The sequence below is a fragment of the Pinus tabuliformis genome, chromosome 7 (genome assembly GCF_031772625.1).
Source record: "Pinus tabuliformis cultivar Carrire ecotype Pingquan chromosome 7, CPIR1, whole genome shotgun sequence".
In the NCBI taxonomy this organism is placed as follows: domain Eukaryota; kingdom Viridiplantae; phylum Streptophyta; class Pinopsida; order Pinales; family Pinaceae; genus Pinus; species Pinus tabuliformis.
In genome coordinates, this window is record NC_142293.1 from 774046399 (window position 1) to 774190577 (window position 144179).

Here is a 144179-nt window from a genome sequence, read left to right on the forward strand (position 1 = left end):
AGAAAACACTAATATTACCTCTCTCATTTGTTGGCTCATTCTGTGTGAAGAGGATGTTGGACATTGTCACCAATCCATCCCCGCAGAAGGACACGATACAATGACGAAGATGTGGTTGGCCTCACTAGCTAGTAGACCTAGTGTGTCAATGGAAATCCAGACTGGATACTTCGTCTAGCCCCTGTTGGGCATCATCTTGCCCCACATGTGCATCTGTACCTCAATGATCGACCTAAGAGGGTGATAGTTAAAAGTAGAACTTGTCTCTAGAAACCTCTAAAAAATAAACAAAACATCTCTAAATCAAAAGGGATGTTTGACATCCCATGTATCATAGCATGAAATATATCTAAAGCTATACAAAATTGCTGCAAAAAAATGGCAAACCGTATGATACATTGTGGCCTCTGCACCAAAGAATCAATATAAAACAAAAGAGGGAAACTAATGCACTTTCCATCACTAGTAGGGTGTGGAATGGTACTCACTAATAGTGAGAGGTGCCTAACCTCCTCTGCACCAAAAGAAGCGATCCATAGCTATCCACCAAACTTCTGAAAATTTGTTGGGAAAACTAAGTGATCCCCAATGTATCTCTTAGAGTATATAAGTTGAATCTTTGTTGCAACACCATGGGGGACATATGGAAACTAGGGAAAATCCTCCCCTCTCCTAGATAGTCCAGTGATAAAATAAATTTCCTTCTCAATGGGCTTATATCACATGTTGTGACTGACATAAAAATCCAATCAGTGGACATCCCACTAACGAATCAATTGTGCCAACAACCTGGAGTTCACCTTTAGGGATGTAGCCTCCTCATAGAACTTAAGGAGGCTTACATTCCTGAAGAGGCCTTGGGTCATTACACTAATAGGGTGAGGGTAAAAATTCCTCTCCCTCTCCCACACCTCCCAGTCTCGTACCATATTGTATTGGTCAATCTTCTACTCTTGTTGTTTTTGCTCTTGTATCTGTTGACATCTCGGCATAATTGACATATAAAATACATCAGCCTCATAAATAAAACACACACACACACACACACACACACACACACATATATATATATATATAGAGAGAGAGAGAGAGAGAGATTAAATGACAAATGTGTTTATAAATATGGACATATAAGTTTCAATTAAAAAAATAAATAAAAAATCAACCTTGGTGCGCCAAAAAAAAGGAACACACCAAAAATGGTGTGTACATCAACTTGATGCACCGCTTTCGGTTCACATAAATATATAACATTAGTTATTTTTATGTTTTTAATGCAGTGCATTGACATAACATTTTGCACAGGTGCATTAATTTTACTTTGACTCACCACACCGGAACGTTCAGGTTACCAAACACACTAAGCTATAATTTTTTAATATTATGCAATGTGTTTGGTAAAACTAAACACACCGAGAAGTTACTTTTACTAGAGGCACCGTCGTAAAAAATTATAATTTTTAAAGTGGTGTGTCGTGTAACTTCACGACCCTTTGTGTTTCTATTTACCAAATACACCGAATAATATTAAAAAAATTTGGTACATTAACAATACGCATCGATTTGTGGTGCACCCTTTAAATTTACAGGATGCATTGTGAATGGTACGAGCTAAAGCTCTTGAATGCACCACGTAAAAAAATAAAATGCATTTTTTAACTAATTTTCAATTTTATTCCGCTAAAAATTTAAGTTAGCGAGAAACATAGACATCTGCTCATAAACGAAAAAAAAAATTTGACCACTGTTTAACAAAATTCAAAAGGAAAGCAGTGAGAAATGGATGAACTGATGGAATGCAAGGGAAGCACCGATGGGAAGGTGCTTCACAGAGGTAAAATTAGCACCGATGCTTGGGAGCTCTACAACACTACAAATGGTAAAAATGAATTTTACGGTTGGTAAGTTTTTTTTATTTAACCCTATTAAGGTGCACTCAAACCCGATATACTAGTGTGGATTAGTTATGAAGCGCACCACGATATTTTAAATTAAAAACCCTATAGTGGTGTAGCATGTTATGTACACACCAGGGCATTTCAAAAAAGTAATAGCATTGGTGCTTCGTGGGAGCAAAGCACAAAAATGGTGAAAGTGAGTTTTACGGCCAATATTTTTTTAAATTTAACCTTTGTCGACGCTATTGAGTAGTATACTCACCATTGCTTTGGTTTCACCTAACGCACCACAATTTTTAAATTAAAAACCCTGCAATGATGCACCATGTTGTATACGCACCGGGGCATTCAGAAAAATTCATAGCACAGGGGCTTTGTGGGAGTATAGCATCGAAATATTGAAAATGAATTTTACAACTGACATTTTTTAAAATTTAACACTAGTCCAGTGCTATCGAGTGCACCGTTATTTCTATTTTAAAAAAAATGACCCTCGAACAGTGCACCATTGTCTATTAAGAATTGGGACATATAGTTGTATTAACAGAACCTGTGCTTATTATATGAGTAGTACACTCATGCTTTTTAAATTAAAAACCTTACCATGATGCACCATGTGTTTACGCACCAGGGATTTCATAAAAAGGGAAAGCATCGGTGCTTTATGTGAGTACAACACCAAAATGGTGAAAATGAATTTTACGATCGACATCTTTTTTAAATTTAACTCTTGTATGGTGTTATCGAATATTATACTCATGGTGCATCTTATATACGTAACGCACCATTGTTTTTATTTTTATAAAAAATAACCCTACAACGATGCACCATTTTCTATTAAGCACCAGATCCTTCAGTTCAATTAACGGCACTAGTGCCTATAATATAAGAAGCACATCGCCATTTTTAAATTAAAAGCCCTACAATAGTGCACCATATTATTTATGCACCAGGCATTAATATACCGTTTTAACACCGAAGCATCATGAGAGTATAGCACCAGACTGGGAAAATTTAATTTTACGATCGACATATTTTTAAACTTAACCCTTTGCTAGTGTTATTGAGTAGTATACACACCAGTGCACATTTTGTAATTAGCACATCATTATTTTTTTTGCCTTTTATAGAAATAACTCTGCCACGGTGCACCATATGCTATTAACCATCGATGCGTATAATTAGGTAATGCACTAGTGCATTCATATATTATAGACGCACTGTAAAAAACATTTTCTATAACATTTTCCCACCCAACTCCGCTAGTGACCTCCACTACAATGGATTTTTGGACTAATTTTATAGGAGCTTCTGCAAAAACCTCTGATAAAGGGTCTTTTCCTTGTAGTGCCTTATCTACCAAATCAACCTAACCCGCTCTATCCTAGAGAAATTTCAATTGCATTGTATTTGAACAAGCTAGGAAGGGATCTCCCTCACTAGCTCAGATCTGACACCTTATTGTACGTCCTGCCCCCATGCCAAGCTATGCATGTCTATTTGTCTGGCCCCTTTTTATTCACCATGTTATCTCGCTCCACAACATTCCAGGTTGTTCTATTTCATGATATTGATTTTCCTTCTGGGCTTTAGCCCTCGGGCTAACGTGAAATACCATGATAGCCTCTAACTCACACTTTCTTCCAATCAAATCACGCTTCACCATCGTTTCTTATATAGTTGTCTTGTACACTCAAATAATTTTAGTACTTACCACATTTAGTGTAAATATCTCGCATGCATTGAGCCTAGATTTTACCATTTCAAGAAGTCTTTTCCTATTTTTTCTTGGATTGCAATTACATGGTTGATTTGTGTGATAATGTTTGCTCCTTGCTTGCATTTATAGAAAGATCCTATGAACCTTGCATATACTAAAATGGTAAATCTAAAGAAAAAGAGTCCTTCATAGAAACCTATGGGGCCTTTTGTAGAAACAAATGATTAAAAGCTTGCAGATGCAATCTTATTTTCAGATACTGCTTGCACCATGGACTTGGGAATTTCCTCCTAGGACACAATGTACAAGTTATTCAAAGAAGAGATTCACTCAAAGGATGTCAAGCAACCAACAATAGCAACAACGGAGCAAGGAGGCAACAAAACTTCTAAAACGAATGTTGGAGATGCCTCCAAGTCTTATTTGCATATAATTACCACGACCAAGGCTCCTTTCTACACATGTATGATCCACTGGGTGGTTGAAAAATTGGATATAACATAAATTCAATTCATTACTTCTCGGGGAACATTTAATGGCTCATTTAAAGTAGAACATCTTCATGGTATGTACCATTTTCCTGAGCCCCAACTTACATACAATACACAACTTGTTCAAGGATTTGTGAAGGAATAATGTGATGATAAGGAAAAGGACCTCCCAAATGTAATTAAAGAATGGAAAAGAGACCCTAGTAAACATAAGGCAGAGTCTACTGGTTTGTATCCTATTGTGTCTTTAATCCCCCTTTTTGTTGCATTGCCACAATGTTCTACAAGCTCTTTGCTTATCAAAATGTTTCCCAATTCCCTAAGAACTAGGTCCCACTTATCCAATGGACAATTGATGGTTATAGTTTTGATTAGGCCCAAATCCTATCAGATAATATTGTAAAACACATTCTCCATTTTTGTTCCATGCAAAGCACAACTCATAACCCTTCATTTTACATGTCAGCTTATGTTATGGATGTCATCTATTTCTCTCTGTACTTTCCATCTATGGACTGGAAATGGACACCTTCTAACCCTCTTCCTATCCACATCTACCACAATATTCTTTAGGAAGAGCATTATTTAAACCATTTCGATAGGATTTTCCATTTGGTAATGATACGTATTTATAAAGCTATTTTTAATTACAAACCTCCCAAAATGTCCCCCTTCACAATGGACTGTCTATTTGGGATTGGGAATTGGTTTACAAGAAGAGTTTTTTACTTATATTAGAGTATGGGGAAGCTATGGAAATCCACATGTGCTACCCTTATATGTTCCTAATAACATTTTATGTAGGGAAGTCACATACCAAAGAGTGGCCATTGAGATCACTAAAACCCTCAATGAATTAGCTAAAAATCTTTTGTCTCAATTTCCCTTACAAATTGGTATATATTCACTTCATAAGTTTTCTCATGCCAAAAAGGAGCTCTAGGCCTTGTATGCACTAAAGATGGCTACAATTCCTGCTAAGGCACATTTTCCATTTAAAGTAGCCCTTATTGTAACTATTAATTATGGTATCAAAAGGTATTATCATGCAGAAAATCGACATGGTGAAATGTTTTCTGGGGTATTCTCTTATCTAGTTGTGTGTAATAGAGCCCAAGAGTTATCTCAGGAGTAGTAAAAACAGTTTCTAATTTTCATAGTATCCAGAAGGAACACTCTTCCTCTTCATCTACTTCAACTTCCTACGGAAGAAGGTATATCAAGAAAAGCTACAAATTCTTCCTCTCAACAAGTCAACACACAGGTAACACCTTTTCTTCAGATTTCTTCAATAGAATCTAAAGGAAAACTACTCTAGAGAATCCTATAGTCGAGGATATAATTAAGTACTGACAGACTGAAGAAATTAAAATGTCTGGGGTTACTTTTACAATTATTTCATAGCAACATCATGTGGTTCTTTCTCCTGAATCATTTAAAACTACCATGTTGGAGTAAGGTATTATTGCTAAAACACCTATTAGCTCATGGCCTAGTGTGGAGATAGTTCATGTGTCTCCAACCACTCTATTCTTGGTAAATGTTGAGGAGATACCTCAAAATGATGTATTTTATAATTCTCAACATAAATCCATTCTTAAAAGGGGTGGGAAAAAGAGAAATGTGGTAGATACACAAGCATTGACCACAAGCGCTGCCTCACGGACATCTTCATTGAGATAGTTTGGAATGGAATTTCAACAACTCCACATGAAGAACTGGAAGAATTAATGCAAAATGCAAGAGCACATACTTCACCAAGCATTGAAAAAGAATCTAAGGTCAAGTATTTAATCAAAGAGAAGGACGAAATGTTCAATTACTACAACAAGAAGCTTCACAGTTCAAATAACAACTCAAGTAAAAGGATAGCAATTAGTAGAATTGTAAAATAAATTTAAACAATATGGTGTTAACTCTATGGATATTACAAACTTTAAACATGAGATTAATGAACTTAATCAACAACTTCATCCCAAACAACAGGTTCTATGTAACAAATTGGACTTGGTTAAGGCCCTGGAAAAACTTGTGGATACATTTATTTATGAAATGATTGAAATTTAAAGTCAATATGATGATAATAAGTGAAAGCTCACTGATTTTTTATAGTGGTGGGAAGATCCGAAGAGGTTTTGTCCAAATCATCCCAAGATTACTACAATTCAAAAATCAATAGTCATACACACTTGGGAAACTCAATTATGCTTCATCAAAAAATTGTTGATGATGTTGAGAAACTTTCAAGTTCAATTATTTATTCTATTAAGAAGTCAAAATGTTATCAAGTGATACAGAAGAAACAATCCCACAGGGTGATGTACTGAAAGTAAATTGGAAAAATGACAAAGATGAATGTAGTAATAAGGTTGAACAGTTGTCAAAAGTAGATTTTGAATCAACTTGGGCATTCTTGATTAAACCTCATAGTTACATATAGGTTATTAAGGTTATTATTGAATAGTTTACTTATTTGCTCCATTAGCTACAGGCACAAGTATTCAACTTCCAAATGCATATAGTATTGTATTCTCCTCCTAAGATGGCACTACTTCTAGAAGTCTACGAGCAATGGAAAATGCCCATTGGTTCCTCATTTGCAGTTCCTCCATCAAATTGACAAATTTGTATTCATTTGTAACAAATAGCTATTTTGCTACAATTTGTTTTGTTTTAGTTGAGGGAATGTAGGAATTGTAGTTATTCCCTCTAATTTTTGAAAAACTATTTAAGCCCATCTCAAACCCAAAGCAAAGGATTCTGAAATTTTGAAAGGAAATCCTTGTTGCACTATTGTACACTGTTTTTTCTTAATTTGAAGATCTAAACCATTTGATTCCATGTCTGAAAGAAGCAAAGTGAAGTTGGTACTTTTATCAGTTTTGTTTTCAAATTTATAAGTGGAATCTTGTTTTATGAATTGTTGCTTATGCTTTTAATTATTGAATGAAATATTATCACTATTGATGTGTTCCTTTCTTTGATGATAAGTTAAACGAGATCTTGAAATTGTATGTGAATGTGTTAACATTAATTCAATTAACTATTTAATTGAATTAATCATCTTATATTGATTTAATTAACGTTATAGGTAAAAATCTATATTTTATGTCACACATTATCGTTCTAGTTTACATCAGTGTATGACTACTTAGGTTATTTAGTATATAGCTTAGTTTAATTTATGTTTTATTTATTCTACATATCGTAATCAACCAACCTAATTCCACTTATTCCATATATCTTACGACCGCTTAAGTCTCCATTTTTTGAAGCAATTCCTTTTTTACGGGTAGCTAGACCCAATTGAACCAGACGAAACCACCATTCCAAAAAAAGGAGTCTGATTTGGGGCAATAAATGGGTAGTCTCCTTAATGTTGATGAAGGTCATTTTTTACCATCAACATAACCAAGGGAGACAATATTGACATCCTAAGATAACTTATTGGGAGAATACATTAAAATCCATGGGCACACTCTTTTCACCATTGAGCACTCAACAAATAATTACTAGCCATTCCTAATGCACGAAATAATAAGTAATGATCATATTCAACCCACACATGAATTGATGGAAGCTTACATAAGTGATAATGTCTATACTATTGAGAATCGCTACATTGGACTTCTATGTAACAAGCCTAGACATGAATTTTCTTTGAGAGCATATGTTAAAATGATCATAGTGCGATCATCAAGTTGAAATTATGAAAGATGGTTGGGTAGGATAAAGGGTAATGTCTACAACTATTTAGACATTGCCACTAAGACATATCAAATAATGGCTCATTTTTGGAAGCCCAAAAGAACAACTAAGAAAAACAAAGTTTCGTTAAAAAAAAGTTCAAAAAGAACACAATAATGAATTGTTCGAACAAAAATAATGGTCTCCATATATTAATAACATCATATGATAATGGTAATCAAAGGTAGGATGAAAGGGAGAGATAATACAAGTAAATTTTAATGGAATGGATAAAAATGAGGCACAACAAGAAAAGGTTGAATAAAATTGAGGCACTGATAGTGATGTTGATAAATGAAACTTTGTTTGAATGAAGAAATAAAAACCTCTACACTTGTCATTTTTTAAGGCCTTATATCCTATAAGAACTCATAAATTAGTATTTAGTTTTAATTAATACTTGTTGCTTCATGTAAATATTGAATGTTGATTTCTCTCTTCACATTTGGGATACCGGTTTTGTCAATAAATTTTCCACAATTAAAACAAGTTATAGTGTTTTTAGCTAAGGTGAGGAAGCTTGTAAAAAGAACTAACTCATGGTCATCATTTTGTTTACATGGAACCTTATTGTACATTACCTCAAATATTTTTGAAAAAGGTACAACTTTGCAATGCAATTATTTTTATACTTGCTTTTACTTTATAAACCCAAAACCCCTCTTAGACCTATAGTTAACGCTATAGGAGCCCTCACCCATGCACTTAGTCAGTATTTAGCTACTAAGATTCAACCATTTGTAAGCTCCATCCCCTCTTATGTCAAATATTTTGCTGACTTCATTCATAAATCCAAAAACTTCAGCCTTGAAGAAAATGACATTATGGTCATCTTTGATGTGGTCTCCCTATTCACCAAAATTCTTGTCCCTAAAGCTTTAAGCACAATCTCTAATCTAGTATATGAAGAAACCCTCAATCTTATCAATATTTGCCTCTCTTCCACCTTATTTTCATACAATGGCATCATCTATGAGAAAATCGAAGGAATAGCCATGGGTTCTTCCCTATCCATAGTCGTGGCTAACATCTTCATGAAACACTTGGAAGCCAAAGCCCTAAACTCTTGGCATCTCAAGCCTAAATGTTGGTTTAGGTTTGTTGATGATACTTTCGTCATTTGGCAACATGGTCGTCAAGCCCTCAATGCCTTTCTTGACCATCACAATAGCATTACTCCTCTTATTCAAATCACTATGGAAATGGAATCCAATAATTATCTTCATTTCCTTTGATGTTCTTGTTTCCTGCCTACCCAATGGGACACTTTCTCACTAGGTTTACCGAAAGAAAACCCATACGTATCGCTATCTCCATGTCCATTCTCACCACCACCCTTCCCAAAGGTCTAGTGTGTTGAAGACCCTTTCTAGCATGCCCTTAAAATATCGGCTCCCCAGTTCTTTCCCTCAGAAAAATCCCACCTAATCCAAGCTTTCAAAGCTAATGACTACTTATCCTCTCAAATTCATAAGGCATTCCTTGCCGCCTCTCATCCTAAATCCTACCCCTCTGACCCATTACACAAAAGGAACCACTGATGTCATTGCCAAGATTCTATCCAAAAAGAACATCAAGACCATCTTCAAACCCCATAGAACCCTTAGGCAGTTATTTTGATTAGCCAAAGATAAATCCAACCCCATGCAAACAACATGTGTCTACCAAATCCCTTGTTCATGTGGGCAGTCATACATTGGCCAAACTGATTGTTCAATCTTTTCCTACCTCAAGGAGAACATTGCAGACAACACTCACCAAAGAGTGGCTAAATCTTCCATAGCGGAGCACTCTCATAATACCAAGCACCTCATTTTCTTTTATGAGGTTTGTCCCCTAGCTTGTATCCCTTATCGTAACTTTTATATCATCAAGGAAGCTTTAGAAATTGAAAAGCATCGCAATAATTTCAATAGGGAAGATGGCTATATGCTTAGCCACTCCTGGAAACCTATCATCCATCAACTCTCTTCTTCTTAACCCCCTCTCCCTCCTTCCCCCCTCGCCCTTCCACCTTTCTTTCCCCCTCTTTCTCTAAACCCCCTTAAAATTTAATTTCATTTATAAGGAAAAAAATTAACCTTATTTCCATCTCCAATTAAAATATATTCCTAAACAATTTTAGTTATTAATCCAATAAATAATATTAATTAAAAATTGTTCTTATATTAAAATCATTTTATCCCTTGACTCAATACTTATACTTTTATATATATATATATATATATATATATATATATATATATATATATAGGGCTATTAAGCTCAATATATTTTAGGTTATTATAAATAAATAAATTTGTAAAACTTGCTCCTTTGGTCCCCTACCATTCATTCTATTTATTATAATTTAGCTAAATTATTAACCATTTAATTATATATATATATATATATATATATATATATATATATATAGTTTATTTCCAAACTTTGACTTATTTATCAAGTATTAAATTAAAATTTATTAAATTAAATAACTTTAGCTATTAATCCTATAAATAATATTAAGTAGAAGTCCTTCTTATATTAAAATATTAAAACTCAAAACTTAGTATATATATATATTTGTAAATTACTGATTTATAAATCTTTTTCTTTTGTACCCTACCATTTTGTCTATTTACAATAATTTAGCTAAACTATTAACATTTTAATAATATTTAAAAAAAATTGGAAATTTATTAATTTATTAAAAAAGAAATTAATGAAATAATTATATATATTAATCCATCTTCAAACTTTGACCTATTTTCAAAATCTTTTACCGGTCAATAATAATTGTCAATGGAATATACCTACTTATTTATCGTCTAGTTTCTCATTTATTTATTCATTTATTCTAGCATGCATTTATTTGACATTTAAATTTGTTGACCCTCCATCTCTTGACCGTTCATAATTTTTTATTTTTAATAATTATTAATATTTTTAATATTTTCTCTCCAGTGACCGTTATGTCAGCCTTTCATTATTTAAAGGTTGATTAGTTATCATGCTTAATGTGTATTTGCTTTCTAGTACCCGATGATGGGTGGAGTGCCCACTCAAAACGTCAGACAGGGAAAACCTCTACACAGTTCATATCTGGAAGTCTCACGCAATGTATTATGTCTCTACAATCTTGATATATTTAGCAATGTATGTCATTATGATGTTATTCATACACAAAAAAGAAAATATTGACAATTATACATGAATCTTGCATTTAGATATTTTATACACATTAGAAAATAAATTCAAAGTATTGAAATCAAAATATGAATGGTAGCAATTTAGTATCAACACTTTTGGAATCAAAATTTATAATTTCATAATTGGAACTCACAATTTTGGGATCAAAATTGAAATTCATAATGTTGGTATCAGAGATACACACACCAATAGCCTTATTTCATGTGACCATGTTGGCCATCTTCGAGAAGTATTGTTCTACAACAAAAAAAGCTAAATCATTATGATGTTTTTTTCATGGGGATTCTAAGAGAAAATCCTTGTTAATAGACTCCTAAGGCCCTATTAGAATTAATATATGTGTACACAAACTTGAATGATTGAAATGTTGAAGTATAATTTCTTGATGAATATTGAATAAAGGCTAAAAGAATAAGAATCCTCACAAGTAATTATCTTGTATTAGAAATTCATGCTTGCAATTGAATTTCCAACATGGTATCAGAGCTAGGCTATAGGGTAGTGAAATATCTTTCCCTAGTTCAAGTCACAAGAAGCCTTATGATGGACCTAAAAAGCTTTGTAAAGGTTAAATCTCCATAGATCTCAAACCCAAGTTCTTTTTCTATGGTCAAGGTCATTTAGAAGCAGATCTGAGTTTTGATGTAGACACAATAGCACATCCCTATGATAGTAATATGGGAGCAAAGTTTTCTGACATTAATCCTATGGAAAGGTAGTGAATCCTTGTGACAAGAAATACCATCAAGCTTGGAATCCATATGACATAATTCACTCAAACGTGTTTTCAAACACTTTAGTGACAAACTCAAACAAAACCCAAATTCAAAGTTAAGGGGTTGATCTGAAGTTACAAGGTTTGTGTTACATCCACCCAATAAATGGTATCAAATGTAATATTTATGTTGTGCAACCTTGGGAAAGACTCCTTCATACAAATATGTGGCTTAGGGAATCTGCAATTGTAAATCTAACCAACAAACCTTCATGGAAACTCAAAGACAAAACAAACCAACACTCAGTAGTATGTTGGCTCTAATGGCTAGATGTTGTCTTAGGCAACTGTAGACCCTTTGAATATATTTATATATTTCAAGGGACAAAATCACACTAAACTCAACCTCGTTTCCTACCAACTTTAGAGTGAAGAGAAAGCATACAAGTGCCTTGTTTTGTGTCTAGGGTGCATGGAGTCCAAGGTGTGAAAATAAGGGAATTGTTCCACTAAAATGATGGTGCTATGAATGTGCCTCTCAAGTTAAAAACAACCTATTTCTAGATATCTAAAGAACTTATAAAATCTCACCAACAATCATTATAAAAGAGACATGAAATGCAAGACATAAAAGCTAATAAAAATAACTAAATAAGAACATGAATTGATTACGCAAGAAGGAGGACCTGCACAGGAGTTTTGAAGCCAAACTAAACAATTTTGAAGCATGAAGAAACCACATTACCATTTTGCTACTTTGTTGGTCAGCCTTTCATTGTGGCCTTAGCAGATCAATGTCTCATTTTATGTGGCCTTATTAGATCAAAATCTCCTCTAATGCGACCCTAGCATATCAATGTCTCAGCGCTCAAACGGATGGGGTTTATGTTGAGGAAGAACTGTAGGGGAAGTTTGGGCATGGATCTATGGTGATTCAAATCTTGGATCGATGGTATGGTTGTTGGGGTAGGATAATATAGGGGGAAGACGATTATGGCACAAAACAAGCCTCAGTGGAAGATAAAATATAAATATATATTATATATAATTAGTCTTATATATTATATATAATATAGCTTAAGTGAAGAGGTAGCCTAGCCAAAGGAATCTAAATAAACGATCAAAAATTTTGGTTCACAAAGGATTCAAAATGCTTCGTAAAGGTCAAGAAAAATGTCATTTTTTTAGTTTTGGCAGGGATAAAGTCCTTGTGTTCGTTGCAATTCTGATGGCATATTTATAAAAAGTCAAAATTGTGATAGACTACTTCTAGGTTGTCACAATTGAGACGACAGATGTTGTTCATCGCAATTCAAACTCCTAAAAATGTCGTCGAAATTGCGACCAACAGTAACTATCATTGTAATTGATACAACCTATAAATAGTATGTCACAATACCAACTTCCTAGAAATAGATCATTGGAATTGTGATGAACATGAGATCTTTATCACTACCAAAACTAGAAAACAATGATTTTTTTCTTGACCTTTGCAATAGTATGGGCCATACCATCAGACTATGTCATTGGAATTTAGTCTTATATGTAGTAATGAGTGGATTTATTAAAGGATCAATTACTTCGCTTTATGATGGGGATTGGGATTAGTTGTAGTTATTGTCTTGGAATTTTTCTAAACCATCAGATTAGACATTCCAAGTTCGGTAGGGAAATGGTTTTATGGAGTAGAGTCTGGCTTAAGGCCTAAAATAGGGATGAAGCTATTTTTGGTTTTAGGTGTTTTTCCATAGTGGAGCAGCGGAGGGGGAGGGTGGTTGTTCCTTCACCTAGAGGTAGCCTTGGAAAATCCTTCAATATTTATCTGCCAACTGATCAAGGGTTGGTTTAGGAGAAAGAAGATGGAAATATGATAGAGATGTTTATATTCATGGAAATGGTGACATTGTGAGGGGATGTGGTCATAATCAAGGGATTGTTTCTAGATATCATCTTAGTATTAAATGTCTATTGATTTAGGAAAAGGTTCAAAGATGTTCATATAAACACAAATAAGTGTATAGGAGATATACCTCATTAGTTTTTTGGCTTCATATATATTTAAAAAATGTCTTGAGGAGTTTCCAATGCTTGTTAAGGTTTCTTCATCCCAAAACTCTCGGGTAGCAAGCACATTCATATCCAGATGAGCGTAGCTGTTAAATCCTCCTTATCAAGGACAAATCATCCATCGAGAAATGAAGGTAAATCTCAATCAAGTTGAAGAAATATGGGTTATTTAAAAAAAATCTCATTATTTCCTTCAAGCTAGAAAAACCTAATGGTGAAGAAGACTTGGTTGCTAACTCCAATATTATTTTGGCCCTTGGGTTTCCATTTTGTTGAATCCATTGAGTGGGGATTTTCTAAGTGCCAAATCCCCATAAATTGGTCTATGGGAGCACCATCTCTCATAAATTCAATGTAATCGCCAATATAGATTTAATAAACCTGAAATTTAGGACCCATAACCACATTAGGAAGGAAACTACTTGGTGGTCTTAACTTGGCGTTGGAGGTATTTCCAGTATTTTGAACTGCATCATCCTGACTTGTTAAATATTGGGGTTGGATCGACTCTAGACCCAATGTGGGAGTTGATTTCCTATAATAGAATTCTCTAATGACTATATTTCTATAGGAGTGGGCACTACTCCCTCCCACATCACCTTCCATGAAGAGGTATGCAAGTTCTACGTAGGTGATGACTAGGTTTTATGGTTACTTTAGCACACCAAGTCCAACTGAACAATAGAAAATCTCTTTAGTCAAGGGGATACTTATAAAGTTACCTTTCTTGAAAATTTTTGTAATTATTTATTAGAAAGAAAGATAATATCTTGCATCTTAGAGAAATCAATATTATAAGTGTAACACAACCAACCTCCTAGGTTAACTTAAGGATATGTTGATCATGCAATTTTACTCACTTCTTTTATTCAAATTGGACCCAAAGTTTAGTCTATAATCATCTTCTATTCATTGAGAGATTTTCAATGATACAAACGAAATTTTTTTTTTTCCATTGGGCATAAAGATATGATCCTTTAAAACAATCCTAAATTTTTCCATGTCATCACTCTGTAAAACTGACATGTGGTATATGATATGTTGTCATGCAATGAGAACACCTTGTATGGAAATTTTTATGAAACCTCCCCCCAAAAATTATCCCTTATTTCTTTATATCAAAAGTTACTAGCAGAGGTGGGAAACCAGATATTTTTTGAAAGTTTTACTACATGTGTGCCTTAATTTGATACCCATCCATGTTCTCTTTAGACAAGAATACCTATATTCTTACGGAAAACAATGCACCAATGACAATTATTATTATTAAATACTAAAATATCCCTTTTTATTTTTACTAATATAAAAGGGCATAATGAGTGCTCCACCATAAAAAAGAACATGGATGCAATCTAAATGAACGCATTAGATCAGGATGAAGTCTTTTTAACTATTCAAAAGAAGTTTAATTTTTAAAAACCATAAAAAATTAGTGGTGTTCTTAACAAAATGAACGCCTTTGTGTGGTTATAAAATTAGCACATCATTATCATTTATATTCACTTGCAAAACAATTTTTTTATATTCATATATAAAATAGCTTATTAGTGCATTTAATAAACATCAACGCACATGAAAATATCTTTGTATTTCATCCTTAGCCTTCCCAATCCCTAGAACACTCACTCATGGTAAATTTTACAAATGTAGTATGGATTTCCATTATAGTTAATGCCCAAATGTGTCTATGTATATAGTGCACCATCCTAAGGTAAAATAAAATAAAATAAAATTTACCAAGTCAAATTTCATTATCACAATTCCTTCCTTCTGTGCTTCCAATATCTCTCAAAATCACCAGTGATCACTCCCTAAAATGCCTTGTTTACAATGCTATATAAAGCTCCTTTCACTATTTAGTAGCGTTCCTAGTCAGTTTATTCATTTTTTACTTTTTAAAAATGGTATTTGTTTTCATTTTTACTCTGCAAGGAACCCATCCATACTTTCACGAAAAGATGCCAAGTAAATTGTTTATTACCTCTTTTTTATTTTTTTTTTATTTTACCAAAGTGAAATTAAAAATTGGCTTTGAATTTTCCCTTTTTCCGAATTTTAAACAAAAATCCATGCATGTGATTTAGTGGCTTGGTTTGCCCCATATTTAGCTTGGTGTGTCTTATGATTACACATAAAACACTAAGATGGGTGTATTGGATGAGATTCCCCATACATGGTATGCTTTGAAAAACAAGGCACCGAGTAGTTTCAGTTTGGAAATTACCAAACACACTTAGCACACTACATGGAGCACTATAAATTCCCAATGTGTTTTATAGAATCTATCAAACACTAAACACAGAATAAAGAGCCATTCGTTATAATTATGGAAGTGCTAGACAGCACAATGACAGCTTGAGTTATGAGATGGACACGTAAAGCTGGCATCAAGGTAAATCACGAGAACATTCCTGAAATCCACGACTGTGTGTACAAGCTAATCTATCCAGCTCCTTCACTATCACTATTTTATAATAACTTCATGATTATTTAGTTTCCCCATAAATTGTACATATTATCAAATTGGAGAGAATCTCCAACCAAATTACCAGATAACTTGGCCATAAGGAAAGGATGTTCGTTATGAGTATCCTCATTCTGAGCTGCCTGTGCAACCTTTAGTATTTCGTCTAAAACATCTTCCTCTTCAAAGCAGGTATCAGTTGTATGACTCAACATAGGTTCAATCTGAGATGTGAACTGGTTGAAGCTTAAATCAGCTACGCCTTGTGAAAAATTATCTATTTTAAACATTGGCCAAAGATATTCCTGCTCCAATCTTGCACCCCCAATCATAGAACTGACCTGGAAAACAATTATATATTGACATTACTAGATAGTAAACCTTACTTTACAGATCAAATTTGTAGATTACCATAAGTAGGAAAGCTTTACTAATGCCAGGTAATCATCACAAGAGTCTACAGTAGTACACACCTTTAAATCATTTCTGGCATTGGCAGGGGATGCCAAAATGTAACTTGGGCTGGAGTCATCCAGTAGAAACTCTAGCCACTGATTAAGAGTAGCACTGTTATCAGTTATATCATGCAGTCTCTCAAATGAAGTTTCTGATTGCAATGTAGTATCTGCCTCCCTGGATGTCGGCCTTTTCCTGGTTCACTTGTGGATAGCTTTTGTCTGACAGATCTTCAACAGCATCAGGTTTGGTCATCTTATCAGAAAAGGAAGTATTCATTACCGAAGGAAAAGCATTCCTCTGTATTGGTGGTTCATTCGAGCTTCCAAGCCTTGGCTCTATTCCATTTTTCTTGAAAACACGGCATAAAACAAAAGCATCCTGTAAAAGTAAAGAAAATCATCATCAAGGATTGCATCAAGGAATTACTCTAACAATAATTGAAGCAGACAACAGAATGAAATTTTCGCAGTTGAGTGCCTTGATAAATGGCATAAGGATATCGTTAATTATTAGATAGAACTAATTCAGAAGAATACTGGGGATATGATAGCAGAAATTAATTGCAAGATATAGCTTAGGCAGAAGGATGAAAACTTGAGAACAAAGCCTATAAACACTGTTGGTCACTGAAAACCACATAATGCACAGATACATCTCCCAGCTTGGCACATTGACAAGAGAAAATAATATTAAACAGATCAGTGACAAATCAAGGCTATGATAATTGTTGAAGAATAAAAGACCCCAAAAAAAAATAAAAAAAATGTTGCTAATGACAGTTGCTTGGAATCTCAGTCAAAATCATTGTGCCTAAGTGTCAGCAAGGAGTGATTCCAACCTCCAGCTTAAACTAAGAAAAATATTCTATACTCTTCTCAAACACTCTGTTTCTACAAGTAAATAGAATTATTCTTAATATTTTTAAAATCCAGCAGGAAAGGCTACTGAAATTCTGATTCAAAGAGTATACAAATAATAGAGAGACTATGATTTATGCTTTAAAGTTGATTTAACCCCATTCTATAGTTTTATAAATGGGCAAAGAAAACTTAATCCAGCTGCCCCTTCACATTGTGTCTCATCTAGACGATATTCATGCATCACCCAATCTGTTCTTCTTCCCTGCGGTGCACGCCCACCATAGAAGACTAGGGTCTTCTTCGTTCCAATCATAGATGACTTCGAGCTGATTTTCTTGTCCTTTCCAGTAGCTTTCCAGTAACCAGCTTCAGTGGCCCTATTTGTGCGTGTTCCATCGTGATACTTCTTATCACGTGGACTGAAAAAGTACCATTCTAAATCTCTGTTGGCCAGAAAGACTTATCTACAACAGGCATGAAAAACGAGTGAGATTTTGAAGTATAACTCTTGTTACATCTAAAACTATTGTCCACGCCTTAAACTAGACTAAATTGCCATACAGGATATTTGTAAAAGTTGTCATAAACATCATGCATATTCTAATTCCAGGTTCACATGTAATTGGCAAGGGAAATGGGACATCCGACATTATATCAGCTTTTCTATTAATATCATGCGTTTTTCAAATAAACAATTTGCAGGCATCCCAACCTCAACCTACATTTCGTATCTGATCTTTTCAGTTGCTTCTGTCCCACACTAATCCACTGATGGTTGATTTGCACGCTAAACTCAGATACCAAACATCAATAATAAGATGGTGAATGGATATCAGGGTTTTATACCCAAATTGGACTCTGTAATTTTCAACAGATGACTATTTCTGATAGTGGGCCAAATGACTCTGCTTTAATGAGGCATCCACAGTCTAAATTAGTTCATACTTAGACATGCATGGCTAGAGTTTCTACAATAGCATCTTCAAATCATGGCATAATTCCCGAGTCTACAGCCACCGCGGCATCAAAATCAGCGCTTCGACACCTCAGAGAGCCTGCACCCAGACTAATTTCACAAATGAACTTAAAACGTTTGTGGGCTTCCAGATATGGCTCTGTTGAAGCTAATTTCAAGAAAGTCTATCATATACATGCAAACTGACACCTGAGCAAAAATTCCATAAACACAGAAGAATAAGTTTAAGACACTGGCTGAGCCAAAGCATAGTGCACGCAGTGCACACAATTTCCATGAGGAAGAAACAAGGTTGCATTAATCTCAGGGCAATATTCAGGAGCTAACTATGCAAAATATTAAGGGACCCAAATATGAAATTCAAATAGCTATGTCTTGGAATTCTAATTTACTAGGTTAAAACTTATACAAATCAACTTCTGGGATAATGCCCAATTCTATCTTACGTTCATGAAATTTTCTCTTCAAATAATAACTCACAAGCTCCTCATCACTGGGATGGAACCTGAAACCCCGGGGCAATGAAACAAGCGCCATTCTGTAATCAAAATCTCTGAAAAGATTCTACAATAGAATGTACAATACATGAATGAAGGAATTGATGGAAGAAACCCAGCCATCAATAATGGAATTTATATCAGTAAAACCCAGCGGCCACAACCGAAAGTTGGACAGGGTGATTTGAGATGGCAAACAGAGTGAAAGCGAAGAGTAGAGTTTCTACTGTCCTTCACTTAATTAAACACCTCCATAAAAGCTTACGGATTTTTGGCAAAGAAATATGAAAGGTATGGGATTGACTCCCTTTGGTTACTGCCTCAACACCAATAACCGGCCCCAAGAAAATGATACTGAAAATGCAGTTATCACAACATCGGACATGAATCGTTGTGGTTGTTGTTAAAGTCCGGGGAGAAGTCAAAATCGTGTTCACTGCACAAGCATGGTGAAATGGTTAATTATATTTTTTATTAAATTAAAAATAAAAAATTTGATTAAAAATAAAAGATAAAAGTAGTAAAGTAATAAATAAAGTTAAATTAAACCCCAGAAAACCATGTGGAACCAAGTGGCTCTTGCATGCAGCAGGGCCTTCTAGATCATTGGCCTTCAGCTCCAACATCAGCCAAGTGGTTGCCCCTTCTAAGTTGGTACTCTCTTTGTTTAGTATGCTCCTCTGGCTTATCCTTTTTCCGCCAAGATTCTTCGTTGGTTGGACCTTTTTGAGGTTGAATTCTTGTGGGTGGCTTCCTGGTTTCTGCATCTCTAGCCCTCTTTACATCCTCCTCATTTTTTGCCATTGTTTTCTTATCCTCGCCTGTCTCTCTGTCTTCTGATCTGCTTCTTTCATCTTTTTCTCCTGCTCCTTCCTCTTATCTTCCTCGGCCTGTCTCTCTGCTTTCTGATATGCTTCTTTCGTCTTTTTCTCCTGCTCCTTCCTCTTATCTTCCTCGGCCTTCTTCAATGGCTGCTCTTCCCTTTTCTCATTCGCTCCTTTCTCAGCAAATGGCTTGTGTTGTTCCTTGGTTTGTACACCTCCGAGAGTTTGTGCTCTCGTAGGTTGCCCGCCCTGGTCAATTTTTCCCAGGTCATTTCTTTGTGCAGATGATCCTTTATTACTCTACAGGGCACATTGAGCCTGCTCTTACTGCCATCTCTTCTCGACATCGCGTCTGGCCCAGCCTGGTGCCATGACTGGGAAGCCATTAATTGAGCAGAATAATTTTAATGACAGATTTCAACAAAGACTAAAATACATTAATGTAACAATATACGGCAAATCACCTGGATTGGAGGGGTCAAGATGCTTGAGAGCCAGAGCTTGGGTGGTGAAGAACAGTCTGCATGCAGAAGTGTGGAGGGAAGAAGAACAGAGATGCGGAGAGACGCCGAGCTCAGTGCACTTCGATTGTGGAAGACAAGTGCAGTTCTTGTTTTCCCCAAAGATTCATACGCGGTGAAATCAGGGTGCTTCAGCCCATCTGCTTTCCCAAAAGGGGCAAGACCTTAATACGTGTAGCCACTTTCTAATTTCAGTAAAGTAGGTTACAGGAAAGCCAAGAAAGCCAACCAGGCTTATGCAGAATAATAAAGGGGAGGTCGATGTGCCTAATTTGCAGGAAAATTTTGATCAAGAAACAGGATTGACGATAATACTCTTTTAAAGAACATTATTGTTATCAAAGAGGGCAGGATTCTGAAGAAAATAAAAAAATTGCTCTGAAGGAGGGAAAAACCTCGAAATTTCGTGAGGAGACATGGTCTGCGCAAAGGTGAAATCTCATCCCTGGTGGCCATTTTCCTCGCGCCTTCGACTAAAAAGGTGAGCCTCCAAGGCCCATTTCAAGACCGTCACTGCAATTCTTTCTATATGAAATGTGGAAACATTCCGCCCTGAATCCAATTGCTGATTCAATTGCCACTTGAGTATGCGAAGTTGGTGAAATTCTTTCCCCCGTCCGTCCCTCCTTACTGGCCAAAGAGAATAGACAAGACCTCCTTCACTCACGCTCTGGATCTTCACCACCTGGATCATCAACGATAGAATCTAAAGAAGAATCATGTGTTCTGTCATGCTGCCTTTCCATCATTATAGCCCTGGCTTGCTTTATTCAAGCGAACTCCCCCAAAACCTTACCTGACCTTACTTGACGTCTGCCATTTCTCGACTCTTCATCATTCTCAATAAATCCTTCTTGTTCTAACCTGCAGGTAAGGTATCAAAGCAGGTAAGGTATCAAAGCGGTGCCTGAAATACACTGCACTATACCTGGGTGGGAACTCCATTGTCGAAAGCCTGTAGCGTGAGCAATACTGTCGCATTGTTCAATTTTCTACAATAGATGAGACTGCATGTAGTGGCCATTCAATGACATGTGCTGCGAGGGAGTTGCCAGGTAGTTATCAGTGAGAGGAGATAGGAGTGTAGAAGAAGTGACAGGTGCCCAGAAGAAATGGCAGATAACAGCTCGCTTGCACAAAACATTTGTTTTGAAAAACTTACGATAAAATTACTTGTCCCGGCTGAAATAACATTGGGGCACGTGAGGCTTGTAATAAGACCTTGAATTCACAAGTTCGGTTATAAGTTTCATACACCGATATTGCCAGGGATAAACTTTGCTTAAAATTGCTTAAACACTGAAATTTTACGGTCAACTGAAGAAGTAATACATGGTCAATGCTCGATCGAACACTATAGTCTCTGCTATGCCGGAGGCAGGGACTAATAAAGAAATAGTTCATGGGGTGCATTAGGATACACACTAAACATGGGAAAACCTAAGTCCCAAAGCATCCATGTAGCAAAAAAAATTATTTGATACAGATTTTTAATTTTATAAAATAAATAAATTATGGTGGTGGTGCATTACACTAGTAGTGTTGCAAATGGCACCTCATGTGTTGGAGCATTGAGACTACATTGGTTCACCGCAAAAGATAGAGCATTCTAACCATAACGATGAGTGAATTAACATAGACAATCATTGATGAAAATGCATCTTCACTAATATTTTGTACAACTATCGTGTGTATTAGCTATTATAGGTGCATTGGTTACTTTATCACGATATTTTTGCAAACATAAATGATTTCTAGTTTTTTATAAATACAACATACCTATATATGTGAGTGTTTCATAATTTCAATTTATGTTATCCATATATATATGCATTTAAAAATAATTGTATGTGAATCAAAGATGATGACAACCAGCGTATAGAAATTTTTTGTAGATTCAAACTGCAGATTGTAATATGTTAAAACAATTGATTTGAATCTACTATACTTATCAGTGGAAACATAAATGATCAATGAAATCACGAAGTATATAAGAGAAATAATTCAATCACAGATAACACAATGATTTTCTGGGGAAAGCCAAAACTAAAAACCCATGTTATCTGTATATTGCATTAATCAGAAAATATGAGAATATTACAATGCTTTGCTTAAACTCGAGCAACCTCTGCACTATCTCTATTTATCTCACTGCTTCCAAGACAAGCTCAACCCAATACTTATCCAATTACGTTTCCTGCCAATCTCTTATTTCCTTGCGATGTTCCCTTGGGATTTAGCCCATATTTAATTGGGAAATCCCAAAATTATGAATTGTGCAATCCTCATAGGCCTTCGTTTGATTTCATGCACCACCTGTACGATTCAGATGATTATAAAATTGATAGTACATTTTCCCTAAACTCCAATCTCAATTATGTCTTTCTCTAATCAAACATGCATGAGTTAATTATGAGTGAACCTTCAATTCACTAATAAGTGTTGGTTACACCCCACTACTACAGGTTACACCCCACTACAGTAAGTCACAACCCACAACAGCTGGTTACACCCCATTGTTTATGATCTCCTGCTAATTTCTCCATTAGTTGGAACTAGTTTAACTGAATTTAACTCAGTTAGATTGAATTAAATAATTAAAACTCAAAATAAACTCAACTAGTGCTCCTAATTGTAGGAGACACTCTACATGACTCTAGTTAGACTTTGAACTTGAATTAACTGAGCTAACTAAGTCAAATTAACTTAGTTAACTATTACAAGTTGTCATGAGATGTGGAATTACAATTTAATTCCTAATTTAATTCAAGGACAAATTAAATTAGGATTTTCTTGTTTCATTTTCAACACTCCCTCTCCACAAGAAAGGTATTATCTGCTACCCCGATCCTGCCTCTATGAAACTCGAATTTGCATCTTGACAATTCCTTTTTCAAAATATATGCATCCTACTCCTGTGTAGGAATGTAATCCAGCAACATGATTCTCCTCTTAACACAATCTTATATATGGTGATACCAGATGTCGATATGCTTGGAACAATCATGAAAAAATGGATTCTCAGAGAGTTTGATACAACTCTAATTGTCACAGTAAATCACTGTAGGATCCATCTGCCCACCAAATAACCCAACAAGGATCTTCCTTATTCAGATAGCCTCACAATATGCTTGACTAGCGTCCATGTACTCTGCTTCTGTTTAATTGAGTGAAACTAATCTTTGCTTCATGTTGTACCAAGAAACTATTGTTGACCCAATATTGAAGATTCCCCCTGATGTGCTCTTCCTATCAGATGGATTCCCTACCCAATTTTCCTTTTTTAAGCCTTGAATCTTCACTCCCTCTGTTTGTATGTACAAAAGACCAAATAGATTGGTGCCTCTGATGTATCTCAACACATGTTTAGATTCCTTCCAATAGAGTATGGTTTTCTTAACCATGGCATGACTAAGTTGGTTAACTGAAATACATAATTGAACCCACAAGTTGTCTATAAATAGTAGCCTCCACTACTTCACCTGAAGTAGCATCTTCCTTCCTCCAATTACCTATTTGAGGAGTCTCCATGGGTTTGTTTCTTCCCATGTGAAACTTCTTCAGTATATTGTTGGCATACTTGCCCTGAGAGACAAACAATTCCCCATCTCCTTGCCATACTTCCATACCAATAAAGTAATTCATGAGCCCTAGGTCCTTCATCTCGAATTCTCTTGCAAGATCCTCTTTGCAATATTTTGTTAGCTTCTCATCACCCGTTAGAATCAAATCATCGACATATGATACTATAATCAAAAATTTACCTTCAACCATAATATGGTAAAGGCTCGCATCTTCTTCACTTTTTGTGAAGCCCAACCCGGTGAAATAGTTGTCAATCTTGTTGTACCAAGCACGAGGTGCTTTTATTAGTCCATACAGTGCTTTCTTGAATCTGCACACATGCGACTTTGTTGAAGGTCTCAAACCTTTTGGTTGCTCAATGTACACCTCTTCCTCAACCATACCATTGAGGAATGTTGTCTTGACATCCATGTCATGTATCTTCCATCCCATCTGCACTGATAGTGCTAGAATAGTTATGATTGAAGAGTACATTGCTACTGGAGAAAAGGTCTCACGTAATCAATTCCCTCCACCTGATGGAATCCTCTGGCCACAAATATGGCCTTTTGTTTCTCCACACTCCCATCTACTGCTTGCTTTACCTTGTAAAGCCATGTGGAATTCACCACTGACTTGTCTATTGGTCTTGGGACCACTTCCCGAACACTATTTCTGATAATGGAGTCATACTCCTTAACCATGGCATCAACCTATACAGGTTTCTACATTGCTTCCTCGAATGAGGATGGCTCAACCTCTACTCTCTCGCTCATCAGAGCCATGTAGCTAGAGTACCGATCTGGTGACCTCCTCTGCCTATGTTGTGATGTGGATGCTCCCACATTCTCTCTAGCATCATGCATCAATCTGTTAGCCTATCTGGTGTTCTTCCTTCCATCTCTGGAAATATTTGCATGAGTGGGTGCTTCCACTCTCTTCTCCTATGTATGTGGTTGCTCCACATCATCCCGATGTTCCTCCTTTGGAGCTAAAATATCCTCATCTACATGTAACTGAATCTCCCTCTCAAGGGAACATTTCATGGACTTCTCTTCATCGTACTTCACATCTCTACGAACCATTGGCATCTTGTTGGATAGCAAGGACACCTGATGGTTTTGAGGTGTATTAGTGTACCCCACAAATATGCCCAATTCAGTTGTTTTCTCTAGCTTTTTCCATGCATCCTTGGTAACATGATAGTAGACTGATGAACCAAATATCATAAAGTGTGCCACATCTGTTTCTTACCTAAAAAATATTATTTTGGTGTACTCATCCTAAGAATTCGATGAGGGATTTTTTTTCTGCAAATAAACAACTATATTGCATGCTAAGTGTGCCACATCTAGTTTCTTACCTGAAAAATCTTATTCTGGTGTACTCATCCTGAGAATTTGATGAGGGATTTTTTTCTGCAAATAAACAACTATATTTCATGCGTCATCCCATAAGTGATACAGTAAGCCCTGATCATGTAACATCGCTTTTGAAACTCCCACAATAAATTTTTTCTTCCTTTCAGCCACCCCATTTTGTTGTGAGTTATGAGGTTCTATTAACTAACATCGAGTGCCTTCTGATGCACAAAAATTCTTGAATTCATTCGACACATATTCTCCATCATTATCCCTTCTAAGAGCTTTAAATTTCCTGCTAGTATCTTTCTCGATAAGTTCTTTAAATTCAAAAAATTTACGAACATCTGATCTTTCTTCTACATGAAGAAATTCCAACACTTATGAGAAAAATCATCAACAAATATTACATAATACATGTGCTTGGTCGTGGAGGTTGTCGAGAACGGTCCACACACATTTGAGTGAACTCAATCAAGGATCGCTTATGTCGATTTTCTTTATCATGAAAGGAAGCTTTGATGTACTTCCCTAATGTACACCCTTTTCATGTGTCTCTCTACTCTAGTGTACCCTTGGGAAGTCTTGTAGAAATTTGTTGCATGATCTTCAAATCTCCGTGGTGCAAGTGACCTAGTCTTCTATGCCACAACTCACTGATATCTCGGCTCTGCACCTTCTCTTATTTTGTGCTCAAATAAGCGCAGTCTTCTACATCCAATTTGTAGAGATTATTCACCCAAACCCCGATCCGCTTCACTTGCTATAAGGCTATGTGATGAAGGAAAGGCTTTCCCTCTCTAAATATCACATCCTAGCCTCAATCCTCCAACATGGCAACTAAAACCAAATCCTTCTTCAAACTTGGAACATACATGACATCTTTTAATGTGAGAGGAATACCAGACTCCCTCTGAAATGTAACAGTATCAATTTCAGTCGCGCTATACCTTCCATCATCTTCCATCTTGATGTGCATTTGGAGGTCCTTCTCCTCCAAGTCACTGAAGAACACTTTGTTTCCATCCATATGGAATGAGGCTCCACTATCTAGGTACCACATATTACCCATCATCGATGTCACCATGCAAGCAACAAGGGTGAAATCTAGCTCAAATTTTGAAGCAAGAGCTTCACCTGCCACTCCTCCTAATGGATTCTTACCGGCCTTCTTGTGTGGACACTTTGTGGCATAGTGTCCCAGCTCATGATGGTAAAAACGCTTAATCTTCGACAAGTCCTTCTTCTTACCGCCCTTACTAGAATCTGATTTGGAATGTGATGACTTCCCCTTCCCTTTCTTAGCCTTTCCATCTAAGGAATAGTTCTCCCCATCATCTTGCTTGGATGAGTATCCATCTCTGGTGTTCCTTTGAATCTCTTTTTGTACCAAATCAGTCCAAAATCGTTCCCACTCTGATATCTCCTCCCTCCCATTAATTGAGTCTTGGTAACTCTACCAGCTCTTGGGAAGGCCTAGAAGTGATAGGCTCACCATATTGTCTTCAGCAACTGTAACACTGACACTTCCAAGCTCATATTGACATAGGGTGAACCTGGTCAAGTACTATGGTATTGAGTCACCCTTCTCCAACTTGATCTTTTTGAGCTTGTCCTTCAATGCCAACTTCTTATGGTCACTATTGTTTTGAAACAGATATGTCAAGGCCTTCCACATTTCAAATGGATTTTCCTTATCATGGAGGTTCGAGACAATGTAATCTTGAAATCATTCTAACATAATCCTTCTCACCTTTGCCACACACTTTCTCCACTCTTCCAGATCATGAGCATCAATTGGCTTAGGAATATCTTTGTCTATGAATTCCTTAAGCATGTTGTCGTCCAACACCACCTCCATATTTCCCTTCTAAGCAATATAGTTTGAACTACCCTCAAGGGCATATTCGAGTCTCAATACGTAGAATGACATCCTGCTAGCTCTGAAGTATGACACTCCAAATTTGATTTCTCCTACAAAAGACAAACTCATATTCTCCTCTTCAATAGTGATTTCATGATCCAGGTGGATGTTGGTGGCCACCCACCTATCCCATTTGGACCCCCACAACTGTCTCTTTCAGTTTTTCAGTTTCCTTAATTATAGCGCAGTTTACTATTTTTAGCAGTTTTTCGGGTCCTAAACTTCCGGAGCTGTTTTGAGGCCCTAAACGACGTTTTTTGGGAAATCTACCTTTGCGATTTTTTAGATAAAAAATTTCTTTTCTGTCGTAGTCCCCGGAGAGATCTTTCTAACGGGCTATCAGGCACGTCAAAAGAAGATCGTATGCCAAAGTTACGACCCCAGGAAGTTGATGTACCAATTTACCCAAACGGGGCCCATAGTTTGGCGTTTCATCTTCTAGGGTTAGGTTTTGGAATGTTAAGGGTTTTCCATTGTTTCTCAATAATAAATAGGCCTTCGAGCCTCATTGTAAACATGGATCGAAACAGTTCAGAGGCATGTAGCCGACACATCTCTTCTCAGAGATAAGCTACCATCGCCCTAGCTGGGTTATTTCTATTTGTAAGCATATTTCAGTATTCTCCATTAATGAAATGAAGTATTATTTCCGCTGCATCTCTGTTTTTATGGTTATCGCATCTCTGTATTTATGGTTATCTCTGTAATCTATTGCATTCCTGCTTAAATCCGGATCAGTGGTATCAGAGCGGTCTGCTTTTTCTCTGTTTTTCTTTGCATGTCCCCAACGAGGTCGGGATATAAGGAGTTAGGGCTTGAATTGGTCGAACCTTTGCAAGACCAGCCTCACAAATCTCGACGACCTCCCATGGCAGATGAGAAGAAAGACGAGGGGGCAGGAGATCCTATCAGAATCTTGCTCGAAGAAGCCCTCGAGCGGCAAAGGAACGCGATGATGGATAGATTTGCGCAGATCCTTCAGAGGCTACCCAGAGGCGACGCATCGGCTTCTAACAACTACTCTGGAAACACCACACCGTTTAAGGTACAAGTTAATTTTGAAATCCCCATCTTCGAGGGTCAAATAGACGCAGATGTCGTAGATAAATGGTTAAATCTGCTAGATGGGTATTTTTCTGTTCATGAATTTTCAAGTCGGGAAAAGATTGTTTTCGCTCTTCTCAAAGCAGCCCCCCACGTCAAGGACTAGTGGGAAACATACTGCGAGCAAAAGGATGAAAGTACAGGCTCACTGTTTTCAACCGCCCCCACTTGGAATGACTTCCAGGATGCCATCAAGGAGCAGTACTACCCTGTCAAAAGCTATGAGGACAAATACATCAAATGGACCACACTGCGGCAGGGACAAGACCAAGATGTACCAGAGTTCACAAATATTTTTCATACCCTTCGCACACAGTTGGGTATCAAAGATTCTGAGCTGCATCTGGTACTCAAATACCGCGGCTGCCTACACAAATACATCCAGGAAGAGATGGAGTTCTTGAACATCTCCTCACTCGGCACAGCATACCGATACACTGTCAAAATCGAGCAAAAGTTCAAACAGAAGAAGCGAGACTTTGGATCTGCAAATCCGAAGCCCAAAGGACAAAGCCAAGGCGGGGTGACCTAAGACAACCCCTCTAAGCTGCAAGAAAAGAACAACACCACGAAGCCGAAGAAGGACACAGGAAAGTGGTGTGAGTTCCACAAGAGTCCCACTCATAACACAAGTGAGTGTTGGACCAAGCAGTCGCTGGTGGCTGAGTTGAAGGCTTCCGAATCAGATGCATGTTCTGACTCTGAGCCGGAACCCGACAAGGGGGATGGAAAAGGGAAGCAAATCATTGATGCGGATCCTAGTGCCACTGTTGCCACTGCCAAGATCCAGAAGAATGAGCCCGAAGAGCCAGAGGAGGGGGAACGTCTTTTCCACTCACAGATGTGGGTGAAGGGTTCGCCGCTGCAATTCATTGTTGATAGTGGCAGCCAAAAGAACCTCGTTTCAGCAGTGGTCGTGTAGCGGTTGGGCCTACCAACTACGCCACACCCACAACCGTACAGTATCGGGTGGCTTCACAAAGGACGAGATCTCAAAGTTCACCAGCAGTGTCGCCTTCCCTACAACATCAAGCCCTTCACAGATGAGGTATTGTGTGATGTTACACCTCTGGATGTTTGTGATGTACTATTAGGCCAGCCATACTTGTGGAGGCAACATGCTGTGTATGAGTCAAGGCCTCGCGCTGTCATTATTTCTTTGGATAATTCATTATACAGGATACCAGAGGTAGCTCCACCTACCACCACCTCTTTGATCACTGCTAAGAAAGGCAGCAAGCTCATATCACAGACTAGGAAATTTATTTTCTGTCTGGTTCGCTCCCAAAGTAAGGGGAAGATCGTTGCTACATCCATGACCCCCGCAAAGGGTTCCTCCACGCAGCAGCAGCAACATAGGGATACAGTCATGACAGAACACAGGAAGAACTTCTCCTTACCCAGAGGGGTACCACACAAGTTTTAGGTGGGCGCAAAAGTTTGGTTACATTTGCAGAGAGAACGCCTTACCAGAACCCATCAGAAACTCAGACCGCTTCAACATGGTCCTTACACCAGTAACAAGGCTGTGGGCAACAATGATTTGAAGCACAGCATTCCTCCATTCCTTCGCTTGCACCGAATGTTCAATGTGGACCATCGCCGACCATGCTTCCCACCATTTCTGGACACATCAGAGATTGCAGAACAGCTCACTGGAGACCCAGCTCAGCAGAAGCTTCCTCATCTCAAGGAGGAACTCAACGCAATGGGGATCATTGCTTCCTAAGGGGGGAGGAATGATCCAGGTGGATGTTGGTGGCCACCCACCTATCCCATTTGGACCCCCACAACTGTCTCTTTCAGTTTCCTTAATTATAGCGCAGTTTACTATTTTTAGCAGTTTTTCGGGTCCTAAACTTCCAAAGCCGTTTTGAGGCCCTAAACGACGTTTTTTGGCAAATCCACCTCCGTGATTTTTTAAATAAAAAATCTTCTTTTCCGTCATAGTCCTCGGAGAGATATTTCCAACGGGCTATCAGGCGCGTCAAACGAAGATCATATGCCAAAGTTACGACCCCGGGAAGTTGATGTACCAATTTACCCAAACGGGGCCCATAGTTTGGCGTTTCATCTTCTAGGGTTAGGTTTTGGAATGTTAAGGGTTTTCCATTGTTTCTCAATAATAAATAGGCCTTCGAGCCTCTTTGTAAACACGGTTCGAAACAGTTCAGAGGCATGTAGCCGACACATCTCTTCTCAGAGATAAGCTACCATCGCCCTAGTTGGGTTATTTCTATTTGTAAGCATATTTCAGTATTCTCCATTAATGAAATGAAGTATTATTTCCGCTGCATATCTGTTTTTATGGTTATCGCATCTCTGTATTTATGGTTATCTCTGTAATCTATTGCGTTCCTGCTTAAATCCGGATCATTTCAGCTCTGATACCATGTAGAAATTCTTTGTAGGTTAAAACTGCAAATTGTAATATGCTAAAAAAATTGACTTGAATCTACTCTACTCATCAGTGGAAATAATAAACGATTGATGAAATCATGAAGCATATAAGAGAAAGAATTCAATCACACATAACATAATCATTTTCTAGGGAAAACCACAACTAAAAACCCCTGCTATCAGTATATTGCATTAATAAGAAAATATGAGAAGATTGCAATGCTTTTCTCAAACCTGAGCAACCTCTACACTATCTATATCTATCTCATTGCTTCCCAGACAAGCTCAACGCAATACTTAACCAATTCTGCTTCCTTCCAAGCTCTTATTTCCTTTCGTTGTTCCCTTGGGAATTATCCCATATTTAATTGGGAAATATCACAATTATGAATTGCATAATACTCATACGCCTTCCTCTTATCTCATGCACCACTTGTACAATTAAGATGATTATACAACTAATAGTACATTGTCCCTGAAATCTAATCTCATATGGGTCTTTCTCTAATCTAGCATGCATGATTTAATTATGAGTGAATATTCATTTTATTGATCAGTGTTGGTTACACCCCATTATTGCAGGTTACACCCCACTACTGCAGGGTACATTGTCCCTGAAATCTAATCTCAAATGGGTCTTTCTCTGATCTGGCATGCATGATTTAATTATGAGTGAATATTAATTTTATTTATCAGTGTTGGTTACACCTCATTACCGCAGGTTACATCCCACTACAGTAAGTCACACCCTACTGCAGTAAATCACACCCCAATACAATAAGTTACACCCCACTATATCTTGCTACACCCCACTATTTTTATCTCCCACAAGTTCCTCCATCAATTGGAACTAATTTAACTCAATTAGACTGAATTAAATAATTACAAATTAAAATAAACTCAACTAGTGCTCCTAATTGTAGGTGACACTCTACATGACTCTAGTTAGACTCTTAACTTGAATTAATTGAGCTAACTAAGTCAAATTAACTTAGTTAACTATTACAAGTTGTCATGAGATATGGAAGTACAATTTAATTCAAGGACAAATTAAATGAGGATTTTCCTGTTGCATTTTCAACACAGCATAACAACAGCTCGACATATACAACTTTGTATGTGAGTGGGAGGATAGAGAGAGGGATATCACTACAACAAAACCAGCGATTAGCGTCCCTTTTTACTTCTTTTTTTGCATCTAGAGCCCATTTTTGGTGCTATTTGCATCCATTTATCAAATATGGTGCAAAACTTGACACAAAATTTGCATCAAGTTTTGCACCAAATCTTACACCAAGTTTAGCACCAGGTATTGCAATAGGTTTTGCACCACGTTTTGCACCAAATTTTATGCCAAGTTTTATGTCATCCTTTGCACCAGGTTTTGTTCCAGGTTTTGCATCAATTTTGGCATCTATTTTTGTTTGACATACTTTTGCATCCTCATTTGCATCCACTTTTTGCACCTACACTTGCATCAACTTTTGCATCCTTTTTTAAATCATTTTTTGCATCCATTTTTTCATCCATTTGTGCATCACTTTTGCGCCACGTTTTACATCGAGTTTTGTGTCTAGTTTTGCATATAATTTTGCATCTACTTTTGTTGCATCCACTTTTCCATCTTGTTTGGCATCCATATTTACATCCTCTTTTGCATCTATTATTGTACCCACTATTGCATCTAATATTTTTGTGCCACAATTGGCGCCTAGTTTGGCACCTCCTTTTGCACCCACTTTTGATTATAATTTTGCATCCACGTTTGCATCCTCATTTGCATCTAGGTTTTCATCAACTACTACATCTATTTTTGCATCCCTTTTTGTATCCAATTTTGGACCAGGATTTGCATTGGGTTTTGTGTCTCGTTTTGCATCTACTTTTGCATCGACTTCTATTGCATCCACTTTTGCATACAATTTTGCATCCACTGTTACACCCATTTTAAATTTCACTTTTTGCATCCCTTTTTACATCTTCATTTGCATCATACTTTGATTCTTTTTTTTCATCTATCATTACATCCACTTTTGTTATGCCATAATTTGCACCATGTTTTGCACTCACTATTGTATCCACGTTTGCTTCCAATTTTGCATCCATGTTCACATCCTCTTTTGCATCAAATATTGCATCTATTTTTGCATCCACTTTTGTGTCAGGTTTATGCATTGGGTTTTGCATCTCGTTTTGTATCTACTTTTGCATCTACTTCCATTGTATCCATTTTTTCATCCAATTTTGTTTTGCCTGTTGCATCAATGTTTGCTTCCACTTTTACATCCATTTTTGCATCTTATTTTGCATATTTTTTGTCTATTGTTACATCCACTTTTGTTGCACCATATCTTGCGCCTACCATTGCAACCACATTTGCTTCCACGTTTGCATCCACATTTGCGTCCTCTTTTGTGTTCAAGTTTGCATCAGATATTGTGTATGTTTTTGCATCCCCTATTGTATCCACTTTTGTTTCATCCATTTTTGCATCTACTTTTGTGTCCGTTGTTGCATCCACATTTGTTTCACCACAGTTTGTGCCAAGTTTTACACCTACCATTGGACCCATGTTTGCTTCCACTTTTTCCTTCATGTTTGCATCCAAGTTTGCATTGACAACTGCATCTACTTTTGCATCCACTTTTGTGTTAGGTTTTTCATGTTGTTGTGCATCTACTTATGTTGTATCCACTTTTCATCCAATTTTACTTCTATTGTTGCCCCCATTTCTATGTTCACTTTTGCATCCCTTTTCCAACACTCATCATATTTTCTGCATTGATGATATTCCTTATGGCATTGACAATTATGAACAATTGATGACAATGTCAATAATATTGACAATGATGAAAATGAAGATGATGGCGATGACATGAATTGTGATTAAGATGATAAAGACGATAGTGGTTACAATGACATTAATGATGATGATGGCAATGATTATGATGATGACGACGCTAATGACCTTGGCGAATCTTCCCAATTTTAGATGTTGTCATTGTCATAATCATAAGCATTATCTTTGGTGTCATCATCATCATTTTCATCTAGGTCATCATCAAAAACAATAATGGCATGAATGATGATGATGATTACAACAATGTTGATAGAAATTACATTAATGATGATGATGGGGATGATAAAAATGACAATGACGATGATAATGGTGGTGATGATGATGATCATCGATCATCTCTCAAAAATAGAGTTGTTATTTCTCTTACGTATATCAATGTGTCATAAACAACCCTTTTCTAGCACTGATCACATTTTTTGGGTTGATGATATTTCTTACAACGTCTATAATTATAAACAATTGCAAACAATGTCCATAATGATGATGATGATGGAGCTGATGATGATGGCATGAATGGTGATTATGATGATAATGTAATGATGGCAATAACGATGACAAGGATGATGGTGATGATGATGACAATGATTATGATAATGAGAATGAACAATTACTAGTTTCACTACCATCTTCTGGATACATATTACTATCATACTTTTTAAATTTTCTGTCTCTCTTGAGGTATCTTACTATAATGGTGTTGTCAACACTAGAAAGATATCTTGTTGTAATGGTGGTTCTAATGTTAGCACTAGCAAAGTTTTTGTTAAATTTTGGTTAAAAAAAATCGATTTATGCAATTATGTTGACAATCTATGTAAAAAAGTAAATAACATCCAATTATTTTGACTGTAGTCCCATTGATTATCATGAATTCACCAGTCTGAAGACCATCTTCTACATACATATTATTATTAAACTTTTTGCATTATATCCCTCTTATATCTTGTTATAATGGCAGTATTAGCACTAAAAAAATATCTTGTTGTAATGGTGATGTTAGTATTAGCACTAAAAAAATCACTAAATTTTGGTAAAAAAAAGTTTATCATTTATTTATTTTTAATTTGGGAAATTTTTGTTTTTATTTTTTTTTGTTTTTAATTCTATTTTTATGCAGTAATATTTTTTTTGGTTGAATTTTGGTAGTAACTAGTTTTTGGTCGAATCATATGTATTAACCATGTTCTTTATGCTACAAGTCTAATTGTTGGGACAAAATTGCTCTTTCAAATAAGTTGCAAAAGCTATTTTACATCCATTGTTGCACCCATGTTTACACCCACTTTTACATCCCTTTTTGCATCCTATTCTTCATCTTCATTTGCTTCTTTTTTTGCATCTATCATTACATCTACTTTTGTTGTGACAAAATTTGTTCCATGTTTTGCACATACTGTTGTACCCACGTTTGCTTCCAATTTTGCATCCATCTTCACATCCTCTTTTGCATAAAATATTTCATCTATTTTTGCATCCACTTTTGTGTTGGGTTTTGCATCTCATTTTGTATCTTCTTTTGCATGTACTTCCATTTCATCCATATTTTGCATCCAATTTTGTTTCTCATGTTGCACCCGTGTTTGCATCCACTTTTACATCCCTTATAGCATCTTGTCTTGCATCTAAGTTTGCATATTTTTTTGTGTCTATTATTACATCCACCTTTTTTGCGCTATTATTTGTGCCATATCTTATGCCTATCATTGCAACCACATTTTCTTCCACTATTGCATCCATATTTGCATCCTCTTTTGTGTCCAAGTTTGCATCAAATATTGTTTATGTTTTTTGCATCCCATTTCGAATTTACTTTTACATCCACTTTTGATTTGTCTAGTTTTGCAACTAATTTTGTGTTCACTATTGCACCCATGTTTGGCCCATGTTTACATCCCTTTTTTCATCCAAGTTTTCCTCCTTTTTGCATTCAAGTTTGTGTCCCTTTTTTTTTACATTCATTGGAGTATCCACATTTGTTTCACCACAATTCATGCTAAGTTTTATGCCTACTATTGTGCCCATGTTTTCCTCCACTTTTTCATCCATGTTTGAGTCCTATTTTGTGTTCAAGTTTGTATGAACTATTGCATCTACTTTTTCATCCACTTTTGTTCAATTTTTCTGTCTTGTTCTGCATCTACTTATGTTGTGTCCACTCTTCATCCAAATTTACGTCTATTTTTACCCCCATTTTTTTGTTTACTTTTGCATCCATTTTCCAACACACATCATATCTTTTGCATTGATTATATTTCTTATGACATTGAAAATTATGAACAACTGATGACAATGTCAATAATTATAACGATGATGATAATGAAGATGATGACGATGACATGAATTGCGATTGTTATGATAATGACAATGATGATAAAGACGATGGGAGTTACAATGACAATGATGATGATGCTAATGACCTTGGCCATTCCTCCCAATTTTTAAATGTTATCATGGTAAAAATCATAATAATTATCTTTGGCGTCATCTTCCAAGTCATCATCATCTGATCATCATTATCATTATTTTCATCTTGGTCATAATCAAGAACAATAATGGCATGAATGATGATTATGATGAAGATGACAAAAATTATGATAAAACTTATATTAGTTATGATGATGGGGATGATGAAAATTATAATGACGATGATAATGGTAGTGATGTTGATGATCATCAATCATTTCTAAAAAATAAAGTGGTTATTTTTATTTCATATATCGTGTGTCCTAAGGTTGGTGATATTTCTTATGATACCTATAATTATGAACAATTGACGACAATATACAAAATCATGATGATGATGATGATCATGAAGAAGACATGAATGGTGATTATGATGATAATGAAATGATGACAATAATGATCACATTGATGGTGGTGATGATGGCAATAATGAAGATGATGACCCTCCCTCTAAACTAGCGAGGTACTCATAATGAGACAAAAAAGTACTCTCAAGTTGAAATATTCATATAAGAAGGGATCTAGATTGATAAGCATCAATGATGATTTACATCATCATAGCCAAAATTTTCAAAATAGTAAGGCCTTGACTAACAAGTTTATCTCTCCATTAGATCATAGCACAATGTTGGGAGGCATAAATTTGGACACCACTGCCTTTCAAGGCACTTACCCCACCAAGATGTTTACCAGGTATGTCCTCACATGATCATTTCCTAATCCACTATCATAATATTTGACACCAGAAAATGTCAATCCTCATGACTATTCTTATCTTGGATTAATGTACTTGACTTATGGCGATTAGTCCTAGTCAATGTCCAAATTCTCAAAGAATATTGGTCCCAGATGTTTATCCAATCCACCATTATCCCTACTAGTGCCTTTACTAGGCTTACGATTGTTAATCCTAGCCATAGTACATGACACATGGATAACATGGTGTCTACCCTCACTCCCTCTCAACCAGGGAGGAAACATCCACAAGCATAAGATTTTCTCAAGAATACCCATCATTTTCGTAGAGAATAACATCATTAATTTGTTTTCATCACATGACGACTTTATGATTAAGCATTCATATATTTGTGGCAAAATATTTCCCCTTTTGTATTTGTGATGAAATACAATAAAAAAGTGAAAGCCAAAATCATTAAACATACACTATATTGATTTATCTAAGTCTAAACTCTAAGGTTGAAGTGAAAATTCATGTAAATCTTATATCTATGAGTTGTGCCAAACTTATGAAAACCTTATTCCCTAAGTCCTATATATAAGAAAATGAAAAAGAAAGAAAAATAAGGGCCAATAAATGGTAACTCATGTATTCACTCCCTCTTTGGAAAATATATGAATATATACACTCCTAGTCACACTTGATCACATGTATGTGATGGTTAAATCATGAATTCTTCTTTTCTCCTTGCATTTTCACTTCATCATTTAAGCACCTAATTGAGGATCTAAGGAATGTTTGTTTCCTAAGGCTTTCATGTCTACTCTTGGTTTACTTATGTCACACTACTGTCAATTTATGTGACAGAGTGAAATACATAAGTTTGTGGAGTTATTATAGAGGTGTATTGAGTTCGTAACCACACACACATGTATTACATCTCATTGATCCACATGTGTGGGTTGGAGACTCATTTCTTGACAACTTTAATGGAGACTACTTTGTGGCTTTAATGGTATAGCTTACAAAATATCTTGTTAAACATTTCGATTCATTCTTTCTTTTCCTCGAGACACTTATAATATTGAAGTCACTCCCAACAATCCATGGAGATGGGGAGTATAAATTACTTGTGCTAGAAATAGAATTGAGAAATAGAGGTTTTCCATTTGCGATATTGGAGTCATAGACATTGGATACATGGTAGTAGTCCTCAATGTCAATTAACTAAAATTGTATTGTCATAATGCGAAAAGAGGTAAACATATTGGTAACCTTGATGTCTTAATCATTTCAAATAATAACCATTCCACCCAAGTATCTCTAAGCATCAATCACTACTACTTGGAAATTCCTCCCCCATTTTCTAATTATATGAGGTTGAACCTCACTTAATATTTTTGCTTCTTATATCAACATTATTTATGGGTGCTTTGCATACCATTTTTCTTTTAGGAGTTTGTTTTCGCTTACTATTGACGCCCCTCATGTTCCAAGACTATTTTCATAAAAAATTTACATAGAAAGAAATTATAAAGTGACTAAAAAGAAACATGTCTCAAGATTTAAGTGCTTGGACAATTCCACTTCATGACTCCTATATTTCCTTAACCTGGGACCAAATGGTGAACTTGATGGCCTTAAGGGAAATTGATCAATGAAAATCTAAAAAAGAGGTGATTTTTGACTTTATCACATACAATTTAATATACTAAAAAAAATATCCATAACAATTTCATCAATCAATGAATCATTAAAAAAAATATCCAAAACAATTTCATCAAGCAAAGAATCATTGCATTATAAAATACAATCTATAAACATTTTGGGAAAGTTTTGCTAAAACATGCTTAAAAATCAGCATATTTAATATTAATATTTAACAATAATATGGACAATAACACATTTTGATAAATTAAATAACATATTATCAAGCCTAAAAAATGTCACTAACTGAAAACTACAAAGCATGCAACTAATGGAAGTGACCACTCAAGGCCACCACAAGACAATTAGTCTATTAAGACCAAGATTAATGGGGACAAAGATCTATAAAGGACAAAGGAAAACCTATTTTAACTTTATTGTTTTATTAGCCTGGTTCAAGATGAACATTTCAAGATATCATGAAGAACATAATTAGTTTTATTGCATTAAGAAAACCCAAGCACATTCTATAACTTAGCAAGAAAGAGATGTATAACACCCATCTCAGCAACACGACACATGACATTAAGTTACTTTACTATATATAATTTAAACTCCTATCATAAAATCACAAATTTAGCATGAATGGAATGTTTAAAATCCATTTTTATAAAAACAAAATATAATTTTTCTTATAGAAAAATATACCAAAAACTAAATATATTTTTCTAGAAAAAAAAAATACTAAAACTAAATATATATTTAAAAAAAAACTAAAACATAAGCAAACTAGAATTTGAATTTGACATTCTTGGTCACTTTCGGAAACATATGGTGGAATGTAATCTCTTTATCCTCATCTTTAGCTTTTTCCTAAAAAATAAAAGCATACAAAAGTGGGAAAGAGCCATAAAGCATGGGGAAGCTTTTTCCTAAGCACAAAAGCATCTAAAAAGTGGAAAATTCCTTTTTTATATGAGGAAACATTATTCACCCAAAAGATTTTTCCCAAATTGAACTAATGAGGAATTTTGGAAATCTTCATAGCCTCCACTTTCCTATATATTAGAGGCTTGGCCATTGAAAAAATGATGGGAATTTTGTATTGTCACGCTCTTGAGATCTGTCTTGAGAGGGAGAGTTTTGGAGCTATGAGTTGGGGGAGGTGATGTTGCAACTATATCTGATTGTTGTAACTTTCCTCCAACTCCTTTATTCATATAGATCAGTTGTTCTTCCTTCCATATGTTTCTATTCATTCTTTGCTTCTTCTATTTAACTAATGTATGCATGGGTTTTTGGTTTATATTTATTTATTCAATAATATTTATATGTTTTTTATAGTTTTGATTATTAAGATATTATGTTGTGAATGTTGCTTTATTCTCTCTCTTATGTGTAGGACCAAGCTTTGGAGCTAGCTAGGAGCGCTTCTTGGCTATACGAAAAACTCCAAGAAGACCTGCATGCGAGGACTCACAAGAATTCATTCTCTTTTTCTTAATCTATACTCTACATCTTGATCTACTAAGAATCCTAAGCCTTAGAACAACCTTTCTCTTAATTGGTTTGTCCTAGGTTTCTGAGATAAACTGAGAGGGTTTTATTTTCATCTAACCATGCATTAAATCCTACAGCAAAATGATATTTAGAAAATTTAATATATTTCACTATGTAAATGAACTTAGTAAAATGAACCCATAGAGGTGGTCATAAATGGAAATAAAAGTAAAACTCTAAACAAGAAGCCAAAAGTGGATTTAACCATGGATGAAAAATTGGGAGTAGAATTGGATGTTAAACTAGCCATCAAAACAATATGCAAACAATGACACAAAAAGGTTTTTAAAGTAAAATTAAAAAAGGGTGCAACGCTAGACACAAAGAAGGGAACAAAATAGGGCATATGAAAGGATACCGAATTGGGTGCAAACAAGGATGCAAAAATGGACACCAAAATGAGGATGCAAAGAATGGTGTAAAATTAGGATGCAAAAAGGATGTAAGAAAAGACACAAAACAAGATGCAAAATGGGACTAAAAAATGGTGAAACCAAGGATGTCAAAGACGATGCATAACTAGATGAAAATTCCAACTAAAATCTAGGTGCAAAATGAGATGCAAATGTGGACACAAAATGTGGCAGAAAAAAGGATGCAAATTTGGAAGCCAAAAAGGATGAAAAATTAGATACCAAAAAGGATGCAAATTTGGACATAAAAAATGGTGCAAAATTGGACACAAAAGAAGAAAAAATGGTGCAAAAATGGGCATAAAAATGGCTCAATTTTGGATGCAAATTGAGATGCAACATTGGATGTAAAATGATGCAACAAATCATTCAAAACTTGGTGCAAAAACAAATGCAAAAGTAGACGAAAAAAATGGCTCAAAAGTGAACGTAACAATAGACACAAAATGGGATGCAAAGGTGGATGCAATATATGGTTCAACATAGGATGCAAATTTAGATGCTCAAAAGGATGAAAAATTGGATGCAAGAAATGGTGTTAAAAATGATGCTAAATTGGATGCAACAAATGATGCAAAATTAAATGCAAAATAGGATGCAAAAAAGGGAGATAAATAAAATGCAAAAATGGATGCAAAAAATGGTGCAAAAATGCATGCGAAATTTGGCACTAAATAAGATTCAACATATGGTGCAAAATTGGATGGAAAAGGTGGTGTAAAAAAAGGCACAAAAATTGGCACAAAAATAGATGTAAAAATAAGTACAAAATTAGAAGCAAAAGATGGCATAAGACCAGATGCAAAAATTGGCACAAATTGGATGTAAAAAAAGGCGCTAAATAAGATGTCAAAGATGGTGTAAAAATCGATGCAAATTATGACACAAAAATAGAAGCAAAGAATTCCACAAAAGAGGAAGCAAAAAATGATGCAAAAATAGATGCAAAAAAAGGCACAAAACTAGAAGCAAAACCTGTTGTAAAACCAAATGAAAATCTTGGTGCAAAATATGATGCAGAAAATGATGGAAAATTTGGCGTAAAAAAGATGCAAAATTTGGTGCAAAAAAGGACGCTTTAAAAATTGTACAATAGAGCCAGATTTAGCGCCAGGTTGCTCATCCCAATTGAGAAAAAAATGCACTAGAATCTGGTGCTAAATCTGGCGCAAATTGCCTGTTTTGTTGTAGTGTATGGAGAGGATCTCTCGCCCTAGTAGACCTCAAACATGTTTCCTTTCGAGAATTTTTGGCCTCCTCGAGTTTTATGAGGAGGTTACATCCCTTAGGGGGAACTCGCCATTTTTACAACGGTTGATCCATGATTGGGATCATGGAAAGTAAGCATTTAGAGTTAGTCTCGATCTATGGTATCAACCCACAGAGTTAGTGTTATGAATATAATTTATATAAAAAATAAAATAAATACAAATAAATATAAATAATAAATATTCATAGTCATGATTAATTAAATAGTCATTACTTAAATGGAAAGGCGTGTCTAAAGGACATGTACATTCATGAAGGGTCACCTGCCTAGGTATATAAGAAGACCCTCATTGTAACATTCATTCAATCATTGTACTATCATCTTATTAATAAAAATAGTATTTAAAATACATTTGTGTATTTACAATTTTAAGTATATATAGTTAGAGTTTTTGTTGCTACAATGGTATCAGAGCATTCCTATGAGTATACAAACCTTGTTCATTACATTTGTATTAGAGCATATTGTTGAAGTATACGAACTTTGTTCGTTACATTTCTATCAAAGCTATTCTACCCTTTGGATGTTAACTGTTTCAAAGCTTGTCCAGTAAGCCGTAATTCCAGAAATCATGGGAACATATTCGCAAGATTATGACCATATGTCTAAATGAGAATTATTATTGGAAATGAAAGAAATAATTGCAAAATCAATAAATCTTTTTGAAACATATTCAACACCTACAATGTAAGAGGACATTGACATGAAATAGACTAACAATAAAGAATTCTCTAACCAAGAAAAGAATGTTGAACATGTTAAATTAAAAACTCCTCAATGTGACATAAATGAGACTTGTAATCAAAGTGGCTACATGATAGCTGAAGATGAAAACAAGGAAGAATAAAATGAACCTACATAATTTATTGAAGAAGAACCAATGCATTTTGCAAAAGATCACGAAAAGGTTATGTCAATGACATATTATAATAAAGATGATCTTAAAGATGGAGATGGCATGAATTATGATAATGATAAATATAGTTGCGGTGACGCTTTTCAATAGAAACCAACAAGGATGCATTCAATAAGAAGGTCAATGTTTCCAATTTCATGAAGAAGACCTCTACAAACCATGAATTTTAGAAGTGAAATTAAAAAGTTTCTCCCTCCAAGAAGTTCATGTCAACCATTAAATTGGATGAAGAGTTGTAATTCTAATTTTTCATTACCTCAATACCTTGATGATAACAAACATAACAGGGGTCACACTTTTCATGGAAAATATAACAAATGGTTCAACTAAATTAAGTGTTTTGCAACCATAGATTCCATATATTAAGGGATTCCTGGTAGGTTTAAATCCAACATTCCTAAGTACCCATGATGCAAAGTATGAGAAAAATATGTTTGAAGGTTTAGTGGCAGCTCCTAAGAAGATCATAAAATGTCTAGATTGCACTTTAATTTTAAGTGAGTTCTAATTGTTTGCCACGTGAAGGTATACTTGGAGATAATATGCCAAATTTAATAAAAAAAATTAGACATTGATGTATTGTGTGTTACTCCAACTTACATTTGACGTGAGAATTTCTTCACCACACTCAAAAGCATTTTAGCACAATTTCCTCAAGTCACAAAACTCTCATCAATTCTTAGATCAAGGGTGCTTCTAATGAAATTTAAATTCGGTGGAGTATCAATCAATTTGGTCTGTGTTATAATGGGCTTGATACAAATATGAAATAATTTCAACCCTTTGACTACGAAGTACAAGGACTTGGAAAAAAAAATTATAATGGTTTGAATAGATATAAAAATATAGGAATAATTAAAACTTTTGTTAATGAAAACATTGAGCGATATCGCACAACACTATAGTGATTGAAATTGTGGGCTAAAAGGCGAGGCATATATTTAAATATTGGCCGATATTTAGTTGGAATAAACTTGGGTTTCTCCTCTTTCTAGTTAACCAAGAATTTCTGAAACCCCTCCTGAGCAAACATCCAAACCCAAAATGTTTAAGGCTCCATGCATCCAGTGTTAGGAGCTGGGTCACATATCATTACTTTGTGAAGTTGGAGAAGAATTATTAATCTATTGTCAGACTGGATTGATATGGTTACACATTGTTGTTAAATTCTGGGAGGAATCTACTCCTGAGATATGCACTATGATCGAGCAAGGTAGAATCAAAACAACATTACCTACCAAGAACATTTCAGAGTTGAGATTTTTAACTTTCGAGTCTCCAAACCAACTGAAAACCTGGAAGCCAGACATAGGGAAAGGTTTTGTGTACTCGAAGGAATTGTGATGCATTGACTCCTTGTCTGATGCCAAAATTCAAACGACCTTGTCTAAGACTGATCAAGATATTGTTGCTTCTTCATGTACTCGTGGAATGATTATATTTCTACCAAGGTTCCATACATTTATCAACTCCAATCTTGCAAATTCCCCACAACGATAAGACACTTGCATATCGAATAGTCAACTTGCATCGGACACGACTATACGAAGTTGAAGCGATGTACAGACGATAAGTATGTTTTTTATGGGTATAACAAATAAGTAAAACAAATCTAATAGAAAGTAAAGTGATTATAAAGTAACTTTATAAAATTATAAAGTTACCTTTTAATATGTTTTTATAAAGTTAGTTTAAAAAAAATAATATATATATATATATATATATATATATATATATATATATATATATATATATATATATATATTCAAAAAAATAAAAAGAAAATGGATAACCTCAATAGTGCCATTTATACATGCCAAAATGATGTGGAGAAGGTGAAAAAAAAATGTCAGCAGTTAAGCTTTGAGGACAAAGTTGTTTGAAGAGAAGGGCAATGTTATGAATATAATTTATATAAAAAATACAATAAATTCAAATAAATATAAATAATATATTTTCATAGTCATGATTAATTAAATAGTCATTAGTTAAATGGAAATGAATGTCTAAAGGACATGTCCATTTATGAAGGGGCACCTACCTAAATATATCAGTAGGCCCTCATTGTAACATTCATTCAATCATTGTACTATCATCTTATTAATAAAAATATTATTTACAATACATTTGCGTATTTATAATTTTAAGGATATACATATACAGTTTTTGTTGTTGCAGTGGTATTAGAGGCTTTGTCTAAGTATACAAACCTTGTTCATTACATTGGTATCATAGCATACCACTGAAGTATACGAACTTTGTTCGTTATAGTTAGAATATTTATTTTATCACTAGGTCGTCTAGGAGGGGGGAGGTTTGGATCTGGATCTTTGGGGCTAAGATCCAAAAGTATTGAATGTCGAGAGGGAAGGAGAGAAAAAATAAATATATGCCATGAAACTTATCAAAAAAAAATTGATAGAAAAATGCAAGAATTGAATATATCACAAAAATATGGAGAGAGAGAAATAATTGGAGGAGGATTCTATTAAGAAGAACCATCACCTGCAATGAGGCAAATTTTGTGACCTCTCCTTCTCGACATTCACTCTCTTCATATTGCCTTCTTATTAGTTTCCTTGTTGACAGAGTCCACTTTAATTAAGTTTTACTCCATTAGTTACATATCTATCAAGTTCCCTTTTACATAAATATATGACTTTATGCTTATACATTTGAACTTAGACTACAAGCTCCCCTAAGATTCAAATCAATCCTTCTCCCTTAGAAAATGATGGCCCCATCATTCACCCATGTTAAAAAGAAAAAAGACACCATTCTATTTAATGTACAATTATGATTACAATATGATATGAGCCAATGAAGAGAAGGGTTATGCACAATTAACCCATAACTATGAGTTTGTGGATGACCCATAAACATCATGATTACAATGTGCGAATTTCCGATTAGGAGAAGGATTTATGTGGATAGACCATAACCGTGGGTTTGTGGGTGACCTATAACCAAGTTGGTAATGGCAAGCTTGGAGAAGGGTTTCATGTGGTTTTTCCTTATCCGTGGGTTTGTGGATGACCCATAACCTTGTTTTTTTCTTAATTTTTCTGGCAGTGAACCTCTCGCCACAACTTTGTTGATAAAAAAATTTACATGTGATGAAATCAAATTTTGTCGAAGACATGTTTGAGGTATTGAAGATACAATTACATTGATATCATACACTTGCTTTGTATTGATCTACAGAGTGAGAAAATCATTCTTGAAACTCAAGGTACACGCAATCAACAACGTAAACTTTGAAACGAGAACTGATATGATTACCTGTTTTTTTTGAGGTGCAAAAAAACCAACCGATTTTGACAACTGTTGATTCAGAATATATATATATATATATATATATATATATATATATATATATATTAGCATAGTTTTTGACACTTTCAATTTTTTTATGTACATTATTTTTAAAATGTTAGTGATTTGCAAGCTGATTTTAAAAAGTGTTGATGCAGCCTCAAGCCCTTTTTTTAGAAGACTTGTTTTTTTACTTTAAATTTTCTAATGTGTTAAATGTGAATAATTATTTTCTAAATTTAACAATTTTTTAAGTAGTCTTCTTCTTCAAATTTTTTTGTTTTCCTTTCAATTGTTTTTTTTGGTAGTGAGATCTTTGTTTTTTGCATAGTTAAAGAAAAAGGTCGATATTTTAAATTTTCGATATTCTACATGTTTATATATCGTTAATTAATTTTTCAGTGCACATCAAATAATTGTCTCCAAAGAAACAATAATGTTTAACAATTCACATAAAAATACACATTTTGAACATATATATAACAAAAAACTTTCACATTTTGAGACTTTTTTTTTTCTTTTTTTTTTTCTAAAAATGACATGTCAAAATCACAATTTTTATAGGAAAATTTTAACAAAAAATAGTTAAATAATAATTCTTTTTATGATTTTCATGTCAAAAAATAATAATAATCACATTTTTTTTTCAAAAAATAATGATTCACATAAAAATTAAAGTAAAAATCACATAATACAAATATTGAACATATAACAACATTAATTGAATACTTATTCTTCTCATAAAATGTCACAGTCAAAACATTACAAGTATAATTAATCAATAGTTATAAAAAATGAGCTTGATTTCCAAACATAACTTAAATTTAATCAATAATATCACGTAATCCATAATCTTCATATTGTGTAGTTTCATCATTGTCTTCTTCCACAATATTTTCTGCTTCAGTTTGCTCATTTTCCTCTTATGATGGATCTTTGATGTCTGTGAATCTCACAATGTATGCCTTTCCAATCATTTCATCTAATGGTGGTTGAGGTTCGTTTTCCTTTTTTCCACGCATGATTCATTAAAATCCCCTTTCCTCAACCCAGTTTCTTGCATTGCATCTAGAAGAAATTGAAGAGCATTAATTCTTTGCTAAATAGATTTGCACTGTATTTGGTATTTTTCAATGGCAATGCAATTTCTTCCTTTTTGTAGGAAACATGCTAGTGTTGTACCTAATTATCAAACACAAAATAAATAATGAAGTAAATTGGTATAATCACATACAAATTAAGAAAGAAGACATTGAAATTCAATTTTATATAATAAAATTTACTTGAGCCTGAGAATAAATCCAAAACCCAATCTCCTTCATTTGAACATAACTCTATAAGATAGTTAATCAATGACTATGGTTTTTGATAAATGTTAACTATCTGGCCTTTTGCTTCTTTATTTTCATATGTTAGTTTTTTTACAACAACATCATAAACTAGTACTTGGCTATGACTCTTTCCATCTACCTGATTAAGAAGCATATGCTTCTAGCTATCATCTTTTGTCCAAGTTTCAACATGGATGAACTCACAATCACTTATAATTGGTTGATATCCACAATTAATAAAATTTGACCTTTTCATATAACATAAAATAGTAAAATTTCAATTAACTTGTATATAAATGAATTTTTTAACATTAATCAAACATACAATTTCAACGTCTTACCATGTAAGTTGCATCCTTGAGTTTGCTTTCCTCTTGAAGCTTGTCAATAACATTTCCAATTGTGTGTCTGAATCAAATGTCACAAATATGCATAATGGTGATGTTGTGACTTCTACAAATCTCGCAACCACTTTACTCAGAGCTTGATAAGTATAAGGGTCACTATCATAGTTAATGTTTGGGATATTGAAACCATGGAAAATATCTGCAATAACTAGGGAATAATCCATATTAGATATGAGTTTAGCAATGTCTTCACAATCACCTTGTATTATTTGATATTGAATAGTCTCAAGCCCATTCCAAATGAAATGAATAAGACTAGGATCAAGTTCAACATTACTAAGACGATGCTTTCTCAGTCTTTCCATCTTAATTTTTTCAATAAATCTTTTGAAACTCTATGGTGCTCCATTTGCATCCTTCTTCATCTTTAATAAATTAAACAATTATATTTATAAGTTATAAAATAAAAATAGTATACAGATGAATAAAAATGAATATATAAATCAACATACCTTTTTAAATGTAAGATAAAAATATTTTAGTGTTGATGTAGAACTTGAATCTGGGTAATTGCGTACAACATCATCCCAACTATCTTCATTCAAAAATTTAACGATTTGGTCTTGTATCTTCATGTAAACCTTTTCACTGAGTAGATAAAGTAAAAAAAATCAATATAATGATATGTATAACAAATACTACTAACAACAATATGTTGTATTTAAAAGAAAATTATAATCTAGAAATAAGTAAAAATAATTCAACAAATTTACTTTTGAAACTCTTCACACATTTCGTCCAAAGATAATTCCCCTGACTTCACATGAGATAATATTGTTTTGACAAGATTTTCATCTTTTCACTCCTTGAAATTCTCTCCAAGGTGTGATAGTCATATCTTTTGGAAGCAGCTTCATTTCCAGACCTTATTTACTGCTGCTACATATCAATGGTTTAGACTTTTTGACCTTCTGGTTTTTAATGTCAATGTTCTTGCACATGCTAAAAATATCATTAATCAATTCCCATTTCTCTCTAGTTCTAAATGCAAACTGGAAAATGTTATCCATACCTCTGAATATATTAGAATTTATTTTGCCTCCTTTTGAAATGAATTTTTCCTCAATTTGATAGCTTATTTCCATACAACGCTCCTTCTGAAATGTGAGACTAAGCTTTGTTTTATACCCACCACATTTTTCTTCAAATTAATTATGAATAAATCTAACCCTTTGGATTAAAGTCATAGACATCCTATACTCATTATCTGTATTATGATCCCATTCCAATAACTTTGCTTCTGTATTTGATAAACCAGCATAAATGATACATTTCATTGTTTCAAAACGTGGGTTATTGGGATACTCCTCCATCAATTGCCTTTGAGCTTCTACAGAATGGTTCCCCCCAAGCACATAATAATTTTATTCAAAACATTTTGACTTATCAAATGCTTCTTTGTTGGAAACTTAAACTGGATCAACAAGAAGAACATAATCAACCACATGATCATATGGATTGTACCTCATCAATGGCTTTAAGTTGTGAAAATGCAAGTGGTGTGGCTTTCTAATTTGATATTTAAATTGTCCTTCACTTGGCTTATAGATTTGGTTGACATTAAGTTGAAATGTGCAACCACCCTCAATTAAGTTTGTTTTTGTCAAGTGATTTCAAATGGAATTTTGTTTTGTTTTAATAATGCCATCCTCTAAATCAGCTCCCGGTGTAATGATTTCCCTGCTTTCTTTTGAATTTTCACTAGGATCTTCACTGCTAGCCATGACTTTTTGAGAATGATCAACTTTTAATTTCTTCCTCCTCTATTCTTGTAGATAAGTAACATCCTCATCATCAACTCGAATAGAGACATTCTTGGGCATTTTTTTGTTTGGTCTTTTATGGCTCTTCTCCTTTCTAACATCAGTTCTAATCTCATCCTCAATAATGGCAACATATTCTTCAGCTTTAGTTTCAACTTCCTCCTCTTCAAAAGTAACATGTCTAGCTTTTCTAGATTTATCCACTATAGGCATTCTTTGTTGATCCCTTGGATGTAGTCTTGTAGCATCATGAATTACCTTTTTTAGCTTGTTTATCATAACTTCTTCTGGTCCTGAGTAGAAACTGCTGGCAACATTCATAATATCTTGCTCTATAAAATAAATTCCTCTCAACATAGTTGAAATTTTTTCAATAAAATTATGTCAAACAAAATACCATATGTCAATAAAAACTAAGTTATAAAAGATATAATAATACAGTTACAATAACGCAAAACACATAAATATAAAGAACAATACTTACGATATCTTGTGAAATCTCATTTATGATTTGTTTACACATCTTTGCAGAATCATTTGTTGTGTCATACATTGACAATGCAAACTGATATATAATTTTATCATGTGACTTGGGCAGTTTTGTAAGTATGTCAACAACTTCAATATCCGGTATCAAACACATGTCTAGTATTTTTCCCAGCACCTCATAACTTCCACTATTGTTAGGGATATCAACATATAGATATATCTGCAGATGTTGTTTGCCTTATCTATCTTTCACAAACCGTATAAGTTCTATATGATTCACTTCTTGTGATTTCTTCCAGTAAGAAATCAACTTCTTATCCTTTGAGGCACTTGCTAAATTTGTAGTTATTAGCTCAAGTCGGGTTCGTTCAGCAATATTTTTTGAGGATCCACCTCCAGTTTTAGCAATCTTTGGTCCAGAAAGATTCACAAAAATCTTCCCTGATGACATTTTCCTGCAAAAGATATACACATATATATAAATCAACAAATTACAAAAAAAAGAACAATAGCTTAAATAAACAAACAAAACGAAACAAAATCTAAAAACAAAAAAGACCAAAAACATGCACATCGACCCCTATGACAAGTTGGATGTTAGGTTCATACAGGGAACAAAAATAAAAATCCATTCCTTATATATATATATATATATATATATATATATCCCCTGTCCCTTGGAAGGCTAGGGGTCGATTCTGAGAATCGACTCCTTGCATGTCAAGGGTTCGATTCTCATAATCGACCCCCTGCCTACTAAGGGGTCGTTGTGCCTTAGTGTCATGCTGTGCATAGGGGTTCAATACAGGATATTAAGGAGGGTTGGATGATCGCAGTGCTAGCAGATGGAGATGCCAATGGCTATCCATTATGGGTTACTAAGGTTATAAAGGTCATTACAAAAAATGAAGATGTTGCAGGTGTTGAAGTACATTGGTATGCCATAAATACACACCCATTCAATGGTGTGTAAAAGACAGAGATGGTAGGTGATACAAAAAATTGGCGAAAAGAGAAAAAGAAAGGGTACACATATAAATCTTTGTCGCACAGACCTCTTAAAACTGGAGGATGTTGACATACTTGTTTATGACTTCAATTTAACAAAGAGAGGAACTCTTCGCTTCAGGATGATAGAGATTCTGAAGAGGTTGTTCCCAATAGAAACAATGTTGAGATGGGAGTTTGTCGAACCCAATCGTAAATCTAAATTTTTTTTGAAACATGAAATGGTGGGCATGCATGTGGACTCAAATGGGGCACTAGCTGATGAAAGAGAATAATATGGAACATCTTCATCTCCATCCAGTCATTTATCTAAAGATGTGAATTCTGATGATGTGCAAGAAGATATGAGTGATTTTGAATAATTGCCTGAGAGAGTTTATATAACTCATGTTTTCATTGTATCTTGAAATAAAAAAAATTGATTTCCATGTGATGTTAAATGAAGTTATGAGTCATTTTTATGTTTGTTGGATTATATGTTTTAATTATGATGAATTATATTGTTTAGAATATCCACAATGCAACAATAACTTAGAGATATAATTTATGTTTTATTCAATCTACAAGTATTGATATTTTGATTAATTTAGTCATGTAATTTGTTCATAATGTCATGGTTTAAATGTCTTGAAAACTTAGAGTTTTTTAATTCTATGTTTGACAATTTTTCAATTCTTTTTTTATATTTAATGTTATGGTTGAAAACAATTAGAAGTTTAGCGATCTTTAGTGTCATGGTATTATATGTTTAACTACATGGATGAAAACTGATGGAATTTTAATGTGTTTCGGATCCCATTATTTTATCTTTATCGTCATTACTAAAAAATGTTGAAATTATACCTCGGAAAGAAAAATGTTATTCTACCAAAAACATTAGTGTTGTTTTTCATTTATTTTGGACAAAAAAAATTGGTTTTACTGCCATTTTTTAAATATGTTGAAAATTAACCCTAAAAAAAATAACACATCATTCCAAAATACTCACTTTTCGTTTTTTGGACTGTTTTTCATGTTTTTTTGGGGTTTTTTGGCTAGAGTTCCCGTTTTGAGTTTACAATTATCGTTTCAAAGTTTATGTTGTTAATCATGCAACTTTAAAAACATGTGCGACTTCAACTGATGACATCTCTCAAACAAAGAAATGAAATAAAATGTAAAAAAACCTAACTGAAAGAATGGAAAATAGTTTAAATTGAGTTATTTTGAACCTTATAAAATTATTTATACAGAATATTCCTATCAAGTGTTCCATCCATTATTGTGCTTCTATGGAAACCATACCACCATGTGAAAGTTGAGAAACACCTAAAAATAGGTTTCCCAAGCGTCTAAATGCTATATACATTTTTTTAAGCTATGGTGTAGTTGTATAAATATAAAATAGTAATGAATGTGAGAGCACTAAGTGCAAAAGGCCACAAACGATGCAAAGGGTTTTAGAGCAACATGGGTTATTGTAGAGGTCTTGGAACCTATGTGATTTCGACTAATGGATGTAGTGAATCGCTATAAAGATGCTCCTGTACTGGTGAATGAAGGTCTAAGGGTAGAAAACTCTATAATTCTTTTGGACCGATTTTGATGCTTATAGTGTATGGCCCAACAAATTAACTCCAAAGGTGCCAAAATTAGGTTGTATATTACTATAAAACTTCAAAAAACAAAATATTCTTAAAACCATGGTTCTCATGAAGTGGTAACCCTCTCTTATGCCAATTATTCGCATCTTGGGGATTACGATCTAGAAAGCTTGAGTTTCAAGAGAGGAGGATAGAAAACATATAGATATACCATGAAACGAATTATAAGAACATTAATAAAAATATTCAAGAACTAAATACATTGTAAAAACATGGAGAGAGAGAGAGAGGTGGGATTTCATTAAGAAGAACCATTACACGCAGTGAGGCCAATTTTGGGACCCTCCTTCTTGACCTTCACTCTCTTCCTATTGTATTCTTATAAGGTGTAACTTTGATGGAGTAAAATTTAATTAGGATTTATTTCATCAACCACATATTTATCAAGTTCCCTTTTACATAAAAATATGGCTTTATGCTTATTAATCCAAATTTATACTATAAGCCCCCAATTTGGATTAGGTTTGGCCTCACCTCCCTGATCTACAACCTAATATTGTAGGAGAGAGAAAAATGACATATGTGCAGAGATATGTTAGCCTACACGTTTTTGATGTTATGGGATTCTAGGTTGTTAGCTGCTAGTTGTGGATAGATGCATTTTCTTTAGAGGATGTTAGGTGCTTATCCCTTATTTTTATAGTGTTAGCACACTTCACCTTTGATGGGAAACACATTACCCTTTGATGTACCATGTAGAGAGATTAATCCATAGTTGATATGGGTTGGATCATTATATTATATGGCATCCATGTTGATGCTTTCAAAGTGTAAAAAGTGGAGGAATTAGATCAGAAGTCCATTTTTACTGGTGGGTCCTAGTTTGGCCAATTAGGGCCTAAAACCTTTTGGAAGCATTTTTAGGAATCAAATAGAATTTTGGGGGGTGTAAAAATTTTATGATTAAGTGTCACACCCCTTAGTTATATTCTACACATAGATACCTTTTAATTAGTGCAAGAATCACATAAATCAGAGTTTGCATGCAAATGTTATGCCACCGTTAAGTTGACCTTCTTGGTTTGACCATATGATTCGAGATGATGCCATGTCAGGCCCCTTACTCATGGAAAATGGTCCAGTCATGTGATCATGATGAAGAAGACTCTAGAAGATTCAAAATTGTAGCTCTAGTTAAAAGTCAAAGGAGTCAGACTTAACCACTAGTAGGCTAATGAGTTGTGTTATAATGGGGTCACTAGGAGGAAAAGTGGTTCCATTATATTCGAGTGCATTTTGTTCCATATATGAGTAGAGTAGACGAGTGTGGATAGGGAGAGAGAAAACATAGAGGGTTTGTGCATTGTAGTAGCCCATGGGCCATAGGTCTTAGTTCTTTGTACTTGTATCCATTTTCCATTCAGGGAAAGAGAGCAAAGTAGCCTAATATTCTGTTTGGGTTTTCTCTTGAAATGGTTTCTTAGATTATATATTTTTTCAATTATGGTTTGTGATTTTTATTTCATCGTTCTCTATTTTCTGCATAATTATAATTTATGTGCATATGCAATAAAAAGTAATTAACATATCCAAAAATGCGCATAGTGTGGATTTCATATTTTCTCATAAATTTTAGTAGATTTGATATGATGAACTGTCCATTGGAATATTCACAACAATTTATCGATCATATTGGTATCAGAGCAAGTTTCTTTGGGTATATTGTAGGGATTTCCAGGGTATCCAGATTGGCTAAGCCAAAAGTCATAAAACCCTAGCAATGGTCAATGAATTCCTCAGTAACCCTCAAGGTCCCACAAAGGAGAGGAATTGTCTAGTGTAGCTAGATATGAACCTCCTCATGGAAGCATTGAGAAATAGGCTTTTGAAATTTAGAGAAGATGGAGGTTTTTGCATAGAGGTCGATTTGGAGGGGAGATTAGCATATTGGAAAGAACTAGAGAGGGAGACTAAGAAGGAAACTGAAAAAAGATTCAACCTAGTTGAAGTGTCATGAACCATTCACAACCCTTATTCAAAATGGAAGCAAATTTCAACATAAAGTCATATCAAAATTAGATTGACACTCTGAAGCTAAACTAGTTGTAGCAATTAGAAGTTTATTTTAGTGCTCATCATATAGAGGAAGAACAAAAGATATTCTTTTCTCAATTGAAATTAGAGGGTTACACCCTGACCTAGTGGGAAAGCGATGTGAAGATATTACAGCTGGATTAATATCCTTGATGGCCCTAAACTACAATGATACAATGCTACAACTCCCAAGGTTCTTATTTTTAATTATCAACCTGGGGTTCTTACAAACTTAAGAAGGATTGACATTTTATGTGAAATTGAGGCACTATATCCTTCTTTTGTTGATTTTTATGTAGGTGAAAGCATTGAAATGAAATCTCTATGTACATAGACCAAGCTAACTAATCTATGCTACAAGAAAAATACAATTACAAAAAATGACTTGCTAAAAGGAAAATGGCACGCAAACCTTAGATACTTGCAAGAGAAGCAATCACACTTACAGACGTCTATTATATATGCAATAAATAGAAAGCACACTTGCACACTTTCATGCTATCTAGAAGGAAAGGAAAATTATGTTGCTAAAATGAAAGACTATGAATTGAAAACCCTCATTTGCAGGAAAATGTAGTTTTCTGAAGCAAATCAACAAAAGCATATGCAAGTTATCTATGCCTCCAAGTTCCATTATCATTGTTCCAAGAGTGTTGTAATATACTAAAGGATTCAAATCATTAATTTATTCTGCAACTAAGTGGAAATGGAGGGCTAGTTACAGGTTGCTACAGGAGTCCCTATTTTGCTACTAGAGATAACCAATGAGTATGTAACTAAGCAAAATGTGAGTCTAAGAAGAAAGGAAGTTGTGTAAATATTAGACAATGATAAAATAAACCTAATCAAATCTTCGAGACAACGTGTTGCAAATTTACCATAGAAAAACTAAACTCTGTGTGTTTCCTGTAGTTGCAAAATTGGTTACACATCCAAAGAAAATAGTGGACAATAGATGAGGAAAACAATGAACAATAAATGTGTAATAGAAAAACAAATGAAGTACATGAATATTGGAAATGGAATTAACTAATGCTAATACTACAACCAAATCATCATATAACCTATAATAAAGAGATGTTCATGAAATACCTTATAATTAACCATGCATAAGTGCTATGGAAACATAACTTTCAGAAATGTTGCAAAGATAAATAAAATCACAAGACTAACACAAATTACAAGAGGGATCTAGAGCTCCTAGGGTGGGCCCAGCCCAAGGATTCTCAAAGTCCCTTAGAGGAAAACCAAACTAGAAGCTAAAAGAGAATGCCACTTCCATTAAATGAGAAAAAAATTTCACATTACAGAGTTACAAAACTTGCTTGGAACTTAAAAATCTAGTCTTTCCTCTTATTCTTCACACTCTTCTCTACATCTCTATTGGGCTACTCAAGCCTCTTATTTATATAATGATTGGGTTGCAGCCTCCTTGAGAGGAAGACTACATTTCCCTCCAAGAATCCCTAGAAAAAGGGATATAGATCCTAGTCCACCTGACAGCATCAGAAAGGGGCATTAGATACCCTCAACTAGTCTAGTTGAGACTCTCCTATAATAGGGAACAAGTACCAATAATAACTCTAGTGCTTGATCTTATTGAAATTTGTGCATTATCTCTTCAAACCCTACACAATAAAAATGTTAAGGCATTTAAAATACGAAAAACTTCATTGGCTCCTAAGAACACATTAAGGTAGGAAACTATGTCATTAAGTGGAAAAGGTGGGTTTAATATAGTTTTTATGTGCCTAGGAGTGGATTGATGGGCCTTATGATTTAACTATTTTGGAGGCTCATCATAAGCCCCTTTTAGAACTATTTCCTGCCCTTGAGAAAATTACTTGTATTCTCTCCTTTTCTCTTTTTCATTCATCTCCTTGATAACTTGCTTGACATCCCAAGGTGATCCAGTGGTGGTTGTACTTGCTAGGTGGAATCCTACATATTTTTTTCTATTGATTTCCATTCCTTTAATTAATCTTCCTGACCTTGGTTTTCTTGGAGCCCCAAAAACAAGGGTGCATTCAACCTAAGTCAAATCCACTAGACTCCAAGTCTTTGGATGATCCTTCTGAATAAGGGATTATTGGCTAGTATTTCCTGCAACTAATCAGTAGAGTGGTATTAGGCTTATTTTCATGCTATGAGGAAACACTTACCATATTCTTTGATAGGCCTATGAGATTTCCTCTCCTAATAGTCTGAAAGTGTCTTCGAAATGGAGGATGGCCTCCACTTTTCTCTTTTTCCAAGTGTCCACTATCTTGGGGTCTTTTGTAAGGATGGCATGAGTTATGGTGAGTATGGAGGGGTTTGGATGATTAATCGTGATCCATAGTGGTTCTCTTAGTTCCCTATCCAACATTTTATTCACTTCGTCTACCCTAATTTTCTCATGCCTAAACCAAGATTTTAGGGCTAACAATTTTGCGTCCCCCACACATGGGCTTCGATCCCATATGGGCATGTTTGTAAGCACAAGGTTGTGGATGTAGAATTCAACAACCTTAGTTTTGTCCTCCATGCTACAATTTAGGAAAAAATCAATGAACTCTTTAGTCTCTTGCAGATGGATGGTCCCCCTTTATGATATCTAATCTATTTAAAACTAGCATCGCAATTTCTTCAAAAATAGTGAATAATCCCTTAAAGGTTGCCTACAACTAATTGCTTCAAAGGAGAGGCACACATAGTCCCCAAGGATATTTCCAATGATTAAATCTAAGATTATTTTTCATTTAGAAATCCCTTTGCTTGTTTTAATTAGCCTCTTAGCCATTGGTTTTCCTTCTAAATATTGTCTCTTATATTTGCCTCATCCATCCCTAATAAGGCCATCTCTTCCCTCATTTTTTTTATTTCGTCCTCCATCTTAGCAATGTTAGGCACTCCCTTGTCTTGTGTTATTTTTCTCTATTGGTGTGATTCTACTTTTGCCTTATCCACTTCAATATTAAGTGAGGCACTAGGTATTTAGGGAGTATTCTTCTTTATGATCCTATAGTAAGGAGATCAAGCTTCAGTGGCTAGGAGAAAAAGGAAGGGGGCTTCCTTGGGGCTAATTACTTTGCTTCCATTTCTATCTTTTGTAGCTCTGCAAACTGCTCTTGTAGTTGTGCAGTATCCCCCTATAGTTGTATTGGTTACTTTGTGACCTTAGGTAATGCTAGCATTTTACTTTATTGTGTCCATTTTTCTAGTAATTCTTTCACTTCTCCCTCCTATAGCCTCTCCCATTTTGGACTAGATGTTTATTCAATGGTAATGGGGGTAGAAGAATGAGGTTTTGGTTTACCATTGGAACTTATTTTGGTACTTTCCCTCCTTGAATACATGATTTTCTAGATAGGCATACTTGCCTTAGGCTCGGTTGGATTGCTAAGGCCTTCCAATCTTATTGCAATCTCCTTTTCCTCTTCTTCTAGGGTGATTTCCATTTTCTGTTTAGTAGGGTTGGCCACTACCTTCTCTTTCCTTTTCTTAGTTGAACCCTTCTATGGTTTACCAAGTTTTTCCTGGGCCACAAAATCAACCCAAGGAATGGGATGTTGTAGGTTCTCCAATGCATTAGTGACTATTAATCTTGATTGGGTCATGATGGGCCAGGTATTTATGCTTGCCTTTTGTGACTATGGTGCTCATTTCCTTGAGGTATTGAAGAAGGAAGAAGGGAATACATAACTTCTCATTGACTAGAAGGTGAGGATGAAACCTCAGCTAATATAGCAATCTAAATTGGTAGGAATATACTATGATCAGCCTGCCTTCACATGAAATATACTTTAGAATGTGATAAGCTACCTCATCCCAAGGGATAGGAAGATTCTCCCTCTTAATTCCATTTTTATCTTCATTAGGCTACTCATTGGGTAATATGAGTCCTCTCTTAGCATTAAAGGCTTCTTGTCTTTCTTCCTTGTTCCAATGTAGCCCCCTAGGGAGAGTAATAACTTTTCTAATGGAATCATCATTAACATAGATCACTAGCCCCTTGGCTGTAGTGACCAATTCTTGTCCCTCGGGATTTTGAAAATTCATTGAAAACTCCATAGATATCTCATCATCAAACATTGTGAGTCTTTCAAAGAATCCCAACCATTGATAATTTTCTAGGATGGTGAAAATCTTCAGGGATTTGGTGGGTTTTGTTTGTATTAGTAGGTTCCCTCATGTTAAAACCACCCCCCATTTTGTATAATAAAGTCCTTTCAACTAGGTATGGTGCTTTATTTTAGATGTTGTTTCACAAATATGTAAAGACTTAATGTTTCCATGAATTCGCATCCCCTTAGACTTTTGATATGGCTCGGGGGTGTTTAACTGCAAGAAAGACTACATTTCAGTTGGTGTATGGTTGGGTGGAGAGTTAAAGTCCTTTATTCAGTTTCCATCCATCTCTAAACACACATAAAAGTGTAATTTTCTTATTTATAGTTTCTCATGGACTATTATAAATCATGTTATGTAGTGAATGGTGCAAGGTATTGTGTGTTTGTAAATGTAAATGAATTCCTAAGTTGTGTGTCTCACTATTATGTTCATCATTAGAATGATATCATGTATGCTCATGAATTTTAAAATATGCCTTGAATATGATATTGATTATTACGTGCATGGTGAATGGGAAAATGTGTGTTTATAATCCATTAGTCGATTTCCATATTTATGAGTATACATTACTTAACTAATACTATGTTGGTTGTTCTCTCAAAACTGATAATTCAAGTATTAGGCCCTTTGGGTCATAAGTCGCCCTTAGACCTTGGGAGGTTGGGCACGGTGTGGTCACCCTTCTACTTACAACCCTAGCCTAGACTATTTTAGTCGTGTATGTTTATTCCATCGGGATTGACAAGAAATGGTAGTAATCAAATTCTTATTTATGCTTGCAAGGCGACACTGAGTAGGTGTCGGTGGACCCACACCCTAGTAGAACTGTGTCGCATAAATAGACACTAAACATTGGCCATTAGTTGTAGTGATCAAGTTTGAGGAACATGCAGGGGCTGATACACCTGGTCAAATGATGATTGATAATGAACGAAAATTCTAAGGGTGGGGTCCGGGCAAAATTTGGAGTGTCAGAATGTTTCCCACCACTCACTTCTCCCCGCGGTGCTCATTGCATAATATAACTCATGTGAGCATGTCAGTAGAGGTCAATTGACCTAAGTTGTGGTTCCATTGTGGAACCTTACCACCTCCCCCCTTATCTCCTCCTTCTCCTTGGTTGAAATCGAACATTGTTGGCAATAATAACCCACAACGAGATGACATGGGCCTGATAGCAGGATCCACCAAGATGACATGTTAGAGTTGTGTGGAGGCCACATGGGTGCCATGTGGTCAACATGATGACATGCCCTCTTTTAATAAGCCAAAACTTTATTTGAGTGTAAATTTTGATCCAGGGGTCAAATTAAGGAAAAATTGGTATTGTTAGAAATCTCTTGATGAGATGATCACCACGATGATATCAAAAGTAAATTCAACATACTTGAGAAAAAGAGGGTTTTTACTAAACTCGTCTTCATAACAAACCTTGGGGATCAGTTTAAAATACAAGTAACACCTTCCTCGGCCCAAGGATTGTTAAGGGGTGGAATGGAGGTGGTTACAGATGAAGAGACAATTGTTTTGTGAAGGAATATGAAAGTTATAGTGACTAGAAATAATAAAATGAAATACAATACGGTTTGCTTCATGGCATCATTAAGAAGATCATATGCTTCAATAAATGGTTGTGGTAGGTGGCATTCACAATGTATCGAACTTAGGAAGATTTGATTTTGCTTCCAAGGTTGCAATGGAAAAGTTGTAAGATAAGTGAACCCTATTTGAGGCACTCAAGGATGACTCATTGGACAATGTATTAGTGGATGATCCCATGGTGTAAGTGATCAATAGCTATGTAAGGAGGAAAGTGTGCAACAATTTCGAAAGTGGAAAGAAAATCTTGGAAGAGGATGCACAATGATAATGGGGATGAAAATGAATAATATGGGTTGGAGATATAAGGAGAGAGAAGTCAAGTAGTGAGAAATGCCAACTCAAGGTATGGATAAACAAAGCTAGAGATATAGTGAGAGAGTGGTCATATGGAATAAAATGAAGATGGATTCGATGGTGTTGAAGTTTGGTGAAGGAGCGAGCATGTCATGAGAGCCTCAGTGGTGTGTGAACACCCTAAGGGTTTTTGTTCCACCTTATGAAATCCTGCCATTGGCAGGTGTATTCCAAAGGAAATTGTAAGAGTTTATGCTTATGCTTACATGTTCTATAGGAGCACATGATGACTCAAGTTGTGGAATGAACCATTTGTATAGATATAAGGGTGCTAGATGTACTCATATTCTAGCTTGAGATCAATTGTTGTAATATCTTAAGACTTTGATAAAGCATACATGTATTGCAATGGCACATAGAGTTATCAAGTTGTGGAATTGACCACTTGGATACCATGGTGGAAAGTCTACTAGTATCCTAGCTTGAGGGGGGGAATGTAAAAATGTCATATGGTTGATGAACCATGTAAGTGAAAAGGTGTCCCAGATAACATGTATATGCAACAAATAGTTATCCATATACATCAATAGATGGTAACCATTTTATATGGACTTTGATAGAGTGATTGGGACTAGGTTAATATCCCCGAGTCAAGTTCAAGGGTGGGATTGTTAGTGTAGTTCAAGTAAAATTGACTCGGTCAAGTTACTAGTGGTTTTCGATCTCCAGTTTTATGAGAACCCGTGGTATTGACCTATGTTATTCATGTGAAATATAGCATATTTAAAGGTGGAAAGACTCTAGGTAAATTGTCTAAATGTACATTAGGATACCAAGCAACTTTGTCTTTAGATACCACCACTTCTCTAAGTTTCATGATCTTATCAATTTTATTGGACTAGTCAAAAAATATGAATTCATCCTCAAATTCCACTGGGAAAAATGTTGTGCTTAGCTAGCTTAAGGAATATATAAATTCTCATAGAGTTTCCATAAATCTATATAGTATGTATGTTAAATGATTACTCTTGGATATTTGCTATAATTAAAGTTTAGCTTCAATTCATTCTCCATTAGCATTGCAAAATATTGCAAAATGAAAATGAAAATTAATTATAATTACGATTATTAATTCTACATGGAACTTCATTTTGAAGTTATTTAAGGCCTAATTTTATGATTTCAATCACATATTCTCTCTCTTCCCATTTCAATCATGACAATGGGAGTACAATCCAAGTCAAAAGTTTATGCTTGAGAAATAATATTGCTAAAAGCATATCCTTCATATACCTCTTCAAACACAATATATTATTCTTAAAATGATAACCTGTAACATTTCACAATGTTAAAAATAGCAACAAGAAATTCCAATTTAATTTGTCCTTGAATTAAATTGTGAATTAAAATTGCAATTATTTTCTCATAGCAACTTGTAATAGTTAACTAAGTTAATTTGACTTAGTTAGCTTAGGAAATTCGAGTTGGAAGTCTATCTAGATTCATGTAGAGTGATCCCTAAATTTTAGGGGCCCAGGTTGAGTTCTTTGGAGCTGTAATTAGATAACTCGTTCTAACTAAGTTATAGTCAGTTAAACTAGTTCTAACTTTTGGAGGAACTAGTAGAGGCCTAGCAGTGTATTAGTGCACCAGTTCATCAACCAACACCACACCAATTAACTGAATATTCACTCACAAATAATTCATGCATGTCATTTCAAAGGAAGACCTAGTTGAGATTAGAGTGCAGGGACATAGTACTATCAGTTGTATAATTTTTCGAGTTGTATAGATGGTGCATGCAATCAATTGATGACCTATGTTTGGATTGCGCAATTATGGAGGAAGGATTTCCCAATTAAATATCAGTTGATTCTCTCAGGAATTGCAAAAGGAAGTAGGGGCTTGGCAGCAGCAGAATTGGCTAAGTGCTGGATAGAGCAAGCTTGTGAGGTAGAGATTTAGATCATACTTGTGCAAGGATTATTCTCGTGTGAACAAGCTTTGTATTTTCTTTTCAGATATTTTGGTTAATGCAATATACATAGTCAAGGTTTTGAGCAATTATTTTCCCCAGAGAAATATTTTGTTATGCGCGATTGATATTCTTCCTCTTTATGCTTATTTTTTTCGTCAATCATTATTGGTTTCGGCTATAAAGATTATAGTAGATTATTGTCATGTGTTTTAGTATATCACATGAGCTGTTCGATCTACAAAAAAATCTACATGGTATGGGAGTTGAAGAAAGTATAGAAGAGGAGATTTCTAGTTTGTTGTGCAGGTGAAAATTGAATTTGCAATTCATACTTTAGATCAGCAATATGTCTTTCTACGAGTTGCGACTTGAGTATGCCTTGGAAGGTAGCTTTAATTACATATCATGGAAGGACATGATGGAAGTAGTACTGGAAGATAATGGCCTCAAGGAATTCATTAATCAAGGCATTCCTAAGCCTCAAGCATCAAATGCTCAAGATATGGTTGAATGGAGAAAGTGTGTGGCAAAGGCGAGGTAGATTATCCTTGAGGGAGTTTGAGACTACATTGTCTTGAGTCTCCATGGTTAGGAAACTCCATACTAAATGTGGAAGGCATTGACAGACTTGTTCCAGAATAGTAGTGACCATAGGAAGTGGCCGTTGAAGGACAAACTCAGAAATTTCAAGATGGAGAAGGGCGACTTAGTTCTGAAATACTTGACCAAGTTCACTCATTTTCATGATGAACTTGGAAGTGTTAGGATTACTATTTCTAAGGATGGTATGGTGAGCCTATATATTTTAGGAATCCCCAAGAGTTGTCATGATTATCACAACTCTACCAATGGGAGGGAGAAGCTGCCAGAATTTGAAACGACTATGGTCGAATTTGGTACAGGAAGACATTTCGAGGAACACCAGAGATAGATCCTCATCAAAGACTGATGATGAGGAAAATTGTGCCTTAGCGGGTAAGGAAAAGAAAGGGAAGGGGAAGGTGTCCCATTCCAAATCGGATTCTTGTCATGAAGACAAGAGGAAGGACATCTCGAAATTCAAGTGCTTTCACTGTCACGAGCTAGGATATTTTGCTACAAATTTTCCACTCAAGAAGTCCAAGAAGAAGTCCTCAAGAGGAGCGGCAGGTGAGGCTCTTGCCTCACAATTCAAATTGGAATTTACCCTCATCACATCCATGGTGTCATCGATGATGGGTAGTGTATGGTACATAGATAGTAGAGCTTCTTTCCACATGACTGGTAACAAGGAGCTCTTCAGTGACTTGGAGAAGAAGGATCTCCAGATGCATGTCAAGATGAGTGATGATGGGAGGTATAACACTACCAGGTTGGGTACAATTACCTTTCAGAGGGAATGGGGTGTTCCCCTCACTTTGCGAGATGTTATGTATGTTCTTGGTTTGAAGAAGAACTTGGTATATATTTCCATGTTGGAGGATACAGGCTGTTAGTGTCAGTCCTTGCAGCCTTCCTCCAGTGATCAAACATGCTCTTACAAAGTGATTTTAAGGTGCTAAGGTCAAATTTTGTCATTTCAATGAGTCTTCAAGCAAAATTTGGTCACTAGGTATTAGGTCTAGGGTTTGCTTTTACTCCTGTCAAAGTTGTCTAAATGTCGGTCCATGTCACCATTTAGCTGAGTGTACCATCATTCAGAGGGTTTTCATCATCATGTTAGTTTCCAATGGGTCATTTTACACCTTGTTCATGCTTCAGTTGTGCCTAGGTAAGGTTCATTTCTCTCTCCTAGGGTTTTGAAGGTAATTTCTCTTGGATGGTCAAATCATCAGCAAAACTTGTATTCTGATGTTCATACACCTTCCCCTATCCTTAATGTACCTTATTAAACACTTCCCATCACTGAGATTCCTCAAATTCCTCATTTTCGCACAAACCCTAGTTTCTTGCTACAACTTGGCAATTTTCTAGGGTAGACCTGTGTTTTTCGCTTTTGGACCCCTTCCCCTCACTCAATCTTTGAAATTCTACTTTTCCCTACTTCCTAACATCCCTCCCTACTTCCCAAAATTTTCTCAAGAATTTAGGAGCCCCTTATCCCCTTCGTTTCACTTCATTTCGACAAATCCCCTGTTCCACACATCTTGATAGGTTTTACTCCAATGATGTTTCTAAGCAAGAAAAGATTAATTTGGGAAACCTAAGAGAGTTTTTTTCCACAACAGGCCAAGGAAGAAAAACCTCCTTCACTTTTTACACAGGTGTCATGGTTTTAGAGAAATGTCAAAAATACAGTTGCCTCAGGAGAATTGATGCACCTCTGAAGTGACCTTGGAAAAATCAAGTTTTTTCCTAGATTGGTTGGCCAAATGACTTTCTTGATGAGTCAAATGATAACTAGACACAAATATGTTTCCAATGAGCTATTATGAGCTCAATTTGAGTTGAGGAAGACCTTTAAAAGTTGACTGGAACAGCACTCTACCTTTAGGCAGCCTTATTTTGCACATTTTGACCAATCTTGAGAGATTTGATTTTTGACTAGGCAAATGAACTCCAAATTGAAAAATTCTAGTTGGGTTGAAAAGTAGACTCAAAGACCTTTCCAACGTGCTATCATGTGCCCAGTTTGGACACCGGAAAGGCCTCCAAAAGTCTCCTGCAAAAAGGCATGGCGCACTCACTGGTCCAGATACGCTAGATGCATGACCAATGGGTGCGGGACTGCAGGTAATACTAAGAGAAAGTGCGGATCTATAAATTTTTGAGCAAAAAAAGGCTTTTCTGCCCAATGCACTGTGCCACTTGGTGCTTGCTTTCGATGGAAGCCTCCAAATGACAAAAACTCAGCATCTTTGGATTTGTCTTGGAAAAATATGCATGCCTACCAATGGCCAAGAAATTTTGACAAGTTTTGAGCACTCAAAAAGGTCAAAAACACTCAAAAAATGACCTTACTGCCCCTATTTTGACACACAGGAAGTAGTGTTGGGAGAACTCAATTTGGAGGGGCAAATGGAGGCCAAATGAAAAAATTCCTCTTGGGTTGGAAAGTAGATAGGCATACCTTTCCAACAAGCACATGGAGTGAATTTGGACACCGGGAAGGCCTTCAAAAGTGGCTCCAAACAGGCGCTATGCATAGAGAATCAGGTGCGGTGCATAGAGGAAATTTGGCCCAGTTTGACCAGGAATGTTCTGTTTTTCGCCCAACTTTTGCCAGTTTGACTTTTTCACATGCTTAGTGTCAAATTTACGATGTAATCTAATGTAAATTGATAGATCTTGATGTAATTATGTCAAATTTTCACTCATGAAGGTAGATTCATCCATAAGAAGTTAGTTTGCAACTGAATGAATCAGTTTCCTAGTTTTTAGAGGCAAGCTATTCCACTGCCTACTTTTTAGTTCTTAGTTTAGAATTTGTTGGAATAGCTCCTAAACTTATGAGCTCGACCCCTAGAGGCTAGGATTATTTGTTGGTTGCCTATATCTTATGTTTTTTCAGTCATTAGCATGGTTGGACTCTTGAGAAAGCCTTGAGCTTCATTGTACATTCATTTTTAGTATTTTGGCTAAGGAATTGAGACCAGGATTTGCAGCACTCTTTGGGATTCATGTGGCAATTTGTCTTGGTACAGTGCTTCTCTTTGTGATTGTGAATTTGTTTATGTGATTGCATTATCTATCTTATTTCTTCTGAACTAAACAAACAAGAGTGTAAGTAGAATTCATTGAAAGTGCAATGCTCTACTTGAAGTTTGCTTTAGTTATTTGATGTTTTCAGCTATTTGGGGAGGATTCATGATTGCTCTTGCCCTCTTCAACACCTCACCTGTCTTTTCCTTCCATCTCACTAAAATTTAAGTGCCAAAACGATTGCCTACCTTGCCCCATTGAGATCTCTACAGAACTGAGCATCAATCCCTGCACCCCAAAATGTGCCTTTCCCTCTGAGCCAAGAAAACACTATTTTATCAAATCAACTCTTTTGCACATATTCCTAGCCTAAAATCAGAAGATATTTCAGTCATCTCAAGCCCCATAGATCATTATTTGCTGAGATTGACCGGGAGAGAGACCTCTCTTGACCTGGTAGGGCTAGCTACCAAGTTGAGCGTGGTTTGATGTTGGCCTTGGATCCTACCTTTTCAACCTGAGGTAATTCTAGGCACTAACAGAGGCTATGATGTGATCTTTAGTAAGGGAAAGGTGTTCCTTCGTCACATAGCCACGGGACAGGTAAAGAGGATAGGGATTTAGGTGAAGAATCTCTACAAGTTGGATGTAGAAGATTGTGTTTCCTTCAACATGAAAGTAGAGAAGGTGCAAAGCCGAGACATTGCTGAGTTGTGGCACAAGCGGTTGGTTCACTTGCATCATGGCGCTTTGAAAATTATCCAACAAATTTCTATCGGTCTTCCCAAAGGTATAGTATAGCAGGACACATGAAAATGGTGTACTTTAGGAAAATTCACCAAAGCTTCTATTCTTGACAAAGAAAGTTGAGTACATGTGATCCTAGATTGAGTCCATTCAGATGTGCATGGACTGCTCTCAACATCATCCATGACCAAGCACAGGTATTATGTTATATTTGTTGACAATTTTTCTCGTAAATGTTGGATCTTTTTCATGCAAAAGAAAGATCATAATTTTGCAAAGTTTTGTGAATTTAAAGCACTAGTTAAGAAAGATACTGGTAGGAAGGTTAAAGCTCTCAGGAGAGATAATGGTGGAGATTATGTGTCAAATGTGTTTAAAAACTTATGTGCGGCAGAAGGCATTAAATGAGAGTTGACATCACCCAATAACCCAGAGTAGAATGGGGTGGTCGAAAGGAAGAATAGAAGCATTGTAGGGGCAGCACGAGCGATGTTGCATGATCAAGGCCTACCACTACACTTGTGAGCTGAGGCATGCAACACAGTTGTTTATTTGTAGAACAGGAGCCCTCATCAGATTCTTGGGATGAGTACATCAGAGGAGGCTTTCTCAAGGAAGAGACCAGACGTGGGTCACTTCAGGATTTTTGGCTCATTAGTATATTTCCATGTGACCAAAGATGCATGGAAGAAGCTTGAGTTGACAACATAGTTGGGGAATTTTGTGGGTTACAGTGATACACCTCACAACTATTGGGTGTACCTTTCAACCAACAGGATGACAGTGGTTCGTAGGGATGTCAAATTCGATGAAGAGAAATCCATGAGATGTTCCCTTGAGAGGTAGCTTTAGATATATGCAGTTGAGGAGATTTTAGCTCCTAAGGAGGAGTCTCATATTTATGTGGAGGATCCACATGTAGAGGATTCGGGAGTGGAGAAATCCACTCAGGTAGAGTCTTCCAAAGATGGGAGAAATCACACCAGAGAGGCTCACATATTATTGCAAGATGCGAGAGAGAATGTGGGATCACCCACATTACAGCATAGGCGGAGGAGGTCACTAAAGAGGTACACTGGATACATGGCTCTTATGCATGGATGTGTTGAGATGGAGCCATCTTCTTTTGAGGAGGCAGTGCAGCAACTGACTTGGTTTGATGCCATGGTGGAGGAGTATGACTCCATTGCTTGTAACAATGTTTGGGATGTGGTACCAAGACCAAAAAAAAAGTCAGTGGTGAGTTCTTGATGGCTTTACAAGGTAAAGCAAGCAGCGGACAGTAGTGTGGAGAAACATAAGGCCAGGTTCGTGACCCAAGGTTTTTCTCGGGTAGAGGGTATTGACTACAATGAGACCTTTTCTCCTATTGCCAGATCAATTTTGGCACTATCAGCACATATGGGTTGGAAGATACATCAGATGGATGTGAATACATCCTTCCTTAATGGCATGATTGTGGAAGAGGTGTACATTGAGCAACCTGAAGGTTTTGATACCTTTGACCATGAGTCACATGTGTGTTGACTCAAGCGAGAGTTGTATGGGCTGAAGAAAGCACCTCGTGCTTGGTGTTACACAAAATATTGTCACCATGACATTCTGAAGTCAGTGTGAGTCTATCACCACTCATACTTCCCTCCTATGCAAGTCTTAAAACTCAGCTCTTCATGTAAGCCTTGAAAAATGAGATAAAGTCCTTGAAAATCTCTAAAACTCTGGTTCCGCACTTTCTCTTAGCATTACCTGCAGTCCCGCACCCCCTGGTCATGTCCCCTGTGGACCTGCCCACTCTGTTTCTGTGTAAAGGGTGCGGACCCATGTAAAAGTCAAAAAGGCGCAAGTACATTCTTAAAAACTCATTTTGGGTTATTTCTGGAAGCTTCTAGAGGGAATCTTGAGGTGGCAAGTTCGCTCCTTTGATGTTCATGCATCCCATAACTAAAGGATCTAACCCCTTGACGTGAGGAGCTTATACCTTTGAATGAGGGCTCTATCCCTTCATAGGTGGACCTGTAACTTCCTCCCTCTGCACTATAAAATGAGGCATTGGGTTGGTTATTGAGGAGGTTGAAAGCTAAATATTTTTGAGGGTAAATGCTGTTGGAATTTGGACTTCCTAATTGAGCTTGAGAGGAGAGATTACATACCTTTTGACCTCACTGGGAAGAGTGTGAAGCTTGTCAAAGTAGAGGAGATTCTTGCTTGGACCCTGGGAGGAGCTTGTACAACATCAAGGCACCAAGGTTGTAAAGTTCTTCTTTGTTTAAAGTTAATACAATCAAGTTTATTTTTCTCAATAAGCTGTCTCTTATGGTTTATTTCATGGATTCCTTGATCACCACGATGAATGTGATTTATTATATTGGCTATGCAGGGGTTATTTGATGTGTGCCTGTTTGTGTTTGCAGGTTCTTTAAATGAAACTTGTTCAGACGGTCGAAGCGTGACTACCACAAACTAGTGTTGGACTTAAGGTAGGGTCTAAAACACCTCTTGGTTTTATTTATAAATCACAATATTTAGAAAAAGGTATATTTGAGTGTTCTGCTTGTCGCTAGATATCAGTTGATACTAGGGAGATCGGTCTTGTCCGCAAGAACGATTTATCCGGCCGACAAAATGGCAACTCCACTGGGGACTTGAATTTTGGTTTTTGCCTTTACTTTTACTCTGACTTGAGAAACTTTTTCTCTGTTTTTGGTTTTTGCTTGATGTGTGTGGGATTGGGTAGATTTTTTAGATTCTGAATTGTTTTTTGTTTTTCACGCTTTTGAAATAGGATTGCACGTTCTGTTTGTAACACAGTGCGGACATCCCCGCACTGTTGCTTTACTACACAAAGCGGTACCGCATTTGGTTATACCGAAGGCCTGCAGACCCTGTCAAATTTTTGAAAAACCTAAAATCTTTTCATCCAGATAAACTTAGGATTTGTTTATGTTTTTTAGCCTCTGGCCAGATCTGCATGTGTCCTGTCAGAAACTTCTTGTAGGTGAGTTCCATTGGCATTTTGGTTTTAGGTGATTTTCTAGAAGTTTTGCGTGCCTGGTTTGATTTTCGTTTGGTCTTTGGAGTAACTCAGAGATTAGAAGCCTACGGAACCTCAGATTACCCTGGTCTTTATGGTCTTCTTGATGAGTCTAACCGATTTGTGAAATCTGCCCTTGGTGAAAAGTAGATCTCATTTTCTCTTGCAAAGCTTTGAAAGAACTTGTTTGAAAGTTTTGAATTTCATTTTTAAAAAGAAAACATAGCTGGGTGTTTTTGATTAATTTGTTATTCTAAACGAATTAGTCCTTAGTTTGCTGAATAACTAAGTAAAACGTCCTCAAAAAGAAATTTTTTAAGCTTTTGCTTCAATTAGGTTTTTAGAATTTGTAGATCTCAAGATTAGATTTTTCATAATTTTGAGTGTCTTCTAGAAATTTTAGAAGCTCTTTTGAAAGAATTTGTTTTTGTAGTTTTTGAGTGTGGAAAAAGCAAAAGGATTTTTTCGTGAACATAGTTAGTAGTCTCGTTTTGAGTTTTTTGGAAAAGACAAAAGAGTTTTTCTTTTCATTTATATGTTAATGAAAGATTTGTTTTTCAAGCATTTGCATTCTCAACTCTTTCTTTAGCTAGAAATTCATTGAAGAAAAAGGATTGTTTATCATCTTAGGTGCATTTTTAGTGTTTTGGAGTCGAGTCTTCACACCATAAAGTTTCATCTCCATACCTTTTGACCTAAGGAACAACCAATAAAAATAACGCTTAAAGTAAAATTTATCTAGCAATCTTTTTATTTCTAGGGCTCTTTATCACCAACATAGATTAGGCTAGTATCACCTGGAGGGCAACCTCAAGGTACCCAGTTACCGCCTGGGGGGCAACCTCAAGGACAGTACATACCTTCGGGACAGTATATTCCTCAAGGTCAACCCCAAACTCAGTATGTACCTCAAGGTCAACCCCAGTATCAATATGTACCTCAAGGTCAACCCCAGTTTCAGTACGTGCCTCAAGGTTATCAACCTCAAGGTCAGTACCCAACCCAAGGTTTCCAACCACCTTCAGGTCAATCATTTGTCCAAGGAGCTGGAAATGTACCTTTGAATTATCAACCCTACCCTCAACCCGGTTATGGTCCTCAATATGCTCAACCTTCTATGGGTCCATACCCCGAAATGAACATGGTGTGGGATCCATCTCAATCTCAACAAATCTTGTAACCTAATGTGTAGTTGTCATGTCAATCTGGACAACCTTTGGTTTCTGGTTCAACCCAACAACCCGTCCAGCCTACTATTCAAACTTCTCCACCTGGTGTAGTTCATCAGTCTGGGCCTAGCTCACCTCGAACTCCGCCTCAAACAACTACTACAACTACTGTAGCTTCTATTCAATCTACCCCACCTACTTCTGGAGTATCGGTAGCTCCAGTTTCTACTGTTCCTGCATCAACTCCTCAAGCATCTTTACCTCAGTCTGGACCTACAATTCAGACTTCGGTTCAGATGCCTGCAGGACAACCTGGTCCATGTACGGTTGTCACAAGTCAACCTCAATTTACTTATCAATCGTACCAGGGACAATACCAATTCGGTCCCGCTGTTCAAAGCCTAGTCTACCAGTATCAACCGTACCCTAGATATACTTATTAGCAACCTCAACAACCCCAGTACGGTCCGGTTAATCCTGGTTTTCCGAGAGGATATATTATCCCAAATGCATTTCCAATTCCAAGTTATCCTGGATATCCTCCTCCTAGGGTTGGTCTTATGAACCAGGGTTTTCGAGACCCTAACCGTCAGTTACCGTTCATTGCAACTTTGGACTTGCCTGATTTGTCGCGCCTTACGAATGATCCGATTAATTATCTTCTGTTTTGGCCGCCAATTCCGAATAGGTTTCCCAGTGATATCTCAAAGTTTGAAGTTAAATCAGGAGAGGACCCGTCAAACCATGTGATGACTTAGCACCTCTGGTGTGCATCTAACTCCATTATAGATGATTCAATTCGTTTACGTCTTTTTCAATGCACTCTGATTGGTCTTGCGGGCAAGTGGTACATTGAGTTACCACGAGCCTTTTTTTATAACTTTAGTCAGCTAGCTACTTCATTCTTAACTCATTTTCAGTTGCCTGTCAGATATGACAATGGCACGGAATTATTAACTTCATTAAAACAGTCAACGTCCACTTATATTTCAGATCATGTTCATGAATGGAGACGTCAACGGTGTTTAGTGAAAGTTTTTATTCCGGATCAAATCTTAGCAGAATGGTTTGTTAAATCATTATTACCTAAAATCACCGAGGATGTAGCTAAGGCAGGAGTTGTTACTAAATAGTAAGTAATTGCTCAAGCTCAGTACCTTGACCTCGTTTATACGCAGTCGGGTACTTTACACGAAAAAATCCCCGACCTTCCGAAACAAAATCAAATAATTGCAGCTCCTTCAGGGTCTCATGCCGCTGATGGTATGATTGGTTCAATTAACACCAAAAGTAAGAAGAAATCTTCAAAGAATTCTTCTCCTATCATAACTTTACCAGATTCCTCGACAGGAGACTCTTCTGCTGAAATTCCTGCCGATATTCATGTCATAGAATCATCTACAGCCAAATCAAAATCCGGCGGTAAAAAGAAGGGGAAGAAGAAAACTAAACAAAATTCGAAAGAGAAATAAGATAAAACAGAATCTAATGACGAGAAATGTAAATCTCGTTATCCTTGTCTCATTTGTGACGAACAACATTTTACAAGAGACTGCCCTCATCGCGCTGAGGTTGCGAAAATCGTCAAAGGTTATCAAACGCCTGTTGTCTTGAAGGATCCTTTTCCTAGTCAAGATAGTAAGATGATTGGTTCTTCCTCAAATGCCTCAGAAGAACCCATAATGATGATGTCCCATGTTAGGATTGTGACACGATCACAAGATTATGGAAGTAAAATTCCTGTTGGTGGTAAGGAAGCAGAATCTTCTAATTCAAACTCATCAACTTCAACTCTTGGTTCTGATCCACTATAGATCGAGAAACCTAACCCAGATTTAGTAATCAAACCGCCTGCTAAAGGTATAATTCGAAAGTCAGCTTTCAATCCGCATGCAAGAGCTGCTCAGAACTATAACATTGTTTAAGATTTAGCTATTTCCCCTTCAACAATGTCGTCTTTGGAGGTGCTGCAATCATGTCCAGCACAACGTAAATTGCTATTGTCGGCTATAGGAGCTATTGATATTCAGGACTCGAACCTTATAATCTTCGATTTAGAAAATAGTACACCTCGCTTACCTCATCAAATGGCTTTCTAGATTCCAGTGTTAGTCAAAAACAGACCTTGCTTTAGGACTGTAATTGATGAGGGAGCTTCTACGTGTATTATGTCGATTCAGTGTTGGAGATTGCTCGGTTCTCCTACACTCAATCAATCCTTGACAATTCTAAAGGCTTTTGATGGTCGTGGGTTCCATCCTTTTGGAATTCTACAAGATTTACCTATAGGGGTTGAAGGAAAAACTGTTAATCTAGATGTGGAAGTGGTTGATGCCACTCTAGATTACAACCTTCTCTTGGGTCATAGTTGGTCTTATGCTATGACTGTCGTTGTTTCATCTGTCTTTCGGCTTATAAAGTTTCCTCATAATGGAAAGATCATAACTATAGACCAGCTAACTTACTTTTCATCCGACCCAACCTCTTCTGAAAGTATCCAACATGTCGGTAAAACAACTATCCCTTATAAGGATGTTGGGGTAATATTGGTTAAAGATTCTGGTTTACTAGGAACTTTTTCCTTTCCTCCTCCTAACGTTTCGCCTTCTACTGCAACTATTCATATGATTTCATCAGAAACTATTGTTTATGATGATCCTTGGATCGTACCTTCCGAATTTGAGGCGAATTCATTTGGTGATGCGATGCCTTTGAGTCCCTATGAAATTGCGTATCAGGCTGTACAGTCGTTTTCTGACCCTTCTTCAACCGAAATTGATCTAATGAATGTGATCCATGGAGAATCACTTTCAATATCAACCTCAGATTCAACAACTTTTTCCGAGATTGTTCATACTGATGAGCAGATTCGTGAAATTTTGTCTGTTGATGATTTACCATGGGAAGATCTTCATCATAGATCTTCGTTCTTACTTGAGATTGATCATTTTGAAAATGATTTTTCATCTATTTTTACTACTGATTATGTCAAAGAACCACATAATCCATTGCAAAATCTTGATTCTGAGTTAAATTTTGGAAATATTTCTCGAACGGTTCCTATTGACATTTCAGTTAAACCTGGAATTGAAAACATCCATATAGGTGCCTCCTGTACGGAAAATGAACTCCAAACTTATAAGGCCCTATTTCAAGAATTCTGCGACGTGTTTGCTTGGTCATATGAAGAAATGCCAGGAATTGATCCAACAATTGTTGTTCATGAAATCAAAACTTACCCGGATGCTAAACCCATCCGGCAACGTTTGCGTCAGATCCACCCGTGAAAAGCTGCTGCTATTAAAGCAGAAGTTGAGAAATTACTTAAAGTAGGTTTCATTTATCCAATTCCCTTAACGGATTGGGTATCGAATATTATTCCTGTTAACAAAAAGCAAGGAATGATAAGAATATGTATCGATTATAGGGATATTAATCGAGCTTGTCCCAAAGACAATTACCCAACTCCCTATATTGATCAAATTATTGATGATTGTGCCGGCAGTGAAATATTCTCCTTTATGGATGGTTTTTCCGGTTACAATCAAATCAACATTCTACCTTCTGATCAACCAAAAATGGCTTTTATTTGTCCATGGGGGACATTTGCTTATTGAAAATTACCTTTTGGGTTGAAAAACGCTGGAGCAACTTTTCAAAGAGCTATGTCTTACACGTTTCATGACATCAAGCACATTGTGCAACCTTATCTCGATGATTTACCTACCCATTCATTATGTAGAGCCGATCATCGCACTCATTTACAAGCGATCTTTATGAGATGTAGGAATTATCGAATTAGGTTGAATCCACACAAATGTGTTTTCTGTATAGAAACAGGTTGTTTACTGGGGTTTGTTGTTTCGAAAGCCGACATTCGTGTCGATCCCTCGAAGGTTGAAGCTATTGTCAAATTGCCTCCTCCTTCGACTCTTCGCCAACTCCAAAGTTTGCAAGGGAAAGTAAACTTTTTACGTCGATTCATTCCTAACTACGCCGAGATAACAAAGGGTTTTACCAGGTTGTTGAAGCAGAATACTCCATTCTTTTGGGATGAGATAGCTGAAAAATATTTTGATGCACTTAAACACGCATTGACCCATCCATCGTTGTTGCATCCTCCCAACTACAACCAGGATTACTTCTTGTATCTCACCGCCTCTCATTCCACCATCGGGAAGGTGTTAGTTCAGGAAGATGAATTCGGTAGTGAACATGTGATTTACTATCTTAGTCAAACTTTGAATCTGACTGAGTTAAAATATTCACCTGTGGAGAAATTGGCCTTGGTAGCTGTTCAAGCTGTCCAAAGATTTCGTCATTACATCTTACTACGCAAAATTACTGTAATTTCTGACTATAACCCTATGATCTATATTTTGACCAAACAATTGTTAGGGGGCAAGTATTCCAAATGGATTGTTATCCTACAAGAATTTGACTTGGAATTTGAAAAATCCAAGTCAAAGCAATCTTTAGTTTTTGCGGAACTGATGTGTGACTTCCCGCGTGCTGATACTGAAACTGTGGCGGAAGAGCCCATTGTGGACGAATCCTTGTTTCTTATCAGCACTCTTGATCCATGGTATGGGGATATCATAGTTTATCTCCAAACCCAATCTTTTCAGCCTGAAATTTCACGATCTCAGCGACGGAAAAGACGTTTCCAATCCCAACAATACAAAATCATTGGAGATACACTCTATCATTGTGGGGCGGACTCTGTTTTCCGACATTGTTTAACTCATGAAGAAGCTGAAAAGGTTCTAAATTACTGTCACTCTGGAGCATGTGGCGGTCATATGTGTGGGTATGCCACAACCCAAAAGATATTGTGCGTTGGCTATTTTTGGCCGTCTTTGTTTAAAGATTGTATTTACGCGGTCCGAAAATGCCACAATTGTCAAATTTTTTATCAAAAGATGTGTGCTCCACCTGCTCCTCTCCACCGTATAATTGCCGTTGGTCTTTTTGAAAAGTGGGGTATCGACTTTATTACATGTAACCCTCACTCGACCGGGGGGCATGCGTATATCATCCTTGCGGTAGATTATTTTACCAAGTGGGCCGAGGCAATGCCTACATTTTCGGCAGACAGCAAAACTACTGCGATTTTCGTTTTCAATCATATAATTACTAGATTCAGTGTTCCACAAGCAATTATCACTGAACATGGGCATCATTTTCGAAACATCATGATGACTGAACTAATAGATCAACTTGGCTTGCGTCATGATAGTTCTACTCCATATTACCCACAGGCTAATGGTCTGGTTGAAGCTAGCAACAAAGTTATAGTCATTATGATCCGATGAATCATTGGTATTCATAGGTCAAATTGGCATAACATGTTATTTTCAGCGCTTTGGGCATATCAAACCTCAGTAAAAACATCAACTGGTTTCACTCTCCAACTGGTTTACGGTTTGGAAGCTATGTTACCCATTGAATGCGAAATCCTGTCATTGCAAATAGCCATAGAGTTACTCCTAGCCACTTCCGAAGAGGAGAAACGTTTGTTTTACTTGGCTCGGCAAGATGAGAATCGACGTGATGCTGCACTAGCAATCAAAACTCATGCCAAATGAATTAAAGCTCAGTATGATCGAAATGTCACACCTCGTAATTTTTCGGAAGGAGACCTAGTCTTACTATACGATCAAGAAAATGATAAGCTAGGGGCTAGAAAATTCGTACCTATGTGGCATGGTCCTTATGTTTTTAAGTGAAAGCTGGCAAAAGGGGCCTATGAATTGGTAGATTTTGACGGTGTCTCTTTAGGTAAGCCCAGAAATGGTCTTTATCTGAAGAGATATTATGCTTAAATCTGGGTGTGGAGATTTTAGTTAGATTAGTTTTCTTTCTAGCTGGTGTGTTTTAGATTAGAAAAGTGTGCTTAGTTTAGAAAGTGTTTTTGTCATTATTCCTGCTTATCTTGATTTTACTCTTGATATTACAGATGTCGACGTCTCTTCAAACATACATTGGTTTCACTGATGGTGCTTGTCGTAATACATGGAACATTTCTTCCGCAACTTAGGTTATCTATTCACCCTCTGATGAGTTGGTATCTATGCATGGGGTAAGCCTCGGTCAAACAACGAACAACATTGCAGAGTATAGTGCAGTGATTGAATTATTATATGAATCCATTTCATTTGGGATTCGGAGTTTGATTGTGAGGTTAGATTATGAACGCGCTATATTGCAGCTTAATAGAGTTTATGCCATTAGAAACACAGTGTTATTAAGATTATTTTTGAGAGTTCGTCTCTTGGAACGTGAATTTGACTATATTGAATATCAGCATATTCCCAGATATTTATATACATTAGCAGATGCAATTGCTTCTCGAATAGTAGACATTTGCAATAATCAAACAGTAAATTTAAAAACATTCCATAACATGTTTTACAAGATAGCCAGTAATAGTGATATAGCATAGCATAGAAGTGTGTCAAATATACATTGTCTTCGATCATAGGTTGAAAAACACCTTATGATCAGCAAAAATGATAGTACAAAAAGCAAAAATGTCATATGAGTCTACAAAAGGAAATCATCCTATCACTGGTGATGATCACGATAAGAAACCACTGCTCGGGCCACCCTACAAAGGAACCTCCTGAAAGGTCCTGGGACCTCAACCACATAGCGTTGTAACCTATGCTAGTCTCTGGAATATTTGTTGTCAAACACTCTAGATGGTTTTCTAATTCAGCCAGGGTCTCTATAGATTCATCCCGTGGGGTTGGTACTGTAGCAGCTGGGTGTCTCCTCTCATAGGGCCGGAGACTAGCTGGTCACCGTGGACCTACATCTGCATTTGAAACTTTTTACTATTAGTTTTGGATGATTTAAATACAAAAAAAAATTAAATTAGAAAATGTTGAGAATGATTTTACCTGAGTCATCCCATTCCTCTCCTGGTGGAAGAGCCTGAATCGCGAAAATTTGGTTCTCCAACCAATGAAAATACTCAGGAGGAAATCAAACAACCTCTGAACCCTCCTTAGGATGACGGGCCATAACTGCAACCTAACACATCAGCTTCGGCTCTCGAGGAAGTCCAGCTCCAACGGAAAGATGTTGTGGGACCAACATCGAGACCCTCTCTAGACCAAAGCTCACAACTAAGAAACCATATCCAAAGTTTTTCAGTTGTCCGTTCTTTGCTCTAGTTAGTTGGCCTTTTACATTAGCCAACACAGCTTCGCACCAGTTGAAAATGGTGCCTTGATAACAGTCTACCACCATTCGCATTTGGGATCCGGTGGCTACATGAATTGCTGCGCTTCTGCAGAGTCTGGTGACAGTAAATGCAATCACTTTAAGTTTAGGACGGGAGATGTTTTTGATATCAATCCCTTTGTCCTTTGTTTGGTCATTACAAAACTCTAGCTGGAGAATATCGACAGACTGGCCACCTGGCCTAGTCCCGAATAGAGTCAATTGTTCACCTCTCTTGAGCAAACCAGTCAAGAAGTAAATGTCCTCTGGCTCCATTTCGAGCTGGTGGCCACCAATAATGAAACACTGGTCCTGTATGTTCCATCTGTCCACCAGCCACTGCAAAAAGTCTACTTGGGCCCTCATGCTAGGTATGGCCCAGAATTTAAATAGCCTGCATGCCTTCAATGCATCTATTGAAGGTTGATGATTAATTGCAGCAAGGTCCACATCTTCGTGCTCCCATTCCCACCAACTGAGCATGGTGTATATCCTACATTGACAAAAAAGGCAGATTAGAACATTTTAATTCAAAGTTTTTGGGCGGAAATTGGAAAAATTTGAAGTTGTAAAACCTATGTCGCGGGGTCCGCACTCTCTAGTTAGGGACAGTGCATAGGTCCGCACTTTGCCCAAACATTAGGTATGGGTCCCTGGCTCTTTCCTCTGTAGGAAAAAGTTGGGGTTCACAGGTTTCACATGCTGTGCCCGCGGACCCCTGCGAGCAGTGTTTTAAACTAAATTTTTCCTAAAAATCAAAATAGAAGCCTAAAAACAAAATTCAAGCAGTTGAAATGCAAGATTAAAGTGATGTGGATTACCTAGAGGTGACGGTTTTCGATTCCCAAGGATGGATTTTCCGCAATCTTCATAGGAAGTTTCTTACCCAAAAGCTCTCTTTTCTCACTCTGAAGTCAAACGTAAAAATGAATTTACAAAAGCCCTTTTTATAAGCTTTTTTGAATAAATGAATTTTTAATTTGTTTATTTTTCACTTTAAAAAGGTAAAATTTTGATGCATTTTTATTTATTTTAAACAAGTATGAGTAATGTTTGAGTTTTTGTGCAGAATATTGGATTTTTCAGGAAAACTTGATCATTTTCAACAAAAAACATTTGAGTCCTCTTTAAGCTCTTTTCTGACTCGTAAAAAATGAAAAGATTGTCGAGTTTTCCTTTTTAAGCTCGTTAAAACGGAATTAAAAGGACGATCCACTTACAGCTCTTTTCTGACCGTATAAACATGAAAAGATTGCTGGGCTTTTGTTGTTTCAAGTTCGATATTGGTTATAAAATGACATGTCTTTGATCGCTTTTTTACTTTTTCGGATCAGGACCACTAATTATGAAAAGTACTCCTTGATCGTAATGATCAAGCGGTTCTCTCAAGTATTATTTCATACTTTTTCGAGCTTGGGAGACACAAATTTACAAAAAATGACAACCATGGAGTTTTCTTAATTTTTTCTTCTGACTCCCTAAAATTGAAAAACACTGAGTTTCTGCTATACTGGACTCGTTAATTTTTTTTTTTTTTTTTTTTTTTTTTTTTTTTTTGCGTAAAGACTATTTCTATTAAAAAAGAGAAAAATATGTACAAGGAGGTCGAGACCTCAGAGGGGGCAAAAGCCAACCCTCAACCAGAGATTCTGAGACATACAGATCCTTCTATCTTCCCTTTCAGGATTGAGAAACTTCAAAACATGATTTGTTAGACCCTGACATACAAAAAAATAATCCTGTTCTGAGTCTAACACAACATTACTATGGCCTACTATGGCTTTACTGGTAAAAATTCTGTCATACCCGCCATCTACAAAATTGAGGCAAAAACAAGGCTTGCCGAGCCATGATTTGTTGCTTCTCATGTTGGCTCGCACCGATACAAAACGAGAACTGAGACAAGAACAGTAACTAGAGACCCAAAAACATAGACGCATAACATAAAATAAAACAGAGCAGAGGCAAGAGTGCCACCCATAGGCAATGAACCAGCATCAATTGACATGTTGCGGAGATTCCGGCGCATCCTTGTCCACCTGGCTGGAAGAGGCAATCCAGGTGACGAATTCATTGTCTGCATTCCCCTAAATACCACCATCTGGAGGAATTACCAGATTCAAGATGCTACCTAGATGATGAACTGACCCACAAGCAAGCACCTCGCGCTGACTCGAATCTGTCGGAGGCTGAGGCGCCTCAGGAACAATGCCGTCCTCATGCATGTTGTCTTCATTAAACACGACCCCAGCCATCTCCCCCTGAAGGAAACTGTCATCCTGAGATTGAGGGGTGGTGGTGTGGGCCGAGCTACTGGGTTTATCCTCCTCCTCAGCAAGAATTACAGTGATGCTGGCTGACAATATTGGCCTATTGAGTCTGCTATGGAAGGTGAAGCGGGTTGTTTGAAAGGAGTTTTGCGGGAGAGTTCTAGCATGGCCAGAGGGCGGAGAGGACGGGGAGGCAGAGGCAATAGGGACAATGTTCTGAGGAGCAGAATGAGAGGCCCTGCCTCGATTACCAGTATTGCCTCCACGGCGAGAGACTCCACGACGGCGAGGCATCTTCGAATTCTCAGAGCAACCAGGTAAGGGAAAATGGCAGAGCTGAATGGGGAAGGACTGAGCGCAGACGAACCAGGCAAGACTTAAAACCCAAGCGAGCTTCCAAATTACCTGAACGAGACAGGGGTGCGGGAAGAAAATCAGGCGGAGGTGGAAAGAGCCATGGGCAATGGCATAAACCAGACACCAGGCCATGAATAAAACATCGAGCATAATCTCTCGAACCCAGCGCGCATTGAAGACGAACTGTGCGACCATAATTCCGTCCTCTGTCCAATTGATATCGCATGCCATTGAAATGTGCAATCCTCGTCCGCGAGCCAGGTGCAGGGACAGCTGCCTGCGGTGAATTAACCCTCATAAATGCACAACATTAACATCCGCATCCGGGTGGACTCGTTAAAATTTAACAGTAAAGGACTTGTTCAATTACAAACAAGAACGGACCACTCCTTCTTAGGGTTCGAATTTTAAACTAATTTGGACTCATCCGAAGGATGAGCTTATAACCAAGCAAATGTTATCCTCCTCAAGCTTGTCAAAAATAAAGAGGTACTTGCCAGAAATGGTGGGGAAAAGAGAGAAAAATGAACCTGTTTGTTATACTTTGTGTCCTAGAAAAGCATTCAACCACTCTTGAACACGACATTTTTTGTTCACCTGGGTTGGGAAATCCTTTGCCTAACAATTAATCAAACCATATTGAAAGTCTTCAGCTGGTTTCTAGGTATTAGCTTTGGGTCAATTGTCACCAAACCATCTGCAGTGTCGTTATGTGTTCCAGTGGTCAGTGCAAATAAACCATTCATCTGCAAAATATCTGTCATCCATCTTGACCATCCCTGAGTTAGTCCTTGCAAATATATTTCTTCAAACTTGATCTATGATTTCATGTTGTGGGCTTGCCTATGACGGATCGCTTTCTATCGACTTCAGCTCATTATCTAGAAAGATGATCTAGAAATAATTAGTACCTTGGGATCTGCATGCCTCAATGGCAGGTTTCTCGCCTTCGATGACAGGTTGCATCATTGACCTTCGATCAAAGGATTCTGTGACATGTTCAACATCAACTCATCTATTCACATTTCATGGATTGTACTGAGTACTATGAGAGCCATTGACATTACTGGTGGTTTCTCTCACACTTGTTAACATTTTACATCATTGACTGGTAATCAAGTGGTTTCTACCATGTTCGACTTCGACACATTCATTCACATGGATAGAATCGTACTATTTCGGGAAGTAGAAATCAAGACCTTGGATCTAGTTTCCACCATCCAGGCTGCGAGGAATTTTGTTATTCATTATACAGTGGACTATTCATAAACAGATGGCTGCGCCCATACTGTGTCTACATATGTCTATACTTATGATGTATTATGGAATCATTCCTATATCAGAGCAGTTTAGTTATTTTTCTAGTCAGTTTTGATCTAAGTATGGGAATGCCTACCTCATCGATGATATGATCACATATATATATTTTGTATTGAATGTTTTTACAGGTTCCAACCAGGCTCTCCACAGGATGATCCTCGAAATGATAAAGTACTTCACTCTTCTTAGATGACAAATATTGTCCTCATCTATTACAGACTTCGCACTTTAGGGGGCAATCTGTTACACAAAATATTGTCACCATGACATTCTGCAGTCAGTGTGAGTATATCACCACTCATACTTTCCTCCTATGCAAGTCTTAAAACTCAGCTCTTCATGTCAAGCCTTGAAAAATGAGAGAAAGTCCTTGAAAATCTCTAAAACTCTGGTTCCGCACTTTCTCTTAGCATTACCTGCAGTCCCGCACCCCCTGGTCATGTCCCTTGCGGACCTGCCCGCTCTGTTTCTGTGTAAAGGGTGCGGACCCGTGTAAAAGACAAAAAGACGCAAGTACATTCTTAAAAACTCACTTTGGGTTATTTCTGGAAGCTTCTAGAGAGAATCTTGAGGTGGCAAGTTCGCTCCTTTGATGTTCATGCATCCCATAACTAAAGGAGCTAACCCCTTGATGTGAGGAGATTATCCCTTTGAAGGAGGACTCTATCCCTTCATAGGTGGACCTGTAACTTCCTCCCTCTGCACTATAAAATGAGGCATTGGGCTGGTTACTGAGGAGGTTGAAAGCTGAATATTTTTTTGGGTAAATGTTGTTGGAATTTGGACTTCCTAATTGAGCTTGAGAGGAGAGATTACATACCTTTTGACCTCATTGGGAAGAGTGTGAAGCTTGTCAAAGTAGAGGAGATTCTTGCTTGGACCCTAGGAGGAGCTTGTACAACATCAAGGCACCAAGGTTGTAAAGTTATTATTTGTTTAAAGTTAATACAATCAAGTTTGTTTTTCTCAATAAGTTGTCTCTTATGGTTTATTTCATGGATTCCTTGATCACCATGATGAATATGATTTATTATATTGGCTATGCAGGTGTTATTTGATGTGTGCCTGTTTTTGTTTGTAGGTTCTTTAAAGGAAACTTGTTCGGACGGTAAAAGCGTGGTTGCCACAGACTAGCATTGGACTTAAGGTAGGGTCTAAAACACCTCTTGGTTTTTATTTATAAATCGCAATATTTAGAGAAAGGTAGATTTGCTTGTTCTGCTTGTCGCTAGATATCAGTTGATACTAGGGAGATTGGTCTTGTCCGCAAGAAAGATGTATCCGGCCAACACTTGGTACACCAGGATCGGTAGCTACTTCATCGGGTTGGGATTCACCAAAAGTGAAGCAGATGCAAACCTGTACCATATTATGGTGGAAGGTAAATTGTTGATTATTGTTTTGTATGTCGGCGATTTGATTCTAACAGGTGATGATAAGCTGATCAAGTCTTGCAAAGAGGATCTTTTAAGAGAGTTTGAAATGAAGGACTTGGGGCTCATGCACTAATTTCTAGGCATGGAAGTATGGTAATTTGTTGGGGAACTTTTTGTCTCTCAGGGAAAGTATGCCAATGAGATATTGAAAAGGTTCCACATGGAGAACAGAAAACCCATGGAGACTCCTCTAGCAGGTAACTGGAGGAAGGAGGATGTTACTTCAAGTGAAGTAGTGGAAGCTATTGTTTACAAGCAACTTATGGGTTCACTCATGTATTTGGTGAACACAGAACCAAACATGTGTTATGCAGTTAACCATTTTAGTCAAGCGATAGTTAGGCCGACCAAGTTGTATTGGAAGGTGGCCAAGCATGTGTTTAGATACCTTAGAGGCACTACTCAGTATCGATTGTGGTATAGACGGACAAAGGGAGTGAAGCTTCAAGGTTTCACCGATGTAGATTGGGAAGGGATTCCATCTGACAGGAAGAGCACATCAGGAGTGATCTTCAATATTGGGTCAACAACTATTTCCTGGTACAACAAAAAGCATAGATCAGTTGCACTCAGTTCAACATATGCAGAGTACATGGTTGCTAGTCAAGCAACTTGTGAGGCCATCGGGATGAGGAAGATTTTGGTTGGTTTGTTTGGTCAACAAATGGATCCAACTATGATTTATTATTATAATTATAGTTGTATCAAACTCTCTGAAAATCTAGTTTTTCATGATCATTCCAAGCATATTGATATCCAGTATCATCATCTTCGAGATTGTGTGGAGAGGTGGATTATGTTATGGGAGTACATTTCCACAGAGGAGAAGGATGCAGACATTTTGACAAAGGCATTGTCAAGATGTAAATTCGAGTTTCACAGAGATAGGATCAGGGTAGCTCATAATACCTTTCTTGTTGAAAAGGATTGTTAAAATAGCAACAAGAAATTCCAATTTAATTTGTCCTTGAATTAAATTGTGAATTAAATTTGTAATTCTTTTCTCATAGCAACTTGTAATAGTTAACTAAGTTAAGTTGACTTAGTTATTTTAGGAAATTCGAGTTGGAATTCTATCTAGAGTCATGTAGAGTGATCCATAAATTTTAGGGGCCCAGGTTGAGTTCTTTGGAGTTGTAATTAGATACTTAGTCTAACTGAGTTATAGTAAGTTAAATTAGTTCTAAATTTTGGAGGAACTAGTAGAGGTCTAGTAGTGGATTAGTGAACCAGTGCATCAACCAATACCACTCTAGTTAACTGGAGATTCACTTACAAATAATTCATGCATGTCAGTTCAGAGGAAGACCCAGTTGAGATTAGAGTGTAGGGATAGAGTACTACTAATTTTTCCGAGTTTTATAGATGGTGCATGCAATCAGTTGAGGACCTATGTTTGGATTGCATAGTTATGGAGGAAGGATTTCCCAATTAAATATGGGTTGATTCTCTCAGGAATTAGGCAAGGAAGTAGGGGCTTGGCAAGCAGCAGAATTCGCTAAGTGTTGGCTAGAGTAGGCTTGTGAGTTAGAGGGTTAGATCATAATTGTGCAGGGATTGTTCTAGTGTGAACAAGCATTGTATTTTCTTCTAAGATCTTCTGGTTAATACAATATAGATAGTCGGGGTTTTGAGCAGTTGCTTTCTCCAGAGAAATATTGTGTTATATGTGATTGATATTCTTTCTCTTTCTGCTTATTGTTTTCATCGATCATTGTTGGTTTCTGTTGTAACGAATAGAGTAGATTCTTGTCTTGTGTTTTAGTACATCAGATGAGTTTTTGCATCTACAGAAAAATCTACACACAATAAGGCAAGGAAAACATAGTGAGCCTTATTAGCCTACTAAACTAGAGGAATATTAACGAGGATGGATATTAAAACTAAAATTTATCACTTTAGCAAGGATGACCATTATTAATCAAAATTGGATTCTCTAAGAAGATAGCTTACACAACTTCGAAGAGGATTCTAGAAATTTTGTTACCAACAAACGTGTGATATATCAAAATAATATGAAACTAAATCGTATCCCTTAATATCTTTTTTATCTCTCAGTAGAAACAATTTGTTTAATGTATAAGTCATCATTATAAATGTACAAAGGATAATCTCTTATTATAAAGACAAATAGTTATTAAGAAATAGAGACATTAATAAATTTTTATTGTAAATGCTCTTATACTAGCCTCAAAAATGCATGTGTGATAGGATAATATTGAGTTTTCGCAAAGTGATAATATGGAATAGCCATAGTAAACTCAAAGAATTATCCAATATTATATATTTTTATAAAAAAAAATGTTAGTGTAATATAACTTTTGTCATATTATTTCTTTTAAAAGGTGGGTTTTCCACATGAATTAAGCAATTACTAGTACGTGTATGTTGTTTATAAAATAAGCAGTATGTCGATGTTGTTTATATAAATATGGGGAACTATAAATAATATGTGGATGTTTTCTATATAAATATGGTGAACTAAAGCGATGAACTATTAGTATACGAGTATCGTTAACATAAATATCAAGCAATTACTACCATGTAAGTATTCAACATGGATAATAATAAGGGGTGACTTCAATCTCATAAAATATCTAGGGGAAAAACAAGGGATCAAATGTCCAAATGTAGAGGCAAAGCACTTTAAGGAAATGATGCGGAATTTGAAAGTCAAAACATTAATGGAATGCTTATATGGAATATTAAAAGAGGAGGAAACCATCATATTGGATTGCTTTCTTGTATCAAGAACTTTGCTAGAAGAGGACATCATCCTAGAAGCATTTGTTCTTCCTTGCACCAGTGTGGATTATATATATATATATATATATATATATATATATAGATAGATAGATAATCTAGCCCCAACAACAATTTATTTAATTTAAAAAAAATAGGCTTCTCGATGCCACTTTTGTGAAAAGGGAAAAACACAAGTAAGAGAAAGCATATTTCATAGAGAGAATGGATATGTACAAGTTTCAAAACAAGCTAAAATATCTTAAAACCAAAATCCAGAAATGGAATAAAGAGGAATTTGGAAACATATTCCAAGCTAAGCAAGCTTTGGAAGATCAAATGCAACAAATTCAATGAAGAATAATCCTCAAGAGAAGGTAAGAAGAATTAAAAGAAAAAGAGATAGAAATCCTCGTTAAACTAGAAGAGAAAAGGAGTTAAGAGGAAATCCTATGGATACAAAAATTGAGAGTCAACTAGCTGCGAACTAGAGGGAAAATAAAAAATTCTTCCATAAAAAAATGATCAAGCACCACCATCATAATTGGATGTCCTCTCTCACAAATAAAAATGTGCAGTGAGTCAGGAAGCATGGGGACATGGAAGGGGATCTAATGGAATATTATGAATATGTGATGGTTGAACCACAACCCAATCGACTACCAACAATAAGGAGAAAAACTCGTCACATTCCTGCATTGGAAAATGAGGACTAGGATGAAGCTCTAATGTAGGGATATCATTAGTGCAAGTGGAAGAAGTAGTGATGGGCATGCCAAAAACAAAGCCCCTAGTCCAGATGGACATGTTGGTCATTTTTGGGAGAGGGAATTTTAGAAGTAGTGGAGGAAACTAAGCATTCTACTACGATACTTCCAACCTTCAATGCAACTTTCCTAAAATTGGTTGGCAAAACTGATCAAACCAATGAAACCACTAATTTGCACTCAAACACCCTTTGCAATGTTATATAAAAAGCAATCTTGAAGTTTATTGTCAATCAACTCAAGCTTATACTTCCTTCTCTTATTTCAGTGGAACAAATAGGATATGTGGAAGGGCGACAAATTGTTGATGCCATTATGGTAGCCCACAAAGTCATCCGTTCTTTAAAGAAGACCAAAAAGGAAACTGTGATTATTAAGTTAGACCTCTCGAAATATTTTGATAAATTAAGTTTGTCTTACATATATCATGTCTTAAAGGTCCTCTTGGGTTGGCTCCCTTTTCTCTTTATCCTTTTTTTCCATTATAGTAAATTGTTCCCCCTCTATTTTGTTTAATTCTTTCAGGGGTATTTTCCAAGGGGATCCCCTCTTCCCCTTATTATTCATTCTCACTATGGAGAGACTTGATCGGCATTTAAAAGAAACAGTTTCTGATGGGGTCATTAAAGGCCTGTGTCTTTTTGGGATTCCCTTCCATTGTCCCATTAGTAATTTGTGGATGACACCATGCTATTGAGAATCCCCACAATGCACCAAGTTTTATGGCCACTTCTGATACCTCCATTAACCTTGTCAAATCCCAAGTTTTACTTTTCAATACCCATAATTCTGTCCAAGGCCACATCACTGGAATTTTGGGTTTTCAACTCAACTCTCTCCCTTCTAAATATCTTGGAGTTCCCCTTGTGGAAAACTTTCTCAAAACCATGTATTTGAAAATTTCCCTTTAAAAGATAAAGGACAAGCTAAATTGTTTGAATTTTTACTCCCTTAACATTACTGGCAAAATTTTTCTCCTAAAATTGGTCTTGCAAGCTCTTTCGATTTATCTCTTCTCTACTCTAATAGCTCATAAAGTCCTGTTGAAAAATGCAACAATAAATTCTGAATCTGATTTTTCCTTGATTAAATTGAGAAAATTCGAATTTCTATATCAGTAGACAACTTGGATGATGTTAACTTATGTGACATGGCTTGTGTCACCTAATTTACTCAGTAAATTCGAGTTGGAATATTTAGAGTTCATTTCTTCATATGTGATTACTAATTTGTAGCAACCGGGGTCAGTTATCTTAGGTTGTTTTCAGTTAAACTAGTTCCAACTTTTGGAGGAACTAGTGGAAGGTCAGTTAAGCAGTTGGACTTTAGTCAAACTTAGTGATCATCTAGTTAACTGATCAATCAACTCAAAATAGCTAGTGCATGTAGAGAATTCGAGTTGCCCAATTGAGGTGGAGATTCCAAGGCCGTGTAACATCAATTGTAAACTAGTCTTCAGTGTACAGGTGTTGCATGTAGTCACATGATCATCATAGGGAATTATGCAATTAAATTAGAGGAATTTCCTAAATAATAGGGGTTAATTCCTCAAGGAACAGTGCAAGGAAATAGGATCTCAAGTCAAGGAAAATTTTTGACTAAGTATGGGTCAGAGGCCTTTAGTGAGCAGAGAGATAGATTTTGCACTTGCAGGGTGAGCTTAGTTGAGCCAAGCAATTGTAATACATCTCTATTCATTTGATTAATGTAAGAATGAATTGAGGTTTTTAGCAGATTTCTTTCCATAGATAAAAATACTTGTTGCATTTGTGTTATTTCTTCTTGCACGTCTAAGATTTTTGTTCTAAATTGTGAATTAATGTCCGCAGAGCAGTAGTGTAGGGTTGTGTCTTGTGATTTTGATTAAAACTTCATGACCAGATGAAAATCTACAGCCTAATTTCTACATGGTATCATATTTGGATTCACAATAAAGCAAGAAATTCGAAGTTGTTTCTCAGAGGTTAGAATTTGAATATTAGTGCACCAGGATTTTTTCAGAGCGGAGAAGATAGCCTTCAATGGACTAAGGCTGAGTATGCCTTTGAAGGCACCTATAATTTTGTAGCATGGAATGACTGCATGGAGGTAGTATTGGATGAAAATAGATTGATATAATACATCAAGGTAGATGTTGCAAAACCTTAAGCATCTAATGCCCAAAGCCTTGCTAAGTGGAATAAATATGTAGCCAAGGCGAGGAGAATAATCTTGGAGGGAGTATGGGACCATATTGTCTCGAATCTCCATAGAAAAGAAACTTCATTCGTGATGTTAAAAGAACTGATAGAATTTTTCAAGAATAGTAGTGACCATAGGAAGTTGGTGCTCAAGGATAAACTTTGAAGTATTAAGATGCAGAAGACTAACACAATTCCTAGTATCTAAGCAAGTTTACACAATGTCGTGATGAACTTGGCTAGGTCAGTGTTAATGTCCCTGAAGAATACTTTCTAACATTAACCCTTCTAGACCTTCCCAAGAGCTGGCATAGCTATCAAGATTCGATGAATGGGAGGTTGAAACTACCGAGTTAGGAGTGCTTATGGTCCGATTTGGTGTAGGAGGAAATAAGGTGGAATACTAGAGATGGGAATTCATCCAAGGGAGAGGATGAAGAAAAAATTGCATTGGATGGAAAGGAAAAGAAGGGAAAAGGGAAGAAATCCCAATCCAAACCAGAATCTAGTCAAAGGGAAAAGAAGAAAGATTTGTCAAAAATGAAATGCTTCCATTGCCATGAATTCAGCCACTATGCCACGAAGTGTCCACACAAGAAAGAAAGCAAGAATACCTCATGAGGATTAGTAGGTGAGGCTTTGGCTTCACAATTCGAGCTTGACTTTACCCTCATTTCATGCATGACCAACACAATGATGGGGAGAGTGTGAGTACTTGGAATCTATTGCATCATTCGATATGAAGGGGAATATGTAATTTTTCAGTGACCTAGAAGAAAAATATTTGCAGATACACATCGAGATGGGGGACGACGGAAGGTATAGTGTGACTGGTATTGGTATAGTCACCTTTCAGAGGGTGTCAACCTCCCCCCTCAAGCTCAAGGATGTCATATTCATTCTGGGCCTAAAGAAAAATCTCATCTTTGTTGCGGTTTTTAAAGACTGTGGTTATGATGTTATCTTTAGCAAAGGAAAGGCATTCCTAAGACACATAGCCATGGGACAAGTGAAGCAGATCAGGGTTTGTGTGAAGAACCTATACAAGCTAGATGTGGAGGATTGTGTTGCATTAAGCACAAAGGCGGAGAAGGTGAAAATCCACGATGTCAGTGAACTTTGGCATAAAAGATTTGGTCATTTGTATCATGGTGCTTTGAAAATCATGCAGTAGATATCCACAAGCATCCACAAAGGAGCACTTGACCAGTAAGATGTATGCAAAGGATGTACCTTGGGGAAGTACACAAAATACAGATTCCATGATCAAGACAACGAAGCACATGTAGTCCTTGAAAGGATCCACTTTGATGTCTGTGGACCTTTCTCAACAGCCTCCACTTCCATGCACAAATATTTTTTCATTTTTATTGAGGACTTCTCACTAAAGTGTTGAATCTTCTTCATGCAGAAGAAGGATGAGACATTCTACAAGTTTTTAGAATTCAAGACTCTAGTTGAGAAAGAAACGGGAAAGATGGTGAAGACTCTTGGGAACGATAAGGGAGGTGAGTATGTGTCAAATGAATTTAAAATTTTATGTTCAAAAGAAGGAATTCAATGAGAGTTAACAACACCTCACAACCCATAGCAGAATGGGGTGGCTGAGAGAAAGAACCGTAGCATTGTGGGAGTAGCGAGGGTGATGTTGCATGATCAAGGCCTGCCTTTGCATTTGTGGGCCAAGGCATGAAACACAGTAGTCTATTTGCAGAATCGGAGTCCTCATCGAATTTTGGACATGGCACTGGAGGAGGTTTTCTCGTGGAGAAATTCAGATGTGTCACACTATTAGATTCTTGAAGTCTTTGTTTACTACCATGTCTCCAAAAAAACAAGGAAGAATCTAGAGCCAACAGTAAAATTGGGGGTATTTGTGGGTTACATAGAAACTCCCCAAAACTACCATGTGTACTTTCCATCCCTCTAAATGCTAGTTGTGTGAAGGGATGTAAAATTTGAAGAAAATAAAGCCATATGATTCTCTCTTAAGAGGGAGCTTAAGATCCCACCAGAAGAGGAGCTTTTAGCTCCAAAGGAGGAACCTTAAGAAGTTTTGGAGAAGTCACAAATTGAGGAGCAGATATTGGAGATAGACACTCAAGCCGAACCATCCAGAGAAGGAAGGAAAAGGACCAGGGAAGCTAAGAGACTTGTGCAATATGCGAGGGAGACTGTAGTTCTCATTCAAATCAGCGTAGATAGAAAAGGTCATCAGATCAGTACATTGGCTACATGGCTCTAATGGTTGAGCTTGTAGAGATTGAGCCATCCTCTTTCGAGGAAGCACTAGAGAAACCTATATGGGTTGGTGCAATGGTGGAGGAATATGAATCCATTGTAAATAATAGTGTTTGGAAAGTGATCCCAAGACCAGCAGGAAAATCAGTTGTGGGTTCGAGATGGATCTTCAAGATAAAGCATGCAGCAGACAGAAACATAGAAAAGTACAAGGCCATATTTGTGACCAAGGGGTGCTCTCAAGTTGAGGGGATTGACTATGAGGAGACCTTTGCTCCTATAGCAAGGTACTCATCCATTAGATCAATTCTTTCTCTAACTTCACAGATGGGGTGGAAGATCCACCGAATGGATGTGAAAATAGCATTCCTCAATGGAGTTATTAAGGAGGAGGTGTATATCGAACAACCAGAAGTCTTCGAGACATTTTATCGGGAGTCTCATATGTGCAGACTCAAGCAAGCATTGTATGGTATCAAGCAAGCACCATGTGCTTGGCACAACAGGATCTATAGTTACCTCACTGGTTTGGGATTCACCAAAAATGAAGCAGATGTAAACCTATATCATATATTGGTAGACGGTAAATTATTGATTATTGTCGTATATGTTGATGACTTGATTTTAACTGGTGATGAGTAGCTGATCAGATCTTGCAAGGCGAACCTTACAAGAGAGTTTGACATGAAGGACATGGGTCCCATGCACTACCTTCTCGAATTGGAAGTATGGCAAGGTGATGGGGAACTGTTTGTCTCTCAGGGAGAGTATGCCAATGAGATACTTTAGAGGTTCCACATGGAAATTTGCAAACCCGTGGAGGCACCTCTAGTGACCAACTGGAGGAAAGAAGATGCCACTTCAGCTGAGGAAGTGGATGCTACTGTTTACCAGCAGTTGGTGGGTTCTGTTAGCGTTTGAAATTTCACCTCAGGTTGAGAAAGGTAAACCTCAAGGCTACATCAAACCATTTAGCCTCGTAGCTAGCCCTACGGGGCAGGAGAAGGCTCTCTCCGGTCTATCTCGTAAAATCTTCAATTAGGGAGATGACCAATAAAGTAACACTGATATTAGGCTAGTAAATTGATCAAAAAGGTTGATTTGGGGTTTTTTAGGTTTTTGGTGGCAAATTGAGGAGTTGCAATTTTGGGTGTGGGGATTTGACACAGTTTCTGCAGGGGGTTCCTTGGGGCGAGGTAGGAGACAACGTTGATGCCTTTAACTGAGGTGGATGATCAAGAATGAAAGATGAGGAGCTAAAGAGAGCAAACAATGACTTTGAATTCCCTTTAGACAGTAGAAAACATTGAAATTAAACAAATTTAAAAGCAGAGCATGGCAAGCATGAATTCTGACTTTATCACTTCATTTGTTTAATATGCAGCAGTATAGAAAGGAAATGAATCACATAAAAAAGCTTACAATAACATGAAGAAACACACCATCAACACCTGAGTCCTCAAGAATCCCAAAGATGACTGCAAAACCCTGGTCTTCCTTAGCCAAAAATTGCAGAGATACAAGTGAAATATACAATGATAGCTCCTCCCTCAAGAGTCCAACCATGAAAATGAGCAAGAAAGTACATAATATAGATGATCTAACCTCTTTCCCTGCCTCCATGGGTCGAGCTCACTATCCTAGGAGCTGTTTGAACCACTTCTAAACTAAGCACTACAAAATAGGCAGTCAAAACAACTTGCCTCTATAAACTTGGAAACCAGTTCATACATTCAATTTTTACCCTTTACATAAATGAATCTTCTAGAAGTGTTAAACAAGAGTAAAAGTATCTAAAAAGTGTCACAATTACATCCATGAAGTCCATCATTAACCTCAGAAAGTCGAAAAGAGTCAAATCTGCAATTTCTGGGCTGAACTGGTCAAATCTGGCAAAATTTCCTCAACGGGTCGCGCACATTTCCTCAACGGGTCGCGCACTTTGGAGCTCTGTTTGGAGGCCTTCCCGGTGTCAGAATTGGGTACAGGATAGCTCGTTGGAAATGTCTCTGAGTCTAATTTCCAACCCAACTGGAATTTTTGGATTTGGAGGTAATTTGCCTAGTCAAAATTCAATTCTCCCAAGACTGCTTCTGCAACTCAAAAAAGGGGCAGAAAGTCAAATTTTGCCTGTATTTTGACCTTCTGGAGGCCCAAAACCCCATAAAAACTCAAGTACATCCATGGGCATATGTAATTTTGCATGAAAAATCTAAAAATGCTGAGTTTTTGCAAAACGGAGCTACAATGACAAAGGGTCTCACCGGGGGTGAGACCCGTTGAGGAGCCAAAACCTGTAAATTTCCAAAAAATTCCAAAATTACCCAAAATTCTCAAAAAATTTTGGGATTTGTGTTGTAGCTGATGCTAGTGAGTGCCATGATCTTTGAGGGATGCCTCAGCCAAGATACGGAGTGGATTGGTCTTCTTCCTCTGCCTAAGAGCCTCGGACAACCTCCTTTGGAACATTTTCATTTTGGCCTTGCATACATGCATCCTTGCCCAATAGTGATTCTTCATGTTTCTCAGCAGATTTTTCTCTTGGTTGGCCTTAGCCAACAGCCTCTCCAAGTGAGCATTCTCCTGAATGAGCATTGACTCTCGGTCAGCAGGCAATGGATCACCGGGTCTTCTACGGTTCAAGACTCGGTCGCTACGAATCCTCCATAGCTCATCAAGTGCTTTCTCCTCCTCCAATTGTTTGTTCCGCTGCTCCAGGTAAGTAATAGTCCATTGGGCACCCTCAAGTCTCCTCTGTAAAACATCATTTTCAGCCCTGAGATGCTGAATGATCTCCTTCGCCTCTTGGCTAGGAGAACTGGCCTCAAGATCAATCACTGGATCCTCATGAATCATGGGCTCTTTGCCCCTCTGTGGTATCTGTGCTGGTGAAGAAAGCGAGGCCCCTTCCACCTGATGTGGAGATAACACTCGCTATGCTGATGATGAAGGCGAGACCCCTTCCACCTGCTGTGGAGAAAATACTCGTCGAACTGCTGCAATTAAGGTCCTTTGGCCTCTCTGATAAGTGACAAGCGGAGGAGAGCTGACATGGCTAGCCCCGGGGATATCATGCTGTTGTGATGGTATACCCTCCTTATGAACAATCTCATGATGTGATGAAGGTGCTGTGCATGACATATACATCATCATCCAATTTCATTTGCAAGGATGTTATGGGAGGTAGGGTTTAGGGCTTGATTTTTTAATTTCTTAGGAATAGGGGTGGGTTTTAGGGCTCTTAACATTTTTGGTAGGAAAATTTAAATACAAATGATAGGGAATATGAAATAGGATATGGGAAAATGTAAGAACAATAGGGATGAAAAGGAATACCTTAAAACAGCACAACTAACCCTAACAACTTTGACAATTTCAAGCCAAAAGCACAATGGAGTCTGTACTTGCTTGCAAATGAAGGCTTTTAAAAATATTATCATGATCTTCTTACACTGTAGCAAGCAATAATTTTCATGATTTGAGGGCCTACCTTGCAAGCTTGAGCAATTTTTGGTTCCTTGGCAGCTCACTGGCAAATTTCTGTGAAGAAATCCCCAACGGGTCGCGCCCCTCCCAACGGGTCGCGCACGTTGCTTTTCTGAACTGCAGAAGAGCTCTCAACGGGTCGCGCACCACCCAACGGGTCGCGCACCTTTCAGGAGGCTTTTGGAGGCCTTCCCAGTGTCAGAATTAGGTGCAAGATAGCTCGTTGGAAAGGTATTTGAGTCTACTTTCCAACCCAACTAGAATTTTTCAATTTGGAGTTGATTTGACCTATAAAAAATCAAATCTCCCAAGACTGGTCAAAAAGTGCCAAATGAGGCTGCCTGAAGGAAGAGTGTTGTTGCAGTCAACTTTTGAATGCCTTTCTCAACCCCAAATTGAGCTCATGATAGCTCATTGGAAATCTCTTTGTGTCTAGTTATCATTTTATCTATCAAGAAAATCATTTGGCCAACCAAGCTAAGATAAAACTTGATTTTCCCAAGGTCACTTTCAGAGGTGTCTTTGATTCTCCTGAGGCAACGGTATTCTTGACATTTTTCTCAAACCATGACACCTGTGCAAAAACTGAAGGAGGTTTTTCTTCCTTGGCATGTTTTGGACAAAAAAATCTCTCAGGTTCCCAAAATTCATCTTTATTTCTCTGGAACAACATTTGAGTGCGACTTGTCCCGATGTGTGAAGCAAGGAATTTTGTCGAAATGGAGCGAGATGAAGGGGATAGGGGGCTTCTAAATTCTTGGGGAAATTTTTGGGAATAGGGAGGGATGTTAGGAAGTAGGGGAAAGTGGAATCTCAGAGATTGAGTGAGGGAAAGGGGTCCAAAAGGGCAAAACACAGGCCAAACCTAGAAAATTGCCAGGTTGTAGCTAGAAACTAGGGTTTGTGCAAAAATGAGGAATTTGGGGGATCTGAGTGTTGGGAAGTGTTTGATAAGGTACTTTAAGGATAGGGGAAGGTGTATGAACATCAGGAAACAATTTTTGCCGGTGATTTGGCCGCCCAAGAGAAATTACCTCCAAAACCCTAGGAGAGGGAAATGAGCTTGCCTAGGCACAACTGAAGCATGAATAAGGTGTAAAATGACTCATTAGACACTGACATGATAATGAAAACCCTCTGAATGATGATAGGCTCAGCTGAATGATGACATGGACTGACATTTGGGCAAACCCTAGGCCTAATGCCTAGTGACCAAATTTTGCTTGAAGACTCACTGAAATGACAAAATTTGACCTTGACACTCTGAGACCACTTTGTAAGAGCATATTTGATCACTGTAGGAAGGCTAGAAAGACTGACACTAACAGGTTCACTAATGTTTCTTGTGAACACATGACCATATATGTGTTATGCAGCCAACCATTTGAGCCAAGCTATGGTTAGGTCAACAAAATTATTTTGGAGGATAGCTATGCATGTTTTACGGTACATTAGAGGCACTACCCAGTTTGGACTATGGTACAGACAGACAGAGGGAGTGAAGTTGTGTGGCTTCACAAATGCAGATTGGGTGAGGAGTCCATCAGACAAAAAAATACATCAGGTGGAATTTTCAGTGTTGAGTCCACAAAAATTTCTTGGTACAACAAGAAGAAAATATTTGTGGCACTTAGCTCGGCAGAAGCAGAATACATGGTTGCTAGTCAAGCAGCATGTGAGGCGATCAAGTTGAGAAATATACTTGTTGGATTTTTTTGGTCAAATGATGGATTCAACTATGATCTACTATGATAATTAGAGTTGCATCAAGCTCTCTGAAAATCTTGTTTTTGACGATCAATCCAACCATATATATATCCAGTATCACCATTTACAAGATTGTGTGCAGAGGCAAATAATGTTGTTCTAGTACATTCCAATGGAGGAACAAGATGTTGATATTTTGACAAAGGCCTTTTCAAGAGGGAAGTTTGAGTTCCACAGGTGCAGGATAGGGATGGTTGATAATCCCTTTATTTTTGAGAGGGAGTATTGAAAAATGCAACAACAAATTCTCAATTTGATTTTTCCTTGATTAAATTGAGAAAATTCAAATTTCCACATCAGCATGCAACTTGGATGATGTTAAATTGTGTGACATGGATTGTGTCACCCAATTTACTCAATAAATTCGAGCTAGAAGAGTTAGAGTTCAGTTCTGCATGTGTGATTGCTAATTTGTAGCATAAAGATAAGTTATCTCAGGTTATTTTCAGTTAAAAGTTTCAACTTTTGGAGGAACTAGTGGAAGGGAAATTAAGAAGTGGGACTTCAGTCAAACTCAGTGATCGTCCAGTTAACTGATCAATCATCCCAAAATAGCTAGTGCATGCAGAGAATTCAAGTTACCCAGTTGAGGTGGAGATTCCAAGCCAATGTATCATTAGTTGTAGACTAGTCTTGTGTGTACAAGTGTTGCATGCAATCACATGATCAGCCTAAGGAATTGTGCAATTTAATTAGAGGAATTTCCTAAATAATAGGGGCTAATTCTTCAAGCAATAGAACAAGGAAATAGGAGCTCATTTTAAGGCAAAATTTCTACTAAGTCTAGGTCAGAGGCCTTCAATGAGCAAAGAGATAGGTTGTGCACTTGCAGGGAGAGCTATGTTGAGCAAAGATGTTGTAATACATCTCTATTCATTTGATTAATGCAAGCAGGAATTGGGGTTTTTTCGCAGATTTATTTCCCCGGATAAAAATACTTGTAGCATGTGTGTTATTTCTTCTTGCATGTTTGATATTTTTGTTCTAAACTGGGAATTAATGTCCGCAGAGCAATAGTGTAGGGTTGTGTCTTATGATTTTCATTAAAACGTCATGAGCAGTGGAAAATATACAACCTAATTTCTACAAGGCCTTCTTAAATACATTAAAAATATTTATTGCTCTTTCCTCTAGGGAAGGACCTCTCTTGAATGAAAATGGGAATTTATTGGTTCTGACAAAGTCTAGCTCCCCAAATTGAAAGGGAGTCTAGGCTTGAGAGACCTAAAAGGCCCTTAGTAAACATTTGGGAGCTAAATTATGGTGGAGATAGATTCAACATGGAGAATAACTTTGGCATCAAATATGAAACCATATATATAGTGATAACACCTTGCTCCAATAAAGAATCAGATCATAATTAGACCTCAAAGGTTCCTCCAAGTGGAATTTAGACAATGGAAATAAAAACCTTGTTTAACTCCAATATTTCTGAGAAATATGGGATGGAAAATCAGCTCTCTCTTGGGAATGCTCTTGGTAACAGCTCCCCAATCTCCACTAAATTAAAGGAAATTTCCCAATCACAAAACTAGTGCACTATTTTGGACTTCTAGAGTCTCACTATAAAAAAGGATCACCAAGAAAAATGAAAACTTAGGGACAAATGTCCAAAAAATACCCCATAGGAGGATTGGTTTGGGGACATAGGCCTAAAAGAGAATTTTCAAACCATGAAGCATACAATTTGGTATTTGGTAATAATCTGTTATCCAATCAAGACATCTAGAAAAGGATTTTGAAATAAGATCAATGGCCTAAGGTTTCCCATTTTCTATGGCTCTTGGTTTGCAAAAAACTTTGACTTGGGATAATCTTCAGAATTGTGGATATGTGGGCCCCTTATATTGCCACTTATGTCAAACAAGTCAAAAATATGAAGAACACATGTTCCATGCATGTTCCTTTGTATAAATTATATGGATAAAAGCCTTTCAATTATTCAGGAAATCAAATCAAAAAAGGGACATCATGCTAGACACAATAAAATATTAGTGTTTGAATTTATTCAATACCTATTATGAATTGAGCTTGGATGCTCCTACCAAGATTTATACTTTGGAAAACCTAGAAAGATAGAAACCTTAGAAACCTTTGCATCTTTCATAACAAAATTTCCTTGATTAACTTAATATGGAACAAAATTTCCATCAATATCAAAGAAACCATTCTTCTCAAGTCATGGTCTAAGGAATATTTGAAAGCTATGCCTTAGGAGAAAGGTATTATTAACCATCTCCATATTTCCCCCTCTCTTCACTTGATAACACCTAAAAGTATTTCCAACAGTGAAGCTTCCCCTCCTCCCTTGGAAGGTTTCCTAAAGTTAAAATTTAATGGGGTGTCCAAGGGAAACTAAAGCTCTATACGATATGGTGGTGTATTTCAATATTTCCATGGCCAAGCCTTTCTAGTGCACATAGGATCTCATGGCACAACAACAATAATGTAATGAATTTATATCCACTAGAAGTTGAACCTCAACAAGAGATTAGTCAACACATTTCTAAGATTGTTATAGAATGAGGCTCCCAATTGGAGATCACAATCGTTAAAAATATTATCAATGGCTCTATTCCAAGGAAAGTATCTTAGAGCTAGAGACTAGAAAAATTTCTTGTATGCATTTCTTTCCTTCTAACGCAAATTCCTATGGTCCTCACCTCTCATGTGATAAAAAGGAAACAAATTTTAATATCACTAGCCAATGAAGGTTGCACTAGATCATCATTCTAGCTCTGCCATATTTGGGCATCCATTCCATCCTCATCTCTAATTGGGGAATACATAGACCTAATAGATAAAAACAGGGAAGCAACAACAATCCTATATCGAGTGATTAGGGATGGGATAGAGTGTGAGATGGTTGAGGTTGTCATCACACTACTCCCTTATTAAAATTAAATGGCTCACCACCTCTCCTTGTAATGAATACATGTATTAGTAAGGGTAGGTTATCATTAACATAACGCATGGACATTAGATTGACTTTGAATCTTCCCTCATGTGCTCTAAGTTTGAGTGATTCGGCAAGTAGTTGTGGGAAGTTTCTCGTTCAGGAGGTATATGGTTTCATGATGATTAATTTGGTAGCATTCATCTCTTTCCTTTTAACAGAGGCCAAATTTGTCTCTAAGTTCTTTATCTTATCCTTGGAAACTAAAATTAGGCCTCCCACGGCACTCAGATCTTTCTCACAATCTCTAGAAGGTCCAGCCATCACCTCCCCCTAGCTTTTGGTCTTACTAGATCTCTTAGTTTTTCTCTAGCTTATTTTCTACCCCTAACATTGATTTTGTATCTCCTTTTCATCTTGTTGGTTTATCTTTATCTAATCTCTCTCATGGTTGTTAGCATCAAAGTAGGTCAAAAGGATTCAATTTCCTTACAATGCAGGCGCTTAAATCAATGATGTATTCTATGATGTGGGTGTTTGCTAATGGTTTTTTGCAGTCATTAGAAGGGGACCTATTTGGTGAGAATCTTGGAGGTGACATACAATAGGTTTGTGTGATAACTAGCTTCTTAGGTTGGTTACAAGCCCCCTAGTCGACAAAAACTAATTTGGTTGGTGAGAGGTGCTCACCCTAGAAGTCTTCCATTCTTAATTAGAAATCATTGGTGGGTGACCACTGACTGGTTATATTCGGCTTGTTTTACGCAGAGTAAGTCTCAAAAATCCAATTTTGCAACTTATATGTTTATTCTTCTCATCTTGTGAAAAGTGGTCCCTTGCCTCATGGATAGAAATCATGACCAAACCAAGGGCTTGTTCTTGGTTTGGTGCTTGTGGTAGAGGCTCAATTTGCAATTTATTGGCTTATGCATGGGCCCAATATTGGGCTCGTCTCATTAGGATGCAGAACCCCACTAAAATCCAACAATAATTTAAGGAGGTTGAGGAGGAAATCATCATTAGTAGATAATGTTACTCTAATTTTGAGGTATGAACCATTTTGTTGATTAGGTTCCAGACACCGACCACGAAGGCCACCAAAAATAATACATGAATACCATCGATCTCTACTAGTAGATTAAATGCTCCTAGGAATGATGACAAAGTTGAAGTCTTAATTATGATTGATGAGCTACAACTAAAATTTTCATCTATGGACAAGCAGATTACTAGAGTTAAAGTTATTATTGTGAAAGGAAAAGGTCTAGCTCCATTGAACAACCTACGAGATTAGGTGCCAAGAATGTTGATGTCTCTACCTCTTATTAGTGATTCGATGACATTATCTACTCCTTTTGTTTTTAGTTATAGCATATCTCATCCATCTCTGGTTTAATATCTAATCCTCGTAGTTATGCTTATTTTTAAGATAAAATTTTTTGAGTACTGGTAGTTTTAAGGCTCAGACTATATTCCTTTTGGACAACGTCTCTCCTATTTGGAAAATGATCATGTTTCCCTAGCTACAGACCCAATGCCAACAAAAATACAATATTTATGTAATTTCTAGAACATAGTAAAAGGATTTTAATTCACTAACAAATAAAAAAAATATCATGGACATTATAACCATCCTTAACTTTCACTTCTACATCCATTAATAGTTAAACCACTAATTATTACCTTCTTCTTTTTCTTCCTTTAAGCATTAAACCTCTAAAACAAGAAAAATAACAATGAAGGACTTATCTAAACAAGGTTATGATCCTTATCATTCTTCAATTAATATGGATTACTACTTAATTCTCAATTAATGACATTTTCCTTAATAATATCTCAAAAATTCCTTTTAAAATAAAACTTAACTAATTATATAAGCATTCCTCCGATTCTAATTAAATTTTATAGGAAATCAATCAATGTTAAACATTTAGGTTAAATTTTAAACTTAAAATTTATAAAATAAATTTATTTTAAAATATAACTTAATTGTAATCTAGTCATTAAAAAATATTATATGATGACCATTCCACAAATTGTGACTAAATTATGTAAATAATGAATGTCAAATGCCATTTATTTGGATTAAGCTATTTATTTAGGTTTAAATTTAAATTTTAAAATTTATAAAATATAATTGTTTTGAAAAATAACTCAAGTGTAATCAAGCTATTGAAAAAAAATACACAACTTCTCTTTTGATTAACTATCATGGATGCTAGATAGGGGTGGCAAGAGCGAGATGGGTTATTCTTAATCCAAATGGAAAACTTGAAATTTAGTATATTTGAGGGCTAGGAAAACTTGCAAATAACTTGGCAAAGGCTTATGTGTTATTACAATAGTTATCCGCAGCTAAAGAAGAAAAAATCATAGACTTGGTGGTGTTGGGAGACTCTCAGATAGTAATCTGACACCTTTTCCACGGAGCCCTACCTAAGGACTGCAAACTGCAAAGCATAATTGACCAGATCCAAGCTTTCAAATCAGAGTTTTCAAACATATGGTTATCTCATGTGTTGCAATCAAACAATTTTGTAGCAAATAAACTTACAAATATAGGGGTAAACCTAGAGGAATGGATCCTCGGCGGGAATGGTAACCCCTCCATTTTAGTTATTCCTTAGCAATGGTTAGGAAATTTCAACAAAACATGATTTTGGAGAGGTTTGTAAAGTCCCTTGAGGTCCCTACCCCAAAAATAAACTTTATTTAAGGCTACATCATTACATTTCAATTTGAGCTTGTAGCGGAAATGTGGAAACATGTTGGAGTTGGATTGTTGTAGTACTCCTAATAGGAAAATATTTACAGTGATATTAAGCAAAAACACATGTGCAAATAGAAAATTTCAGCAAACCATTAAACGCCTAGAAATTACACTGGAATTGCTCCAAAAATCATCCATTTTATTATATTCATGAGGGGAGTACAATGCAAGTACGTGTGCACCTAGGCTTGCTGAAGCAAGCTAGACAATCCTAGGTGAGAAAATTTCTGCCCAGATGCAAGTGAGAAGACTCCTCCAAAGGTACTGCGTTGGCCCTAAAGTTTTTTCACTGTTGGCTGAGTGGAACCCATGTTTGAGCCTCAAAATTTGCCTAGAAAATTCTTCCAAATTAATTTTGAGCTCCCCACCAAAAACCCAGGAAAACCCAGAAAGGGTTTTTTCTAGTTTTGATGCTCCAAAATCACCCCCAAATTATGGCCTGTAGAAAATTTTATCTCTACAACCCTCCAAAATATTGAAAAATATCCCTTAAGCACCCTTCTCGCCTTCACAAACCACCCCAAACCCAAATTCGTTCATCCAAGCCTCCCCACCCCATGCATGGAAACTTCGACCTGAGTGAGTAGTACTCTTCCATCATGTAATTGTCTCGGAAATCACCAACAAATTGTCCAAGCAAATGTATAGTAAGAACCCAACAAGTATGTCCCCATAAATTCTCCCTAACAACTACATTGCTCTCTATTCTGTGTCCAACCTGAGGCAAACAATTTGTACCACCTATTTCCTTCCTTTCCCGACCTCCACAAATTATAGTGAGACCTCCCTAAGGTGGCACTCAAGATCCACCGAAGGAAAGGGTGAGTCTTCTCCTTGGAAAACATGTATGCTCAACAGCACTTGTAACCCAGCTAAACAGCTTGAGCAACAGAGGTAAATGATAAAATTTCAAAAGGTTCCAATAGTTTCTCCCTTCCTCATACTTATACTAGCTGCCCCTTGCCACATGTGGGTCCCTCCATCAACAATTTGATTTTCTCTCAGCCATTACATTTTATTTTCATGGGGTGCATATTTCATGTGGGTGTGGCCCCCACATTCCACCAACAAAATAATTCGACCCACTTTTCCTAAGTTGGTGTCCAAAATTTGTATTAGCCTCCAAAATTGCAAAAATGGGTAATTCCCTCCTTGGGAAAAATTTATTGAGAAGGGATAGTACAACTACCCAGTCCCATCAACTTTCCTTATTTCATCATCCTTACTAAAGTTGAATGATCTTCCATAATCTAAGTCGTAATGGGTTTATTGCACTCTGTGTATAAGGGAATCATGGTCGATTTGATAGCTTGGAGTAGGTTTAATTTGCTAAATACTCTTGTTTATCCTTTTTGGACACGAGATGTTGAAGTGAGAGTGTTGGTGCGATGAGTGGGATAAGTCCCTCCATGCTACGTCTTCCCTTGGATTATCAATATAGTTCCAGTTGAAGGAAGTTTGTGGACATAGTCACCCTTTCAATAGAGCTACTCCTTAAACAAGTTGCAATTTTGATGAGGATCTACGGTGGATTGTAATTCAATCCTTATTTTCTAATTTGGATTACTTCCTTCTTGCCTTTGTTTCAGTCATCTTTCAATTCGAAATGGTAGTAACTAATCAAAGGAAGCTTGTGTGCTCAATCACCTTTCCAGTGGAGTTTCTCCTTGCCCGAAAAGTTGTAACTTCGATGAGGATCTCATCTAGATTGTAACTCAATCTTTCTTTGATGATTTGGGTAACTTCCTTCTTGCTTCTGTCTCAATCCTACTTTAAATTTAGAATGATTGTGAGATGTTGATTTGGAATGGCGATTCAAACCTAGAAAGTTTCTCTTCCCAATGCATTTTCAACCTCCTTAGTAACAATTATGTGCATGAGTGAATTTAGAAGATTCCAATTTGGGGTTGCCTCACTGTGGAAATTTCACCCTCCTTAAGGTAAAAAATTTTGCTTCCTTGTGGTTTTGAGAGAAGGCTCGTCCTACAACCAACCATTCTCTTCCTTTGTAGGTTAAACGATGATCTTGTTACAACTATGGAGACTAGGGACTAAGGAAACTTTAGTGGTAATTTGGCTATGGGAATTGTAGAGCAGTTCCTAAACATGATAGAAGCCAATCAATATTTTCTTAGGGAAAAATTGACTTGGGCTTCAGAGGTAGCAACGAATGTTTTGGTGAAAATCACAAAGGATCTGTTCAAGCACAAAAGAATGGAAGATTAGTTGATCCCTCAGGCAGTTTTTGGAGGATCTACAAATATTCTTTTCACAACACATTTATGTTGATCTGACTGAAGAAAGCAATGGTAACAATATAGTGTTGGACTTGAATGTTCCTCCTTTGGAGGAGAATTACTAAGATGTCTAATCTAGAAAAAATGTCCAAATTTTGCTATGAAATACAAATTTTGTTAGTTTTTATAGGTATTTTGGAGAGTGCACACCTTCAAAGACCTCGTGTTTCTTAGGATGGCCAACGAGCTAATAGTTAAAGAAAATAATGATGTTCAAGAGGTTATAGGTATAGCTAGCCTCAAGAGAATCTCTATGTAAACACCTATTGTACAAGCTACCATCAAAGCATTAATTTTTGACTAATACAATATTTTCATTATGGATAAAAATATTATCACATATGCTAAAGATCAAACCCAATACAAATCATTCTTTATAACCCATTTTTCAACATAATAGGTATTAGGAATTTGTTATAGCTACCAACATGTAATATGTTGTAATTACTTTTCAATTATTATTTTATCATTTGACAAATAATTCTTATTATAATTAAATTAAAATTAAATTACTATCATTAATTTAATATTTTTTGATAATTAAAAAAAAATTGAAAGTTTCATTTTTAAAAATTTAACGTAACTACCCAATGGGGGTGATAGATCACAATTCATTGGGGATTGTGGAGAGGGTTCACCATCCCATGAGTCCTCTCGAAAACTATTATATTAATAAGAGGAAGATGGGCTATGTGTGGACCTATGTGAAGTTCAAAGCCATCGAAGGGTGAAAATTAATGGTTTTTAGGTTTGTCATGTTGATTATTGGAATTATGTACTAGTGGAGAGGCCATTGGTATGCTCGTCAACATTTGAGAAATCTTAGTATAATGGAAAGCAGGTTGCGTGAGAGGCTGTATGGTCGTTCACCAAAGGAGGAAAAGAATTACAAGGGAAAGGCTCTCTATGTTAGCTCAACGAAAAAAGAGGGAATCCTGCAAGGAATTTTCCCTCAAATCCATAGAGAACAAGAACCCTAGTGCGAGGATAACTAGAAAATTGACATTGACTTGCGTGGTGGGATGTTGGTCAAGGAGAAGACATAATACAAGCTCAATGCAACATATTTGGAGTTGGCAGCAGAATTGTTGTGGGTTATGCACACCAAGTACAAAGTTTTAAGCCTGGTGGTTAAATTTGAGTTGATTAATTATGTAATTTTAGAATTTAAGTTCCATGTGTATGTTGGAAAGTAGTGGCTTCCCAACAAGGTGCATTCTGGCTTGCCTGTTTTGTTTACAGCTAGGAAGCTAGGAAGTTTAGTGATTCATTGGCGGGTGGTGAGTCATTGCCCTAGGTGTTTGAGTGTGGCAAACACTCTGGCTTCCAATTGTATATGGGCCTAGAATTTTTAGAAAAAAGATGAGCTTGTTTGGACAACTACTTGTGTGGATTTGGCATCCCAAGAATCCTTTACAATCTAAGAGGAGCTCCATTCAAATCTCGTGGTGAGGTCAACAGGTTTCACCTTCTCAGGGATCAGGTTGGGTAGTGGCATAGTGAAAGTTCAATTGCACGACTTGGTGGTTTCTATGATCGTTGGAGGGAGCCTCCCTGATGAGGAAATTTTGTACTGGGGATCTTTGAAATTTGTGGGTACCCCTAGTTGTCTTGTTGGTCGGGTTGGCATAGCAGAGGTGATCCCTTTTGAGGTCAAGATTTCAAGTGGGAGGTGATGAATATGCACCCTCAACGAGGTGAGGCATGTCGTGGGATGGAGATGATGGGTTCCCATGTGAGGCAGTAGTATAATGATCAGGGTCAAGGCGAAACAGTGGACCCATCTTTCTCTTAGTCCTTTTCCCTGAAAGGTGAAAGTTCCCTTGTCATGAAATAGTTTTAACATCATTCGGTAGCTTAGTAGCTCCTTGGATAAGCTCAATTGGGCCGAGAAAGATGATCATAATGATATTCTATATTTCATGACCCACATTCAACGTAACAGGTGGGAGACGCATGATAGATTGGTCAATCTATGGAGAGGGAAATGACGCATCTAGTAAAAGTTATACCACATAGAAACCAAGCTTGCTCACATAGAGGGGCATGTGCATTGTAAATTTAATTCCCCACCATTCCCTAGCTCAGGTCCATACTACTTTGTCTCGGTAAATTCTGATGATGTTAGTTGTTTGTCTCCTAGTCTCACTGGTTTTCTTGACACCTTTTGTCTGTCAGTATATGTAAATATGTGTCATTTTGGAACTTTGCTTTGTATCGGGGTATGCATCTATTGGCCAAATCAAATAACAAATAACATCATAATTCTATATCAAGATACTATATATAATTGAGCAAAGAGGCTCATTCTACAACCCAATATGAGGGGATGTGTAAGTTTGTACATCCATTCCCTTTAAAATAAAAATAAAAATAAAAATTATGTTCTAAATAGAAAATTAATATCCGTTATAATAAAAAAAAATGAATATGTTGTAAAGTAATTATAAGTAAAAAAAATGTGTCTATAAGATGTTTAAATCTTATATTTTTCAAAAATATTTCAACAAAAGATTTAAATAAACTATTTGAAAATCTGTGTTAACTAATTTATGTCTATATCAACTTCATATACATAAAAAAATGTTAAAATAAAATATTTTAATACGAATTAATATTGACATGTACTTAAAAATACATTAATAATAAAAAACACCAACCATTTTAATTTGGATATACATGTTATGTAAAATATTTTAATTCAATTATGTATATATTATATATCATTTTTAAAAAATTATGTATATATCATGAAAAAATTAAGTTTTATGCTTAAAGCCTTTATTTGGTCTTATATATATATATATATATATATATATATATATATATATATATATATATATATATATATATTTAGCATTTAAAAATACAATTTAAACAATGAAAAATAACATTATATTTTACACTCTAAAGAAGTTTACACATGAAAAAGTTTTATCCTTCTCTGCTCGTGTTCTATTCGTACTTAAAATAAATCTATACTAATTTATAAATTCATTTTGTTTCTTCCACAAACTCATCAAATACAACATGCCACTTTAGGCCACACACTACGGAAAAGCAAATTAAGTGAGCATGAACTTCCAAATACAACATGCCACCGCGGGCCACACACTATGGGCAAAGCAAATTAAGTGAGCCTGAACCTGGGTACTCCAATATATTACAAACCTAATATTATGAGAAGGAAACAAATATGTTTTTCACTGCAAATGCATCTTAGTTAATAGTTTCCATATGGTCTTCCAAGTAGAGTTGAGTTTGTCTCGGCCTTGAGTCTTCTCCACCTCTTGAGCCATTTGATGAACACAATCATTTTAAAAGTGTCATATATTCCCATCTTCAATACTATGGCCGAGGAATTTTATGGTTGTTTGAAACAAATACATTTTCTTCTTGCTTAGTACTAGACCGTTATTCTTTATTATCTGTGAGAATTTTTGAACATGTTTAAAATGTTCTTCAACATATTTTGAAAAAATGAGTACATCATCTATATACACAATAAGCCAATCAAAGTATGGCTTAAAAATATGATCCATTATCTTTTGGAATTTGGATGGTGCATGCTTTAAACCAAAAGGCATGACATTCCATTCATAGTGTCTAGCAAGAATACTAAAAGCAGTTTTGAACCTATCTTCTTCTTGTATGGCAACTTTCCAAAAACCAAATTTAATTTCGAATTTGGAGAAGATTTTGGCACCCACTATCCTGCTTATTAAACTGCTTTTGTGGGGGATTGGATATGTGTCATCGGCTAGGACAGTATTCAGAGGTTTGTAGTTTATAACCAATCTAGGGACCCCTCTAATCTATTCTGAGTGTTTGTAGACATAAAATCCAAATCAGTTCCAGGGACTGCTAGATTCTCTAATTAATCCTCTTTTTAAGAGATATGCAATCTCTTTTTGGCATCATACTTGATATTATCTATTCATAGAAATTGCCCGGATTTTGCAAGGTTTTCTTGCATAGTCTTCTTTGAAGGAAAATTTGATTGTGTGTTGCTTCCTGTACCAGAAAGCATTTGGGTTTTCTGAACAACATTGCCTTTCAAGATATTCTTTTAGATCTGAAATCTTGTGTTCCAATTTGAGGGATTGGAGTTGTCCTTTTATCCTTAAGGAATTTTTGAAATCTTTCATTTCTTCTATCTTTTGTGATGCCAGACTTACTTCTTGCATGGTTTGGACCATTGTAGAGATCCTGGGTGTTGAGATAAATGGCAGAGTAATAGTTTGCAAAAATCCTTTATGGTTGGGGACAGATATGAAATAGCTAGCCTTACCATCTGGTAATCTGGCTGACCCACATGGCTCAACAATAGCTAGGAAAACATTTCCTAGGATACAATCTATGGGAATATTGTCAACTACAAATTTTACATTCATACAGTAATTTTAGAAATAGATTGTGGCTTTAGGAACTTCATATTTGAATTCTTGTGTTCCTACTCTAGTAACTTGCTTGTGTGCGACTTGCAAAAATTTTGTAGGGATTACCTTTTTATTCAAAACATTAATATATGCTCCTGAGTCTATTAATGTTCTCATTGTGAAGATTTCTCCTTGGATATCTATTTTTAACAACACATGATGTTGTTGATACTGTATGGTCATTATTTTCATATTCCCAAATCCCAAATTCTCATGTTGTTTCCCTTCGAAAATCTCTACATTGGGATTTATCCGATAATCTCCTTGCTCTGTTTCTTTTTCTTTTTCTATTTTTGAAATTTTTGTTTTGAGCTCAACAATTTCTTTCTTTAGATGATGAATTTCATGGCTGACTTCCCCTAGGGTCAAGGATCTGGGCTTTGTATGTTGTTGGTTTCTTTGAAAAGACTTTGTATTCTTTTCATAAGAGGCATCCACAAACAAAGCTTTAGAGATGGTACCTTTTGAAGAACTACTAGTGCCTCTGTGCATGGTTTGCAGGAATGTTTCTAGGAGTTTTTCTTTTAGTTCTCCTTCTGCAAGCATTTTGATTCTTGACAGTACTTTAGATTCATCATCATCTATGGTATGTGCCATACACACCTTTTCTTTATGTGTAGTTTTTTCATCTTGTTCTTATGAATCAAAGTCTGATTTAGTTTCAGAGAGGCTGCAATGACATTCATCAATATTTGTGCAATCACACTGTTGTATATGCATGTTTATATGTTCATCACTATAATCTGAATTTGAATTGCTAGACTCACATGATTCTGGTGAACTACAACAGTCTCGTTTCATCAAATGTACTTCATCATTGAATTGAACTAGTGGTCTTCTTACCTGTCTCTAAGTTCTTATGAGGAATTGTTCTTGTGACTTCTTGCCTCTGTTTGCTCTGGATTCTTTTCCCTGAGGACATGTATTTTTTGTATGCCTAATTTCTCCACATAGCCAACAAGTGAACATTTTTTGCCTCTGCGATTTGAGGTGAATATCCTTTGGTGAAAAATAATGTGTGTTGGGCATGGTCCTGTAATACCATTTTCTGGGATGTTTCCCTATTTTCTCAGGGATATTTCTGGTTGGCTGTTTTTGTCTTTTCTTCAAAAAATTTCTTATCTTTGTTTTCTGTACAATAGGATCGTCAATTGATAATCCATATTTGTTGCAGATAGACTTACTGTCATGTAGTCTAGGTAATTTCTATAGAGACTTATTTACCTTCATGCTAGTACGTAAGCCTACCAATGATTTTGTGATGTTACAACATATTTCTCCCCATGTATATGTCTCAAAAGATGTTTGGAAAACTTCTTGCCTTTGGATATATTCTACAAATTTATATGGAAGTGCTACTAAGTAGACTTGTTTCCATAAGGCGTTTTGGTTGTCTTTAACCTCATAAATTATTTGAGTCCAATCCTTGTGAAAGTCTTCATATTGTGAAATTTTTCTGCATTTTAGATTCATTAGAACCATTTCATGTTTATTTGCAATTTCAACAATTGCCCCACACCAGTGTTCAAGGATGAATGATGTTAAAGCTCCTATCATGTTATTTTGGGGATCTCCATCCTCTTTATGGAATATATCTCCTTCTTCATCTTTGACTACTTCTGCTTCCATTTTATCAATTAGAGCAAGAGAAGACTCTACTTCCCACCATCTCTATAAGGTTCCTATGAAACATTGTATGAGGGTTTTACATTATTCAACTTTAGACTTTCCCCTCATACACATCAGTTTGTATTCAGTATACATTTGATCAATCATTTTCCTGGTTTGACCAGCACTTAGTCCATCTATATTCCATTCTTTGTAGAAGCCAGACTGAAAAATATGGGTCTCAAGAAGTTTTCCTTTTCCACTGAGATCAGGAGCTGGATATATGGTGTATTGACTGGACAATGGTTCATAGTTTGGAAAAATATGGTGACTCGAGGAGTCAGGTTTTTCTTCTTTGGATATGTCTTCTTGGAATGCAGAAATAGACTTTTTAGGAGACTTAGCTTGTTCTTCGAGTGTTCCTTTGGGGAAGAGAAGAGGGAATTTCTCTATATATTTCTTTGCATGTTGGATGGGCACATGATGGCTACACAACATGGACTTGGGGATGTTTTTATCTTTTGGAGTTATAGTGAGCTTTTCAAAATGCTCAGAAAGTTCTCCTATGAGATCTTGAGTGGATTTGAGTCCCGAATCCATTCTTTTATCCATCTCTTTTATCTGTGCTGAAGATTCTTTGACAAATCCTTTCAAAACTGAAACTGAAAAATTCATATCATTCAAGTTCTTATTTACATTATTTACAGCAACTTGTATAGTATCAAAGCATTCCTTTTGCTCAGTGGTTTTTTCCATATTCATTTCAAGCCCTTTAATTGCAGAGTTTGTCCAGTTGATTTGTTCACTGGATTTTTGTATCCTTCCATCTATCCCTAGGGTTGAGTCATATTTTGACACTAAAGGAATGGATTTGGCAGTGTTTGCTGCTTCTCCTAGCACAATTCCTTTGAATGGAGGGAAAGTACTGCTAGTTTCTAGTTTTCTTCCACCACAGGTTGTCCATGAATGTTTTTGTGTAGATGATGATTATGCATCTGCCATTTGTACTTTTGTTTGGTCTCCTAATTTTCTCCAGGTATAAAAGGATATCCATGAGTTTGTGTTTTCCATAAATCTTTTCCATTGTAGGGAAAGTGTATTTTTCTCTTGATTAGTTGTACTAAGACCAAATTCTTAGGCCTCAAGGTGAATATGCAGATCCCAACTTAGCATATTTTTCATCCATTTGGCATGAATTCTATTCTTTGGGCATCCATCCATAAGAGGGAAAAATTTATACATCTCTGGTTTTGATGGCTTTTTGCAGTATGAAGGAACAAAGTTTTGGAATGTTGATGAAAGAATTATACTATCAAGTTGTTCAAGATATCCCTAACCATATCACTAAGTACCAAGAGGACGCATCTTACTAAACATTTCAGTAAGACATGGATCTTCATTTTCAAGAGACAGTAACGCATGTATCATCATGATAGTATCATGAAGAAATGGTATATCTGCACATTTAGGATTTGAGAAGGAATTTGCAGAAGTGGTAGGAGGAGCTTCACCAATCCTAGGATTATGGTTTTTGTGGAGAAAAAGCTCTGCGAGAGACAAGAAAACTATTGTTTTGCAGACAAGACATTTTACTTCGAGAGTCGAAAAATGTAATAACTGAGCAAGTTCAAATAAATAAACATGTGAGCAACTAAAAAATGGAGTATTTACATATGTTGAAGTAGATGGCTGACATGAAATATTATCTGAGTTTATATGGTATTTTGTGGCTTGACATGCTTCTTGTATTCTTTTGCAATCCAAAGTAGATCTTCTAGGGAAGGACAAAGTAGCTTTAGCTAGTCCTTCTTGTATTTGAGCAGTCATGATACATGGAAGTTTGGGCGAATGAGGTAGATCTACTACTCAGCTTTCAGGAAATCTGAGATCTTCCCATTTGATGGTCTGATGCTCAATTTTTCGATTGTGAGCATCAGTTATTACCAGGGTGCTAGATTTTGACTCTTGACTGGGTGTATGCAGAATGGTTAGATATAATGTGTTGGTGTGCCTGAAACACCCTCTAGTATGAACTGCAATGCTTGTCCTTTTTCTTTTCATATCAAAACCACTAGTTTTGATTTGCAATTAGAGGATGTCCTTAATGTGTTCATCATACACATATACTGAGAAATTTGGGTGGCAATCAAACCATACAGGACCATTTTATAAAGGAGCCACAATACCACCAATTAATGAATCAGTATATATGTTATGTGTGAGATCCTTGATAGTAGCCAACACATATGTATTAAGCCCTTTGTGGGTTAAATAATATATGCTCACTCGGATACAGCCAAGATGTAGATAATAAGTACCATGTCTTCGAGCTTCTTCCTGAAGCTTTTTAGGATCTAAAAGGGAAATGGTTTGAATGGATTCGACATTTTCTTGGATCTGAGAGACACATTCTTTAACAGTGACTCTAGTTATATCTTTCAAATGAAACACAGATAAATCACCATAAAATTCTGATGGGCTTATGGAAGGGAGAGCTCATCGGGCTTATGGCTGACTTTCTATTAACTCTATTTCTACAGAGTTAATCATTGAAGATGATGCACTATGAAACATGTTTTCCATATCAAAAATATTTTCTTGTGTTTCTTCTTTCTGAAGTTCTCTGAATGAAACAGATCTTCTTCCTGGTTCCATGTTATCTTTTGAGATAGTTTTAAAAGATAAATACCTGTATGATCCAAACATTACTGGCTCTGATACCAATTTTGAAGCAGAGGCTTCCTCCGAAAGGAAAAATGAAGCTTGCAGTGTAATTTCTATGTCTTTTGTGATGAATACACGAACACGAACACGAGAATGTCCCAGTGAGCCTTAGTTCTCTCTTTTTATAGGATGAGAAGGGGACAAGAATTACACAATCATATTGAGATTCTAAGATATGGATCAAATCACACCAAAAACCAATTGTACTAAGATTATGAGATTTTGATCAGATCACACCAAAAGTCAGAGAAGTGCTCTGAGTCTCGAAAAATCAAAATTTTTTACAAAGTAGAGATTATTCCAAATCCTACAGAAAAGATATTTACAATGTCGCGATTTGTTGCCGTAAAATCCCATGAAAATCGGTCGGTATCAAAGTCAAGTGACAAGACATTATTGTCCATTATGGATGCTTTTCAAGAAGAGCCCATGAGAACCCTTCGAGTCTTTTAAGTTACATTCCCAATGGATTTGTAGTAGGGAATTGGCCATTATTATGATGGTATTCTCCACTAGTCTCCCATGATTTTGTATAAATCCTTTGGACAATCATTGGTTTCCCAAAGATAACCTGATGGTTTAGTTTGGTTAAGACTAACCAATGATGATGTCCTCTCATGAAGTAGCCTAATATGTGATCATCATAAAAATTCTTTAGATCTGCAATAGTCTTAAAGGGAATGTGAAAACACTCCATGCCATTACACTCCATGCACTCCTGGAAATCACTTTGAAAATATCTTTCAAAGTACCTTGGATCCATAGCAGTCTTATTTATCCCATACCATCTCCACCATTCCTATAACCAAGTTGGTTGTAACAGTAACTATGTAATGAAGACAGGTCCAAATTTTAATAATGTGTAATGTGTTTCTGATTTTTGTTCTCTGCATAAGAGATCCCACTAGAGATCCTTATAGCCCTGGAAATTATAGACAGTGTCAGGAAATACAAGGTTTGGATCCTTTTGTGGCCACATTATTCTTGCAGGATGTTCAGGATATCTGGTTCTATTGATAGTATAATATTTATGGAATGTTTTGGTTCTATTGCTTCCCTCATTCCATATCAGACTGATATCATGAAAAATTTCCCGTAATGCTTCGTCTGCAAGATTAGAATACATCATTGAATTCTTATATACCATATCATGTATCCAAGTGTTGGACCTAGGGTAAATCTTTCTTTCTAGTACAAGGTGTTGTAAGTCTTTATGAGACTGTAGATTTGCATCCATAACTTTGGTGTTTCTTAATTGCCAAGTGGGTTTCCATTTTTTCACATAGATTGGCCATGAGGTGTTGTCTGGGATGTTTCTAAGTTTTTCTTGTTGTGTTGTAGGGTCCCATTCAATGACAATAACCATTATATGATTTTCTCTTTTTAGATACTCCCGACTCGAAAAATTTGGTAGACAGTTTCTTTCTCCCTTTATATGCTCAACATCAAAATCAAAATTTGCAAACAATGCTTGCCATCTAGCAAACTTGGATTCACTAGAATTTTTAATGTCTTTTGTCAGAACATTTTTTAGTGCAGAGGCATCAGTTTTGAGTAAAAATTTCTTGTGTACAAGGTGGATATCGAACTTGTCAATACAATTCCAAGCCGCTTTGACTTCCTTTTCAATTGTTGAATTATTATGTTCAGCCAAATTCCATGTTCCTGAGGCAAATTATATGACTTGTTCTTATCCATATTTTATTTTCTTTAAAATTCCTCCTCATCCAATATTACTGGCATCACTTTCTACAATTTTTGGAAGATTTTCATCTGCAACATAGAGAATGGGTAAACTTTTTACCTTGGATTTTATTTTCCTGACTGCAGCAATATGTTCTTCATTACATGGTACTAATTCTTTTTTCAACCTCTGGTTCAGTAGGTCAGTCTAAAGCACACCCTTTATAGAAATTACTGACATAATTTAGGCATCCTAAGAATCTATGTAGTTGTGTCTTATCTATAATCTTATCAGGAAATTTATCGGCGAAATCTAATGCATGTTTCTGTAGTGTGATCTGCCCATCTTCAATACTATGGCCGAGGAATTTGATGGTTGTTTGAAACAAATCCATTTTCTTCTTGCTTAGTACTAGACCATTATTCTTTATTATCTGTGAGAATTTATGAACATGTTTAAAATGTTCTTCAACAGATTTTGAAAAAATGAGTACATCATCTATATACAAAATAAGCCAATCAAAGTATGGCTTAAAAATATGATCCATTATCTTCTGGAATTTGGATGGTGCATGCTTTAAACCAAAAGGCATGAAATTCCATTCATAGTGTCCAGTAGGAATACTAAAAGTAGTTTTGAACCTATCTTTCTCTTGTATGACAACTTGCAAAAAATTAGATTTCATGTCGAATTTGGAGAAGATTTTGGTGCCCGCTATCCTGCTTATCAAAATGCTTTTGTGGGGGATTGGATATGTGTCATCGGTTACGACAATATTCAGAGGTTTGTAATTTATAACCAATCTAGGGACACCTCTAACCTGTTCTAAGTGTTTGTTGACATAAATCCATAGTCGTTCCAGGCACTGTTAGATTCTCTCATTAACCCTATTTTTAAGAGATATGCAATCTCTTTTTGACATAATACTTGATATTCTTTGTTCATAGGAATTGCCTAGCTTTTGCAAGGCTTTCCTGCATAGTCTTCTTTAAATGGAAATTTGATTGTGCGTTGCTTCCTATGCTAGAAAGCATTTGGGTTTTCTAAACAACATTGTCTTTCAAGATATTCTTTTAGATCTGAAATCCTGTGTTCCAATTTGAGGGATTGGAGTTGCTCTTTTATCCTTAAGGAATTTTTGAAATCTTTCATTTCTTCTATCTTTTGTGCTATGTGACTTACTTCTTCCATGATTTGGACCATTGTAGAGATCCTAGGCATTGAGATAAATGGAAGAGTAATAGTTTGCAAAAATCCTTTATAGTTGGGGACGGATATGAAATAACCAGCCTTACCATCTGGTAATCTGGCTAACCCATGTGGCTCAACAACAGCTAGGAAAACATTTCCTAGGATACAATCTATGGGAATATTGCCGACTGCAAATTTTACATTCATACAGTAATTTGAGAAACAAATTGTGGCTTTAGGAACTTCATATTTGAATTCTTGTGTTCCTACTCCACTAACTTGCCTGTGTGTGGCTGTCGAAAATTTTGCAAGGATTAGCTTTTTATTCAAAACATTAATATCTGCTCCTGAGTCTATTAATGTTCTCATTGTGAAGATTTATCCTTGGATATCTATTTTTAACAACACATGATGTTGTTGATATTGTATGGTCATTATTTTCATATTCCCAAATCCCAAATTCTCATGTTGTTTCCCTTCGAAAATATCTACATTGGGATTTATCCAATAATCTCCTTGCTCTGTTTCTTTTTCTTTTTCTTTTTTTGAAATTTTTGTTTTGAGCTCAACAATTTCTTTCTTTAAATGATGAATTTCATGGCTGACTTCCCCTAGGGTCAAGGATCTGGGCTTTGTATGTTGTTGGTTTCTTTGAAAAGACTTTTCATTCTTTTCATAAGAGGCATCCACAAACAAAGCTTTAGAGGGGGTACCTTTTGATGAACTACTAGTGCCTCAGTGCATGGTTTGCATGAATGTTTCTAGGAGTTTTTCTTTTAGTTCTCCTTCTGCAAGCATCTTGATGGTTTACAGTACTTTAGATTCATCGTCATCTATGGTATGTGCCATACACACCTTTTCTTTATGTGTAGCTTTTTCATCTTTTTCTTCTGAATTAATGTTTGATTCAATTCCAGAGAGGCTGCAATGGCATTCGTCAGTATTTGTGCAATCACACTATTGTATATGCATGTTTATATGTTCATCACCATAATCTGAGTCTGAATTTCTAGACTCATTTGATTATGGTCAACTACAACTGTCTTATTTCATCAAATGTACTTCCTCTTTGAATTGAATTAGTGGTCTTCTTATCTGTCTCTGAGTTCTTCTGAGGAATTGTTCTTGTGACTTCCTGCCTCTATTAGCTCTGGATTCTTTTCCCTTAGGACACGTATTTGTTGTATGCCTACTTTCTCCACATAGCCAACAAGTGATCATTTGTTTCCTCTGCGATTTGAGGTGAATATACTTTGGCGCAAAATAATGTGTGTTGGGCATGGTCCTATAATGCCCTTTTCTGGGATGTTTTCTTGTTTTCTCACGGAGATTTCTAGTTGGTTGTTTTTGTCTTTTCTTTAAAAAATCTTATCTTTATTTTCTCTACAATAGGATCATCAATTGATAATCCATATTTGTAACAGATAGACTTACTGTCAGGTAGTATAGATCATTTCTGTAGAGACTTATTTACCTTCATGCTATTACATAAGCCGACCAATGATTTTGTGATGTTACAATATATTTCTCCCCATGTATATGTCTCAAAAGTTGTTTGGAAAACTTCTTGCCTTTGGATATATTCTACAAATTTAGATGGAAGTGCTGCTAAGTAGACTTGTTTCCATAAGGCGTTTTGGCTATCTTTAACATTTTAAATTCTTTGAGTCCAATCTCTGTGAAAGTCTTCATCTTGTGACATTTTTCTGCATTTTAGATTCATTAGATTCATTCATGTTTATTTTCAATTTCAACATTTGCCCCACACCAGTGTTCAAGGATGAATGAGGTTAAAGCTCCTATCATGTTATTTTGGGGATCTCCATCCTCTTTTTGGAATATATCTCCTTCTTCATATTTGACTACTTCTTCTTCCATTTTATCAATTAGAGCAGGAGAAGACTCTACTTCCCACCATCTATATAAGGTGCTTATGAAACATTGTATGAGGGTTTTACATTATTCAACTTCGGACTTTCCCCTCTTACACATCAGTTTGTATTCAGTATACATCTAATCAATCATTTGCCATATTTGACTAGCACTTAGTCCATCTATATTCCATTCTTTGTAGGAGCTAGACTGAAAAGTCTGGGTCTCAGGAAGTTTTCCTTTTGCATTGAGATGAGGAGTTGGATATCTAGTGTATTGACTAGACAATGGTTCATAGATTGGAAAAATTTGGTGACTCAAGGAGTCAGGTTTTTCTTCTTTGGATATGTCTTCTAGGAATGCAGAAATAGACGTTTTAGGAAACTCAACTTGTTCTTCAGGCATTTCTTTGGGGAAGAGAAGAGGGAATTTCGCTATATATTTCTCTGCATGCTGGATGGGCACATGATGGCTAAACAACATGGAAGTGGGGATGTTTTTATCTTTTGGAGATATAGTGTGTTGGAAATAATACTGAGAAGAGGGGGGGGGTGTTGAATCAGTATTATCAAATCAAACACTTTTTCATTTCGATACTCAGATGAATATATGCTACTTCAATGAAGGGAACTTGCGTGTACACGCAACTGTGTCTAATGCAACTAGCATATATCCAGTAGACTTATGATTTAGTTAATCCATTAAATGTTGATCTTTAGTTAGTGCATTAGAACTTTTATTAACCATATGAATAGTAAACAAGTGCAGTAAAACAGAACAAATTATCACACACAAGAAGCATAAATGAACACCATGATGTAAGGTTGAAACCCAATGTGGGTGAAAACCACCTGCTGCATGTCATCTCTATCTTCTTTTAATAAGAAACTTCATTTTACAATATTTTTGTATTGGTGCAGTCTTATACCAATACACAGGCTTGTACCTGCAGAAGGCTACAACCTTCTCTCATTCTCCAGCTTCTCATGGAAGGGAGCTACAACCCCCTTAGCTCTTGTACTAGCCAATGTACTAGTACGTAGGTTCCAGCCTATTGAATGCTCCAACCTTCACTCGTTTTCCAACTGCTACTGGAAGGGAGCTACTACCCTGTTAGCTCTTGTACTAACTGATGTACCAGTACGTAGGTGCCAACCTACAAAAGGCTACAACCTTCTCTTTCATCCTCCAGGTACCACGTTTCATAAATTTTCAGACTGGATACTCCTGAAGCACAACACCATAATCTGAAAGGCCACATTTCATCCAATTTTCATACTGGACCCATCAATATCATTGAAGCACAAAATCAATCAACACTAGCATCATCAATCTTTGAATCACCCAATACTGAATCACTAAAACCCAGTCAACAAACTGCAATCACCAGAACACAGTGCAGAACACATAACTCTGCAACAATATTTAGAACCAACTGTATCATCAGAAATCATGCATACGCTACTTGGAAGAGCTGAACTAGCTTGTATACGCAACTTCACCAAAGTGAACTAGCGTATATGTCAACAATTACTTACTGATAACTTCGCTGCACTTCATGACTTCAGACATACCCAGATCATTACACATACAAGGATAATACATATGTTAGCAACCAGATCTAGTCCATCAGATCACATAAAGATAAGTCATTATGATCCCGATCCATTATAGATCTCACAATCAACCAAACTGAATATGCAGAATACTGACACCAGTAAACAGTCACCAGAACTCAGACTTTGCATCAACAACCAGAACCACCCGTAACTTCAAACATCATAGTTCATATTGTATATGCTACTTAGACGTATCTAACTTGCGTATGTACGTGCTTTTATCAAAGTCAACTAGCGTATACATCTGTAAATATTCATTCATGTTTTGCAGCTATTTCAATCTTAAGTTATACCCAGATCAGAACATTACATGCGTCAATATACAGATCTAGAACAAGCATGATCAAACTATATAGAGATGATTCATTCCAAACCATTTGATCCCGATCTATCCTTAGATCTTGCTCTCCATCAACTGCTGAGATTCCTCCTAAGCTCAAATCAAGAAAAGCATCATGAACCCATAACCTGCATACTAGATCTCATACATCATCAGATATTTAAGACTTTCTGAATGCCTTTGCCTAATGATCTTCTTCTCCTTTTATAGTCTTAGACCTTACTCAATACCATGGTCCAAAACCATTTAGAACCAATACTAGGGACCCAATACCTGGGTTCAACACTTCGGACGCAATACCAAGATCCAAAACCATAGGTTTAAATACCATGGACCCAAAAATAAGTTTTCCCACATGTACGCGCTTTTCTGTGCATGAAAGTGCGTGCATACGCATACGCGACTTTTGATCAGCAATCCCGCGTGTATACGCACCTTGTATATAGTGAACCTGCGTGTATAGACTACTTGCTATATAGCGAATCTACGTATAAACGCGACTTGGTATATAGTGAGCCTGCGTGTGTACACGACTTGGTATATAGTGAACCTGCGGCTATACTTTTCTTTCTTCATTCTTTGTAGTTTGATCATCAATTCTTTGCCACTGACCTGCTACACTATGATTTGTCATCTGTGTGAGTTGCCATCAAGGACAACACTTGTATCATAATGCCAACAATCTCCCCCTTTGGACTTGATGGCAAAGCTAACTTGTCATACTAAGAACTGTCAACTTAATGAGATGTCATTGTACATTACATCTGAACTGATTCCTTTGAGCTGCCCTGCATCCCATGTGTTCTGTCACATCTGATCTCTCTTTTGTAGATTCATCTAGTTATGTATAAGTGATATGTTCTGCTACAAGTGGGTTGCCATCAAGTACAACACATGCATCATAATTCCAACAATCTCCCCCTTTGGACTTGATGGCAACAACCATACCAAGTCACTCTCCCCCTTTGACATCAAGGGAAAAGGGCAGACCAAGATATTCTCTTCCTTGATATACATTCCACTGTCCATACTCCCCCTGAGTACCTACTGAAATCTCTGATTGAGCTCCCCCTTTGTATATGCCAAGTTGTACCAATCTATCCATGCTCCCTCAGAGTACATGCTGAAATCTATGCTCTACTGAAGAGTGTTGTTCATGCTCTCCCTGACTAAAGCAAGGTCTGCAAAAAGATGTTCTACAAGAAGAACATGACTTTATCATAAATGACCTTCCTATCACCAAAGACTCATACATACATCCATCTCCCAACCAAGTGGGGATATACCAATATTGACATATCCACCCAACCAAGTGGGGATACACCAGATACCAATTGTTTATACATGACTGAAATATTACATCATCTTTTCCATGCATAGTGGGGGTACAAATTACATCATATGACCAAAAGGGATTCATCAAATGACTACAATAGATAGAGACAAACTATTACATCATGAGTCTTGATATGACCTTTACCTGACATTTATAACAGAGACCAAACATCTAAATAAGACCATGATAGTCATCAACAACTATCATACACAATGTATGATCTGCTCCATAAGCATCTGTCAACAACATCTAGACCATAAACTTGTATATGTCCATTAGTGTATAAGTCATCAACCTATAACAAGGTATGTCTGCATATAGATATCAACTCATCCTTTTGAACAGAATTCTGCATATGACATACCAAATCATTCACATTATATCATATTTGAAAAACACCATAGTTGTCTCATCAAGATCTGCATGATCCAAGTATCATCACTTTGGGAACATCTGCTTCAATCAACATATGTAAGTATCAACCTATCATCATATAAGTAAGAACTCATCATCATCATGTCTCCAATAATGCAACTTTGAGTAATCATTCATGTATCCAACACTATGTATCTTGAGCTCAAGATCATTTGTCAAGACTTCTTGATATCATCAACAACAACAATCCTCATCCACATGAGCGCCAAGAACTATAGGAATCCTGCATCATAACTGTATTATATGATCTTTATGCATATGATGACAGTATCATATGAGTGACTCATCATCAAGTAATGAAGATGTGTATTCAAGCTTTATACTTCTCCTTAGCCTTATGAAGATCACCATGTAAGCACCATATATGCATCATCAGAGAATCAACCACAAATCTGATTTGAACATCAACTATGTAACCCCAAGAATCATATGAGATTTTGTCATGGATAACTCATAACCATATCGTAGCAAGATATATCATTTAGCCATATAAGCATCATTACCAAGGACTACTAACCATAATGCCAACAATGCATTATTAAAAGCATATGCTCCCCTTGAACCTGTGCCATTTGTTCACTGTCAGATCTGATCATGCATATATCAGGAAGAAGTATCAAGGCATCATCATCATTAATTTAAGATCAAAACAATTTAAAACATCTTACAAGTGTCAAGACATTTCCACACATCATCAACAGATTGTAACCATTATCAAATAGAGCAAATAATGGACTGAATCATATCAGACCCTTTTTCTGAGCCTGTCCCTACTGCCTTTCCTCAAACTAACGTATACGCAACTGTGCAGTAACTAACTCGCGTATATACGCGACTTCCCTTTATGAAACTTGCGTATGAGATTTAGGACATTGAAGTTTTACACTTTCAGCTCCCTCTAAGTCTATTATGTCTGTATATTGTGTTGTGCCACATCTTTCTGATTGTACTTCCTTCTTCTTTTATATCTTCAAGTGTGATGATGTTTTCTCCTTTTGGTATGGTTCCCGTACTTTGTTCCTGCAATCCTTAGCTATATGTCCAAGCTTGTTACATGCATAACATCTCACATGTTTCATATTCCTTCTATAGCAATCAACAGCTCTGTGACCAAACATATTGCAAGAAAAGCAATATCCCTTAAAGTACCTGGAATGTGATGGTCTTTCTGTGTGATGGTCTTGAACCATTCTTCTTCTGCATCTGGCTACAACATGTCCAAGATTATGACATACATAACATTCAACATTATTCATCGGAGGAGTAAAAGATTTTCTTTGAAGAATTTCTTTCCTTGGTTGTTGATGGGGTTGTCCTCTCATCTCCTTGTTGATTATTTTAGATTTCTCATTAGAATTCCTTGCCTCTCCTTGTGAGCTAGATTCATCTTCAACATATTCATAAAAACCAAGGCCAGTTTTGATAGCAGGAGACCTTTGACTACTAAGAATATCATCCAAGATCTTAGTACTATCTTGAAATCATAAGAGCTTATCCTTTTCTTCTAAGTTATCTTTTCGAAAATTTATCTCAATCTGATGTTGCTCCTCTTTTTCATGATACTGCTTCTTCATGTTTTCTTCAACTTTTCTTCCTTCTTCCAACTGATGTATTAGTTCAAGAGCTTCATTTTCTTGTTTTTCAAGAGCTTGGAGTAGTTCTTTATTCTGCTTATTTGATTCTTCAAGATCTTCTTTTAGCAAGAGGATCGTAGCTTCAAGACTTTCATAGTAACTGGATCTATCTCTGAGTTTCTTGATTGTTGTGCTCCTTTCATTGACTTCATTTCTTAATGATGTCACTTCATCTTGCAACTTTTGACATTGATCTTCCTTGTCCTTGAATAACTTCCTTACCTTGTTTCCTTCCTCTAGTTGAGCTTTTAATTTTGTAGCTTCTTATTTGAAGGCACATTCCCTTTTGTTCAATAGATCTTGTTGATCTCTAATTTTGTCTGTAAGCCTTTTAAATTCTGCCTCTATTTGATATCTTTCTTTCTCACCCATAAGAGCAAATTCAGTTGTTTCGCTATCACTTTCATCATCTTCAAATGGATGGATAAATGTATCACAAGAGGATAACAAATTCATACCTGATAGTTCTTTTGCTTGTTCATCTTCATTCTGAAGTGATTCTGAATATTAAGTGCTTCTTCCACATATTACCTAATCGATTCACCCACTGTCATAGCTCTTCTGAGATGTCTTCTTCTTCTTAGGCGATTTCTTCTTAAGCTTCTTTCCCATTGAGCTACGGATCTCCTTCAAGCGATCAAGCTTCTACCAAAGGACCTGCTCTGATACCAATTGTTGGAAATAATACTAAGAGGCGGGGGGGCGAATCAGTATTATCAAATCAAACACTTTTTCATTTCCATACTCAGATTCATATACGCTACTTCAGTGAAGGGAACCTACGTGTACACACAACTGTGTCTAATGCAACTAGCCTATATCCAGTAGACTTATGATTTAGTTAATCCATTAAATGTTGATCTTTAGTTAGTGCATCAGGACTTTTATTAACCATATGAACAGTAAACAGGTGCAGTAAAACAGAACAGATCATCACACACAAGAAGCACACACGAACACCATGATGTAAGGTGGAAACCCAATGTGGGTGAAAACCACCTGCTGCAAGTCGTCTCTATCTTCTTTTAATAAGAAACTTCTTTTTACAATATTTTTGTACTAGTGCAGTCTTATAACAGTACACAGGCTTCTACCTGCAGAAGGCTACAACCTTCTCTCGTTCTCCAGCTTCTCCTGGAAGGGAGCTACAACCCCCTTAGCTCTTGTACTAGCCGATGTACTAGTATGTAGGTGCCAGCCTACTGAATGCTCCAACCTTCACTCGTTTTCCAGCTGCTACTAGAAGGGAGCTACCACCCCCTTAGCTCTTGTACTAGCTGATGTACTAGTACGTAGGTGCCAACCTACAGAAGGCTACAACCTTCTCTTTCATCCTCCAAGTACCACGTTTCATAAATTTTCAGACTAGATACTCCTAAAGCACAACACCATAATTTGAAAGCCCACGTTTCATCCAATTTTCATACTGGACCCATCAATATCATTGAAGCACAAAATCAATCAACACTAGCATCATCAATCTCTGAATCACCCAATACTGAATCACTGAAACCCAGTCAACAAACTGCAATCACCAGAACACAGAGCAGAACACAGAACTCTGCAACAATATTCAGAACCAACTGTATCATCAGAAATCATGCATACGCTACTTGGAAGAGTCGAACCAGCGTGTATACACAACTTCACCAAAGTGAACCAGTGTATATGTCAACAATTACTTACTGATAACTTCGCTGCACTTCCTGACTTCAGACATACCCAGATCATTACATATACAAGGATAATACATATGTTAGCAACCAGATCTAGTCCATCAGATCACATAAAGATAAGTCATTATGATCCCTATCCATTATAGATCTCATAATCAACCAAACTGAATATGCAAAATACTGACACCAGTAAACAGTCACCAGAACTCAGACTTTGCACCAACAACTAGAACCACCCGTAACTTCAAACATCATAGTTCATATTGTATACACTACTTAGATGTATCTAACCTGCATATGTATGCGCTTTTATCAAAGTCAACCAGTGTATACATCTGTAAATATTCATTCATGTTTTGCAGCTATTTCAATCTTAAGTTATACCCAGATCAGAACATTACATGCGTCAGTATACATATCTAGAACAAGCATGATCAAACTATATAGAGATGATTCATTCCAAACCATTTGATCTCGATCTATCCTTAGATCTTGTTCTCCATCAACTGCTGAGATTCTCCTTATCTCAGATCAAGCAAAGCATCATGAACCCATAACCTGCATACTAGATCTCATACATCATCAGATATTCAAGACTTTCTGAATGCCTTTGCCTAATGATCTTCTTCTCCTTTTATAGTCTTAGGCCTTACTCAATACCATGGTCCAAAACCATTTAGAACCAATACTAGGGACCCAATACCTGGGTTCAACACTTCGGACGCAATACCAAGGTCCAAAACCATAGGTCTAAATACCATGGACCCAAAAATAAGCTTTCCCACATGTACGCGCTTTTCTATGCATGAAAGTGCGTGCATACGCATACGCGACTTTTGATCAGCAATCCCGCGTGTATACGCGCCTTTGTATATAGTGAACCTGCGTGTATAGACTACTTGCTATATAGCGAATCTACGTATAAACGCGACTTGGTATAAAGTGAGCCTGCGTGTGTACACGACTTGGTATATAGTGAACCTGCGGCTATACTTTTCTTTCTTCATTCTTTGTAGTCTGATCATCAATTCTTTGCTACTGACCTGCTACACTATGATTTGTCATCTGTGTGAGTTGCCATCAAGGACAACACTTGTATCATAATGCCAACAATCTCCCCCTTTGGACCTGATGGCAAAGCTAACTTGCCATACTAAGAACTGTCAACTTAATGAGTTGTCATTGTACATTACATCTGAACTAATTTCTTTGAGTTGCCCTGCATCCCATGTGTTCTGTCACATCTGATCTCTCTTCTGTAGATTCATCTAGTTATGTATAAGTGAGATGTTCTGCTACAAGTGGGTTGCCATCAAGTACAACACATGCATCATAATGCCAACAATCTCCCCCTTTGGACTTGATGGAAACAACCATACCAAGTCACTCTCCCCCTTTGACATAAAGGGCAAAGGGCAGACCAAGATATTCTCTTCCTTGATATACATTCCACTGTCCATACCCCCCCTGAGTACCTACTGAAATCTCTGATTGAGCTCCCCCTTTGTATATGCCAAGTTGTACCAATTTGTCCATGCTCCCTCTGAGTACATGCTGAAATCTCTGCTCTGCTGAAGAGTGATGTTCATGCTCTCCCTGACTGTAAGCAAGGTCTGCAAAAATATGTTCTACAAGAAGAACATGACTCTATCATAAATGACCTTCCTATCACCAAAGACTGATACATACATCCATCTCCCAACCAAGTGGGGATATACCAATATTGACTCATCCACCCAACCAAGTGGGTATACACTAGATACCAATTATTTATACATGACTAAAATATTACATCATCTTTCCCATGCATAGTGGGGGTACAAATTACATCATATGACCAAAAGGGATTCATCAAATGACTACAATAGATAGAGACAAACTATTACATCATGAGTCTTGATATGACCTTTACATGACATTTATAACAGAGACCAAACATCTAAATAAGACCATGATAGTCATCAACAACTATCATACACAATGTATGATCTGCTCCATAAGCATCTGTCAACAGCATCTAGACCAGCAACCTGTATATGTCCATTAGTGTATAAGTCATCAACCTATAACAAGGTATGTCTGCATATAGATATCAACTCATCCTTTTGAACATAATTCTGCATATGACATACAAAATCATTCACATTATATCATATGTGAAAAACACCATAGCCGTCTCATCAAGATCTGCATGATCCAAGTATCATCACTTTGGGAACATCTGCATCAATCAACATATGTAAGTATCAACCTATCATCATATAGGTAAGAACTCATCATCATCATGTCTCCAACAATGCAACTTTGAGTAATCATTCATGTATCTAGCACTATGTATCTTGAGCTCAAGATCATTTGTCAAGACTTCTTGATATCATCAACAGCAACAATCCTCATCCACATGAGCGCCAAGAACTATAGGAATCCTACATCATAACTGTATTATATGATCTTTATGCATATGATGACAACAGCGTATGAGTGACTTATCATCAAGTAATGAAGATGTGTATTCAAGCTTTATACTTCTCCTCATCCTTATGAAGATCACCATGTAAGCACCATATATGCATCATCAGAGAATCAACCACAAATCTGATCTGAACATCAACTATGTAACCCCAAGAATCATATGAGATTTTGTCATGGATAACTCATAACCATATCATAGCAAGATATATCATTTAGCCATATAAGCATCATTACCAAGGACTACTAACCATAATGCCAACAATGCATTATTAAAATCATATGCTCCCCCTGAACCTGTGCCATCTGTTCACTGTCAGATGTGATCATGCATATATCAGAAAGAAGTATCAAGGCATCATCATCATTAATTTAAGATCAAAACATTTTAAAACATCTTACAAGTGTCAAGACATTTCCACACATCATCAGCAGATTGTATCCATTATCAAACATAGCAAATAATGGACTGAATCATATCAGACCCTTTTTCTAAGTCTGTCCCTATTGGTTTTCCTCAAACTAACATATACGCGATTGTGCAGTAACTAACTCATGTATATACGCGACTTCCCTTTATGAAACTTGCGTATGAGATTTAGGACATTGAAGTTTTACACTTTCAGCTCCATCTGAGTCTATTATGTTTGTATATTGTGTTGTGCCACATCTTTCTGACTGTACTTCCTTCTTCTTCCATATCTTCAAGTGTGATGATGTTTTCTCCTTTTGGTATGGTGCCCGTACTTTGTTCCTACAATCCTTAGCTATATGTCCAAGCTTGTTACATGCATAACATCTCACATGTTTCATATTCCTTCTGTAGCAATCAATAGCTCTGTGACCAAACATATTGCAAGCAAAGCAATATCCCTTAAAGTACCTGGAACATGATGGTCTTTCTGTGTGATGGTCTTGAACCATTCTTCTTCTGCATCTGGCTGCAACATGTCCAAGATTATGACATACATAACATTCAACATTATTCATCGGAGGAGTAAAAGATTTTCTTTGAAGAATTTCTTTCCTTGGCTGTTGATGGGGTTGTCCTCTCATCTCCTTATTGATTATTTTAGATTTCTCATTAGAATTCCTTGCCTCTCCTTGTGAGCTAGATTCATCTTCAATAGATTCATAAAAACCAAGGCTATTTTTGATAACAGGAGACCTTTGACTACTAAGAATATCATCCAAGATCTTAGTACTATCTTGAAATCGTAAGAGCTTATCCTTTTCTTATAAGTTATATTTTTGAATATTTACCTCAATCTGATGTTGCTCCTCTTTTTCATGATACTGCTTCTTCATGTTTTCTTCAGCTTTTCTTCCTTCTTCCAACTGATGTCTTAGTTCAAGAACTTCATTTTCTTGTTTTTCAAGAGCTTGGAGTAGTTCTTTATTCTGCTTATTTGATTCTTCAAGATCTTCTTTTAGCAAGAGGATCGTAGCTTCAAGACTTTCATAGTAACTGGATCTATCTCTGAGTTTCTTGATTGTTGTGCTCCTTTCATTAACTTCATTTCTTAATGATGTCACTTCATCCTACAACTTTTGACATTGATCTTCCTTGTCCTTGAATAACTTCCTTACCTTGTTTCCTTCCTCTAGTTGAGCTTTTAATTTTGTAGCTTCTTCTTTGAAGGCACATTCCCTTTTGTTCAATAGATCTTGTTGATCTCTAATTTTGTCTGTAAGCCTTTTAAATTCTGCCTCTATTTGATATCTTTCTTGCTCACCCATAAGAGCAAATTCAGTTGTTTCGCTATCACTTTCATCATCTTCAAATGGATGGATAAATGTATCACAAGAGGATAACAAATTCATACCTGATAGTTCTTTTGCTTATTCATCTTCATTCTGAAGTGATTCTAAATCTGAAGTGCTTCTTCCACATATTCCCCAATCGATTCTCCCATTGTCATAGCTCTTATGAGATGTCTTCTTCTTCTTAGGCGATTTCTTCTTAAGCTTCTTTCCTATTGATCTACGGATCTCCTTCAAGCGATCAAGCTTCTACCAAAGGACCTGCTCTGATACCAATTGTTGGAAATAATACTAAGAGGGGGGGGCATGAATCAGTATTATCAAATCAAACACTTTTTCATTTCCATACTCAGATTCATATATGCTACTTCAGTGAAGGGAACCTGCGTGTACACGCAACTGTGTCTAATGCAACTAGCGTATATCCAGTAGACTTATGATTCAGTTAATCCATTAAATGTTGATATTTAGTTAGTGCATCAGAACTTTTATTGACCATACGAATAGTAAATAGGTGTAGTAAAATAGAACAAATCATCACACACAAGAAGCACACATGAACACCATGATGTAAGGTGGAAACCCAATGTGGGTGAAAACCACCTACTGCAAGTCGTCTCTATCTTCTTTTAATAAGAAACTTATTTTTAAAATATTTTTGTACTAGTGCAGTCTTATACCAATACACAGGCTTGTACCTGCAGAAGGCTACAACCTTCTCTCATTCTCCAGCTTCTCCTGGAAGGGAGCTACAACCCCCTTAGCTCTTGTACTAGCCGATGTACTAGTACGTAGGTGCCAGCCTACTGAATGCTCCAACCTTCACTCATTTTCCAGTTGCTACTGGAAGGGAGCTACTACCCTCTTAGCTCTTGTACTAGTTGATGTACTAGTACATAGGTGCCAACCTACAGAAGGCTACAACCTTCTCTTTCATCCTCCAGGTACCACGTTTCATAAATTTTCAGACTGGATACTCCTGAAGCACAACACCATAATATGAAAGGCCACGTTTCATCCAATTTTCATACTGGACCCATCAATATCATTGAAGCACAAAATCAATCAACACTAGCATCATCAATCTCTGAATCACCCAATACTGAATCACTGAAATCTAGTCAACAAACTGCAATCACCAGAACACAGAGCAGAACAAACAACTCTGCAACAATATTCAGAACCAACTGTATCATCAGAAATCATGCATACGCTACTTGGAAGAGTCGAACCAGCGTGTATACACAACTTCACCAAAGTGAACCAGCGTATATGTCAACAATTACTTACTGTTAACTTCACTGCACTTCCTGACTTCAGACATACCCAGATCATTACACATACAAGGATAATACATATGTTAGCAACCAGATCTAGTCCATCAGATCACATAAAGATAAGTCATTATGATCCTGATCCATTATAGATCTCACAATCAACCAAATTAAATATGCAGAATACTGACATCAGTAAACAGTCACCAGAACTCAAACTTTGCATCAACAACCAGAACCACCTGTAACTTCAAACATCATAGTTCATATTGTATACGCTACTTAGATGTATCTAACCTGCGTATGTACGTGCTTTTATCAAAGTCAACCAGCGTATACATCTGTAAATATTCTTTCATGTTTTGCAGCTATTTCAATCTTAAGTTATACCCAGATCATAAAATTACATGTGTTAGTATACAGATCTAGAACAAGCATGATCAAACTATATAGAGATGATTCATTCCAAACCATTTGATCCTGATCTATCCTTAAATCTTGTTCTCCATCAACTATTGAGATTCCTCCTTAGCTCAGATCAAGCAATGCATCATGAACCCATAACCTGCATACTAGATCTCATACATCATCAGATATTCAAGACTTTCTGAATGCCTTTTCCTAATGATCTTCTTCTCCTTTTATAGTCTTAGGCCTTACTCAATACCATGGTCCAAAACCATTTAGAACCAATACTAGGGACCCAATACCTAGGTTCAACACTTTGGACGCAATACCAAGGTCCAAAACCATAGGTCTAAATACCACGGACCCAAAAATAAGCTTTCCCACATGTACACGCTTTTCCGTGCATGAAAGTGCGCGCATATGCATACGCGACTTTTGATTAGCAATCCTGCGTGTATATGCGCCTTTGTATATAGTGAACCTGCGTGTATACACTACTTGCTATATAGCGAACCTACGTATATACGTGACTTGGTATATAGTGAACCTGCATGTGTACACGACTTGGTATATAGTGAACCTGCGTATATACTTTTCTTTCTTCATTCCTTGTAGTCTGATCATCAATTCTTTGCTACTGACCTACTACACTATGATTTGTCATCTGTGTGAGTTGCCATCAAGGACAACACTTGTATCATAATGCCAACAATATCCCCCTTTGGACTTGATGGCAAAGCTAACTTGCGATACTAAGAACTGTCAACTTAATGAGTTGTCATTGTACATTACATCTGAACTGATTCCTTTGAGCTGCCCTGCATCCCATGTGCTCTGTCACATCTGATCTGTCTTATGTAGATTCATCTAGTTATGTATAAGTGAGATGTTCTGCTACAAGTGGTTTGCCGTCAAGTACAACACATGCATCATAATGCCAACATAGTGAGCTTGTCAAAATGCTCAGAAAGGTCTCCTATGAAATCTTGAGTGGATTTGAGTCCCAAATCCATTCTTTTATCCATATCTTTTATATGTGCTGAAGATTCCTTGACAAACCCTTTCAAAATTGAAACTGAAAAATTCATATCATTCAAGTTCTTATTTACATTATTTTTAGAAACTTTTATAGTATCAAAGCATTCCTTTCTCTTAGTGGTTTTTGCCATATTCCTTTCAAGCCCTTTAATTCTAGAGTTTGTTTGGTTGATTTGTTCACTGGATTTTTGTATCCTTCCATCTATCCCTAGGGTCGAGTCATCTTTTGACACTAAAGAATGGATTTGGCAGTGTTTGCTTCTTCTCCTAGCACAATTCCCTTGAATGGAGGGAAAATACTGCTAGTTTCTAGTTTTCTTCCATCACAGGCTATCCATGAATGCTTTTGGGTAGATGATGATTCTACATTTGCCATTTGTACTTCTGTTTGGTCTCCTAATTTTCTCGAGGTATAAAAGGAGATCCATGAGTTTGTGTTGTCCATAAAGCTTTTCCATTGTAGGGAAAGTGTATTTTTCTCTTGAGCAGTTGTACTAAGACCAAATTCTTGGGCCTCAAGGTGAGTATGCAGATCCAAATTTAGCATATTTTTCATCCATTTGGCATGAATTCTATTCTTTGGGCATCCATCCATAAGAGAGAAAAATTTATACATCTTTGGTTTTGATGGCTTTTTGTATTTTGAAGGAACAAAGTTTTGGAATCTTGACGAAGGAATTATACTGTCAAGTTGTTCAAGATATCCTAAACCATATCGCTGAGTTCTAGGAGGACGCATCTTACCAAAAATTTAAGGAAGACGTGGATCTTCATTTTCAAGAGACGGTAACTCATGTATAATCATGATAGCATCATGAGGAAATGGTATATTTGCACATTTAGGGTTTGGGCAGGAATTTGTAGAAGTGGTAGGAGGAGCTTCACCAGTCCTAGGATTATGGTTTTTGTGGAGAACAAGCTCTACGAGAGACTGTAAGAAAACTATTGTTTGGCAGACAGGACATTTTACTTCGAGAGCGGAAAAATGTAATAACTGAGCAAGTTTAAATAAATCAACATGTGAGCAGCTAAAAGATGGAGTATTTACAGATGACGAAGTAGATGGTTAACATGAAATATGATCTGAGTTTATATGGTATTTTGTGGCTTGACAAGCTTCTTTTATTCTTTTGCAATCCAAAGTAGATCTTCTAGGGAAGGACAAAGTAAATTTAGCTGGTCCTTCGTGTATATGAGCTATCATGATACTTCGAAATTTGGGCGAATGAGGTAGATACACTACCCAGATTTCAGGAAAGCTGAGATCTTCCCATTTGATGGTCTGATGCTCAATTTTTTGATTGTGAGCATCAATGATTACCGGGTTGCTGGATTTTGACTGTTGACTGGGTGTATGCTGAATGGATGGATATAATGTGTTGGTGTGCTTGAAACACTGTTAGGCCCCTATACTACTAGTGTAACCCCTTATTGTTATTAGTACAACCCCCTTATTATATTGTTGTACCCATGTAGTCCCCATATTGTTACTATTGTGCCCCATAGAAGCCCATTATTGTTATTATTATGCCCTTACATTATTATTGTTATGTCGGCTCTGATTATATTATGACCCCTTAGACTCCTATATATAGAAAGGAGGTATTTTAATTTGTATCATCCAAGAATTGTTCATTTACGTAATGTAAAGGAGGTTGCCCCCTCAAAGAGGCTGAATTCTAAGGCCTTGATCTATCTTTTCTATCTTTTTGTGAGCTAGTTTCATAACATTTGGTATCAGAGCTTTGGATTCTAGGGTTTCGCTGCTCCAAATAAGTCATCGTGAATTTTCACTATAACTTTTTTTCTGCGCCATTTCAAATGCTAAAACAAAAACCCATTTGAGAAGAAATCACGTTGAAGCTCGGGTCCAAATTTCATAGCTTGTCTCGCTATATTATCGAAAATATGATCTGAGGAAGTTAGGGTTTTTGCAAGCTCCAGAATTTAAGCTAAAATAGGTCATCGTGGAATTTTTGTTATAACTCTTTCGCTTCGATGTTTCAGAAGCTAGAAAAAAACATATTTGAGAAGAAATTGGTCTAAACCTTCGCTCCAAATTTCAAATCATGTCTCGCTATATTTTCGGAGATATAGTCTGAGGAAGTTAGGGTTTTTGCAGACCCCCGAATTACATTCCAAACAGGCCACCTTGGGAAAATCGTCATAACTGTCTCTCTGAGCATCATATTGAAATTTCATAAGAAGTTATAGAAAGAGGACGGACTATAGTTTCCTGTGTATATTTTCAGATCCTAAGGTCAAAAAGTGACACGTGGCACTTCATACAAGTTTGCTCTTCTGAAAAGGTATATAATCAGGTCATCTTGGGAGATTGTGCATAACTCTTTATTAGAGAATCTAAATTTTATCAGACTAGTGGCATTGGAAAGAGGACGCAGAGGGCTACTGCAGGTTGCAATTTCAGAACTGGAAGTACCGAAATTACAGAGTTATAGTCATTCAAGATCGAGCTCCTAAAATCAAGAAAAGGCGATATGAGAAGTTTGATGGCAAGGATCTGGTAAATTGGATACTTCAAATGGAGAAATATTTTGATCTACATGGTGTACCACTATTACAAAAGGTATGTATTACATCTTCATATTTAGAATCAGATCAATTTTTATGGTATAAAGGGCTTTGTTCTCGTAAACAACTTGTTACATGGTCAATTTTCACGGAGGAAATGATAGCACATTATGAGGATACAAAGAGCAACACCTTCTTTATTGCAACACCACAACAATTGGAAAGAGTAAATGGGCTTTGTTACATAGTGGTAAGTAAAATTATGGCAACAAGTAAGTCTACCCCTCACAACTATAAAGATGGAAGTGTTGTTTCTCCTAGCCTTCCACAACCTACAAGGGTTACACCACAACAATTGGAAGAAAAAAGAGAAAAAGGGCTTTGTTACAATTGTGATAGCAAATGCACTAAAGGTCATAAGTGTGCTGAGAAGAAATTATTTTACATAGAGTATAAAGAGGAGGAAGAAAAGGATCAAGAAACATCAAAAGAAGAGGATATACGCCAGGACCCAACCCCAGAGAAAGAAGAAATGAACCAAACCATATCTTGTAAAGCATTGGCAAGAATTACCACTCCTCAAACTCTCAAGATAGAAGGACATATCAAGAAGAAAAAGGTGCAAGAAGTGAAATATCACATTGAGAAATAAGAAATGAATCCAACCATATCTTGTAATTCATTTCTCGGAATTACCACTCCTCAAACTATCAAGATATAAGGGCATATCAAGAAGAAAAATGTTCAAGAAGTGAAAGATCACATCGAGCATTAAGAAATGAGTCCGACCATATCTTGTAAAGGATTGGAAGAAATTACCACTCCTCAAACTCTAAAGATAGAAGGACATATCAAGAAGAAAAAGGTTCAAGCAATGAAAGATCACATCGAGATTCAACAACAAGTTCTCCAACTTTTAAAGGATAACGCCACTTTGGTGCAAAATCAAATGAAACAACAGGTAGATCAACATCGTAGTGAAAAATGTTTTGATGTAGGTGATTGGGTATTTTTACTGCTACATCTCAAGCAAGCTATTTATGAGAAGGAAATGTTGGCAATACTACATGCACTTAAGAAATGGCGACCTTACCGAATGGGAAGACACTTCAAGGTAAAAATGGATCATGATAGTCTTAAATACTTTTTAGAACAACTATTATCTTTAGAAGAACAGAAAAAATGTGTCACAAATATGTTGGGTTATGACTTTGACATCATCTATAGAAAATGGAAGAAAAATTTTGTTGCAAATGCACTCTCAAGAAAGGATGAGGATGCGGAAGCATTGTTTTGTGCTATTTATATTATCCAACCAGATTGGATAAACGAAGCAAATGGTGAATGGAAGAAGGACGAAGAAGTATGGCCACTTATTCAAAAGTTGCAAAAGATCCCAATTCAAACAATATTGCCAAAAATTGAAGAGAAAGGAAAAATCGAACTTGGAGCAGCCACAGAAACAAGAACCCGACAGTGACGAAATCGATCAATTTCAGAGTATCTCATCAAGTGGAAGAACTTACCCGCTGAAAATTCCACATGGGAGGACAAGAATTTTATACAGAAGCATCAAGAACTACTCAAGCGTTGAGGACAACACTTTTTGAAGGAGAGGGGCATGTTAGGCCCCTATACTACTAGTGTAACCCCTTATTGTTATTAGTACAACCCCCTTATTATATTGTTGTACCCATGTAGTCCCCATATTGTTACTATTGTGCCCCATAGAAGCCCACTATTGTTATTATTATGCCCTTACATTATTATTGTTATGTCGGCTCTGATTATATTATGACCCCTTAGCCTCCTATATAGAGAAAGGAGGTATTTTCATTTGTATCATCCAAGAATTTTTCATTTATGTAATGTAAAGGAGGTTTCCCCCTCGAAGAGGCTGAATTCTAAGGCGTTGATATATCTTTTGTATCTTTTTGTGAGCTGGTTTCATAACATTCCTCTAGTATGAACTACAATGTTTGTCATTTTTCTTTTCATATCAAAACCACTAGTTTTGATTTGAAATTGGAGGATGTCCTTAATGTCTTCATCATACATATATACTGAGAAATTTGGGTGGCAATTAAACCATACATGAAAATTTTATAAAGGAGCCACGATATCACCAATTAATGAATCAATATATCTGTTATGTGTGAGTTTTCCAATAGTAGCTAACACATATGTATTAAGCCCTCTGTGGATTAAAGAATTTATGCCCACTCGAAGATAGCCAATATGTAGATAAGAAGTACCATGTCTTCGAGCTTCTTCTTGAAGCTTTTTAGGATCTAAAAAGGAAATGGTTTGAATGGATTCGGCATTTTCTTGGATCTGAGAGACACATTCTTAACAGTGACTCTAGTTATAGCTTTCAAATGAAACACAGATAAATCATCGTAAACTTCTGATGGGCTTATGGAAGGGAGAGCCCATTGAGCTGATGGCTGATGTTATGAAACCAGCTCACAAAAAAATAGAAAAGATAGATCAATGCCTTAGAATTCAGCCTCTTCAAGGGGAAAACCTCCTTTACATTACACAAATGAACAATTCTTGGATGATATAAATGACGAGACCTCCTTTCTGTATATAGGAGTCTAAGGGGTCATAATATAATCAGAGCCGACATAACAATAATAATGTAAGGGCACAATAATAACAATAGGGGGATTCTATGGGGCACAACAATAACAATATGGGGGCATGGGCACAACAATATAATAAGGGGATTGTACTAATAACAATAAGGGGTTACACTAGTAGTATAGGGACCTAACATGCCCCTCTTCTTTAAAAAGTGTTGTCCTCAACGCTTGAGTAGTTCTTGATGCTTCTGTATAAAATTCTTGTCCTCCCATGTGGAATCTTGAGCGGGTAATTTCTTCCACTTGATGAGATACTCTGAAATTGATCAATTTCGTAGCTGTCGGGTTCTTGTTTCTTTGACTGCTCTAGGATTCAATATGATTTTTCCTTCCTCGTCGAGTTCTGTCAATATTGTTTGAACTGGGATCTTCTGCAACTTTTGAATGAGTGGCCACACTTCTTTTTCCTTCTTCCATTCATCCCTCGCTTCGTTTATCCAATATGGTTGGATAATAGAAATAGCACAAAACAATGCTTCCACATCCTCATCCTTTCTTGAGAGTGAATCTGCATCAGCATTTTGCTTCCCTTTTTTGTAGATGATTTCAAAGTCATAACCCAACATATTTGTGACCCATTTTTTCTGTTTTTCTAAAGGTAATCTTTGTTCTAAAAAGTATTTAAGAATATCATGATCCATTCTTACCTTGAAGTGTCTTCCCATTAGGTAAGGTCGCCATTTCTTAAGTGCATGTAGTATTGGTAATTTATTCTCATAAATAGCTTGCTTGAGATGTAGCTATAAAAATACCCAATCACCTACATCAAAACTTCTTTCACTGCGATGTTGATTTGCCTGTTGTTTCATTTTATTCTGCACCAAAGTGGTGTTATCCTTTAAAAGTTGGAGAGCTTCTTGTTGATGCTCGATGTGATCTTTCACTGCTTGAATCTTTTTCTTCTTCATATGTCCTTCTATCTTGAGAGTTTGAGGAGTGGTAATTTATTCCAATGCGTTACAAGATATGGTCAGATTCATTTCTTGATGCTCGATGTGATCTTTCACTTCTTGAACATTTTTATTCTTGATATGTCCTTCTATCTTGATAGTTTGAGGAGTGGTAATTCCGACCAATGCATTACAAGATACAGTCGGATTCATTTCTTCTTTCTCGATGTGATCTTTCAATTCTTGAACCTTTTTCTTCTTGATATGTCCTTCTATCTTGAGATTTTGAGGAGTGGTAATTTTTTCCAATGCTTTACAAGATATGGTCAGATTCATTTCTTCTTTCTTTGTGGTTGGTTCTTGGTGTATATCCTCTTCTCTTAACATTTCTTAAGCCCTTTCTTCCTCCTCTTCACAATCAATGTAAAATAATTTCTTCTCAGCCCACTTATGACCTTTAATGTATTCGTTATCACAGTTGTAACAAAGCCCTTTTGCTCTTTTTTCTTCCAATTGTGGTGGTGTCAACCTTGTAGGTTCTAGAAGGCTAGGAGAAACAACACTTCCATCTTTATAGTTGTGAGGGGTAGACTTCCTTGTTGCCATAGTTTTTCTTTCCACTTTTCTTGCCAACCTGAATGCATTCTCCAATGAATCAGGTTCCCAAAGACAAACCTCATGTTGAATGTTATCCTTTAAAGTCCCTATGGAGACATCAATCCTCTGCTTCTTTGAAATATCATTTTCCCTTATATTCAATTTTTGAAAGTCCTCAATGTTCTCTACCATTGAACACTTTTGTTTGAGATTTATCAATTGGCTAAAGAAGGTGTTTCTCTCTGTATCCTCATAATGTGTTATCATTTCCTCTGTGAAAATTGACCATGTAACAAGTGGTTTACGAGAACAAAGCCCTTTATACCATAAAAATTGATTCAGTTCTAGATACTTAGATTCAATACGTACCTTTTGTAACAGTGGTACACCATGTAGATCAAAATATTTCTCCATTTGTAGTATCCAATTTACCGGATCCTTGCCATCAAACTTCCTCATCTAACTTTTTCTTGATTTTAGGAGCTTGAACTTGAAACAACTGTAACTCTGTAATTTCATATCTCTAAGTTTTGAAAGTTCATTCTATAATATCCCTCTAAGTCCTCTCTCTAACCACGCAAGTTTGATCAGAATTTGATTCTCCAAGAAAGAGTTATTCCCAATCTCCTAAGATGACCTGATTATCTAATTATTTAATAGAGAAAAATTGTACGATGTGCCACGTGTCACTGTTTCGACCTTCGGATCTAAAAACTATACACAGAAAATGACAGTCCATCCTCTTTTTGTAACTTCTTATGAAATTCTAATTTGTTTCTCAGAGAGAAAGTTATGACAATTTTCCCAAGGTCACCTGTTTAGAATGTAATTCAGGGGTCTGCAAAAACCCTAACTTCCTCAGGTTATATCTCATAAAATATAGTGAGAAAAGATGTGAAATCCGGACCCAAGGTTCAGACCGATTTCTTCTCAAACGGGGTTTTTTTTTTAGCTTCTGAAACTTTGTAGAAAAAACGTTATAGTGAAAATTCCACGATGACTTTTTTTAGATGAAATTCTGGAGCTTGCAAAAACCCTAACTTCCTCATATCATATCTCCAATAATATAGCGAGACAAGATCTGAAATTTGAACCCGAGGTTTAGTGCTATTTCATCTCAAATGGTTTTTTTTTTTTGCTTTTGAAAAGTCACAAAAAAAGGTTATAGCACAAATTCCACGATGACCTGTTTGGAGCAGCGAAACCCTAGAATCCAAAGCTCTGATACCAAATGTTATGAAACCAACTCACAAAAAGATAGAAAAGATAGATCAACGCCTTAGAATTCGGCCTCTTCAAGGGGGAAACCTCCCTTACATTACACAAATGAACAATTCTTGGATGATACAAATGACAAGACCTCCTTTCTATATATAGGAGTCTAAGGGGTCATAATATAATCAGAGCCGACATAACAATAATAATGTAAGGGCACAATAATAACAATAGGGGGATTCTATGGGGCACAACAATAACAATATGGAGGCTACATGGGCACAACAATATAATAAGGGGGTTGTACTAATAACAATAAGGGGTTACACTAGTAGTATAGGGACCTAACAGCTAACTTTCTATGAACTCTATTTCTGCAGAGTTAATCATTGAAGATGATGCGCTATGAAAGAGATTTTCCATATCAAAAATATTTTCTTATGTTTCTTCTTTCTGAAGTTCTGTGAATGAAACCGATATTCTTCCTCGTTCCATGTTATCTTTTGAGAGAGTTTTAAAATATAAATACCCGTATGAACCAGACGTGCAATTTCTATGTCTTCTGTGATGAATACATGAACTCTTACACGAACCCATACATAAGAATATCCCAATGAGCCTTACTTCTCTCTTTTTATAGGATGAGAAGGGAACAAACATCAAACAATCGTACTGAGATTCTGAGATATGGATCAAATCACACCAAAAACCAATCATACTAAGATTCCAAGATGTGGATTAAATCACACCAGAAGTCGGAGAAGTGCTACGAGTCTTGAAAAATCAGATTTTATTACAAATTAGAGATTATTCCAAATCCTATGGAAAAGATATTTACAATGTGGATATTTGTTGTCGTAAAATCCAACGAAAATCGGTCACTATCAAAGTCAAGTGACAATACATTACTGTACATTGTGGATGATTTTTAGGAGGAGCCCACGAGAACCCTTGGAGTCTTTTAAGTTACATTCCCAATGGATTTGTACCAGGGAATCAACCATTATTATGATGGCATGCTCCACTAGTCTCCCATGCTTTTTTATAAATCCTTCGGACAATCATTGGTTTCCCGAGGATAACTTGGTGGTTTACTTTGGTTAACACTAACCAATGATGATGTCCTCTCATGAAGTAGCCTAATATGTGATCATCAGAAAAAAATCTTTAGATCTGCAATAGTCTTAAAGGGAATGTGAAAACACTCCATGCCATTACACTCCATGCACTCCTAGCAATCACTTTGAAAATCTCTTTCAAAGTACCTTGGATCCATAGCAGTCTTATTTATCCCATACCATCTCCACCATTATTGTAACCAAGTTGGTTGTAACAGTAACTGTGTAATGAAGACAGGTCCAAATTTTAATAATGTGTAATGTATTTCTGATTTTTCTTCTCTGCATAAGAGATCCCATGAGAGATCCTTATAGCCCTGGAAATTATAGACAGTGTCAGGAAATACAAAGTTTGGATCCTTTTGTGGCCACATTATTCTTGCAGGATGTTCAAGATATCTGGTTCTATTGATAGTATAATATTTATGGAATGTTTTGGTGCTATTGCTTCCATCATTCCATATCAGACTGATATCATGAAAACTTTCCCTTAATGCTTTGTCTGCAAGATTAGAATACATCATTGAATTCTTATACACCATATCGTGTATCCAAGTGTTGGACTTAGGGTAAATCTTTCCTTCTGGTACAAGGTGTTGTAAGTCCTTATGAGGTTGTAGATTTGCATCCATAACTTTGGTGTTTCTTAATTGCCAAGTGGGTTTCCGTTTTTCCACATAGATTGGCCATGAGGTGTTGTCTGGGATGTTTCTAAGTTTTTCTTACTGTGTTGTAGGGTCCCATTCAGTGACAATAGCCTTTAGATGATTTTCTTTTTTCAGATACTCCTGACTCAAAAAAATTGGTAGACAGTTTCTTTCTCCCTTTATATGCTCAACATCAAAATAAAAATTTGCAAACAATGCTTGCCATCTAGCAAACTTGGATTCACTAGATTTTTTAATGTCTTTTGTAGAACCTTTTTGAGTGCAGAGGCATCAATTTTGAGTAAAAATTTCTTGTGTACAAGGTGGAGATCGAACTTGTCAATACAATTCCAAGACGCTTTGATTTCCTTTTCAATTGTTGAATAATTCTGTTTGGCCAAATTCCATGTTCCTAAGGCAAATTGTAAGACTTGTTCTTCTCCATCTTTTATTTGATTTAAAATTCCTCCCCGTCCATTATTACTGGCATCACTTTCTACAATTTTTGGAAGATTTTCATCTGCAACATAGATAATGGGTAAATTTTTTACCTTGCCTTTTATTTTCTTGACTGCAGCGATATGTTCTTCATTCCATGGTACTAGTTATTTTTTCAACCTCTGGTTCAGTAGGCTTCTGTTTGAAGCACATCCTTTATAGAAATTACTGACATAATTTAGGCATCCTCAGAATCTATGTAGTTGTGCCTTATCTGTAATCTTATCAGGAAATTTGTCTGTGAAATCTAATGCATGTTTCCATAGTGTGATCTTCCCATCTTCAATACTATGGCCAAGGAATTTGATGGTTGTTTGAAACAACTCCATTTTATTCTTGCTTAGTACTAGACCATTATTCTTCATTATTTGTGAGAAATTATGAACATTTTTAAAATGTTCTTCAACAAATAAAAAATGAGTACATCATCTATATACACAATAAGCCAATCAAAGTATGGCTTAAAAATATGATCCATTATCTTCTAGAATTTGGATAGTGCATGCTTTAAACCAAAAGGCATGACATTCCATTCATAGTGTCCAGCATGAATACTAAAAGTAGTTTTAAACCTATCTTTCTCTTATATGGCAACTTGCCAAAAACAAGATTTCATGCTGAATTTGGAGAATATTTTGGCACCCGCTATCCTACTTATAAAATTGCTTTTGTGGGGGATTGGATATGTGTCGTCGCCTAGGACAGTATTCAGAGGTTTGTAGTTTATAACTAATCTGGGGACCCCTCTAATCTGTTTTAAGTGTTTGTTGACATAAAATCCATAGCAATTCTAGGGACTACTAGATTCTCTGATTAACCCTCTTTTTAAGAGATCTGCAATCTCTTTTTTACATAATACTTGATATTATTTATTCATAGGAATTGCCCGACCTTTGTAAGGATTTCCTGCATAGTCTTCTTTGAAGGGAAATTTGACTGATCCAGGTCCAGGTGTAATGAAGGACCCTTCCAAGACCTTTTACTTTCATGATGTGTTAAATTAAATTTTTAAAAGAACATTAATGAATACATCTACATGTTGTAAAGAAGAGGAACATGACAATCATCAGCAACATAAAAATATAAGATGTTGATAACGGAGTTCGTCCAAGAGGGACTACATCTCCAAGCCTTGGTGTCAAGATGGTGTAGGCCGATGCATTAAGTGATGTCAATAGTGATGATGTACATAGAGGTGATGTCGTTATCATACAAGGAAAATTCCCTCACACAGGAGTGGCTCCAAGAGATGTTCCACTACATGAACTCTCAGTCAAAAGAATCATATCACTATGACACAAAACTCATGCATGATGAGCATCCCACCAACATGGCATAAAAGGGATCTCAAAGAAAACATGCATGGTGACACATGAGTATCCCATCAACATACAACAAAGGGATCTCAAAACCCAACATGATTAATCATGACAACAAGTACATCACATAGGCGATTCCACATCACATCAAGCAGGAATCATAAAAATGAGTAAGAAACAGGGTCCCACATCAAACATCAATCAAGGACCTGTGCAGCACAATGCATAGAAAAAGAAGTACATGAACATTGCATATACCTCACAACCAACGGCCATCTGAAGAAGCGGATGTCAAACTGCTGAAGTTG